Here is a 144,179-nt window from a genome sequence, read left to right on the forward strand (position 1 = left end):
GCATCGTTCCCATCCCAGGACCATCTGCCCCCATGTGGCAGTGCCCCCACCCTCAGTGTCTCTAGCACTGCCAAAGTCAGAGCATGCAGCAGGGCAGGAGGAAGGAGCATATGTGTGCCTGCACAGAGCACCCTGTTTTAATTGTCAGTCTTTTGTGCGGTCCAACATGGAAATTCTTGTAAGCTACTTACCAGGAGGTGGGGCATGCTCCACTCATTTGAACAGCAAATGCAAAACTGCTTCCTCAACTTGACCCAGGGCTCCAGGGAGCCCTGGTTGGAAATCCCTGCCTTACATCAACAACATCACCCTCCTGGGCTAACACAACCAGGGGATATCTAGTTGATATTCCTGAATAGAAGAGCTGAGACGTTGTAGGTTAGTAGAGAGAAATTACTGCCACCATCTGTTGTGTTCTTTTTATTGTTAATATTAATTTTTACTGTTATTTTTATTATTTAGGGTATATTGTATATTTTCTTGACAAGATGGCATAGCCTTGCTGGTAGTATAGGGGTTTTGTGTTTTATTGCTCTGCCAATTGTAAACTGCCATGAGTCAGCAGGTCTCGGAGTGGCGGTATAAAAATAAATAAATAATATAGCAAAATAATATAGCAAAAATACAGTCTATTACATAAGAAAATTGTAAACTGTTTCTCCCCAAAGTCCATTTCCTTATACACATTTATATTCAGGATGTTATATTTAAAACTGATTCACATTCAGCATCCTTAGCATACACCTGTATACAATATTTTAAACTGCTTCTCATTCTAAATGTGTCTCCTGTTTGCATCTTTCCATCTCTCCTCAGATTTTGTAATTGATCTGTTCCTCAAATAAGCTGTTCATTTTGCCATCTGTAACAGTGGGCTCGCTGTTACTAAATAAAGTGCTAAAGGCTAAGTGGGCAGAGAGTGGGCCCTGCCTTGCACAGGCCATGCCTGCTCCCACACAGCTGGCCAGGGGCTCTCTGCAACCATTGTTGGCACATTGCTGCTGGACGCTCCCCAGGACGCATGTAAGTGCCCTGGGGGTGGGGGACAGCAAAGGGAGGGCAGCCTTTCCCTTTCCGTTGGTCCCCAAAGCCCTTGCAGAGGCAGCGAGATGGCTTTGGAGGCCGAAGGGAAGCCGTTTTTAAAATAGGCTTTGATACTAGTTATTACATATTTGGCAAGTTAATTTTCCCATTCTCTGTGGACTAATTTCCATTTTGCTGCATAGATATTTCTAGCCTCTGTCACAATGTATTTGAATATCTCTTTCAAAAATTTTGGTAATTTGTTAGACAAACAGCATATTCTTTGCTTCCAAAAGGGATATGAACTTTGGTATATTCTGTATTTTTCCATATATTTCCTCCAGGTTTTGTTTTTGTTTTTTTGCATTTTTACACGTGCACCATTTCAGAAAGATGTGTCTATAAAATTTCCAGCATCTTCCCTTGTAAGTTTTATTTGTTTTCTCAATATCCTTTGGAGTTATATACCATCTAAAAAAGATTTTATACTAGTTTTGTTTTAACACCTGCTTGGCTGTAAACTTTACCCATGGAGGGGTAAAACATGAGTGGCTTCCTGCCTGCAAATGCAGGATAGGAAATCTTGCATTTGCAACCCTCCTCACAGGGAGACCCCTCCCGTGTTCTCGCTCTGTCCCCTCATGGCTTTTTGCCTCCTGACGAGGCTGCAATGGAAAACAAGCTGTACTTCTCCCTCTGCTCCTTGGCTTGTTAATCACAGTAAGCTGTCAATCACAGCACAGCAGTTCTCTTGTGGACTGAAACTTTCTCCCCCAGCCCTGAAATATATATATTTTTAAAGGCTCTTCCACATTGCTGTGTGGTAATGCCACAACACAGATGTATTTTTAATAAAAAAATTAATAAAAATCATTGCTGTGTTGCTATGGAAAAGTGCCAGAACAATACAGCATCTCCCCCCCCCCCCCCCGCTTTGGAATTTGTGTTCTTTTGCAGTTTATTTCTGTCTGGGTGGGTTTCTGGGATAAATTGAAAAACATCACAATTGATGGTGCAAGAAATAGGGTGGGAACAAAAATTGGTATAGTTGCAAAAATCAATGAAGAGATATTAAAATTAAATGGTACGCTTCCAATGCAATTTCACTGCATCATCCATCAGCAAGCCTTGTGTTGTAAGATACTTCAGTGAGAATGCGTGATGCATACTGTTGTATCCAGTATTAATTGCATCAGGCATCATGGCCTTGGTCATCGTCAGTCTCAAAATTTTCTCTCAGAAATAGATGCAGAATATGGGGATGTATTGTACCATGAGAATTCAGGTAGCTTTGCAGAGGCAAAGTCCTCTAACATTTTTTCAGTCTTCATCATGAAATTGATTTCTTAAGAAGCAAGGAAAAGGTCAAGAAACACTTTCTGACCCTGAATGGATTTTTGATTTGGCTTTCTTAATGGATATCACAGAGCATCTGAACACATTGAATCTAAGGTTGCAGGGGAAAAGAAAGTTTCTGTGTGACATGTATACTGATCTGAAAGTTTTAAAGCAAAACTAAACATTTTTGTGAAGCGAGTTAGTGAAGGTAACTTTTCAAACTTCCCATGCTGCAATGAACTAAAATTTGAGAAGGATGGAAATTTACAATTCAGTGTTGAAAGGCACATCAAAGCACTGAACCTCTATTGCTGGTGGAATTTCAGAACAAATTCACTGATTGCCATAAGCTTGGAAAGGAAATAAGAATGTTTCAGAATCCATTTGAAGTAGCACCAGAAGTTGCAAGTAACTTTTTCAGATGGAACTAATTGATTTGCAAGCTAGTGATCATGTTAGAGACATTTACAAAGGAAATAGTCTGTTCGATTTTTAATCTGGTCTACCTGGTATATTTATCAACCTAAAGAGATTTGTTGCTCTCTCTCTCTTTCTCTCTTTCTCTCTCTCTCTCTGGTATTTACCCTATATACTCGCGTGTAAGCCTAGTTTTTCAGCACCTTTTTTCACACTGAAAAAGCCCTCCTCAGCTTATATGAGGGTATATACTGTAATTGAAATAAAAGCCTGCTCCAGCCAGCCAATCGTTGCATTGCCTTTTGCAAATGTGTACTGCAAGCTGAGCTTGCTCTGGCAGCTTGCAGGACATCAACAGTTTGACTGAGGGACTCTGATCTTTTTTTCCTTTTGCCTTCAATGGCAAAAGGAATGACAATGCTGGATGGGAGAGCCAGTAATGATGGAGCATTTCCTACTCTTGGCTTATATACAAGTCAATAAGTTTGCCCAGATTTTGTGGTAAGATTAGGTGCCTCGGCTTATATGCGGGTCGGCTTATGTGCAACTGTATTCGGTATATACCACCCTCCCCTGAGGCTCAGGGCAGTTTACATAAAACACAGAAAACAGTACATGGAACTCAGCTTTTCACAATAACATTAACATTAAACTATAACAGAGGTAACAGAGTATAATGATGCAAACAGGTCCAGAGCAGAACGTAGATGTTGCTGGTCACCTGTATTGATGACAACCCAGCCCAAACCTCCATACCAGTTGTACAAGAGGGCGCATGAAGATGTTGAATAGGATAGGAGAGAGGACTGCTCCCTGTGGGACTCCACAAGTAAGCTGTCAGCGGCTTGATGTGCTCTCCTATTTCAACCCTCTGTCTGCGACTCCAGAGGAAGGAGATCAGCCATTGAAGGGCTGTATTCTGGCGTCGGCAAGGCGGCAAATTAAGAGCTCGTGGTCGACTGTGTTGAACACTGCTGAAAGGTCTAGTAATATCAGCAATACTGACCCTCCTCAGTCCAACTGGCGACGGAGATCGTCCATTAGGGTGACTAGCGCTGTCTCTACCCTATGGCCAGGCTGGAAACCTGACTGAGATGGGTCTGGGACCGAAGCTTCCTCCAGGAATGCTGTTACTTGATTTGTAATAGCCCTTTCTACCATCTTCCCCAGAAACACTAGGTGCGAGACATTTACCTCTGAATGTTTACTTTTGATCTAGATAAGTAGGTTAATAATTTTGTTACATTTTGGTTTAAGATGTGGCCCTCTTTAGGCACTGGGCAGGCTAATGCAGCCCCCATGTGCCAAAAGGTTGGGGGGGCCCTCTATAAACTATATTCTTTTAATTGTCAGTTGTTACTAAAAGTTGGAGTCAGACATCCAATATATTCAAATGGGTAGCAGTGTTGGTCTGAAGCAGCAAAAGAAAGTTTAAGTCCAGTGGCAACTTTAAGGCCAACAAAGTGTTGTTCAAGTTATAAGGTTTGTGCACACAGTTTTTCAGATACATTTAAATGGAAAGTACCAGTCCATATATTGTTCTTAGGAATTACATTCCTTCTGAAGTGAAAAAGGACAATATCTGGTATCTTGAGTGATGTGGATCCCTTTTCTTAACTCATTTGATGTTAATACCATAATAGTTTTGGAGAAAGGCAAGCATGAACCAGGCCAATAAATATTGATCTAGACTAAGGAATCTTACTTTGGTCTCTTCTTTTTTTTCGAATATCATCTGTGGCTCCTTTATTGTCACACAAATCATCCATCCACTGCTGCTGTTACCAGAATATTGTTTTTGCCACTCTCAAGCTACCTAAATCCAGAACAGCCCAGTTGTTTGGACCGCCAGCCAGAAGCTGTGAAGTTTGCAGAAATCACAAGAAAATGATATACAAGATCCAGGTTTCCTTGCAAGGAGATTTTAATAAAGCATCACATTTACAGGAATAGCAGGTTTCAGTTCAATGGGCCTCAAACATACACAGTGAAGCTAGCCAGAACTCAAGATGAGATACGTAACTAAAACTAAATACCTTATACTATAATTCTTGGCTGCAAATCAGGAATAGCACCATCAAAGCTATATTCTAGACACAGAGATCTTGCATCTGGTACTCAAGTGGTGGAGGAAAACAAGTCAGCTTTCTAGACAAGAACCTGGGAGAGCGTGAATGAGAACATTCTCTTTGGAGGAACCTGCCAGCCATCCTCCCAGGTGACTCAGAAATTAAGCAAGAGCTAAAATGAAGTTACAGAGGCATCCAGTCCCGATGCTGCAGCTGCTTCTCTTGATTCTTAGTGGTCTCCAGTAAATGGGAATATAACATGAAATATACTGATCACACCTAAGAAAAGAAAAGAAAAAAAAGAATGGGTCTATGGGTTCTTAACACTTTGGAAAACAAACCACCCACCCACCAACAGTCTCTAGTAATGGACACAAATTGTTAAATATTTTCTGGCCCTGAAAGAATGTGCTCAATGTGCTCCCAATGGAATCATTCCTTTAATTCTGGCAGTTAACATCTGCAGAGTTCCTGTCAGATCACTCACAATATCAACCCAACTATTCACAGCAAAATGCTTTTGGGTAGGCAAACTGAAAGACACATTTGATCACATGCTACATTCCTATGATGAGAAAACTAATTTTAGCATTTGTATGATCTGTTGTCTGTTGAAATAATTGAAAACAACACATAATAGATTCCCTGGAAAAAGGATCTCTAATCAGTAAAGAATGGCTTTGTGCAGCTTGATTTTAAAGGGAACAAAGCGGATAAAAGAATTTCATGTCAATATTTGCAGAAGTATTGAACCTGTAAGTGAATTAGTAGGAGAACCCTTCTCATGCAACTATTCAGTGCTGCAAAAGAGTCTGCCAATTCAAAACAACCTTGATCACTGAAAAAGACAATTTGTTTAAATCTTCGTCTTACAGAAATCTTTTCATTGTGAAGTCCCTTTTTTCTGATCATTTGTAGAAATTTGTCTACCCTCCTCTTCCACTACCACCATTTTCTTCTATGCATATTCCTGCAAGTTCAGCATTTTTCTTAGAATTCAGCACGAAAATTCTTCCACACAATTTCTGGACAGGGAAGCTACCAACTTGCTGGACATTTTCTTTGTCAATGTATGATGCTTTCACAGTTATACTACTCAGTTGTGTTGTCTAAATCTCAACAGTTTAAAGCTACAATTTGCACATTATTTTCTCTATTCTGGAATAAATTATTGGAATGCTGCCACTTTCACTCTGTTGTCTCACTCTACCATGTTTATGTGCGTTTGCAGAAGCAGGGTTCTTTACCTCTCCTGTTGCATCAGGATTCATTAAGCTGATAAGTTTTTGCCTGTATGGATTCCTTAACTATAGACAATCACAACCAGCCAGTCAGGTAACATGTATGCATCCTGATGTTGGATTAGAACCCATGACCATAGAATCCAACTCAAGGTTGGTGCAGATCAGATGTGGCTATGTATAAGCACTGAAGTTACCTAGCCTCTTGAGATGAAGATGGGTTTGTATATGATATGAACCTGGACCTATTAAGGTAAAGGTAAAGGTATCCCCTGTGCAAGCACCGAGTCATGTCTGACCCTTGGGGTGACGCCCTCTAGCGTTTTCATGGCAGACTCAATACGGGGTGGTTTGCCAGTGCCTTCCCCAGTCATGACCGTTTACCCCCCAGCAAGCAAGCTGGGTACTCATTTTACCGACCTCGGAAGGATGGAAGTCAACCTTGAGCCGGCTGCTGGGATTGAACTCCCAGCCTCATGGGCAGACAGCTTCAGACAGCATATCACTGCCTTACCACTCTGCGCCACAAGAGGCTCTTCTGGACCTATTGTATGTGGCTATTACTGAGTGTTAACCACCGGGCACAGCGATCTTTGTATGCACAATTATTTTATTTTATTGACTTGTATTTTTGTCACTGGCTCAGATCCCACCTGGAATTTCCATGGATGTAAGGGGAGTAAATTCTTACCTTTTTCCCCCCAAATGCTCCATAATATTGTCCCCAACAGAATGAAGGTTCCTAAATGGAGGGGAATCCAAGTTCTCCTACAGAAGGGAAACTTGTGAAAATCACCCTTCTCCTTGTACCTATTAAATTTCCAGGTGGAATTCTATACAACCTATATGTACCAATATGGCTACAATAAAGTAAAAAAAAATCAAATAATTGCTAAACAGAACTGGAGTTCCTAATATCCCATTAGCTGAATCCATAACGACTTTCATTTTCCTGTCTTTGAATTACAATATTTTAAACAAATTTTCCTATTTCCGATTTCTCTTTTCAAAAGCCCAATATATATTGAAAGAATCAGGCTTTTGGTTTTTAGATAACTCATTGTTCTTCTAATTCTACACAACTGCAATCCTTGCTGTTATCTAAGTTATCATTTCAATTTGCTGCTTTCAGAAGCTGTGTAAGCATGACTACTGGTTCTAATATAAGAGGTTTTTAAAAAATTCTGTCCAGTCCTAATACTTGTTTCCAGTAATTCTACATGTATGAATATATTAGCCAAATATAACCTCTTTTTCCACATCCACAATACTAATAGCTAGACAACATGTTAATACAGATTTTCTTTACCATCTGAATGAGGGATGAAAACTAAACAGGAAAAGACTTGTGGGCATAAATTTCTCCTTAAATCACAATAATCCAGCTAGTAGGTGGCTGTTTGTCCAGTCTTGCAGTTGGTAAATTGTGACTAACCCAGAGTAATTTACTCTCAAGTCTGTGTATGGTTGAGCTAGGAATATTATGCATTAGGCATAAATCCTTCCTAATTATATTCCAGACCTGTGATAAACATTATTATTAGCCATCATGATTAGGATTGTCATTACAGTACTTTCACTTTAGAACCGTCACACAACTTACATTTAACTTGGGTGATCCCTGAGGTTGGTCCATAAACTGAAGGAAAGTTCTGTTGGCCAAGTCCAGTAGCAGTCTGGAAATCTTATTGTCTACTTCCTTACCCTACTGGCCTCCTTTTAATATATCAGTAAGTCAATGTATGTATAAATGGATACGGTCAGAAGGCAAAATTTATTTAATTATTATATTTATATACCACCCTCGCCAGAGGCTCATGATACTAGCAATGCTCCTGAAGCGAAAACACTTCTGAATCATTACTGCTTGGATGGGGGACCTTCAGGTGCTTCATATACATTGCCCTAAGTATTACATAACAAGAAAAGGCAGGATATTAAATAAATAAACAATATCCGTGCCCCATACATATGTGGTGGGAAGAATTCTTGGTGGTACCGAATTCCACCAGCCTGAATAGGATATCTAAACTGATTTTGCAGACAATTTGGGTGACAACTTGTTTCCTGATGAGTCATCATACAATCCTTCATGAAATGTAAAGCATTATTTTCAATTTTTATCATTATAACCATGTTTTCTACACCAACTTTTCGTATACCATGATCCAGCTATTTCTGCACTACTCTGTGCATAGCCACAGCTATGAAACCTTTCTAGCACTGCACATGTCACAGAAACATTTCTTGAGCCTTTGCTGAAGAAAATGTAAATACGCAGTGAATTACTAAAATCCTGAGAGTTTTTTAGACTTCTGTGTACTAACCAGGCCTGTCGCCATGGTGGTGCAAAGAGGGGCAGTGCCCTATCTATCATTTGCCATGCCCCTCCAATCAGCACTAGGGGCTGGTGTGAAACCTGTCACTCAGTCTTTCAAGTGTGAATTTGCTGTGTAAAAAAGGGAAGACTGAGGTTGAAAGTGTGACTCCTGTCATACATCTTCCCAGGTGAATTCTCTATGCAGTTGACTAGCTAGGGCTAGTCTGCACACAATGGATAATGCACTTTCAATGCACTTTAGAAGTAGATTTTTCTGTTCTGCACAGGAAAATCCAGCTGCCAAAGCACGTTGAAAGTGCATTATCCTATGTGTGCAGACTAGGCCTAGAACAGAATTAACAGGTTAGCAAGTCTAAAGACTCCTGATTTTAAAAGCCTTGCTAGGGTTGGGGGGGGGAGGGAAGCAAAGAGAAAAAGAGAGATTAAGGAAGAAAGGATTTTAAAGTGTTGTAGAAGACTAAGAAGAAAGTAAAGAAAAAGACAGAACAAGACAGTGTTTTACAGTAGTCCTGTAAAACTATTTTTGACAGCAGAAGACAAATAAGAAGGAATTTATGTCCAGAGGTCACAAATCTTTTGCTAATATTGTAACCAACAGGAATCATATTCACAGGGGAGGGTTATAGTGTTTGCGCTGAAGATGGAAAGTTGCTGGGAAAGGATCCCATCTGTGGGCAACTCAGGGATCATGCCACTCACAACCTGGTAATATGCAGCTTATTTATTTTATGTACTTTATATATAGTCTACCTTTCTCACTGAGACTCAAAATGGATTACACAATGCAAGTCAATAATTACACAGTGTAAGTCCATAATTTACATGAAACATCTAATAAACAATGCAGTAAGACTAGGGTTACAGCAATTTGAAACAGCAAACTTAATTACATGTGGTATATCAAAACAATGCAGAAAATGCTATTACAAAGGTAGAAAGTAATGCAGTTTAGAGTAGGATAATACATACAGGAAATAGATAATGTACCATGATAAAGTTCACAGTCCTGTTCGCGTTATAAAAGCTCCTTCCTAAATCATTCCATTATCTCATAGCCCTGTTCTGTTTATTAACATGCCCTCTTGAACCATTCTGTTTTACATAGTTGGCAGAATGAAAAAAGTGTGGAAGCTTTCCTGCCTTCTTCAGAAAGGCCACTCCACAAATGAGAGACACAGCAGAAAATATGTATGTATGGGCAGGTGCTGTTCTCTTCCATTTGTTGCATGGCTCTGCTGGAAGCCTTGAGTTAGTGATTAACAGAGAAAGGAAATATGTGGTGGTGGGCAGTCCCTCCTCCCTCCCTGCCACCCCCAAAACCCCTCCAAGGACTGTGCAGGCCACAGTGGGGCTTTCGGGCGTGGGGGGGAGGTGAGGGCAGCGGGCATTCTGATCCTCCTCCCTCTGTCCCAGCAGCCCAACCAAGGCCTGGCAAGGCTGTGGGAGCCCCCCCCCCCCCCGGCCCTGAACTGCACAGCGGCCTCAAGCAGGCATCCAGCATGGCGGGAAAGCCATGTATTTGCCCTGGCGGCCCCCACAGGGAAAGCCGACAGTTAGGGTGATGGTGGCCCAGACCCTCCCCCAGCAATGCCCACAGCTGGCCCCCTGGACCTCTGCAGGTGGCAGGCAGTACCTCAGGGACCCCCAACCTTCACGGCCCACAGCCACTGCTGGCAACTCAGTCACCAGGCGACAGACCAGGACACACACACTGATTGGGTGGCCACTGTGTGGACAGCCAATCAGGCTGGAGGAGGACACAACCAGGAGCCATCCAGGCGACTTGATTGGCCAATAAACGATGAGGCCAAACTCCTCCCAGGACCTCTTGTACCACATCTTGTTAAACTTCAGAGTTGAACAGGTTTATTACTTATTAGTGTAAGTATGTTCTACATACAAATAGCTTTGTAATATACCGCAAAGATTTTTGCATGATCTATCACAACAATTATTTAGAAGTATAAGTATGACAGCTCCATGCAGACACATAATGGGCCCACGGTGCTAAAAAAAATTGCCCCCTAACAAAAACTTTCTTGCTACAAGCCTGTCTCCAACAATGTTCTGTACTTGGGTTTTTGTGCACCACCCATGATGCTGAGTTATTTTAGTTCAAATCCTGCTGAACCAGTACAGTCTACAACGGTTTCTGCCCAGTATGTGTAGAAAGTTACTGACATTGCAGTTCAGCCAGTTCTACTGGTTATTCTAATACCATCTTTAGGTTACCCATCCAACCTTCCAGGATAATCTCTTAAGTGGTAGGTTCTTTCTGAGTCCCAGAATTAATATTTAGATATTAATCTAATGACCAATTTCCACTTACATGTTGTTCACTCCATATATGCAATATCACTAACTGCTAACAGAAGTCTTCTACCACACACAAAGCTTTCATATAATCTGTTATTACCTCTCCTTTTAGTTCATATATTAAGCTACAAAGGCTCAAATAACGAGATGTCAAGCAGTGTAACAAGTAAAAATCAGCCCAGAAAGTACCAGCAGAGAGTCATCATACAATGTGTGAGTTGTGTTAAGCTTGTAGAGGATCACCTGCAATGACCAAATACGTAATCACATCTTGTGCTTCAGCTATTCCATGGTATTCTTGGAACTGGAATAACTATCCTATAATCACCCAGGGAAGAGCCTCTTGTGGCGCAGAGTGGTAAGGCAGCCGCCTGAAAGCTTTGCCCATGAGGTTGGGAGTTCAATCCCAGCAGCCGGCTCAAGGTTGACTCAGCCTTCCATCCTTCCGAGGTCGGTAAAATGAGTACCCAGCTTGCTGGGGGGTAAACGCTAATGACTGGGGAAGGCACTGGCAAACCACCCCGTATTGAGCCTGCCATGAAAACGCTAGAGGGCGTCACCCCAAGGGTCAGACATGACTCGGTGCTTGCACAGGGGATACCTTTACCTTTACCTTTAATCACCCAGGGACATTTATTTATTTAAAAATTTATACCCCATTGTTTTCTCCAATGGGAGTTTACATTTGCTTTCTTTTTCTCCATTTAATTCTCATAACAAACCTGTGAGGCAAGTTAGTATGACTGACTCCAGGTCACCTAGCAAGCTTCTATGGCAGAACCAAGGTCTTCTGGATCCTAGTCTAATTGTTATATCATGTTGGCTCTCATGATGCTCTTTATAATTTCAGTGACCCAATGTTCTGTTTCCAACTGTGGCCACCTCCAGATGCTAAAGAGAAGGAAAGGGGGGATGGTGAGATACAGAATTCATATTATTGTGGTCTTCCAGCTTTCAGCAGCCATTGTTTTTTGGAAAATCTAGCAATCCCCAACATAATGCCCCCCAACATGGGTGCCAAATGATTTCAGAAAAAGTGAGCAGATGGGGCTTTTTCCCACTAGGGCTTCTGATTGACCATTGGAGATCTGAATTCAAAGCTTCCCACAGGGTCAGAATGGTTGGGGACCCTTGATCTAGACCCATGCCTTCATTATTTTGACCATTGGTGCAAAATGTTTGAGATTCACACTTAAGAAAGGGCACAATGGTATGAAGAATTCTTTGGGCTATAATCCCGTTGTTCCAACATTTAAGAATGGAGTAGATCAGCTTTTACACCCTCTTTTTGAATCCTTTCCAAACACAGGGAGTTAAATATTAAATCAACATAGAATGCATTCTGAATACTCGCTTGCACTAAGGTGCCCAAGTTTCCTTTTCAAGCAACAAGCAAAAGGGTTTTTTTTTTTAAAGAAAAAAAATCCCATGGATCTCTTTAGTCACTTAGATCAAAGCCAGAATGCTTGCCTCTTCAGCCTGTTCTTTCACCATTCTTGGCCCAGGGAAGGACTCCTGTAACCGCATGAAGAAACTATTTGAGCTCCACATTTATTTTACCCTTCAATAAAACCACACCCTAATATTTTCCTGGCAAACGTCACTCCTTTCAACTCAGATGCTTGGCATGTTTTGAATTCAGGTTTCAGGTTAGCTGCATTTTTCCTGCACACCCAGCACAGTGACTTTTGACTGCCCAAGCCAAAAGGTGCTTAGTAAAACATTTGTGTTTAACAGCGTGCCACCCTTGATCCAGCTAGTGGCAGGAAACAAACACTGATACTTGATTACGTAGCCCTTGAGAGAAGAACATTAGCTAGATTATACGTTTATTGTTTGACCCCACAGTTTGTACATGGTCTTGGGCCACAGATTTTGCTGAGGAGACTGAAGTCGGTTCCCAGTTCCTTATTTTTACTTATTTGTTCCTTATTTGTGACTTATTCTTTATTCAAAGAACAAATATTGAGGAGGATACAAAAGCTCTGAACACGTTCAGGAGACTCTTGCCTTCAAGAGGAGGTATGTTGCTTCCTAATCCAAAGCCCACTTCTTGTGCCAGCTGCTCCAAAGTGGGGTGCCTGGAGGAAAATGGCACAAGAAGATACTTGGGCCAGGCTACACCCAAAACAATCTTTGAACCACCTCTAATGACTGGAGACTGTCCCCTGAAAGAAGACATATCCTGCAACCTGATCCAAACACTGGTTCTGGCACCACATGCTTCTGTTTGGGTTGCCCCCAGGAAGCCTCCATTGAAAAGATCTGAATAAGGAACTGGAATGACTGCATGCTCACTGCACTCCACTTTAAAGCTGCTTTTGACTCCATCTCATGAACCAAACTTTGGGGGGAAATGGATAACTCCTCACTTGATCGCCGTCTCCTTTACTTAATACGCACACTGCATAAGGAAACCTCCCTTAAAGCAGTGGTCCCCGAGCCGCGGGCCGCGGGCCGGTGCCGGGCCGCGATGGCTTTGGCGCCGGGCCGCAGCTCCCTCTTCCCGCCCCCCCCCCGAAGCGAGAAGCTCGCCAGGCCGCAAGCAAATCGGCCGCCAAAGTGGCTGATTAGCTCGCAGCCCGGCAAGCTTCTTGTTTCGGGAGGGGAGGGAAGAGAAGCTTGCCGAGCTGCAAGCTAATCGGCCGCTTTGGCGGCCGCTTTGCTGGCGGTCCAGAGGGGCCGGGAGCAGGGGGGCCGCGGCCACCGGCATGGCGGCGGCACAAACGCGCATGCGCGGACATATAGAAACCATGGAGCATGTTCTCTTTCAATGTCGATTCTATAATGAGATTCAAACTAGTCTAATTCTTCCATTGCTAGGCAGATTCCCAGGGCGCTCAGCTGTACACAGCTGCTGATTGGCAGCATGGGGGTGGACTGACAAGCGGAGGGGCTTAAAATAATAGTCTTAAAATCCCCCATTAACCCCCCCCCCGTTAAAAGACTATAAAAATACCCAACACGGCGGAAAATACCAGTCTCCCCTACCCGAACAAGGGCATTGGGGGATGGAGGTTGATGATGACTCCTTCAAACCCCCCAGGGGGGCAATGTTCTTCCTTGCCAATCCCAACCTCAACCATAGACCTGGCGGAGGAGCTCCGTTTTACAGGCCCTGCAGAACGCTGACAGCTCCCGCAGCTCACCCGGGAGCTCATTCCACCAGGTGGGGGCCAGGGCAGAGAAAGCCCTGGCCCTGGTTGAGGCTAGGCACACTTCTCTGGGGCCGGGAACAATCAGTAGGTTTTCTCCCGCAGAGCGTAGAGCCCTGCGGGGCACATAGGGCGACAGACGGTCCCTCAGGTATGTGGGTCCCAACCCGCGTAAAGCCTTAAAGGTTAAAACCAAAACCTTGAACTGGATCCAGACAGCAATTGGCAACCAGTGCAGCTGCCTCAGCACCGGCTGGATCTGGGCCCTCCAAGGTGTGGCAGTGAGGACCCTAGCAGCTGCATTTTTCACTAGCTGAAGTTTCCGGATCAAGGACAAGGGCAGGCCCGCGCAGAGCGAGTTACAGAAATCTAATCTGGAGGTGACCGTTGCATGGATCACTGTAGCCAGGTGGTCAGGGGACAGGTAGGGCGCTAGTAGCCGGGCCTGACGAAGTTGGAAGAATGCCTGGCCCGCTACTCTCTTGACCTGCGCCTCCATAGTCAGGGAGGCGTCGATGGTCACCCCCAAATTCCTGGCCTGGGGCGCGATGGTAAGTTGCGTTCCCGCCAAGGTGGGTAAACGCGCTTCCTGTTCCTGCCCCCTTCTTCCCAGTCACAGGACCTCCGTCTTGGAGGGGTTGAGTTTCAGGCGTCTCTGCTCGAACCATTCTGTCACTGCTTCCAAACATCTGGCAAATGGTTCCGGGGGGGGGAGTTCGGGTGGCCGTCCATTAGGAGATAGAGCTGGGTGTCATCAGCATACTGATGGCAACCCAGCCTAAAGCTCTACACCAGCTGGGCCAGAGAGCACATAAAAATGTTGAACAAGGTGGGGGTGAGAACCGCGCCCTGGGGGACCCCGCAAGGGAGTCTATAAGGACACGAGAACTCTTCCCCCACCGCAACCCTCTGGGTCCGGTCTTGGAGGAAGGAGCGTATCCAGCGCTATGCTGTGTTCTCTATCTCCATGCCGGCAAGGCGGTGGACCAAGATCTCATGGTCCACGATGTCAAAGGCTGCTGACAGGTCAATAGGACCAGCATGGCCAACCCGCCTCTATCCAGCTGGTGACGGAGGTCATCCAGCAGGGCGACCAGTACCGTCTCTACCCCGTGGCCAGGACGGAAGCCAGACTGATATGGATCAAGTACCGAAGTTTCTTCCAAGAAGGCCAGGAGCTGGCATCACAAGCTAGGTGCCAGTGTGGTGTTGTGGTTAAGAGCGGTGGCTTCTAATCCGGCAAGCTGGATTTGATTCCCCGCTCTTCCACATGCAGCCAGCTGGGTGACCTTGGGTTTGTCACTGCCCTGATAGAACTGTTCTGACCAACCAGTAGAATCAGAATCAGAATACCTTTATTGGCATAAAAACTAAGCAGTAATATCAGGGCTCTCTCAGCCTCAGTTGCAGGGAAAGGAAGGGAAGGCAATTGGAAGCCACTTTGAGACTCCCCCTGGTAGAGAAAAGTGGCATATAAAAACCAACTCTTCTTCCAACAGGCTTGTATTTCAAAGAAAATTTGAATAACATATTCTGAATCACAAAATAAGGTTTGGACCCACACATACAATATACCTCTAAATTCAGATAACTCACTCCTCCAAACAGATATATGCTGCTTCTTGTCCAAAGCCCAAAGTTCATCAGTCACAATTATTATAAAGTTATTAATTGTGCTGTGCAAAAACTGTCTGCCCCATGGAAAGTTGTTTATTTCAGTATTTTCAACTGTGTTTCCTTACTGATATATCTAAACATTTGAACAGAATAACATAAAACAGCTTGGTGTAGTGGTTAGGAGTGTGGACTTCTAATCTGCCAAGCCAGGTTTGAATCCACGCTCCCCCCACAAGCAGCCAGCTGGGTGGCCTTGAGCTTGCCACAGCACTGATAAAATTGTTCTGACCGAGCAGGAATGGCTCTCTCAGCCTCACTTCCCTCACAGGGTGTCTGTTGTGGGGAGAGGAAAGGGAAGGCGACTGTAAGCCACTTTGAGACCCCTTTGGGTAGAGAAAACCAGCATATAAGAACCAACTCTTGTTCTTCTACACAGACTGGACAAAACTGTGGTATTATCTGGGCAACATTAACCATGACTGATAACCTCTGTTATTGGAGGAAACCCTTCAATTCGTCACACTGGACAGAAGAATGTGAATATTCATATTTCTACTTCTTGAACCTTTAAGATTGTTTTAGATTTCAGTCCCCTTCTCATACCAAAAAGTTATAGAATTCTCATGTGAAAAATCATATAGTTACTAGGGGCCAAGCCTGTTGCATTCAGGAATGCAACAGGCGCTAGATTAGGGGTGTGGAGTGGAAGAACTCTGTGGATGGCCTTCCCCTCCCCCAGAATCTGGAAAGGCTGCAGGCAGCTGTTAGAGAACTCACTGGCAAGGTCAGCTGTCATGTAGCAGGGATCTGCAGCCTCCAAGCCTCAGAGGGAAGGAGGAGGGGGTGGTCAGGGGTGGGGGATGGAAGGCAAGCAGGCAAGCCGGTTGGAGGAGGCGGCACTCAGGGGCAGGACAGCCACCCTGAGTCGGTGTTAATCACTGAGTAGCACTTTAGCCATGAGACCAGCTCCTGCTCCAAGGCCTCACCAGAAATATATAGTGGAACAGATTCCCTAAACTGTATGGTCATTGGTCAGAGGGCAGGAGCAGGCAAGAGGTTCAGAAGCCCACAAATGGCTCTGCTGTGCTGTTGGGAAAAGAATTTCTGGATTCAGGAGAAACAGGAAACCAAGAGAAGCGAGGAGGCACCAGTCATTGAGAGAAAGGGAACTGCTGGATGCTGGGCAGGGTCAAGTAGGCTGGTGGGAAGAAAGTGGGCAAAGCTACAAGGTAGGGAGGAGTATAAAGGAGAGCAGAAAAGTGGAGGTCAAGGAGGAAGCACACCGCAGCTCCAAAGGTTTGCCAGGTGGAGACCCAGCTGAGAAAGAAAAGGCAGTGGTGAAGGAATCCCTTTCCCATCTGAGACCTCTTGATGCTCTCAGGCCAAGCAATGGTGGAAAGTGGCAAGCCCTGGGAGGGGCCAAACAGGTCTGACACACCTGAACCTTCTCTGAGGAGTGCTGCTTCTCAGCCAGCAATTGAATTACCTTAGCACCAGTGCCTATAGGCACATTTGTCCAGGGGAACACATTACTGGAGCAATTAACACAAGAATTGGGCTTTAAGTCAGGAAGCAGCATAAATGTCTGATATGTGGTGGTCCTAACTTTATTTTGGGTAGCAGAGGTCATGTAGCTGTTCCTTATTAAAATCTTCTTTGTAATACACATTTCTGGATGGCACCCAAAATAGAAGCTCATGGTGCCAGAACCAGTGCTTGGACTGTCTTTTTTCAGGGGACATTTTCCAGAGTATCAGGATGTGTCATTTGGGGTTGTCCAAAGATTGTACAAAGAGGTACAGCTAGGACTCCCCACCTTAGAGCAGCTGACCACATGATCTGGGCTCTGGACCAGGAACTAACATATGTCCTTTTGAAGGGGAGAGTCCCCTGAAAATGGGGGTGTATTTTGTGTGGGGATCCAAACTTACTTGATAGGATTGCTTGAAGACTTGTTGGGGGAGCTTTTGCTTGGTGAGCCTTTGACAACCCCTTTGAACATCTTAAATGTAACTGAGCTCCCCTCTCCTTGCATCCAAAGACTTTTCACAAAAGGGGCAAGTATATCATAGCTGCTAATGCCGGCTCTTGCCTGTCAAGATTGGTTTTATACTGTCCTTAATATCTGTGATTTGATTCATGAATGAAGAAGAAACTGAAAGCTGGGCACTAACTTCAACCTTCTGTTTTGCTATGAGTACATGAACTGGGAGAACACCAGATGCCTCACTTTGCCAACCCATGTATCTGGAAACGCTCGGTGAGTGGTATCATATTTTGCTAAGCCCTTAGTGGGCAGAGAGTGGGTGGGGCCAGTCCGGGTGATGGGCCAATTGGAAGGAGCAAAGCACCTTCCGATTGGGCCCTCACCAGCAACAGCCAGAGCTCTGCCCAGAAGCCAAAACGACCACCATAAGTAGGCAGTCAGTCCGGCTGCTGGGCTCGCCGCCAGGGAGGGGTACAGGGATGGCAGATGCAGCGGGCCTGCTCGGAGGCCCATGGGGAAGCCGTGACATCGGCTGGGAGGGAGCCAGGCAGGGAGGGCTTCCCCCGAGGCCTCCGAGCAGACACACCACATCTGTGATGCCATGGGAAACCATGGTGTCGGCTTGAAGGAGGCTGGGTGGTGAGGGCTTCCCCAGAACAGCCGCACCGGCAGTGGGGGTGGGGGTCCTTTCTAAGCCCATCCTTAGGGACAGACTTTGAATGTAGTTTATAATAAAATAAACATGTCCTAATGACCACTCCATTCATTTTTGGGAAATGGCTGAAAATGCAACCACATATTGCCTGTCATCTCTTGTTACCACATTGCAGATACATGTCTTAGGCCTGATTTAAATTTAATACTAATGAGGAAACGGAATTTCAATAAGTAACAAGGCATAGGCTCAGAATCTTATTGAAATGTTGTAATCTTTGCAAAGCATCTGTGAGTGCTCAGTTTGCTCTCAGAGATCCACAGCGCTTATAGATACAGTAGGAGCAGTCTCCCAGAAACAGAAGATCTTTGCCTTTATCTGCACAATAGATTCATGCCTGTGCATCCATCCCGCTTTTCATTAGGTTACATTTCATTTTTCAGTATGTAGCTCAGGATAAAAGTATATGATCAAATTATGGCATGTTGAAAATATTAGCAGAATGTATTTGTACATTATGTGATTGTATTGTGTTCAATCCATGTTTGTCATTCCGTCACAAAACTTCCAAAAGAGGAACATAGCGGTACTTTAGACTCCTCAGTGCTGGGGGTAATTGCCACATACTACAGCTAGAGTGATCTGAGTGTTCAGCCCCAGCAAAGTTGCTACCCTTGGGCGGTGGGGGTTGGCTGCAGATTGCTCACAATTACAACTGATTTCCAGACTAGTTCCACTGGGGAACATAGCTGCTTTGGAGGATGGGCTCTGTGGCATGATACCCCCCGGAGGTACCACCCTAAACTCTGCCCTCCACCGACTCCATCTCCAAAATATCCAGGAATTGCCCAACTCAAAGAGTTGGCAAACCTACTTTTAACCTAGAATTTTATGTACCAATAAACTTTTAAATTCCACCAACACTGCTGCACAGAATACAGGACCTTCTGTTTAGGGCAAGCTACAGTTTGGTTCTCCAGAAGTATAACAGTAAATTATTGTTGCTGGCCAAGCTAATTTTACCGGAAAGATATTTCCCTATCAGAAAACACAGGCAGGTAGCAACATATGAGATATGGCCCTACCATGAACCTGCATTGGGCTTGTGAGCATGTAGGCTACTTAATATGTGTCCTTGAGATGAGCAAGATGCAGATCATACATTAAAGTATCCACCATTTCCTACTCGGAGATTAATTTCTGTGTAGGAAATGATAACACCAAAAAAAAAAGAGTTGTCAGAAACCATGTCAATAAAGCTGAGTATGTCTCTGCTTGTACTGAAACATTCTTCAGAATACCAGGGCGGGGTCTCCCATTCTCCCTCTGGGCCTTTACTCATTCAATCATAAACTGGTTTTTCTAGTCATTTTTTTTGAAGACAAATTTCCATCTCTGCTCTTGATCACCTGCAGCTTGGGGAGGAGCCATCCAGATTCTGCTCTTAACAGTCCACAGACCTTCTAGCCCTTCCTGTCACATTATCTCGACAGGCAAGAACCGGCTGAAGCAGCTATCCCATTCTCACCCCTTTCGTGAAGAGCCTTTGGATGCAAGGAGAGGGGAGCTCAGTTACATCCGAGATGTTCAAAGGGGTGGGCAAAGGCTCGCCAAGCAAAAGCTCCCCCAACAAGTCTCCAAGCAAGCCTACCAAGTAAGTTGTTAACACTTTTAAAGTCTGTCTTTAAGGTTTGCAGAACTGGAGGAGTAGAAAAATATCACAGTCAGGAGGTCAACTCTAAAGGGGAACTATAAGAACAAGGGTAGGATGCTGCCTAACAACACTTGCGAAGAAGCACTTGCCAAGTTCTGGGGGCAACCTGTGTTATTTTGTCTTCTCTATACCAGTTCCCCCCCCCCCCCATAACAAGCTCTCTTCTATTCAGCATGCACAAAAAACAATATATGTGTGGCTGTTGAGTCCTGTTGGAAGTTTGAGACCATGTATAAATGCTAACCCTGGTTTTACCCTGGTTTTGTCTGTAGCCCATGAAGTCCTGGGTCCATTGGAAAAGTTTGTCTGTGTAGTCCTCTGTGTAGTACTGTGCGAACTTAGAGATAAGGAGCCCCAAATGCAAGGGGACCTTGAAAAAAGTGTGCTTGTGACTGCTTGCAAGTGGAATAATATAGTCAGCATTTACTCAAGAATCCAACAACTGGGTCAGAACACCAAGAAAGATTACTTTGCTGTTGTTTTTCTTTAATGTTTCTAGTCCTCTTAGTTGAGAGATGTTTGGAGAGGCGAAACAGCATCTGTTGATAGATCAGGAATCAAAAGGAAAATGTGTACTTGGAGAGCAGGAAAGTGGTACTAAAACACATATTCTGTCTGTCTTCTCATTTTCCTTCTTCATTAGACAGGTATTAGAAATATTAGGAATATATTAGGAATATAGTCTTATCAATGCTGATAGGTTTCTTCAGTTCACAAGGGGGGGGGGAGTAGTGCAGAGATCCAGATACAGAAAATAGTGTTAGGAGCAACATAAACTCCAGCTTCACTAGCTGCCAGATTTCCCTTCTCCGTGCTGCTGTTTCAAGACTTCTCCAAGAAGCTTGCGATTCTCATGCATGTATAATATGCGCAATGCAATGTGAAAGTTCATTAAACAACTGGCCTAAGTGGGAGAGATGAGTAAATCAAGTTGGCAGGTAGTAATATAGGAGAGGAGTGATTACTTTAGATAAGGAAAAGTTTCTGGACTTGCGGTTCCTTCTGATGAATGTTTCATCGCTCTGTTGGGTAAATGCCCAAGAGGGAGGTCTTCGATATGCCTTCCCAACAGAGACAATTGTGGAGACGCTGTAGACTTAAGAAGATGACGGTAGGCTAGTAGATAACAACCAATTGCCTTCTAATTCAGCATACTGTTTCTGAGGGGAATTTTTTGTCTCATTGCATTACAAGAAGAGTTGGTTCTTATATGCCGCTTTTCTCTACCCAAAGGAGGCTCAAAGCAGCTTACAGTCGCCTTCCCTATAAGAAGTCTTTTATACAGTGGAAGTCTTTCTTTTATACAGTGGAAGTCTTTTCAAAAATGGAAGTCTTTTTGAAAATACAGTGGAAGTCTTTTATGCAGTGGAAGTCTTTTTGAAAATCTTCTGGTGGACCTGGGCCCATGGATTGTGTAATATGTAGTTAGGCACAAGTTATATGTTGGAGTGTTTATGGGTTCACCAGTCCTAGCTATCAGATAAAATATGGGAGTTATGTGTTGAAGCTTAGGGTTGGATCCAGAGTAACATTTCTCTAGGCACGTGGACTTCTGCCTATGGAATACATTTTCCCCACCTTCTCCTTCCCTCAACAGCTCAAAATCCTATTTTTATGGGTTCCCTCTCACTCAGCAATAATATTTGAAGGGAGTATTTTGAGCTACTTTGAACAGGCAAGGCAAGATACTGGTGCTCTGTGGGCAAGAGTCCCTGAAGAAATGTTAGTCTGGACCCAACATCAATTTCCAAAGTTTGTGGGGGTCTGATTTGGATTGGGACCATGCAACATGGGGAGAAGCGTCGTCTGCCTTTCTTTTGTGTTTTCCTTACCTAAAAGGACCCTAGAGATATACTACTTGCCAGTTTGGTGTAGTGGTTAGGAGTGTGGACTTCTAATCTGGCGAGCTGGGTTTGATTCCCTGTTCCTCCACATGCAACCAGCTGGGTGACCTTGGGCTTGCCATGGTGCTGATAATGCTGTTCTGACCGAGCAGTAATATCAGGGCTCTCTCAGCCTCACCTACCTCATAGGGTGTCTGTTGTGGGGAGAGGAAAAGGAAGGTGAATGTAAGCCGCTTTGAGACTCGTTCTGGTAAAGAAAAGCAGCATGTAAGAACCAACTCTTCTTTTTCTTCTTCTTTACGGGGGGAAAATCACAAGTAGCTATTAGTACAGCTAGACACATATACAGTGCCAGATGTAGTGTGGCCCTGAAGAGTCTTTCCAATCTTTATAACACTACTGTAGTGAAATATTATGGGCATTTTCGCACCCATTAAATATAGTGTGTCATGATTGAAAGCTGAATATTCTGGCCCCTGTACATGAGGTCATCCACATCCAGCTGGCAGCTCACTACATCTTCCATTTTAAAGCACTTTTTTGGGAATCGCAGAAAGTGGATTCACCACTCCAAAAACCACAAGCTACCGGAGAGCAACCAGCAGAAGTAAGGTATGGAAGCTCAAATGTGCTAAAGGCACCTGCTTCGTCCCGCCCTCGCACCCACCTCCCTCTCCATTGTTCCCAGGGATGGGAATTTCTTTTTAAAAATGGCAACATGCCTGGAGCAATGAATAGGCGAACACGCGTGTAGGCAATGCCAGAAATAAAAGAATATTTTATTCAACAAAGCATGCCTCTTTAAAGTTTCCACCTCACCCCCAAAATCAGGAACGATATTCATTTTTTAATTTATCAAGGGACTCATGATCCCATAAGGGGAGGCATTCAAAAATCACTATGCATCTATGATTCCGTGCATAGGCATTGCAATGGAGGAGTATGAATTTAAAAAAAGAAGTGGGCATCACAGGACCTTTAAACTGCGTCAAAATACGGAGGAAGGGGATTGGTTGCCTGGATTAATTGACAGGCGGAAGCGAGTTGTGTATAAGGCGCATTGGTCTCTTCTGCCTCTTCCAGCAGCAGATGAGGAGGGTAAGGTGCGTGAAAAGAAGACAGACAAAGATGAGACAACAAAAAGGTGAGAAGGGCCTGGGAGGCTCAATATAATTTAGCGCTTTGCCATTTTGCAGGTGTTGTGCTATTTTTACTAATGTGCGGAAATTCCCTCATATTAGTGTGCTGTAGTGGCTAGAGTGTCAGACTAAGATCTGGAAGTCCCAGGTCTGAATCCCCACTGTGTCCTTGGAACTTGCTCGGTGACTTTAGGCTACTCACTCTGCCTCACCTACCTCACAGGGTTTTTTAATGAGGCTACAGTGTAAGAGAGGAGAAGGATGTAATCAGCTTTGGGTCCCCACTGGAGGGAATAGTGGGTTACAAATGAAATAAATAAACAGTTTAAAAATTAATGCTGGCCTGCCACCTTTAGAAGAGTGTAACGCTGCCTAGGATAGTTAGTTTGTCACCTGTCCAAGTGTAATGGATGTGGCAGGGGTAATAGCTTTGTCATGAGAACAGCCTGACTTGTATTCTTGGGGGGATTTTATTATTATTATTAAATAATAAAATATTTGTGAGGCATTGTAGAGGATACAACTTGCTCTGAATGAATGAAAACATTTTTTTATAAACTAGAAAGTACACAAACTGGGAAATTCAAATGAGTAGCCGTGTTGGTCTGAAGTAGCATATCAGAAAATATCAGAAATAAAACTTATAAGAAAGTTTCACACTGGTATGGAGACAGATGGGGCCGGCAGTAAATAGTAGGGTGTGAGCTGTGGCTTTGACAGTTTTATTTCTGATATGTCTTTGTGAACTACAAATGGGCTCGAGGGGTCTGATTGGCTGGTTTGGCAGGGAATTATCATGTGGCTGTGTGTGGATGCTATGACACAGTTTACTAATATAACAGGATTAACTTGCTTATAAGAGCCTCTTGTGGCGCAGAGTGGTAAGGCAGCATAAATGTTCTCTGAAAGCTCTGCCCATGAGGCTGGGAATTCGATCCCAGCAGCCGGCTCAAGGTTGACTCAGCCTTCCATCCTTCCGAGGTCGGTAAAATGAGTACCCAGCTTGCTGGAGGGTAAACGGTAATGACTGGGGAAGGCACTGGCAAACCACCCCGTATTGAGTCTGCCATGAAAACGCTGGAAGGCGTCACCCCAAGGGTCAGACATGACTCGGTGCTTGCACAGGGGATACCTTTAACTTGCTTATATATTCTCACTGTTATGATGGTCAGTTCTTAGTCTGAGGAAGAGTGCTTGCACTCGAAAGCTCACGCCTTGATTAAATCTTTGTTGGTCTCAAAGGTGATACTGGACTCTGATTTTATTGAACTGGGAAATGTTGATGATGCAAGGAAGGTAGTGCTAATGTTGTTAAGATGCCTTTTGTGTCCTGTGAGTGAGCAAGCACTCTGCCATAATGTTCACAAAATGGAGTTGGGTTGTGGGAAATTTTGCTCATCACCAGGGAGCTGATAGACACCATCTATTTCATGCATTTATTTAATTAAACCAAAGGCTATTTCAAGACAGGGTTTTTAAATGCCTGCGATAGTCACACAATCATCTTCCCTACTGTTGGGTAGCAAAACTGAGAGACTATCAGAGTGGAGTGAAATACTGTGTCCTGTTCTGGTGACCATATCTCAAAAAAGACATTGCAGAGCTAGAAAAAGTACAGAGGAGGGCAAGCAATATAATTAGGGGGCTGGAGCACCCGCCCTATGAGGAAAGACTGAAGAGTCTGAGGTGTTTTGAGTTTAGAAAAGAGATGACTTAGGGAGAACATGATAGAGGTTTATAAAATTATGCATGGGGTAGAGCAAGTTAACAAAGACCAATTTTTCTCCCTCCCAAAATACTAGGGGCCATTCCGCACAACTTAAATGTAGCCGAAGTCTTACCTTTTGTAAATGCTATTAATTTAACGTTCAGCATGACGTCGTAAACAAACCGCAAAACTCCCGCCAAACTCCAGCAACATTCGGAATTTTATAACGCTTAGGGGGAAATCCAGAAAAGTGGATTCTGCCCCCCAAAAAATGCTACACTTCTGAGCACAAGCCGCAACACATCAGCGAAAGACATGTGCGTTCTCAAAATAATGGTGGAAAGAATGTCCCTCCCTCACTCTCACCCTCAAGCTTCCAAAGATGCGATCGCCATTTTAATAGTGGAATTTCTTCATTTCGCACACCTTCAATTCTAGCGGAATATTGAAGTCCCAGTAGCGGTCTATTCATTCCCCACAGGTTTCCGGAATCGCAACAAAGGAGGCAATATTTTTCCGTGCTTCTTCCCATCCCTGGCCATCAATCAAACAGAACAACCAATGAACTGTTGGGTTGGTGCTCCCCAAAAGCCCCTTTCCCTTTAAAAACTGTTTTTTAAAACCCGAATACACCAGTGGCAATGAATATTTGTTCATTCAATGTCTCAGAAAGACCTTTTTTGCTAGCGTAGGAGCTGGCACATAATTGTTTACACGCTCTTCAAGTAAAAAAAAATCCCCCCCCCCGATGGGTGCAATTTCTGGGCGAAATTACGGGTAGTGTCGAACAGGGGGCTGTATTGTGCTCGGAAACTTTAAAGACAATTGCAGAAGGGAGCTTTGTTTTACTGTTAAGCACTTCTGCGGAGGGACTTCAGCCAAAGAAGCCTCGCTTATTCGTTGCTTTCGCCAGTTTAAGGGGGGGGGAAATGGCGACCGCATCTCCAGATGCTCGGGGGTGAAACTGATGGACAGTAGGTTCAGTATAGACTACTTTACACAGAGTGATTAAAATGTGGAATTTGCTGCCAGAAGATGCAGCAATGGCCACAGGAATAAACTGCTTTAAAACAGGATTCGATGGGTTAATGGAGAAGTCTATCAGTGGTTACTAGCCATGGTGGCTGCGGGGAGTCTCCACATTCAAAACACTAACCTTCTGGATCCCAAAGCCAGGAGGCAACATCAGGGGAAGGTCTTGGCCTCTATGCCATGCTGTTGGCCCTCCAGAGGAACTGGTTGACCACCATGTGAGACAGAATGCTGCACTAGATGGACCACTGGTGTGATCTACTGTTCTTAGTCTAGAACTGCAGTTTTCCACTGACAAAGTATTACAGCTGCAGTCTTGGATAAATTAGAGATTCCCTACAACAGAAATTTGGATTTCCCACATAAAATATGTGGAAAAAAATCCCGCTGAATGGCCATTATGTACTGGATGCTCCAGAGGAAGCATATCACAACTCAGCACAGCTGAAATATTTCACTCCCTACTGTTAATTTCTAGCTTTGAATGCTTACTTTGTAAGATTACTTTTGTTCCTTGCCATGGATTGATTTACAGTGCATTCCTAAGTCTAAATATATATCCTGAGTGCCACTTCATAAGAAAGTGCCATTTGAAACCGTGTTACACTCCTTGGAGACTAGTGAAGCCAATGAGTTTAGAAGGATGTAGCTCTGCGTAGGATGGCAATATTGGCAAATGTCACATCCCTAGCAAAGGTTTTACTTCAGGCTTCATAGATCTTCTTTTGGCTCTTGAGAGAAATGAAAAGTTAAGTAGGAATCTAAGCCATAGAGCCTCTACTATAAGAGATCATACCTCAAGAGCAAGTTGTTTCCATTGCTTTTCCTCTGTATATAAAGCTGGAAGAGTGGTTGCCTTTTTGTTTGAAAAGTTTATATGTTTAATAGATTCAGTGTTATGAAGAAAGTGACTGTTTTTTTCAGAGAGATCTTAGGTGGCAAAATGATCTTCTGGTCTGTTTATATAATCATTCTGCATGTAGGTAATTTAGGGATGCCAGCCTCCAGGTAGGACCTGGGGGTCCCCTGGTTTTACAGCTCATCTTTAGACTAGAGATCAGTTCCCCTGGAGAAAATGGCTGCTTTGGAGGGTGGACTCCATAGCATTGTACTCTACTGAAGCCCCTCCCTGCCCCCAAATCCTGCCTACTCCCACCTCCACCCCCAAAGTCTCCAAGTATTTCCTCGCCTAGAGCTGGCAACCCATCGTTAGTTATCTACTTTTTTTAGAAGAAGAAGAAGAGTTGGTTCTTATATTCCGCTTTTCTCTACCCGAAGGAGGCTCAAAGCAGCTTACATTTACCTTCCCTTTCCTCTCCCCACAACAGACACCCTGTGAGGAAGGTGAGGCTGAGAGAGCCCTGATATGACTGCTCGGTCAGAACAGCTTTATCAGTGCCATGGTGAGCCGAAGGTCACCCGGCTGGTTCCATGTGGGGGAGCGCAGAATCAAACCCAGCTCGCCAGATTAGAAGTCTACACTCCTAACCACTACACCAAGTTGGGCTGCCAGATCAACCTTTTTGACACAAAGGGACACTATGGACTTTTGAAAGGAGAAAGATATGTCCTATAGAACTGCAGTGTCCTAGAATAAAATGGAACCCTATAAAAAATAAAGAATGCCTGACAAAATGCAAAGCATCTACTGTTTAGGCCTGAGGTGAACTGATACCCTGTTATATATTGCTGATGGCTCCCCCCCTCCCCTCTTGCTAGCAATCCAATTGACATGTCTTGGACATTATTGTTGTTTTAGTATTGTGGTTTTAAATTGCCACACATCTCTTAAAACTTCTCAATGCCATGTTTTTGTAAAACAAATTGTCATTCTTTCAAAGCGAAAAAGCTGGTGGCTTAGAGTTTGGAGGTCAGCATGCGTCTTAAAATCGAATGATTCTTCAGGCTCAAATGGTTTCCGGATTCTGTAGTAGTAATAACAGTATCTGCCAGACAGCTCATAAATATTAACTAAAATAAGCCTTTTTTCGTGATGCGTGCATTATCACTGTGATGCAGTTAACAAAAGACACACTGAATGACATGTCATGGTTGAGCTCAGATCTTTTCATCTCTATGCCTCCCATACATCCCTTTAAGCTCCAAGGAATCGAGTGAGGAGACTAATCTTGCCTACCTTGTTAGGAGTAGCTTCTGATATTACAAGCACCTATCAGCCCCCAAACAGTCATTTCCTCATTCAAATCTTCCACTTCCTTGTAATGTTCTGAGAGGAAGTTGTGTAGGAATGTTGTTACAAATGCAGATTCACACCTCGATCTTGAACAACTTTCCTATATTCCTTCTGGACATTACAGACAGGCACCACAAGGCAAATGCAGAATGAATTGCAAAGTTAGCACTTGTTTGTAAGAACTGAAGTTGTTATAAAAGGAACATAAGAAAAATACAACATTTGGACTTCGTTCTGATTTCCCTGAAACAGATGCTCTGCTCCCTCAGCAAGAAAGACAAGGCCCAGCCCAACTAAGGTTGCCATCTCCATGCTGGGCCCAGGATCTCCTGACTCTGAGCCCCACCCCCTCCCACTGATCAGCTGGCCAGCCGGGGGACTTACTGGCAGTGCAGGAGGCCTATACAAGTGTTACAGCAATAATACGGGCAATGCTGTAAGTTGTTTCCAGTATACACAGATAATGACAGCATCATGTTTCCACAACGTGGGGACTCTAGTATTTGCACAAAAATTATATGGTAAAACTGATTTATACCATAGAGTTTTTGCCCAAATACCCACACGTCCCTGTGTCTCTGGCAAAGTGATGATGTCCAGCACCGACCTGTTCTTTTTCCTGCCAGCACTAGAAGTGTTAGTGGGGGGAAATGGGAGAAGGGGTTTCGAACATGCTCTGGAATCACATCAACAGTCAGCATGGATGTCAAGGATGCTGTTTTGTGAATCTTCTTTATTTTTGCAAATCCTACTTTGTGAATCCCTTTGGTCTCTTTTGGTTTTTACCAGACATGGAAACAATGCACGCTGAACTCATCCCCTGATCAGTGTACCTATTTTCCTGTTTAAAGCAGGAGTCATCTAGCCTTTTTCCTGCCAATGTTTAGTTTGCCAGCAGGTAGAAACTGGGATGAAACTGGGCACATGATTGTCCTGGGGTGGAAAACTAAAAGGAAAAAGAAGGCCTCAGTTATTTACCATCAGTTCTGACCATAGGGTTCCTGACAGTTTCTAAATCATTCCAAGGATGATAAAGGAATTCTAGGAGCACTTCCGCACATCGAAAAAAATAGTGTTAGGACTAAATATTATCGCACCTCCAGCCATTCCTCACCTTCTTGCCATCTTGCTGTACACTGCCACCTTTTCACATTTTTTACACTCCACAAGTGCTGCTGGAAATGGTGGAAGAGAGCAACGCGATTTATACGTGACTCTCTTCCGCCTGTCAATCAAGCCAGGCAGCCAATCCCCTTTCTCCTTTTTTTAAAGGTCTTGCAATGCCCGCCAATTTTTTTTTTAATTAGCCATCTGATGGAGATTCTGTGAAACTTCAAGGGGGTGGCAGGTTTCACTGTCAGCAATAGGGCTGTGGGTGTCCTGCATGGTGCAAGGGGTTAGACTAGATGACCCAGGATGTCCCTCCCAACTCTATGATTCTATTATTCTAATAGTTCTCTGTTGAAACACCTATGCATTTAATCATAGATGCATAGTGATTTTTATAATGCCGCTCCTTATGGAATGACGAGTCTTGAATCATTTAAAAATTAATCTTGTACCTGATTTTTGGGGGCGAACTGTAGAGGGGCATGCTTTGTGTGACAACTTGGGAAAAATTCTTTTTGGCTTTGCCTGCATGATTGTATGCCTATTCGTTGCTCCATGCCATTCACTTAAGGAAGAAGGGAGAGGGAGGCGGGTGTGAGGACGGGACGTTGGAGGCAGAGATAGCGCTTCTTCACTTCCATACATTTCTTTAGCATGTAGTGTGCTGGTTGTCCACTGGGGGAAAGTGCTTTTAGTTTGGGGAATCCACTTAATCCCCAACTAGCGCTTTAAAATGGCGGATGTAGTGAGCAGTTTGCTGGCCAGACACAGGAAATTGGCGATGTCATGTGGGGTGGCCGGAATACAGTGTCTTACCAGGTCAGATTTAAAGACACACATACAACCAAATTTAGAAATCTTTCTTTAATGCAGCTAGCAATTGTTCCTGAACCTGTTCACACCTTATTGGACAAGCTCTGGATATATACTTATATCAGCAGCTATAACACGGGAATAGGTTTGTTAACCTAAAGGTGGGGCTTGGAGCTCTCTTGGAACTGATCTCCAAAGATGCTTCACCTGGAGAAAATGGCAGCTTTGGCGAGTGTACTCTGGGACACTATATCCCACAGAAGTCCCTCCTCTTCCTAAATCCCATGGGCTTGAAGGCTCCACTCCCGAATCACCAGGAATTTCCCAACCCAGAGTTGTTAAACATATTATGTGAACCCAAAGGTGCTTCAGAGGGGATGGAATGGTGTGGGGCAGGATTTAAAGGGAGGCCAGCCAGTCATGCGGTCTCTTTGCTGCCCACCAGCTCTTTGCAAGGGGATGGATCCTATGGGGACACAACCTGTGCCTGCAAGCCAGGTTTTGCCAGATTTGGGAGTTTATTTAAGAAGCAGCTCATGTGATAAGGGGGGCGGGGAGGTTGCCAACATCACATGGCAGGGTAGCCAGAAGAGTTCCAATAGAGGTTGATGCCCGTGGGACTTTCCTTGGCTTACCTTCCCATGGTCCAGCAGGCCTGATGGGGATAAGCACCTGGGTCTTTCATAGCCTACTCAGACACTGTAACCACTACCCAACCTTGGCTCTTAAGAGGTAAATCTTGGCGGGAAATCCTTTGATGGAGGTATGCTCAAGGAACACTATTTAGAACCATGTGCCTAGGAAAGGGGATGGATTAATTCTGGCAATTATCCCAGTATGTGTGGGACTGGGAACATTTCTCCTTATCTCACACGCATGAGGCAGCATCTCCAAACAAACATTACAGAGAACACTCTGTAATTATGTGAATTTGGAAAAGAGCAGTTACTGAATGACATGGGGACTGACAGATAACTGGGAAGGGCTTCATGAGCCAGTAGCTGTTCATTTCAGTTGGAATTCAGTTCTTGGGTTGATTAACCGTATAGGTGGGTCAGTCTAATGCTTACAATACCTTGTGGCCTCCTACTGTAATTTATCATACCATAAACCTGTAAAGCATGAATAATTGTGCATTTACTGTGACTTTTCTTTGACTGGTCCGCTTGGCTAAGATTCAGAAACCTAATAGCTCTGGGGTGCCTCAACATGTACAGGAGGCAGTGTGGTAATGACTAATGTTTCTGCTGTCTCCAAAGAAAGCTGGGTGGTGCTCAGGTGTTTGCTATCACTGCTGCTCCTCATTCCAGGGAGGGGGAAGCCCGTTGGGTGTCAGCAAGAAACAAGCAGCTTGTGCAAGTGGCAGAGAAATTAGAAACTAGTTTCTCTACTGGTCTGGGGTGGGGCAGTCTCTACTAGGCATGTGCAAACAAAAATTTCAGTATTTTCAGATTCAGGTATATTGGACCCCAAAATATTGGAATTTGCTGAAATCCCTGAATACCAATATTGATATTGGTACCCGGATTCAGCAATGTTCCGGAATACCAAATATATTCAGCTCAGTTAATCCTATGGGGACATTATGGGTGAATTTAATTCAGATGACCATCAGGTATACTACTGTGGACAAGAATCTCACAGAAGAAATAGAGTAGCCTTCATAATCAATAAGAGAGTAGGAAAAGCAGTCTTGGAATACAATCCCCAAAATGACAGAATGATCTCAGTTCGAATCCAAGGCAAACCATTCAACATCACAGTAATCCAGGTCTATGCCCCAACCACTGCTGCTGAAGAGGATGAAGTTGACTGGTTCTATGAAGCCCTACAACACCTTCTAGAAGCAACGCCAAAAAATGATGTGCTTATCATAATGGGGGATGGGAATGCTAAAGTAGGAAGCCAAAAGATAACTGGGATAACAGGCAAGTTTGGCCTTGGAGTACAAAATGAAGCAGGGCACAGGCTGGTAGAATTTTGTCAAGAGAATACAATGGTCATAGCAAACACTCTTTTCCAACAACCCAAGAGACGACTCTACACATGGACATCACCAGACTGTCAACACAGAAATCAGATTGACTATGTGCTCTGCAGCCAAAGATGGAGAAGTTCTATACAGTCAGCAAAAACAAGACCAGGAGCTGATTGTGGTTCAGATCATCAGCTTCTTGTTGCAAAATTTAAGTTTAAATTGAAGAAAGTAGGGAAAAGCACTAGGCCACTCAGGTATGAACTAAATCATATCCCCAACGAATATACAGTAGAGGTGACAAATAGATTTAAGGAATTAGATCTGATAGACAGAGTGCCTGAAGAACTATGGACGGAGGTTCGCAATATTGTACAAGAGGTAGCAACTAAAACCATCCCAAAGAAAAAGAAATGCAAGAAATCAGAATGGCTGTCTGAGGAAGCTTTACAAATAGCTAAGGAAAGAAGGGAAGTGAAAGGCAAGGGAGAAAGAGAAAGATACACCCAATTGAATTCAGAATTCCAGAGAAAAGCTAGAAGAGATAAGAATGCCTTCTTAAATGAACAGTGCAAACAAATAGAAGAAAACAATAGAATGGGGAGGACCAGAGATCTTTTCAGGAAAATTGGAGATATGAAGATGCAAAGATGGGTATGATAAGGGACCAAAATGGTAGGGACCTCACAGAAGCAGAAGAGATTTTAAAAGGTGGCAAAATTATACAAGAGTGAGCTTAACATCCCTGATAACCATGATGGGGTAGTTACTGACCTGGAACCAGACATCCTTGAATGTGAAGTCAAATGGGCCTTAGGAAGACTGAGCAACAATAAAGCTAGTGATGGCGACAGCATTCCAGTTGAACTATTCAAAATCTTAAAAGACGATGCAGTAAAAGTGCTACACTCAATATGCCAGCAAATTTGGAAAACTCAACAATGGTCACAGGATTGGAAAAGGTCAGTTTACATTCCAATCCGAAAGAGGGGCAATGCCGAACAAACCGGTCAGTCCTAGAAGAGATCAGGCCAGACTGCTCCTTAGAAGGCCAGATCCTGAAGATGAAACTCAAATACTTTGGCCACCTCATGAGAAGGAAGGACTTCCTGGAGAAGAGCCTAATGCTGGGAGCGATTAAGGGAAAAAGAAGAAGGGGACGACAGAGAATGAGGTGGCTGGATGGAGTCACTGAAGCAGTCGGTGCAAACTTAAATGGACTCCGGGGAATGGTAGAGGACAGAAAGGCCTGGAGGACCTTGGGGTCACGATGGGTCGGACACGACTTCGTACCTAACAACAACAACCATGTATACTGTAGCTGGAAAATGCACACATTGTCCTATTCATACATGGCATCCAGTGGGTGATGGGTGTTCATGATGGCATGGAAAAATCCAAAACTGTCAGCACATCTTTCTTGGAATTGCTGAATATGCGATGGCTTCCCCATAGTTTCCAGGGATTCCTAGAGGAGTATGACATGACTTCTGGGTTTTCCCAGAAGTGACATCACTCCATTTCTGATGTCATTTTTAATTTCTTTTCTTCCTCCTGCCAGCCACTGGTAGGGGAAGGCCAGCTGTGGGGCAGGAGATCTCTCCCCCCCCACACACACAAGCATATGGCGACATGTGAACGTTAAACATTGGAAATTCACCTATTTTTGTGAGCATTCATTCCTACAGTAATGATGACCACAAAATTTTGCAAATGTGTATAAATACTTAACTTGTATATTAGTAACTAATAGGCAAATGCTTCTATTACAAGGAACCCTTTGCTAATGGAATTTACTCCCATGGTATCATATTTTGTCAGGCCCCTCCTCTACGGGTGATGGTTATTTTTTCACTTTCCAGTATGTGATAGAAAAACAGACATTGTTTTATTTCAGTAGCACCCGCTACTATGTTGTTAGATTTATTCTATCTAACTCTTCTTTCCAAGTGTATTTTATAAATTACCCCCATTCGCCCCTGCACTTATGTTCCATCTCTGTGTATGGCTCCACCTTCTGAGGCAGCCATTTTGAGGTTGTGCCCACCATCCTTTGTCAGAATTCCAAAGGTTCACACAGGCTTAAAAGGTGTTATGCCCTAGTTTAGAAGGGCATAACTCTGTTTAGGACTGCACCATCACTTGATTTGTTTACTATCATCTCATGTATTATGGCCTCTGACTTCAACAAAGACAAAATGCTGCTTGTGAACCCAAACAGTAAATTATTTGAGAACCACTGATTTGGAAATTTAGGAGCTATGTAGCTTTCCTGAGAAACAGCTCTATCAGGACATTTTAACTGAAGCTATGTTTGAAAGAAACCAGCCCAGAGGTTTCCTTACAGATGGAAGTTAGATTCCTCACAGATCCTGACAAAGGGAGGAATGGTTATAATCCCTACCCAGTTTGCTTGCACAATCTTGCCCTCAAGATACCTGCTGTTCTGACTTCACTCCTCTCTGTGTGAAAGGCCCAAACTGCCTATTATGTGACATGTGTGGGCATTGCTGATGTGTGTCTGCCTAGTACTGTTTCACTGAAAATATGCATAATGTGATCATATTAGCATCTCCCTGTCTTCTGTTCTACTTTCTAGCCTGTTGCTTGAGGCAATAAAGTGTGTCATCTGTTAGTACATGGCCCTAGAAGTTGCAAAACCATGTTGACAACTGATGCCTTGCAGAGCTGGCTCATGGCACATTTTTATGAGGGCTGGGCTAGAGGAGAGGTCACTCCCAGACCTGCCCCACTGCTACTAGTATACCACTAGGTTTCTCTAGTCTCAGCCATTAGAGACATTGCTCAGGAAGGTGACAGACACCTGTCACTACTCCATCCTGTGGCTGCTGGGAGAATGATGGCTGCAGCAGGTTCATCTTGTTCTAGGCAATCCACTGACATACCCCTTGCCAAATTTGTGCTTTCCAAGGGTTGGTCATCCTAGAAAGTGATGCCGGGGAAAAGGATCCTCCCTTTCAACAGTGCTTCCGAAAACTGATTCTGGTCCCAAACCATTGCTTTTAACTAGAACACACAAAATCCAGTCACAAGCCTGGCCTTCAGAATCCTTCCAAATTACTCTTGAGTATTTAAGACTGAGATCTCCTTATTCAATATTTAGGGGGGAGGGGGGTTCCCAGAAGACTGGGACTACTTTAATATTTCATAAAGCCTTTGGTTATGGTTAATATTCACTTTTAATCTAACTATTTTATGATAGTTTATTGTTATTGGTTTGGTTTACTTACTCTGTAACCTGCTTTGGGCCCATGTTTTCAAGAAGGAAGCTAAGAAATGAACTCAGTAAAAATAGGTCATAAATCAGAGAATGGTGTGGACCTTTACAATGCCAGTTCAGCCAACTGTTACTGCTAAGGCACTTGCCCTTCTGCAGCTACTGTGGTGTCATAGCTAGAAAGATTAGGGAGACCCAGGTTTGAATCCCTACTTTTGTAGGGTTACCAGCTTGTAGGGTGGAGGCTGGAGACCTCCCAGAATTGCAGCTGATCTTCAGACTACAGCGATCAGACTCCTTGGAGAAAATGGCTGCTTTGGAGAGTGGACTTCCTCCCAACCATGAGGCTTCTTTGTTCCAGCTTTCCAGCTTTCCTTCCCCTGGCAGCCTCCACCTGAAAAATCTTTGGCTCGGTAGCATGGTACTGGCCTCCAGGCTGGCCCTACCTCTGTGGTGCTAGACCTATTGTGGTGGGGAATCTACAAGAATTTACTGAGGACACTTTATTTTCTCCTGTATCTGCCCTCCCCACATGATTTCCTTTTTCACACCTCCTTGCAACACCCACAACTCCTTTTCCCTACTTCCTCTCAACTTCCCTACCATCAGCCAACCTACCTTTTATCTGTCCCCTGTCTTAAGCTATTTTTATAATTTATTCATTTATATTCTGCCTTTCTTCACAATATGGACCCAAAGCAGTTTACATCCTTCTTGCCACCTCCATTTTACCCTCACAATAACCCTATGAGGTAGCTTAGATTGTGAATATGTAACTGGCCCAAGGTCACCCAATGACAAAGTGGTGATTACAAACTTGGTCTCCTCCTGGTCCAAAATGCTACATAACACTGGCTTTTGTGGGTTGGCTGCTGTTAAACAGTGGCAAGTAGCTAGTCCTGGATTAATCACACAAATTGCCCAGTGGTTGATACCAATGTGTTTTCCCTCAAAGGCCAAAATAGCAAAGGAAAGGACCCTGCCCTGGCCCTGCCTTTAACTGACAAAAATTAAAACTGCAAGGCTGGGCTAGGAGGAGAAATAATAGTCCAGTTGGACTTGGTTCTCCTGATACAGTGTAAAAACACAACAATTAATCTGACCCTAGCATCAAGCAAATTATTTTTATTTTCCTCTACTTGACCTATTTTCTTGTCCCTAGGACCTCAGGCACCAATGATCTGGCTGTGCTCATCTCTCGCATGCAAAGAAATGCAGACCAAGTGGAAAAGGACATTCTTGCAACACAAACCAAGCTCAAACAGGTAAATTTGGGACGTCAATAGGGCCATACCATGAAGAAAGGACAGTTGGAGAAAGTCCAAATGGGAACAATAAGAACTTGGAGGTTCTGCTATATATACACCAAACATCCAAAAGATACACATTATATTAATTTAGGTTTAGTGTTCTCATGTTTGTTGGTGGAACTATTAAGAACATCAGCTTTTCATAATCTCTCTCTCTCTGATCTACAAGATTTCTAGACTGTTCTTGGATTTTATGGTAGTATTGGAATTAGCTTGATCAAATCAAAGGCCCATCTATTCCAGTGTTCTGTCTTCAGTGGTAGATCACTCAGTACATGTGGATGCTTTATCTGTTGTCTTTGTTTCAGCTTCTAATGCTGAAGACCAAACTGCATATTGAGGCTTTTAATACGTTAGGTCTGGCCTGGGAATACTGCTGGGGTAGAGAGGCTCCAGCCTTCCTCCCAAGCCATTTTCCTGCATGGAAACAGCACTGGAGGTAGTTGTTTCTCTGTTTTTGGAGTTCTATGGAGGTCAAGCCCTTTCTCCCTCATCACTGCATTCCTAACCCATTTGAGCTCTCTTAGTTTTAATAGGCCATTCCCACAGCTATTGTGTGGTTGTGTGAAAGTCAAGCCATTAAGAAACTGATTGCATATTGTGGCCCTGTGGTTGAACAGACAATTCATGTAAATATCATTGTGGATAATAACTCTTGAGATAAGCCTATCCTTCACAAATTAGGGCCAATTGCCATGTTTCTGAAGTTTCACATTTGGCCGTATAATGGAAACATGAGGTGGGGAGTATGGATTGGAACCATAGAACTGGGGAGGGAAGTTACTCTTTTTCCACACACCCTGCATTTTTCTGATCATGTTTTAACACCCACCTTGAGTGGGGAATGAGCATAATAAGGGTACTTGTGTTTTTTTTCCTGCCAGGGCATAATGGAATCCAGAAGGACATTTGTGATTGGGGAAATGGGAGGGGATATTGGTCCAGATCAGGGTATCACTTAGCTCTTTTTCAGGGCTGGATTACAAAGCTGGTATTCCAGTTACAAAGTGTCAGTATCCTGTACCCTTAATTCAAATTTGTTTGTTTGTTTGTTTTTAACCATCTATGCAAATTGCTGTTAATGTATTTGCTGATGGTGAGTCTTGTGAACACCCTGCTTGAACGTTTGAAAATGTAGGCACTGAGAATTTCACAAAAAGTATTGAAGTTATAATAGTGGCCTTCTTTATTTGTATCATCACCCTGCCTCATCTGATGGGAATGGTTCTCATGCTAGTACTTTTCTGATTGCAGGATATTAGTAACCAGCAGCAAAACCAGCCTTTTGAATTCCAGCAGGAGAATGCCAAAAACCTGAAAGAGGCAGAGATACTACTGAAAGACCTTTTCCTAGATGTGGACAGAGTCAAGCGACTGAAGCATCCTCAGGCCTTGGAAATAGAAAAAGAGTGAGTAGTGGATCAATTCCAATTGTAGCTCACCTGCTAAATCATCAACTATTGACTAAAATGAAATATCGTTAAGTAAGTGCATGGAAGCACGTTTGGGTTTTGAACTCCAGATCTTCAAACATTCCAGCATATTCAGAGGTCTTTGTCAAGTCTTCCTTTAGAAAATGTTTCTTTCTTCTTTCTTACAAAGCATCAAGCAACTCCATGGCCGAGTGACATATCAATGTGCGGAATATCGAGAGCTCTATGAAAAGTTTCGAGTTCCTGAAGGTGGACCCAAAGTGGACTGGGCAAAAATTCTAGAACAAAAACAGGTAAAAAGAAGCAAACTGGATACATTGCTCTATATTTGCAAATGAAATCAAGCATTAGTTCCAGTAAAGAGAACAAACCTTACATCCAGCCCAACTTAATGAGATGAGTGATCTTATTTGTCAGGGGTTCCTCATCCCATCTTGCAGTCACACATACAATGGGGGACTCACTTTCAAATGAAATGCAGTACCCAATTCTGCTCCAGAGCAGGGGCTTAAGTCTTCCATCTCATGCTGTTTTCATCAGTAGAAATTGCAGGGAGAGGTCCTGTTACCCCCAACTCACAGTACCTAAGATTTCAAATATGTCTTTTAAATTGGGTTATAAGCATGTGCATGCATTGAGAATTTGACCCTGTCAGCATTCCCCATGATCTTGATCTCCCAAGATTTCAGAATGGCTTTTGGGCTATGAAGGAGACAGCATCTAGGAGAAGGTAGCCAGAGCCCTCACCTACCTCACAGGGTTTCTGTTGCGGGAGAGGAAGGGAAGGTGATTGTAAACCACTTTGAGACTCCTTTGGGTAGTAAAAAAGTGGGTAAAAAAACAGTACTTCTTTCTCCAGTAGACAAACTGGAGCGTGTCCAGAGGAGGACAACAAAGATGGTGAGGGATTTGGAGACCAAGACATATGAAGAAACGTTGGGGGAGCTTGGTCTGTTTAGCCTGGAGAGGAGACAACTGACAGGGGATTTGATAACCATCGTCAAGTATTTAAAAGGCTGCCATATAGAGCATTAGTCCCCAACCTATTTATCACCGGGGACCACTCAACGCCTTTTACTGAGGCCCTGGGGGGGGGATAGTTTACTCCTCTACTCTCAACCACTGCCCTAACACTCTCTGATCGCTATGGTAATGTTTAAACATCCCTTCAAAATAAGATACAGACACGCCACAACAATGAACATAAGGAACATTTTATTTTCATGGAAATTTTAACTTGTGACAATGACAAATCAATGGGAACCCTGAGCTTGTTTCTCTGCAACGAGATAGTCCCATCTGGGAGTGATAGGGGACAATGACACCCAAAGCGTGTTGTAAAGGCCCGGGGGGGAGAAGGGGTCCTTCAGGGCCCACCTCCAATTAGTCCAATGACCACATGTGGTCCGCGGCCCACAGGCTGGGGATCGCTAATATAGAGGATAGAGCAGAGTTGTTCTCTCTTGTCCCAGGGGGAAGAACCAGAACCAATTGGATGAAATTAATTCAAAAGAAATTCCGTCTAAACAGAGGCTGATTCTGTGAAGGCTTAAGGAGGTGGCAGGTTACAGTGGATGAGCGATAGGGTTGTGAGTGTCTTGCATAGTGCAGGGAGTTGGACTAGATGACCCATGAGGTCCTTTCCAATTCTATGATTCTCAGCAGCTGCCGCTTCTCTTATTATACCCTTTTCTGGAATTCCATCTACAACGGCTGACTATACAACTGTGGAATTCCCTGCCAACTGAGGCTCTTTTAGCTTCATCATTCACCTCCTGAGCTTCAGGGGAGGACGGTATATAAATATTATAATAATAAATAAAATAAATGAAAAATAACATCTTTCCTACCAAAAAACTGAGGTAAGGTCTTTACCAAGTGAGATAGAAGTTGGTAATTATCTGATTTTGATCTGCTTTGTGGAATAGGTTGAATAGATATCTCTTGATGCCAAAGTTGTGTGCTATCCGCTGCTTTGTAAATATTTATCTAAAAGCAGTAGGATTAAATGGAGGGCAGAGACTAGTAGTCAGCATGAGCAGTAGATATATGCAGTGGATTAGTTCTCTGCCTACAACTGAATCATTCTGATAATGCATGGCACTTGCTTACCATTGGTTTTGTTCCAGAGACAAGTAAACACAGGAGATTATGGGCCTGCCATTCCAGAGCTGGAGAAGCAAATAGCAGAACACAACATCCTTCAAAAGGAGATAGAAGCATACAGCCTCCAGATTAAGAACCTCCATGGGCCGGTGAGATGTCTGCCTCTCCATTCTATATCCTTTGACAATGACCAGATATGGCTAACAACTATTTTTCAGATTTTGGACTCAATATTAGTTGACTTTTAGTTGACTTTTACACATCAAAATCACAAGATGTCATAGTCCCATTATATACGGCACTGGTCAGACCACACCTGGAGTATTGTGTGCAGTTCTGGAGGCCTCACTTCAAGAAGGATGTAGATAAAATTGAAAGGGTGCAGAGGAGAGTGACGAGGATGATCTGGGGCCAAGGGACCAAGCCCTATGAAGATAGGTTGAGGGACTTGGGAATGTTCAGCCTGGAGAAAAGGAGGTTGAGAGGGGACATGATAGCCCTCTTTAAGTATTTGAAAGGTTGTCACATGGAGGAGGGCAGGATGCTGTTTCCGTTGGCTGCAGAGGAGAGGACGTGCAGTAATGGGTTTAAACTACAAGTACAACGATATAGGCTAGATACAAGGGAAAAAAATTTCACAGTCAGAGTAGTTCAGCAGTGGAATAGGCTGCCTAAGGAGGTGGTGAGCTCCCCCTCACTGGCAGTCTTCAAGCAAAGGTTGGATACACACTTTTCTTGGATGCTTTAGGATGCTTTGAGCTGATCCTTCGTTGAGTAGGGGGTTGGACTAGATGGCCTGTATGGCCCCTTCCAACTCTATTCTATGATTCTATGATTCTAATTTGGGTGTGCTAAATCAGTCATATGGCCCCAAAGATCAATGGAGTCCCATATACACTCTGAGTTCCATAGAGTAACAATTATCCCATTCCCTTCAGTGTTGTGAGAGCTCTGGTTTAGCATGTCCACAGAATGTACAGAGCATTCTCTGATGCTAAACAGAATCTGGCAGTTCCAGCACTATAGGAGTTCAGTAACAGAGTTCAGTAGTTGTAGAAAACTGCTTTCGTTGGGGAATTTCCAAATAATTAAACCACAGGAGAGACCTCAATTCAGGCCATAGGTGAGTATTGATCTTATATCCTACCTTTCCCGGGCAAGAGACGACTTACTTCTGCCCCTGAAGCTGGTCCCAGTGAGATCTTTAATATAAGCCCTTGTTCAGCCACTATCATTTTAATTAATGATGGGGGCTCTTCACAAGTCCTGGCACCTCAGATGTACTACTAATGAACTGTGGACATAACACCTCATAAATCTATACTGAACCATAATTACCTTAGTGGAATTGGTAATTAGTGTTAACTAATTAATGACCAAAATCTGCTTTACTCAGCTAGTTAGGTACATTCCTTCTGCCTTTATGTTGAAATAAATCTAACAGTCCCAAGGGTCCCCAGCCTTTCTCGATGGTGTCAAAGAGTGAAGTCATGCATACCTCTAACAGAAACTCTTCAACATTTCAAGCAGACATTCCGTTTAACAGGATTCTTTTTGTGTAAAAATATTTTGTTGAATACACAGTTTGTACTGTGAATGTCCTTGTGTTGATCAAATCTCCAGTGGCCAATCAGAACCCTGCTGAGTAAAAGCCCCATGTGGCCCCACTCACTTCCTAAAAACATTTGGCCAGGAAAGGTATCTGCAGGCATCACGGTTCCCACAGGGACCATGTTGGGAACTCTGAAAGGTGCTCATCGTTCTAATACTAAACCTGGCGGGTATTATGCACAGTAGGAAACATTGCAAAAAGTCTTGAAAAAAAGACTTTTTGTTTATTCTGCATGTAGTGCCATTTTTGCCACAGAAAACCCACTGTAATATTATGCATTGTCCTCCCCACTCATAGGGGCGATTGCATCTTTTCAGTGCAGTATTTGAAACTAGTTTTACTCAACTTTTATGATGGTGACAAAGACACCAGTTTTCACATGCATAAACATTAGCACATTTTTTGTCTCCTCCCCTGTGCCACTGAACACCAGTGGGGGAACACACAGCCCCTAGTCCTTCATCCACCAATGGGAGCTCAAGGTGCCCCTTGTTTGGTGCAGACCCTCCGCCCTCTGCTATTACAACAGTACACCAGCAGAAATTAAATTTATTCATTCCCTCAGAGCCATTGGCAAACATTTCAATCCGCTCTCTCCAAGGAACAGCATACCTCTGAGGGGAAAAGGTTGTGGAGGTGGCATTGAAAAGGCTGTGTGCTCCCATGGAAATTTCTTGTTGAGGTCTCTATGTCCATGGACTACAATTCCCATGAGGCCCTGCCAGCAGTATGTGCCAAGGTGGCAGTCGGGTTACATTGCAGTTGACCGTGGCCTGGTGAGCATCTAGCATAACTGAGGAAGCACCCCCTACTTAAGTACTTGCCATCATAAATCTTTCAAATGCATAACTATATTCAGGGGGGAATGCAGTATCAGCGAACAGGCATAAATGAGACCATTTAAAAAAATGACAATTTAAAAGGTTTAGTGTACTGACTTTGGTGAAAACTTGTACATGCATAATAGCCCCTGGTCTGTCACTGAGTAGAGTCCAAATGGAGCTGAATCATCCCTTCTCCTCATCCCTCCTTTTCTAACAAGCAGCAAGCTGTTGAACTACTTCCTGTCTCTCAACAAAGCATAGTTTGTAATAAAATATGAATCTATAAACCATGCTCTGTATCTGAATCACGGCAAGGAAACAAGTGTAGATATTTTGTCTCATGAATATTGAAAGTTTAAGCTTTCACTGTCCATGGTCATGCCTCTGAATTTGTTTGAAATGCAAATGGTGAGCATTTAATTAGTCTACATAAAGTACTAGTTATTGAAAGAATGATGGATTTATAAATGTTGCAAATAAATACATTATCAATAGACTACCTGTGTACGTCTATCCAGTGCTACCTCAGCATATTGATTTAAGTGGGTTTAGGGTCCAATAACTGTGCACAGGACTACACTGTGAACAAACTGATAATGAGTGTTGGATCAATGTGGATCAAAACTAGTTCAAGGGAAAATCACTGATCATAAGAAACCCTTAGCAATCAAAACTACAAAAAAGATACGTTCATGTGCCTTTCCACTATTTACAAACCAGGCTCTGAATAATGTTTGTAAGTAATAAAAAAGTGTGTTATATTACATTCGGAAACTTAGATTAAAATTCTAGTCAATTATTTTATGCCCTGTCTCTCTCTTTTCTCTTAAATAGGAAACAGTGGATTTGAAGAGCCAGCACAAGGACTTGCTAGTAAGAATCTTTTTTCAGCATGATTTTCCTTTCTCTTTGTTTTCATTGATCGATTCATTGATTGGCAATACTCATCCATTTAGGCTTGGCATGGTTGGAATACTAAGTTGAGCTTAATCAGGATTTCAGATGGTTGGATTCTTAATGGATGGGTGAGGAAACAAATGCATTGATTGCCCTGGGTTTCCCATCAAAAAGTCAGCCCTCCTGCACAATGGTGTTGTCTGTCTACTTCATTCTTATCCTGCTATTCCAGCAAAAGAATTTCAGCTGGCATACATGGTTCTCCCCTGCTCCTCTATTTTATTTCCACAATAGCCATAGAAATTCTGTTAGGCTGAGATCAATTATGCACAGGGTGGGAAGGCCGGGCTGGCAGTGGCAAGGCAGCTGGGCCAATCCTCACATATACTCATCACTGCTATCCCGACCCTAGCTCGAATCAGGAACTTGAATAGGCCATGGCAACGGAGCACAGATTCTTCTGCATTCCCCATCTTGCTGCTTCGGCCAGGGCAGGCCTGTGTATAAGGGACACAAAATGACTTATTTGGATTCACAGTGTTGTGGAGCCAAACAGGGCATTTCTACACCCCCATGATGGTGGGATAGCTTTATGCCACTATCCCAACATTCTGCGGTGGGACCCCTGTGCCCACCAACCCCCCTGCTGCTGCCACCACCATGAGGCATGGCAGAAATTTCCCGCCATGGAGTTGTGTTTGTGCATGCACAACTCTAGGGCAGACTGTGTGCACTGGGGGATTTCTTCCCTCATGCATACAAGGGATGCAGGGGGGCATGCTGCCCCACCCCTAGGAATGGGCGGTGGCCCAACGCAGCTGCCACTGTGCATAATCAGCCTGAGAGAGGTGGACTGACTCAAAATCAGTAAGAATTTTATGCTGTGTGGGAATTTAAACCCAAGTCGTTCTGGTCAGTCTCCAGCACTCTAACTGCTTCTCACCATACTGGCTCTCTAGTTCTGGAGCTTCTGAGTCTGGTAGCTGCCCTTCACCCAACTTACCAGGCCATGGGGCTTATTAGATGCGAATGAAATCTGTTTCAGCCACTTCCCACTACCAAGGCAACCCACTGTTCTCAGTGAGAACCCTTGAATGATTATCCTGCTTAATGCAGAGGATAGGATACTGGGGTGGATATCCAATAAACATGTCCATTTAGACTCATTCTTCCTCACAACAATAAAAATTCAGTGGCATCATGGAATATAATGAAAATTATATCCGGTATGTAGAACATGTGTATTTTTATAAGCCATGCTCTATTAGTTATCATAAATTAGCCTGAATTGGTTGTGTTGCATTGAATCTGCTTATGACTTCCTGTAACAACTCCAACGAGGCATTTTTCATTCCCAGCCTTGTAATATGTAGTTAGCATCTTGAGAGGTTTCTTAATCATGAACAAGCTCTTATGATCAGCCATGAATACGCCAGCTTAAATCCCCAAAAACAGAACACTGACACTGTGTTTGGCAATCAACAATTACTTTTCACAGTTTCACTTAAAAACATGCTTAGAGAAACATCATGATATAGACAACTGGGCAGAAACACGGCTTTTCACACATACATACAAAACACCCAGAGACTTTACATAAGCTCTCAGTACCTTATAATGTATGAAAGATCTGGATTCAGCAATTGTGCCTTTCCTTCAAAAGCTTTTGGTAAGAATCTTAGAAGTTTGATTAATTATATTTCATGTAGGTAGAATAGAAACATCATGTAATCTCATTTATTCATATTGTTCGTTCCGAAGTCTGTCCGACCCATCGTGACCCCATGGACAATGATCCCACAGGCCTTCCTGCCCTCTACCATTCCCTGGAGTTATTCATATTAGTGTTTATATATTCCAGTGTGGTATATTTTATTTATTTTCAAATTTATATGCTGCGCTATCCCTAGGTCTCAGGGCAGTTTACCGTATATCATATGATAAAACCATAGTTAAATGGTTCAATTTAATAATCAAATTAATTTGTTTGTTTGTTTATTCATTTATTATATCTATATACTGCCTTTCTCTTTAGCTCAGGGTGGTTTACATGGAATGACAAGTACAATACAATATAATTCAGTAGTAACAGTGATAACAAGAGAACAGAGTGTAACAACCTCCACATTTTAACAGTTTGAACTTAAACATCTGTAACCGCTCGGTGAGCGGTATCATATTTGGTTAAGGGCTTGGTGGGCGGAGAGTGGGCAGGGCTGGTCCAGGTGAGGGCCCAATCGGAAGGTGCAAAGCGCCTTCCGATTGGGCCCTAACCAGGACAGGACAGAGTTCTAGCCAGTCAGGCCCTCACCAGGCAGGACAGAGTTCTAGCCAGTTCCCGCCCCTCCATGGGGGGCTTCCACGGGGCCCACCGAGCACACCTGCCGCCTTGCAGAGGTGGCGGGTGTGCTCGGCGGGCCGTAGGGAAGCCATGGGCTCGCTGGTGGGGAGGGGGCTGCAGATGGCTTCCGCGGGGCCCACCGAGCACACTCAGCACCACACTGGGCCATCGGTTGTGCTGGGCGGCCGTGACGGGAGGGGGGCCTTTCAAAGCCCATTCTGACAAACGGACTTTGAACCTAGTTTATTATAAAACAACCAGAGGAACTCACCACCTTCTCTCCAGTAGGAGGGAGGGAGAGGTAAAGTCCTTCTGTGTTAATTACTGGTTAGTAATTAAAAGGGCATTGGGAGTAGTGGGGATAAAATTTTTGATCTTGTTGCACTGCCATTTTTAAATGGCTGAATCCATCTCTAAAATGGTCTTGAGTGATCCCTGACTGGGAAGACTAGACTTTCACATTGAAGAAGAAGAGTTGGTTCTTATATGCCGCTTTTCTCTACCCGAAGGAGTCTCAAAGCGGCTTCCTTTCACCTTCCCTTTTACTCTACCCACAACCGACACCCTGTGAGGTTGGTGAGGCTGAGAGAGCCCTGATGTTACTGCTTGGCCAGAACAGCCTTATCAGTGTCGTGGCAAGCCCAAGGTCACTCAGCTGGTTGCATGTGGGGGAGTGCAGAATCAAATCCGGCTCGCCAGATTAGAAGTCCGTACTCCTAACCACTACACCAAGCTGGCTCCTGGGGAAAAAACTTCTAATTCTCATTTACAGTCAGAATCTTGATACCTGTAAATGATGATTGCCAAAGGGAACACTCACACACTATACCAGTGGCTTGTGTATTGCTTAAATTCAACCAAAGAGATATCTTAAATTTCCATGTGGTTGCTTTTTTGATAATGCACCCTCACAAGTGGGTTTCTTAGAACAGGATTAAATGGAGAAAAATGATAAAGCACTGATTATTCTGAAAAGAACATATACAAATGATGCATAGTTACTAGGGCACTGAAATTGTTTCTCCAACCTAACAGAAAGCTTCTATCTGGCGAGGCCAAAGCTTGGGCAGCCTCTATAACCACCTCCAAAGTTGCACTAAGGAGCTGGGTTATCTCACAGAGATGCAAAACAAGATTTTGAGGCAGGACTGGAGTGATCAAATGAGTGATCCCCAAGCAGTACGGCGTGAGTATGAGGTAAGTCATACCATAGTCTGGTAGGTCTGAATGGAATTCATTTGTTATAACTGTGAAGAGAACAATTCCAGTAAACAACTTAGATGTCTTCCACGTTCTAAGGAAACTTACGTGGATCAAAGTTTCAACCTCCAGTCTGTAATTCATTGATCAATAAGGATTGTTTAAGAGCCAATATTGAGAACCATCCACTAAACAGGGCTTCTTGTTGCTGCCATTGTCTTCACCCTCAGCCATGCAAACTCCATTCTGATCTGAACACCCTTGTAAAGAAAGATGAAGGATATGTATACATTTGGAAGACCCTCAAGTGGACATTACAGAGCTCTGGTCTTCGTTACTCAAGGCTATAAGAAAAAGGAGATATGGCTTAGCTATATTTGGCTTAGCTATATTTAAAAGAAGTGTGGATCCTGGAGAGCATCCCTGTTCTGACCATGTATATACATTAGTGCTCTCACTTTTTATAAACCCAGACACCCTCCAAGAGGAAATGGGGCAGGCAAAATGATAGGGGGGGGATGAAGGAAAAATTAACTGGAAAGATCATGGTTGGCTGCATTGATTTCATATTTGTAGGGATGAGTGACTGTGTCCTCTTGTCCTACTGGTTGCCAATCTAATTCTTTCTATGATAAATGTCTCAAGCAGAGATGACATCAGAAAATGGAAACATCTACTAATCCTAGTACCAATATAATTGGCAACCTTCATAGCTATTTGGGCTCGTGCTTTCTTACTTCCCCATCAAATAGGTGCTTTCAAGATTGTACTCTCTCAGCATTTGGAGCCTGTTTTGTCTTCTTCATTGCAGGACTTCAAGACTAATGAACTCCTTAACCAGGAAGAATATGTAAATACACTCCAGGATGATGGGGAAAGGATGATAGAACTGAAGCATCCAGCAGTACACCCAATCCAGGTATGTGCAGTGTTTTTAACTCCACCTGTCCCCAGATCACAGGAAAAGGTAGAGAAAGGACCATCTCCATGGATCTTTGTGTATCCAGTTATGGAAGCAAGATGAGTAGGCAAATGGATGTGGTTTTTTAGCAACTGTACCAGACTATGAAATACCCTCCTTCTGCATATTCGTCTGACTTGCTTATCTTCACGTGTTAAGGTTAAGATGTTTCTATATTTAAATAAAGTTCTGATAATACTACAATCATGGGTAGCATTAACTGACTTCAGACCCAGTTTCTTGGGGATATGAAGATGTTAGCCATTTAGTCACATCTGACTCTTGATGATCCTATGGCTCAGCTGTTGCCATGTCTTTCAATCTTATACCGCTTCTCTTAGTTGAACAATGCTATGGTTAGTATCCATTTTGATCATGTCTAATCACTGTGTTCTTTGTTGACCTGGTTTCCTTTCACCATGGACCAATCCTAGCATAATTACTTTCCCCATTGAATTGAATTACATGATATGGCCAAAGTAAGTGTGCTGGAGTTTTGAAATGTTGCCTTCCAGTGATATGAGGCTTCACTGCATTCTAGTATTTCCTTCTTTGTTACTTTTGCTGTCCATGGAATCTGCAGAAGCCTTCTCCAGCACCAGAGTTCAAATGAATCAATTATCCTCTTGTCAAATTTTTTCCATTGTTCAGCTTTCACAGCCATAAATAGTAATTGGAAATATGACAGACTAACATCAAAGCCTGTTTTAAAAATGGGCTTTGAAAGGGGTTTAAAGGGTTTGAAAGGGAGAGGGGCCCTGGTGGTGGCGCCGCTGGGCCAGGAGCCACAAACTGGCCAGTGTAGGCCAGCAGAGGCCGGGAGGAGACCTGTAGCCTACCGGCGGAAGGCAGGACAAAAAAGCGACTGGCCAAATACACACCTTCCCTGGCACCGCACGTCCCCTTCCTTCCTTCCTTCCTTCCTTCCTTCCTTCCTTCCTTCCTTCCTTCCTTCCTTCCTTCCTTCCTTCCTTCCTTCCTTCCTTCCTTCCTTCCTTCCTTCCTTCCTTCCTTCCTTCCTGTCGTTCCTTCCTTCCTTCCTTCCTTGCTGTCGTTCCTTCCTCGGGGCAAGGTGGCCAGGCTCTTGATGGGGGAAGGGAGCGGTCCAGCCGCGGGCTGTGAGGGTCGAGAGAAGCACCGATCGTGGCGGGAAACAGCGAAGTGCGGTGGGGTGGCGGAGCATGCGGCGCAGCTCCCTCCTTCCCTCCCTGTCCCTCCCCGTTTGCAGGGTGGCACTCATGCTCCAGGGCCACGGCTGGTCAGGCAGATGGCAACTGGCAGTGGGCGAGGGCGATACAATCCTCCAGGCAGAAGGAAGCGCCGGTAGGCAAAAGAAACGCGCTGAAAGACAATCCTCGTGGTGGACCTCCAGGAGCCGCCAAAGTCTCTCTGTTGCATGCGCCGTTCCCCCCTCCCTCCTTCCCACTGCCCCCCCTGCTCCCCGCAGGGCTCGGAGTGTGGGCCGGGGGAAGCCTTGACCAGCCGGCACCCTTCCCCGCATTGGCCCAGCGGCCACGGGAAGGCTCCCCAGCCACCGCCCCCGGATCTGCCGTGTTCTGCAAGGTCCGTGCGGAAGCCTCCGTCATCGTTGGCCTACCCAGCGTGTCTCCTGTGGGCTGTGCGCCCGTCGGGAGGCACTGTGCTGTGGCGAATGGCAGAGGGGCCAATCGGAAGGCGCTTTACGCCTTTGCGCCTTCCGATTGGCCCCTCCACTTGTCACTCCGGGGCAAGGGGCCAATCGTTGGCCCCAGTTTCTATCTCGGATTGAGTTCACCCCCACCCCCCTTACTCTTTCATTTATACCATGGAGCGGTATACAGATTGGACTAATCTACACTTGGTAGTCTGCCTCATGTCCTTGCTTTTCCATGTACCTCAGTCCTGTACTCCTGTGCATTCCAGTCTCAAGCCTAGATAAATGGGGAGGGTTAAAGAAAAACCTGGTAACCCGCCTTGTAAAGAATTTTGCTGAGAAAATCTGGAGCAACAATTTCTTGGGGATATACAAAATGTTTTTTATAGCTGAAAGGCAGCTGCAAAGGAGTGGGGGTCCTGTTTGGATCTGAACTCTTTCCCATGTCATCACTCTCTGCTGCTGTCCGCCCTGAAACTAATGGCAACTGAAGGAACTCAAAGCTAGACAGGGATTGAAATATGAATGTTATCCTCTTTGATGCAGGCTCACCAGGAAGCTCTGAAGACTGAATGGCAGAATTTTCTCACCTTGTGTATCTGCCAAGAGCACCATTTGAAGAACATAGAGAACTATAGAAAGGTAAATTGCATTGGGAAGGGTGAAGGAGGTTATCAGGGGGGGCAACACAGCGGAATCCAAAGGAATCATAGAATAATAGAATTGGAAGTTACCTCATGGGTCATCTAGTCCAACCCCCTGCACTATGCAGGACAATCACTCATCTACTGTAATCTGCCACCCCTTTCCCTTCACAGAATCAGCCTCTCCATCAGATGGCTATCTAGTCTCTGTTTAAAAATTTCCAAAGATGGAGAACACACCACCTCCCGAGGAAGCCTGTTCCACTGAGAAACTGCTCTAACTGTCAGGAACTTCTTCCGGATGTTTAGACGGAATTTCTTTTGAATTAATTTCATCCCATTGGTTCTGGTCCGTCCCTTCGGGGCAAGCGAGAACAACTCTGCTCCACCCTTTTAAATACTTGAAGATGGTTATCAGATTCCCTCTTAGTCGTCACCTCTCCAGGCTAAACAAACCAAGCTCCCCCAACCTTTCTTCATACATCTTGGTCTCTAAACCCCTCACCATCTTTGTTACCCTTCTCTGGACATGCTCCAGTTTGTCTACATCCCTCTCCAACTGGGGTGCCCAAAACTGAACACAGTACTCCATATGAAGCTGAACCAGAGCAGCGTTTGATAAAGCCCAAATTCCCATTTGCCTTTTTAGCCACCGAGTCAGACTGCTGACTCATGTTCAATGTATGGTCTACTAAGACTCCTAGATCCTTGTTGCATATGCTACTGCCAAGACAAGTCTCCCCTGTCCTATATTGGTGTATTTGGTTTTTCTTACCTAAATGCAGAACTTTACATTTGTCCCTATTGAATTTCATTTTATTCCATTTATCCCACTTCTCGAGCCTAATGATCAGCCTGTATTCTGATTCTGTCTACCCCTCCCAGTTTAGTATCATCTGCAAATGTAATAAGTACCCCCTCTAATCCCTCATCCAAATCATTTATAAATATGTTGAACAACACAGGCCCCAGGACAGATCCTTGGGGTACTCCACTTGTCACTCTTTTCCAAGAGGATGCTGAACCATTAACAAGTACCCTCTGGGTACCTCATATCTTTCTTTTAACATCAGATTTTAGCATTCAGCTTTGGTGTAAAAAATGATTTTAAACATTGAGAAACTTTCTGCTAAACTCCTAAAGGGCCAAATCCAAGGTTGAATGAAATTTAACAATGAGAGAGTACTGTATGTGTATTGGTCCATGTACTCTTGTCTCATCATTTGTTCTGAACCTCAATGCCTCATGCATCCCTCCTCATCCATTCAAGTATTTTTAGAAACAAATTATATGTTCAGAGTCATTGACTTGTGAGGATGGTTGTTAAAGCATATCCTTGACATGCTTTAGGATGAAATCAAAAACATAAGCCAAGTCCCACACCCATACATCTGAACACACACATAGTGACTATAAGTCACAGAACAGCCCCATATTATCATTTCTCCTGGAGTCATATGTTCCAAGCTATTCATGCAGGCCTCAAGCCTTCCAATGTGCAGCTCACACATAATTGGATAGGGACCCGAAGCTTGCAGGAATTTATGGGGTGCAAGTGTACCTTCAGTCCTTGAAAAGGCACCTTTGTGAACACACATTCAATTGAACTGTTATTCAGAGTGATTTAGTACAATAAAATAGAAAGTGCAAGCCATGATCAATCATCTCCATCTTTTTTTTTCTTTGGCTTTAGTTCTATGATGATGCTGATACTGTGAGCCAGTCACTTAAAAAGCTGAATGATGATCTTGATACAAAATATAGCAAGTTCAACAAAGACAGCCCAGGAGTGGTATCCGATTTGGTCCATCAGCTGGAGGTGAGCGCCACAGGACAGAACTGAGGGACTTCATCAAGCTCTTGTTTGTTTGTTTACTTGTCATCCTTCCTTCCCCGGTTCTGATTTTAACCTTTAAGGCCTTACACGGATTGAGACCCACATACCTGAGGGACTGCCTGTCGCCCTATGCCCCCCACCGGGCACTGCGCTCTGCGGGTGAAAATTTGCTGGTCGTTCCCGGCCCCAGGGAAGCACACCTGGCCTCAACCAGGGCCAGGGCCTTTTCAGTCCTGGCCCCGACCCGGTGGAATGAGCTCCCGGGAGAGCTGCAGGCCCTGCGGGATCTTTCAATATTCTTCAGGGCCTGTAAAACGGAGCTCTTCCGCCAGGCATATGGTTGAGGCCAGGGCTGGTAAGACGCCCCCCCCCCCCGGGATCTGAAGTGCACATCATTCGGACCTCCTTCTCTACCCCGCTAGTAGTGGGGGGGTGGGAGTCGGGTTTTTATTGATCTTTCCGTGATGTTAGGAATGTTTTATGTCTTTTAATGGGGTTTTAAGATATTGTGACCCATCATGAGCCATAAGGAAGTGGCGGGAAATAAACTGAATAATAATAATTGTTATTGTTGTTGTTGTTATTGTTCCCAGATGTACAGGTTAATCTAAATTCTGTAACATACAGAGTCAGGGAGTGAGCTATATGTTGGACAAATGGCCTTGATTCATACTATTATATCGGATGAAGGTATGGGAATAACACCAGGAAAAGGATGAGAAGAAAGATGAATAACAGGGGGGAAACAGCATCCTGCTTAGCATACAGTAATGACAGGCTTCTCTCCCAGAAGGCATTGCTTTCCTGATAAGCATTAATACAACTCATCCTCACTGTCTCTAGGCCACACAGCAAGATACAGCCTATTAGTCATGTATGGCAGCCAAATAGGGATTTGATGACTCCTGCTTGCCTTAAATTAAAAACAAAACTTTGTCAAGCAAGAGTTTAGCTTGGTAGGCTGCAGGCTTTATAGGCTTGCTATAGGCTGTGTGATATGCCTCAGATAGTATGTATCCATTAATGCTCAGGTTGTCCTACTTTTAGAATGATGAGAAGATTGTGAAGCAAGCTGAAAAGACCATTGCCGAACTGAAAAGGAGAAGTAAGGAGATCAGTCCTTTGAAATTGCGCAGGATCTACCCCTCCCAGCCTGTTACTGTGGATACCATCTGTGATTGGGACCTGGCTGATGTAAGGAAACATTTTCATATTTGAACTGACAGAAGCCTGAAGTGTTATGTTTTTCAAAACTTTATATTTCTTGTTTCTGAGAGCTTTATATCCTCCTGCTGCTGTTTCATCACAGAAGGTCAAAGATGAAGCACCTTGCAGGTACTGTATGCCATGTCTGACAAGGAGATGATCAGAAAAACTTTTCTGTTGTGGTGGTATACCAAATTGCTGGAGGACATGGGCTGCAAAGTTAATGCTCAGAACTGACTACCTTTGCATCTGTTCCCAAATTGGATTGTTATCCCATTTCCCCCACTATTTTTCAGAATCTTGTGACAGTTGTAGGGGCCCACAAGTTACTACAACAGGAACCATTCTGAAGCTATGTTAATTCTGACATGATGCTGTAATTTGTGATTTGTTCAAGAAGGTGACTAGAACGCTCTATGTGATAGGATGATTGTAATTTGGAAATCTATTTCTGTATTCCAGTATTCAAGCATTGACTATTCCTTCTGATACCAGAATCTGGAATGATCGTGTGGAGTTAGAAATTCTTAGACTGGATTGAATAGTTTCTCTCAATGAACCCGATTGCCTCATCTTGGACTGGCATTTTATTTGATTTGGTTTTCTGTGTTGATTAAGGCTCCTGTTTTTATTACAGAGGGAGTTTCCTTTGTGTCTTTCTGCCATCTCTGACCCTTGACTCTTGTTGGGGTGTTCTGCTGAAATTTTCTCTGGGATCCTTGTACCTATGAGACTGCCTCTTCTACTGTACCCCCCAAAGAGCACTAAGATCCAGTGACCAAAACTTGGTCAGGATCCCTGGCCCAAAAGAAGTAAAACTGGCCTCAACCAGAACCAGGGCTTTTTTGGTCCTGGCCTCAACTGGGTGGGACGTTCTCCCTGGGCATATTCTGCATTCCCCAATAAAAACTGTGAGCAGAAAAGGGGAGGAGACCAAAAACACACTGACATCTCTGCATTACAAAAGAAGCGTTTTCAGCACCGTGACACCGGAAAAATCGGTGTTTACCTTCTTTCAGAAACAACGCTTAAAAGACGCTGTAAGCAAAAAGACACTGTTGACCATGCAGAGCAAAATCAGTTTTGCGGAGTAAATTAACTCTCCTGTGCAGAGATCTGAAAAACAACAATGTTTTTAGTGAGTTTTCATCAGCTTTTCTGTGATGTAAAACTGCTTGGGATGTTGTATTTGAAATTTTCCTCTGCAAAATGCAGAGCAGGGCCCTCCAGGACCTTCCACAGTTCCGGAGGGCCTGCAAGACAGAGCTGTTCCACCAGGCCTACAGTTGAGGCCAGGAAATTAACACCAAGATAACATTGGTCTTCCTCCTCAACCCCTCCAAAAAAAGACAATAATGAACCGTGCTCAAACTAACCACCCAGCAGAAATGAAGCCCCACCCTGTACAGGACCCGAATAAGGGTGGTCTAATAAGTTGATCATGTAATTTCATTAATAATTTAAATTGGAAAGTTTAATGGTAATCAGCTGTTATCAATGTAACTTTATTGCATGTACATGCCTGTTGTTACCTGCCCTGAGCCAACTGGGAAAGGTGGGTTATAAAAATAAAATTGTTGTTGTTGTTGTTGTTGTTGTATGGCCCTGGACTCCTAGGGATTTACTGATGTAACAATGGCCATAATCAAGCTACTTAATGAACATTTGGACATTGCAAAACATTTCCTATTATTTGTCAACCAAAGAAGATCATATAGTTACCCATTATAAAGCCAGGAGATGATAGGGTAAAGCCATCTTGCCTAGCTAATATCCTACTGTAAATCAGAATATCTATGCCCCCAAATCCCTAAAACAGCTTTACAGCTAAATTACAGTGTGCCACAAACACACCCCAAAGATATGACTTGGGAATACTGTAGTAAGAAAAACCCAGATGTCTTTGCCAAAATGGATATGTCACTTGTACAGAGAAATTAAATCCAATGCAGAAATGGGAAAAAATAATCTGGCAGATTTTTCACACATTTGAATCTGTGGGGTTTGAAGAGGAACGGTAAAATGTGTCCCTTAGGACAGAACCAAACATAACGCTCAAAACTGAAACTCAAAAACATGGAATTTATTTGGGAGCATATGTTTCCTGTTTAGCTTTTTTAAAGAACTTTTTTTGCAACTGTGTATAGTAATTTTCTAAACATTTTAACATTAATTTCACCTGACGTCAACTGGCCTCTTTCTTTACTGCTGCAAAATATATTCAAGAGGCCATTGTTTTCATAATAAGCATCACTCTGCTGTAATAATCCATAGGGAGCAGGCATTAAAACACTGCAAAATGTTTATTGTAGAACCTTATAGTAGAATATGAGGTTAACCAACCTGGTGGGGAGAAGTTTTATATATTTTTAATACACCTTTGGGATCAGTCAGTTAGATCTAGAACCCCTCCATGTCTGAACAGTGGAAGGCATGATTTTGTGAGATCTGAAAAAAATATTTTGAACTTCTCTTTTCTAACAATGGTGGGACCTATTTAAATTCACTCGAAAGAAAAACTCTTATCCATCTACCTTCTCTGAGGTGCAGCTTCAAAGGGGGGAGAAGTATACCATGAAAGACAACAGCAACCAGGAGAACTGGGTAGTACAGGACACCAGCAGAGAGACTAAGACAGCCCCTGCTGTTTGCTTCACTATTCCACCTCCAGACCCAGAGGCAATTGAGAGAGTTAACAGGTGAGCATACAACTTATTTCTTTCTCTGTTTTTTCTTGAGTACACACAGCTTGCACATGAGGCTCAAAGAGCTGCAGGTACATTTTTCTGCCTCTTCTTTTCTGGTGACTTTTGAAAACAAATTCTCCATACAAATGAGTATAAGGTTGAAGCCTGATCCTGAAATTTTTTGAGGTACCATATTGATTCGAGGTACCAGGGCACTGTTATAATTCATGACTACTGAAGGGAATGTATGTACCAAAAGGTTCTGGTTCACACTGATAGCAGAATATACAAGCTTGGGAAGGGCTGGGGATACCTGGGCTCTGATGTTCCTCTATGGCTGTTGATTCAGGGCAGAGGATATGAAAATTATTGTGATACTCTTTAAAGTAGGCTTGGAGTAAGGGATATTGTTTCAATCATATTAACAGTGATCTCTCACAGGATACTGATTTACACTGGATGATGTTCATGTAATGTGGCCATTTATCACTTCATAAGATTGCTTTCCAGAGATGTTACAGAAGCAGCCCAAATAGAAGCAGCCCCCAATCTGTTCAGATAAAGAATAAATAAAGGGTAGATGGTAGAGTGAATTATACTTAAAATAATGGTACATCTTCGCTGTTTGTAAGGTGGAAACAGTAGATGTGACTCCCCCTCCCACCAGTTAATTTTTGAGAAACAAAATTTAAGTTACTGTGTCAACACGCCATTCGAAAACTCCCTTCTTCCTCTTGAAGGTTTGTCCTCTGTGTCACACCTGGTATGGTGATGTGCCTTCTGAGAAACAAACAAAAAAGTCACTCTAGCTATAGCCAAATTTCTCTCAATTGTCATGGCTCATTTTACAGCTGTTCAGAACCAATAGGCTGATGTTATAGTAATCTTATCATCAAAACTCTTTTTTTTTAAGTGTGTAGAAATCCTGTGTTGAAGGAAAAGGCCTATGCTGAGAACATTGCTAACTTCTTTAATGTTATGTTTAGGCTGGAAAGTGAACTGAACACAGTGAAGCAAAGAAGAGCTGTAGTTGAGAACACGCTGAGAAGCAGCCACAAAGAGCATGTCAAACCCAGCCAGCAAGGTAAGTGTTGGCATATCAGCTGCGTTTTAGTTGGAAACTGAAGTGTTGCTCTAGTGGGATTAAATAGGAAAAGCATGCCACTGTATCCCTGTGGAACCACAAGATCCTACTCTGGGTTCCTTATGAAGAAATCCATCGGTTTTTAGCAGACAGCTTGGGGAAGATTAGCTTTCTTAGTGGATGCGACAAATTAGAGCGCAAAATTTACGTACATTAGCAACTGCGAGAGCTGTATGGAAATTCAAAATCAATTGTCATTCCAGATCCAGTTAGAAGCTCTACCATGTGTCAAGGTGACCCCCAAGCTGATCAGCTGCTCCACAAATTGGATAAGATTGAGAGTGACTTGGATCGGGTCAAGAAGGAGATATTTGGTCGTTTGAGGTCCCCACTAAACTACAGTGCCCCTGCAGAAGATCTTATTCAACGGATCAGAGACCAGGAGGCAAGTGCTCATTTATACATGATCTCTTGTCTCATACCTTGGTGGAAAAGGTTTATGGAAACTCAACAAAACTACATTCCGTTGTAATCTTTGAGTGTTGTATTCTTTCATTCTATTAATATAATAATATGTAACCAGTTTTATTTTTTTAAGTCACTAGCTCTTCTGCCAGGTCTATGGTTGGGGCCAGGGTGGGAGGAAGATCTGACTGGGGTCCCCCTGGTGCTAAGCAGCGTTGGGCCATGTATCATCGATGGCCACCCCTCCCTATTCCTTTATTTATCGGATAAATTAATAATACCACCATGTTTTAGCTTGTTTGGTTTTATTGTACTTATGTCTCATATTGTTTTAATAGGGCTTTATTGGGGTTTTAATGGGGATAATTTGTAATTCTTGGACCATTCTTGGGAGTGGCAGGAAATAAATTTAAATGAGGAGGAGGAGGAGGACGATGACGATGATATTGCGGGAAAAAAGCTGAATAGAAATTTCTCAAATAAATAAAAACTAAATTAGGCCACATAAACTGATATACTGTTGCCCCACTGCATAGCCTTTGTAACTCCATCTTGGTTACAGGCTGGTTGTCTTTAGTTGCCTCGAGTTCTGTGAAGGGACACCCATCAGATTGATCCCAAGAGAATATTCTTCTCTCTCATACTTGTGTGCAGCTGTTATCCTCAAAGTCTGATTTGTTTTTTCTTACCACTAGTCACCAGGTGTGAGATGGACTGGCTCATCTCAAAGTTTGGGATAGCTTGATTAATAATTTCTTGACTGGTAGAGAGCAATTAGGATATAAAATGTTTAGATCTAGTTCTGCATTGTGTCTTGAGGCATGACTATGTTTCACTGAGCATATGTGCCTTTGAGACCCAGCAGATGGGAACTTAACCTGCTATTTCTGTAAGTTTTATCATTAAATATTAAAATGTCCATCTAAGCAAATCTAAGTCTTCCCCATGAGATCAGTGTTGGTCTTTCTAAAGTTGCCTGTTATTCTACACTGAGCTACACTGCTTGATTTAAACTAAGAAAATCTGCCTTTTTATCAGGGAACGACAAGGAAATTTCAAGGCATTGGCACAGAGAAAGAAGCTGTTCAGAAAGAGTGTGAGACCTATCTTAACAAGAAGCCAACTAGCACCTCTGCCTCTCAGCTCCCTGTGATGCTGAACAACATAAAGAACAAATACAATGATATTAAGGTGCTCTCCAGGCTCTCTGATGAAAAGTGAGTGACATAAAAGCAATAACTGTTAGTAATGAGTGGAGAAGCTGTCAAAGATTGGAAGGCCAAAATATTTTGCAGAGTGCTTCCAATATTTTGACTGAGATAATACAACTGGGGGAAAGCATTGGAGAAGTGAAATTTTGACCTTTGGCTTTACAATGTTTCCCCTCCTCAGAGCCAAAGCAGGCCTGAACTTGGAGAATCAGATAGAGAACACGGACAAGGCCATTAGCACATTTGAGGCCAAGTTGGCCCATGATGGCACCATCCCAGCTTCACCCAATGCACTGCCAGATCGAGCCAATGAACTGCAGGTGAGAGGCCTCTTAAAAGTCAAAAAGAGATGTGTGATCATGAGCTAAGTTTGTGGCCCGGGGAGGAACTGTGGTTCGGTGGTAGAACATCTGCTTTGTTCACGGGTTAATTCACTCAGAAGCAGAGAGGAGTGGTTGTATCTCTTCACTTGTAAAACTTACAGTACATGGAGGAGAGGTGTGAAGCCTAATCCTTCTCTGCCTTTTCTCTCAGTGCTGTAGTGCTTCAATCATTTTCTCTTTGACCAACTCCAGCAGTTGAAGTAAGATGGCCTGGAACAGAACTGGAATGCAGCAATATAAAGGAGGGCAGAGTTTTGCTGCTGTCCTTATGCGCTCTGTTCTTGGTAAAAATGTATTCACTATACACATACCACTTAACATATAAACAGGAGGCCATGGACAATAAATATATGAAGATTCCTCATTTATCTCTAGTTTGACAGATATTTCCCCTTTTGTCCAATCTAGGCCACATCTGCCCGGTCTACCAGAGATCACTCAGTCCAACCACTCTTCATTCAAACATCATTTCTTCTTACAGAGACCAGATGTAATCCAGAACTATCTGGCATGAGTAATTTCAGAGGTCAAAAATACTGCAAAGAGGGCTGAGCCAAACCCAAATGACAGGTCTCAAGACATACATGGCCTAAAGGTCTAATACTGTAATTTTGGAAGAGAAGTGGGATTGTAAGCACGAGACTTGAGTTGCAAGCTGGGGGTTAGGTCAAATAGAGCTGGAGTTGTCTAAGGGCAAGGGGAGTAAATGAAGGAAGACATAACTGAAGAAAGTTACAGAAACATTACACACACCCTTCTTGAAAAATCTGGCTGACACAAATCCCTGTGCCTTTTTATAATTTTTCTATATCTTGGAGTAGGCAAGCATAGTAGAGGGTTGCATGCAGCATTCCCCAAACAGCTCATTGGCTTTCTTACACAGAAGTACTTTGTGGGCCATGAAAAACTATGCAGAACAACAGATACCTTAGTGACCATCAATTCTAGGACCCCTAGCCTCTTATTATGAAGGATAGAAGGTAGCATGCCAATTGTACATCTTTGCCTTAGAGGTAGAATTTGCTAGAACTTCCCACTGGGGAGACCCTTGGGAAAGATGAGCTTTAGCACAGATGAGCCAATTTACTGGTGTTGACATTTCCTTATTTTGCCCAACAGGACTTGAACATCTCTCCTGATTCCGACTGTCTCTTTGTTAACTGAAGACACCAAATTCCCTCCAACAATCTTTTCCACAACTGCCTTTATGCTCTACTTAGCCTGTTCATTTCTTGGTCCTGTTTCTAAACTTATTCTTCCCAAGGGCCTGCCCATGTAACACTCTCTCCTATGATACAACCAACTAGATTAGCATCTTTTCCATTTTTTCCTAAAATCCTTTTGTTCTCCAAAAAGTCTTATTAGTATTAACGAATATTGGTGACTTTCTTTTAATTTGTGTTCAGTAAAATTAGTTAATCTCAGCCTTGGGGTAGGTCAGGATCAAATACTTGAGGAATGCAACTGCACTAGATTATTTTTCCCCACACAGGTTTAAAAAAAATTGCTGTTCTGAATTGTCATTTCCCTTTGTAGAAACTGAAGCGAGAGTTAGTCAAACATGAAGACAGCTTGTTGAAGCTAAACCGTGGCCTCAAGGATGCTGAACACAGCTGCAGTGCTGTGCAGAACAACTTCCAAGAGTATTGCCCAGATCTACCCAGGCAGAAGAAGGAGGTCCAGCTCCTTAACGACCGATATCATGCAGTAGCTGACCAGCTGGATCATCGGTGAGACAAACCCTTCCCATTTGTGGCTAGTAGGAAAACCCTTCATTTTAAATGCTAGATTTGGAGCTGTAGGTCTTTACAGTGATGTCTCCTGAGACCCCCTTTCTGTCCAAGCTTTAAGTGCACTTGTACTGAAGATGTAACTGCAGACATCCTTAAAGCTCTGTATGGAAAGTGAATGTGTAGGTAGATCTGATAGCCATTTTGCTGTCACCCTCACATTTCCCAGTGACCAACTCATCCTTTGCTGCAGCAAGAGAGTTATCAAACTTATCTATGGCTAGATTAAAAGTTGTCTCATCTTGCAGAGGCAGAGATTTGACGTCAACACGGAGGGGTGAGTCTCCCTTTGCTGCTTGGACAGAGTAGGCCCTGTCAGTAATAAAGTACTTTTCTATAAGAGCAATACAACTTGAGGGGTTTTGTCACTGTTGATTAGAATTGTTGGTCTGTGAACGTACTAGAAAGTGCTGGATTGGCAGACCAAATAGAAGAATTTAGCAATGGACAACTAAGCAGCAGTTTTTGATGATGGTGTTAGCCATTTAGTTGTGTCTGACTCTTGGCAAACATATGGCCCAGCTGTCTCCACAATTTCTGATCTTGCATTGCTTCTTTTAGTTGTGTAATGCTCTGGCCAGTGTACATTTTGATTGTATCTAACCACCACATTCTCGATCGGCACTTTTTAGCCTCCATTATATACTATGAACTGGGATCGCAGAGATCGATGAGGAAAGCTTCCTTATCCATTTTTGGGCACCAATCCACATTTAACAAGGTTAAAACAATGGTTATCACCACCTCCTGACCTTGAAATATGCAGTGTCCTGAGATGGGTCATGTCCCTTAAAAGTTGAAAAGGAAAGAACAAACTGGCTGTAGACTTACATAGATAACATTCATCCTGCTGGCAGCTCCAGGACCATCTTACAGCCCTTCCTCTCAGTTACAGTTACAGTTACTGATGTAAAAAATGGCAGTGCCCATCCCAGTAGCCAGAAAATAGCCAGCAAGTCCCTGGACTCCTGTGCCTTACTGGAACACATGGACCACTGGTCTGGTTCAGCATGGCTACTCTTATATCGGTAGAGGACAGGAAGGCCTGGAGGATCATTGTCCATGGGGTCGCAATGGGTCGGACACGACTTCGCATCTAACAACAACTCTTATATCATTATAAAGTGCTCAACCAAGAGAGTTCTTTTCTTAATGTACGTCTCCCACACTGTGCAGAGAGAAGACACTGCGGAATACCAGCCTCACCTACCAGCAGTTCCAAAATGCCAATGAGAACTTGATGTTCTGGCTCCACAATCTGCCCACATATCAGGTCAAGACCACAGATGGGCCAAGTCAAATCAACTACAAGCTCCAGTCCCAGATGGTGAGCACTGTGATTTCATCAGATAAGGAAAGGGAAGAAAGACTCCTGCTCTGCTTCTCAGCACAAAATATAGCACATTCCAGGATATGGAACAGGATGGAATAGAAAGTAGGTCTGGAAATATACCTATCTTGGAGTGCATATTCATCATATTCAGTGGTAGCAATATCAAATGATGAGTGCATGCGTGAAACAGTCATATCAAAAAGCAGGACTTCAGCCCTTTATAAGCTTGTTATTTTTAATTCTAGACTATTGGGCACATAGCTTCTGCTGCTGCTTTATAAAACAATTATACTGTGCCCTGCTGCATTTTATCCTAACCCCGTTTGTTTGTTTGTTTGTTTGCTTGCAGAGGCTGGTAGATGAAATAAAGAGCAAAGAATCGGATAAGAATTCTGTGGTCAACTTATCTAAGAATGTGCAATCGATTCTCAATGTATGTTTTTAGTATTTCTACATATTTTCCACTTCCAGCGGGCAAGCCAGCCTATTCTGCTTTGACTCTGTTATTTTTTACACAATAAATGAATAAATAAAACAAATTCTTTTACAGGATTATGAAATGCAGGCAGGAAAATATCGGTCATCTCTGGACCCTGCTTTGACTGCTTCTTCCGCTAAGCGTCTCCGGGTAACTCCGCTTCAGGAAAGCATCCAGATTCAGGTGAGAGATTGAGACCAAGAGTACAGATTGACTGTTTTGTATATAAATTTTCTACCCTATCTAAATAGAATTCAGGCTTTCAAAACAGTTTACAAAATATAAAAATGGCAAGATGTTATTAAAGATGGTACATTAGAGAGATTTAAAATATCAAAGTCTGACAAATCAAGAAGTAGACAATCAATTATAAAACGCGGTATTAGCTCTCCCATTAAACTGAAGCTCTTCTTTTGGAGAGGGTGCCATAATTTACAAGGGGATTATACCTAGCTGATAGTTACCACTGAGATCTAAGAACCGGCTGACATATCTAGTTCCGGGTCCTCAACCTTTTTCAGCCTGCACCTTTGACTCTTTGGAATTCTGACACAGGGTGGTGAATGTAGCCACAAAATATCAGGAAGTGAGGATACCTAAAATATAACACTTTAATATTTCATGCAGAAGTCTGCTTAACAGGATGATTTTTAGGAGGAACATGTTATTTTACCTTCAGTCATACAGTGTGAACCCTTGTGCTAAAAGCAGTGTTTTAAATATCTGCTCAGACAATCAGCTCTCTGATGGCCAATCAGAAGTTTTGTAGAACAAAAGCCCCACCCACTTTCTGAAAATACTAGGCAAAACAAACTCCTTTTGCTGGTTTCCCTCACTCCTGGTCCACGCATGCCTTGTGTCTATAGAGGTATATTTGCTCAGTGCTATACTACAACAGATTTCAATAGCCCTGATGTAGAAGGGAAATGACAAGGTACCCTGGCAGGAAGCCTCATGATGTCTTAATGATATTTTGGTCAATTCTCTTTAGGAAAATGAAGTCATAAAGCTCTACACAGAGGCAGCTGCTGAAAACAAGCAACAGATCAACCGGCTGGAATTTGCCAAGAAAGTTTTGGAGAAGGTACTTGTGAATCTGGCTTATTTATATACCTGTCCTACCTTTCTCCAAGGCATTCTGGGATCCAGAATGGGTAAATATAATATAAAAATTATGTAAGTAATTTAATATTTAAAAAAATAACACATTAAACAGAGCAGCTAAAACAACTTACGACTCAACCAGCAAGGTCTCCAGAGTTGTGAGTGTCCTGCATAGTGCAGGGGTTAGACTAGATGACCCAGGAGGTACCCTCCAACTCTATTATTCTATGATTCTATATTGTAAGAATTTCTCCTTCCCTTGCTAGAGCTGTTTATGTTTTTTCTTCTGCAGAAAGAAGTAAATGAGGCAGTGCATGTGATGCATGAACAAGCACAGCAGTCTGAAAACACAGCCAGGTCAATGAAAGAATCAGAAACCCTTAAATCTCAACTGGAAGAGGAAAGGAGCAAGAAAGCCAGGGCTCAGCAGGAACTAGAAGAACAGAGGAGCAAACTTCTGATGCTGAAAACTCAGCGGCCCATTGAAAGAGTAGAGGAGAAAGAAGTAATGGAGTATTACAGAGATCCCACTCTGGAAAGCAACCTGTCTAAAATATCTCAGCAAATTGAGGATGAGAATAAGCAGAGAAAGGGCCTACAGGCTGAAATTGAGATGATGAACCATAAGGTCCTTCAAATGGAGAAAAACAGGAAAGTTGTGAAAGCCCAGCTACTTACCAAAGAGGTTACTAAGATAGAGAAAGATCCAAGTCTAGATGCACAAGCAGCCCATCTCAGAGAAGAAATCAGGCATCTCAGAGAGAATTCAACTTCCTCCTTAGAACTTGAGCAACTCAGGAAAGAGCTGCACTTTCTGGAGCAAAAACAGCCAAATATTCGCGAGAAAGTGGTGGTAAAAGAGGTGGTCAAGATGGAAAAGGACCCAGAGATGCTAAAATCAATCAGGACATTACAAATGCAAATTGATGAAGACACTTTCAAGAGAAAGTCGGTGGAAGACACAATAGTTAAAATGAAAAGCAGAATTGAAGAGCTTGAAAAGCTGATTGAAACAGCAGAACCTAAAGTGATTGTAAAGGAGGTGAAGCAAGTAGAACGAGACCCAGAAGTTCTGAAGGAGTCTTCCAAGCTTCAAACTCTCATTGAAGAGGAGAGGAACAAGAACTTGATGCTAGTAAAAGAATTGACAGACCTTCAGAGCAGATACAACACCGTGGAGAGGCAAAAACCTAAGGTGGAAGTTAAAGAAAGAATAAATGAGATCTTTCGGCTTGACCCGGAAACAGAAGAGGAGATTGCACGTTTGAAAAGGGAACTCCAAGAAATTACAAAAAAAAGGAGAAGGCTTGACCCACAGGTGGAAACAATCTTATCTGAAATCAATGTTATCAGGTCTCAGAAACCTACATTGGAATTTAAAGAGGTCATCCAAGAGGTGGTGAAGATGGAAAAGAGCCCTGAGGTTCTGAGAGAAATAGATAGATTGAAACAACAGCTAAATGATCTTGTGAATACAAATGGAAGGTTCCAGGAACAACTGATCAGGATGCAGGGAGAACGGGATGAGTGGAAGAGGGAAAAATCAAAGGTTGAAACCAAGCTGGTTACTAAGGAGGTTGTCCGATATGAGAACGACCCTCTGCTAGAGAAAGAAGCTGAACGTCTCCGCCAAGAAGTACGTCTGGCATCACAAAAGAGAAGAGCAAGTGAAGATGCCATTTATGACCTACAGAATAAGTACATACTTCTGGAAAGGAGAAAGCCTGAGGAAAAAGTTGTGGTTCAAGAGGTAGTAGTTATGCAGAAAGATCCAAAGCTCCGAGATGAGCATAGCAGGCTGAGTAGGAGCCTGGATGAAGAAGTGAGCAATCGCCGACATCTGGAACGTGAAGTTCAACAGCTTCGGGCAGTAGTGGAAGAAGAGGAAAAGTTGCTTAACTTCCAAGAAGACAGAAACAAAAGGCTTGCCTTGGAAAAGGAAATGCGGCAGCTCACCTTGCAAATAAAGGAAATTGAGGAAAGTCCTACCCCAGTTCAAGAGAAAATAATCATGGAGGAAATGGTCAAGTTAGAGAAAGATCCAGTTCTTGAGCAGTCTACTACCACCCTGCGAATAGATCTGGATAAGGAGAAGGCTCAAGTATTGAACCTACAGAGGGAGTGCAAGAATTTAGAAAGCCAGATTGATGCTCTACAAAAAACTAAGTCCCAGGAAAAGACTATCTATAAGGAAGTAATTAGAGTAGAAAAAGATAGGGTATTAGAAAATGAGCGAACCCGTCTTTGGGATCTGTTGAGTAGGGAGCGAACTGCCCGACAAAATGCAGAAGAAGATATCAGGCGTCTCAAGGAAAAAATTGAGCGAGCAGAAGGCATGAAGAGGAATTGGTCTAGAGAAGAAATCGAGCTCCAGCAAACACGAAATGTGATAATGCAAGAAAAAGACAATATTGAGAATGAATTAATGGAACTGGGAAGGCAGAAGCAACAGAAAATCCTCTTCCTTAGAGAACAGACCAAGCTTTTGAGCCAGAGAACAGAGAATGATAGACAAAAAAAGATGCAGCTTGGTCAAGAGCTTTCTCTCCTTGAAACAAACATACTCAGAGAGAAAGATCAGATTTATGAAAAAGAGAGGACTATCCGTGAACTCCAGTCCAGAGTCAACAGGGAAGAACTGAACCAAGAGACCAGGATGAGAGAGACCAATCTTTCAACAAAGATCTCTATTCTGGATCCAGAGACTGGCAAGGACATATCACCCTATGAGGCCTACAAGAGAGGTATGATAGACAGAAGCCAGTACATTCATCTGCAGGAACTAGAGTGTGACTGGGAAGAAATCACAAGCCTCGGGTCAAAAGGAGATATGTCTGTCCTCCTTGACAAGAAGAGTGGCAAGCAGTACTCAATTGATGATGCCTTGCGATATAGAAGGATAACAAAGGAAGAATTCCAGCTTTATAGGGAAGGCAAACTCCCCATCTCTGAGTTTGCTCTGCTGGTAGCAGGAGAAACTAAGCAGATCTCGCCCCTGTCTATTGGTTCAATAATCTCTAAGTCTCCAGCTACATCCCCCACTTTCCAACAAAAGCAGGATTTCTTTCCTCATCCCCACATGCCTTTCTGTGATGATACTTTCCCCATTGCTGGAGTGTATGACACAACCACTGACAACAAGTACAACATCAAGTCTGCTCTTAGCAGAAAGCTGGTGGACCCAATGACAGCCCAAAAGGTTCTAGAAGCACAGGCAGCTACTGGAGGCATTGTCGATCTTATCTCACGAGATCGTTACTCTGTCCATAAAGCAATCGACAGAGGGCTGATTGATGACACTTACATGCAGAGGCTGCTGAATGCCCAGAAGGCATTCACAGGGATAGAAGATCCAGTCACCAAAAGAAGATTGTCCGTAGGAGAGGCAGTTCAGAAAGGGTGGATGACTGCAGAAAATGCTTTTCCGTATCTGCAGGTACAGTATCTGACTGGAGGGCTAATAGATCCCAAGAAAACTGGTCGTATCCCAGTGTCAGAAGCGGTCCAAACAGGCATGCTTAACAGCGATCTGGCCACAATGCTGCAAGATGAATCTAACTATGAAAAGGATCTTGTTGACCCTATCATCAAAGAAAAGATTCATTACAAGGAAGCTATGGTTCGTTGCAGGAAAGACCCTTCAAGTGGGCTTCTCCTCCTTCCGGCTGCCTCTGATGGATACCAGTTATACCAGTCAGCAAACCGTTCTCCTACCTTGCCCCGGTATAGGCATTGAGGCAAGCACTGTACTCTTCAATTTCCACATTTCCCCAGGTGCTTTAAACCAGGGGTAGTCAGTTTGATTACCCCTTAAACCCTTAACAGAGTTCATATACTGTCCACAGGAAAACAATGTGCCTAGCACATGTGGATGGATGGATGGATGGCTGCTGTGTTAGTCCTGTTTCCTCATACCAAGGCAGCAATGCATTTCAAGGAGAAGCTGGCTTTCCGAAAGGTAGAAGGGTTCTAATGCAGTATACCATAGGACAGCAATTGAATCAATAAGCTTGGGGAACCTTTACTCTATGTCTTTGTATCAAGGGACTTTGAGTTAGATTGTTGTCATGCATGCAATAAAAAAAAATTAAAGATTTAAAACTCCATTCATTCTCTTTAAAATTGGGGCACTTCAAGGCAGGAGTTGCGAGGCAATGTGTAGAAGTAAACTTGCATCCAAATCTAACTCAAGAGTAATAGGGAAGGAGATTAAAAAAAAATAGAGAGGTCCACGGGAACTCCTAATCAAAAGCTGCACATAATCTGATATTTTATGAGCAATCCAAGAAAGGACACTAGGCTTTAGAATGTGAGCATTATTTCTGTGCAGCAAGTGCAGTACCCACATTTTTATACTTTTTATCAGTGAGGGTTAGCAAACTGCTTTAGAATGACAACTAGCTGTGATAAGACACAGATCTTCAAAATAAGAAAAACGGACAGGGTTACAAGTATGCAGACAACTTTTCTATCCCTAGTTATGAGAGAATTTAAAAAATCAGCATTTTTTTTTACAAACCTCAAGGTTCACCAAGGCATATGTTTTATTTGCTTTAGTGCATAAGGAAACTTCTACAATAACATTAACAATTAATTATTAAAAATAACTTCAAACATCAATAGGAAAATGCTTACACAACTAGACTCTAGTTAGCAAAGATCAGTAAATGGGAGTTTGTTGACTGAATATTCTTTGATATTTTGTACTATGTAATTCAATTTCTCTTCTTGGCATATTGATGATCAAATTTAACATTGTGATTTAACTAAAAATTAAAACTCTAATGTTCTTTAAAAGTCCAATGCCTTCTCTAACATCAAAAATTCAGTTTCTTAATGTGCTTTGGGGCTTGTGCCATTTAGAACATTAGCTCTATCTTTAGGGGAAATGATTCCCCAAATGTGGAAGCTATTTTAATGCACCACACAAGATATAACAGCAGATTCTGAAAGAAACTCTGGTGCATTATGTTCCTGGATGACTCAAGAATATCATGGTAATAAGCCACAATATGGTACCCTGTTCACTATAAATCCTGAAGGCTGCATCAATAAAGCCTAAATTATTTAACCAACTTTTCTGTAGTATGTCAAAACAACCCACAGCTGTATAAAATATGGTTGCTGAAGGACACAGCTAAACTTTTGCTCCATTCCAACTATTCAAATAGACAGTAGCCCTAAGGCTATGCAGTCCTATAAAATGTTACTCCAGACTATCCAATTGAATTCAGTTGGTTCTAACAGAAGTAACTCCATATAGGACTGTCCTGTGAGGATCACAGTTGTCTTCTTCCATATGTCAATAACTGACAGCCCCACACTTGTGTCTCATTGTAACGAGCTATGAAATTTACAACAGCCGAAATGTATATGAACACAATATTCGTTCCAGCAAAGATTGAAGCACCAAAACTATCTATAAACGACCTCTTGCTCAGTTATTAGGAAAGGTTTAAACCAGAGGGCACTTCCTTGGTGAAGCCCAATTCAAAATTGGGCTATTTTTTCTACAGTTCTTTGGCATCTCGTGGAGCCTGCCAGAAATACCGATGAGTCAAAGCAGCTTTGGCTGAGATACGCCTGTCGGGATCATACAGTAGTAGTTGCTGCAATCAAACAGGAGAAAAGTAAGGACCCACAAATCAATGCTTTATCTCTAGCCATTCACACCATCACATGTATATTCAAATAAACATTTTATGCCATTATCTTTAATTCAAAAAGATGGCTTTTATCCATAAAAAAATCAAAATTACTAATCACAAGAATATTAATCAAGCACAATTTTAAAAACCATTAAAACAACCATACCATAAAACTGGAGTATAAGATTCCGTATAAGAAAATCTTCTAATTAATCTCATCTTCTAATCTTCTAATCAATACATAAGTACTAAAAACAGGGCAATAAAACCATAAGCACCTCAACAGCAATAAAAGAGAGAACAAAAATAATTTGTCCGGAAACTAAAGCAGCAAAAAGCAGAACTAATCAAAAACAGTATACAAAAATACTTGGAAAAATAAAAAGGTTTTGCCTTAGGGCTATCAGTACCAGATGAACGGCAGCACCAAGTGTGTTCCAGAAGAGGAGGAGGAGGAGGAGAAGAAGAAAAGTTACTTTTTATACCCTGTTTTTTTACTATCCACAGGAGTCTTAAAAGAGCTTATAATCATCTTCCCTTCCTCTCCCCACAACAGACACCCTATGAGATAGAAGAGAGCTCTTCAAGAACTGCTCTAAGAAAACTATGACTGGCCCAAGGTAACCCAGCAGGCTGCATGCGGAGGAGTGGAGAATCAAACCTGATTCTCCAGATTACAATCCCTTGCTCTTAATCCCTATACCACACTGGCTCTTCTACTACTGATAGCACTACTTAAAAGTAGCTACCTGCCTCAACTCCATAGGTGGAGACACACAAAGCAAGGCATCTGAGGAGCAATCTTAATTGATGGGCAGGTACGAGGAGGGGCATTTAAAGATAACAATTAGCACCTTGTAGGAATTAAAGTAGCACCTAGACAGATCTACTCAGAAGTAAATTCTGTTATTGGGTAGGGCTTACACTCCCATGCTGTAGCTTAAGTGTGGCAAGATGTTTTTAGAGCAAATCAGCAGCCTGGTGCTACATTTTGAACCAAATGAAGTCTACAAACAGTGAATTGTCAAAGGCTTTCATGGCTGAAGTTGTTGTGGGCTTTCTGGGCTGTGTGGCCATAGCCTGGTAGTTGTAGTCCCTGATGTTTCACCAGTAACATGATCAGAAGGAGGAGATGGCAAGATGGGAATCTGTCAGTACCAAAATGTGAGTGTGTGAACAGTTGGTGGGCATTTTTTTTACTTCTTGGTGGGGGATAATAACTCCCAGATAAGATAGGAATGTGATGCATTGCACACACGCACACACACACACACACACACAGAAGATAAAATGCCCAGCAACTATTCACACACATCCCACTTTGGCACAAAGAGATAATAAGGAAATAAGAACTGAACCTGCTTTGAGCTTCTACCAAAAGCATCAGTTGTATTACACTGTCTATAGACACAGATGAATCACAATCAGCCTTCCTCCTGAAGTGTGGATCTCAGGTTGTAATTTTTAGTTTCATCATCCTTCCCACAAGGACAAAAACAACCAAAATTAACTGTCCTGCCAGCTACTACTCACTGCCAATAAGTCTCGTCCATCTCTGTCCAACTTTGAAATTATTGTCTTCAAATCTTTCCTTGGCCATTTGGGGAAATTTCCTTTGTAATCAGGAAGCTGAGTTACTCCTGGCCACACTGATTCAGTAGGTGTGCCAAGGGTCCGGAAAATCCAAAAGAGCTGGTCAATTTCAGAATCCCCAGGAAACAAGGCCTTCCTGGTCACCTACAACAAGAAAAGTTTGTTCAGCCCTAACGATCCATACAAAATCCTCAAAACAAGAATGGATTATATTCTAAGTGACATTCATCTTTATCACAGTGTTCCTAGAGAGAGGGAAAGCTAATGTTGTAGGAAGCCTCTTTCTTTTCTTGAAGGGAGGGGGAGAGGATTGGAAAACAGCAGAGGAGGGAGAAAAAAATCCAAGACCGGCAGAAGTTGAGAGAAATTAGGGACTTCTCTTTTAAGGCAAGCTTGTCACATGGGCACCTTTGGCCAATCAGGGCATCTCTACCACAGAGGAGAGCCCAGATTCAAAACAGCCTGCTTTCTCAATCCGAATCTTAAAATATTGAGGTTTAAAAGCACTCTAAGATATCGCACAATAAAGGTAGGGTCATTCCGGATCAATCCTGCTTGTTGCAGAAGGAAAATTTAAATCGCCCCAAATCAAGACAGAAAGTACATTCTGTGTAGACAGAGCAGGGACTGAATCGACCTGGGATTGGAATAAAAGCTCTGTGCAGTTTACACCCTGGTCTCCACTACAGATACCAAGAAAAAGGCTTGGTATAACTCCAAACATTGTCTCAGATATAAAGCTAAATGATCAAGAAAGTTCCTTGAAATGTGGAGTTTGGGATATAACCCCTACTGTAGATTTCTTGTACCCAGTGATCAAGCAGGTACCCCATACAGAAATCTCGGAGCAAGGCTGTTCTCCCACACCCAACAGATAACTCTGCAGACGAACAGAGCACCAGACTAGCACCAAAGAACAATTAAGTTCCATCTGTGGAGTCCTGAGCAGTTGTTTTGTGTGCTTTTTAAAATTTAGCCAGAGGAACCCTGATTTGGATTCCATGAAGGGCAAGAGGTTTAAGCCTTCTTCCCACACTGATTCTCAGTCCTAAACAAGCTTGCAGGGCTGCTATCTGGTTGAATGAAACATCCATATTCTGTATCAAAACCTATATATTTGTCAAGAGGGGCAAACTGCAGGGTTTAACGGTAAATTTAAATGGGTTTTGGCATCTAATGTTTTTTACAGGGGGAATTCTAGCAGAGTTCTCATCAAACTATAACTCTCAGGATTCTTTAAGGTAGCCATGACCATGACAGTTTACACTGTGGCAAACGGGCTGCCAGATCAAGACTGGGAAACTGCTGGTAGTTTGGAGGTGGAGCCTCAAGAAGACTCGAACCTCAGTGAGGCATAATGACACAAGGCAAATCCACACCCGATAAACACAGTGAAATGCTTACCTTAAGAAGACACCGTATTTTTAGTGTTTTGCATGATGTCACCAACCTTCTGTGTCCATCTAGCAAACCTCAAGCAACATCCACCATTTTAAAGCACTAGTTGAGGAATCGCATAAAGTGGATTCCCCAACCTAAAAAGCATGAGCTACAGGAGAGCATGCTAAATAACTGTATGGAGGCAAAGAAGCGCTATCTCCGCCTACAATGTCCCACCCTCACACCTGCCTCATTCTCCCTTCTCCCGGGGAATATTTGTTTTTGTTTTTTTTAGAGCAACTGCCTGGAGCAACAAATAGGCATTCAATCATGCAGGCAAAGCCAAAAAGAATTTACCCCCAAAGTTGTCACACAAAGCATGCCTCTCTAAAGCACCCCCCAAAAATCAGGAACAAGATTAATTTTGTAAAGATTCCAGACTCATGATTCCATAAGGGGTGGCATTATAAAAACCACTATGCATCTATGATTAGATGCATAGGCATTTCAACAGAGATGTTTAATTTTTAAAAAAGCGGACATTGCTTTTAAAACATTGTGAAAGAGGATTGGCTGCCTGGCTTGATTGACAGGTGGGAGAGAGTCACATGTAAAGCGCATTGCACTCTTCCGTCATTTCAAGTAGTGAAAGAGCCAGAAGGTGAGGAATGGCTGGAGGAGCGATAATCTTTAGCACTACGCCATTTCATTGGCATAATGCTATTTGTTTTTATGTGCAGAAATGCCCACAAATTCCACCTTCCAAAGCAGCATGCAGGGGAACTGATCACTGTAGTCTGGAAATCAATTATCATTCCTAAGTCCCAAATGGAGATTAGCAGCCCTGTGTAGCAGAGAGTTAGGAGGAAACTGGTCCAAACCCCTAGTCAGGCCATGAATCATTGACTGGCTTCCTAGAACTCTGCTCAGCAAACATCACTTAGCAAAACCCTTCCTCCAATCTAAGGAAGTGGGTCCTTAGGCTGGAAAAAGACTCTAGTGATGATCAGTCTTATCTTATCCTTAAGGACTTGCTGTAAGGATGAAAGGGGACATTATATATGCTAGTGTTAGCAACTTAAGCACCCAGGCCTCAGAATGGGAGGGAAAGGGAGGTTGGTTCACCCTAATTCACCTCCTCCTGGCCTGCCAACCTTCTTCATACAGCCTGGGCCACTGCTACCAAATCTTTCCCAGCCTATGTTAGGAGCCCTCTTTTATACTCCTCCCTTTCCTGCCTCACACTCTCCCTTTTGGTTTCCTATTGGGTCTCTGCCCTGTTTACCTGGCCACATGGGCCCCCATTGGTTAACTTTGGGAGCCTGTCTCCCAGCCTCCCTTTCCTCCTGGTTGGTTGCACCCTTCCAGCCTTAGTGAATGCTTGGGATACGGGCAAAATCAGGGAGCTTGAGGGTCCTCCTGCCCAACTGCTACCAGAGGCTGCACACCCAGCCCCCTATTGCCACTACATCTGAGGCCCATGTCAGTTGCAGAGATCTCCCCTCTCCAGGACTCATCCAAGCTGGCAGCACAGGTGAGACCCATTGGATTGCTTTTGTATCTGTTGCCACCCACTGCAATGCCAGGACAGGCCTGGCATGTTCTGCCAGCTGTTGAAGTTGGTGTTGTCTTTCTGACCCTTGACTTTGTGGCCACCAGCTTCTGACCAGCTCCAGACATCAGGGCTTTGCTTGGTGAAGCTTTAATCTTGTGGGAGTTGGGCCCTGTCTGGATCTCCTCCTTTCTACAGCAGGAGGGTTTCTCTGACCCTGGATCTCCCCCAGGTGAGCTGGTTGATGAGGCCCCCTCAAATATCCAGGACATGTAGTTGACATTTTGATGTCCACTGCCCAGATGGTGTTGGATTGTGATGCTAAAAGGAAGGAGACAGAGACACCATCTGGGTATGTGTTGGTTGTGCTCCTTCATCCAGGCCATCCACATTAGAAGTCATAGTCCATCAAGGTAGGAGCTGTTTGTCAGGTAGTACTGTAGTGTCCCAACAGCCTATTTGACTGCTAGTGCTTCTTTTTCAAACATAGCATATTTCTGTTTTGTGGTCTACAGCTTGTGACTGGTTTACAGGATGGGGTGCTCTTGCTCCTCCCACTCTTGTGCCTAGATGGCAAAAGGAAGGGGCAGCAGAAGTACAGTTTCTATAGGACCAAGTTGTTGGAGAGTGCTGTCCAAAGAGTATTGAAGTGGATCATCATTGGCCAGTCTTTCTTTAGACAATTGGTCAGAGAGCTGGACAAGGTTGCAAAATGGAGGATGTAGAATACTGTACATCAGTGGTCCCCAACCCCCGGTCCGAAGACCGGTAGTGGTTCGTGGATCAGTCGGTACCGGTCCGCGGCTCCTCCTCGTCCTCCTCCCCAGCTGCTGCCTCAGGAGGTGCCCTGCCACTCTGCCGCCAGCTCACCTTTGGTGCTCTCCAGCAGCCGCCATGTGCAATCTTGTTGACTTTGAGATAGTTCACGCAGAATCAGATGCTGCCCCCTGACTTGAGCACTAGCAGAATACGTCACCAGGTACTTAGAGAAGATTCAATGACCCTGTGTTACAACACATCATTCACCTTCTGCTCAACCTCCTCCCATCATTTCCAGGGGATGGGGCACTATGAGACATGAGCCACCCTGCCAGGAGTAGCTCTACATATAAAGTGTAGTCAGTGTTGTCTGTCTGGGTTACCAGGAGAAGAAGCCTTGTACCTCCTCCAGCAAGCATGGTGTATCTCCTTTTTGTTCAACGACCTGGGATTGAGCTGTAGTTCCTCTGGTAACTGGCTGTCAGGGCTCCTGGGGAGGTCTCCTGGATGTTCAACAAGGTGACAAGCAAGGGAGTCCCTATGTTCCCATTCTTTGAGGACACTGACATACAGATGCTGTCACTTTCTGTGCATCAGGACATCTTGAACCCCGTATGACAAAGGCCCCAAGACCTGTTTAATTGGATATGGTCCATGCCACAGGTCACCCTTAGTTAGATCTAAGCTTTTTGATTCACCAGTACATCTCTGACCCGGAATGTCCTTTCACAGGTGTATTGGTACTAATGCTGCTTTTTGTCTTCTGTGCATTCTGCCAGACTTCCACTTGGCACAGCCACCAATCTATTTATTTGGCACCTTTCCTAGGGCTAGTGGGTCAACTGCCTCTTATTCCTTCATGAGGCCTAGGATTCTCCTCAGCATCCATCTATAAACAAACTCAAATGGGTGAACTCCACAGAAGCTTATTTCCTGCAAGGCAAATATCAAGGGGTTGATATATAGGTTCCTTGAAGATGATCATCATGGATAAACTTATGCAGCATAGCCTTGATGGTCTGATTAAGTTTTTTCACGAGGCCATCAGTCTGGGAGTGCACTGACATGAAAATCTGGTGGACCTACAGTGTCCGGCATCCCTGTCACATTAGTGCATTGTCCCTCGATTCATCAATATTTCATGAGGTAGGCCCACATGGGTGAAGTAATGACATGCAACAATAGAGCATCAGAGTAACGTATGGCATAGTCCATAAACACTAGCAAGTATTGTGCTCTGCAGTAAGGACTGTATGAAATTCATAACTATCCATTCGGAGGGTGAATGGATGATGGGCAGGGGGACAGGGGTGCATTTCCCCAACAACCTCTGGCAAACATTTCTGGACTTGTCCTAGACACTCCATGCCACTTTTTGCCAGAGAAGTGAGACAGGACCCACTGGAAGGTTTTGCAGGTCCTCTGGTGTCCCATCCAGAGGTGGTCATGTACCATACCTTCTGCCAGTACCGATCAGTAACTTTTCAGTCTTCTGTCTGCCACCGAGCATGCTCATTTTGCCCTCTCATTGCTACTGGTCCTCTCAAGACAGCAAGGAAGTTATCGTCCTCTTGTGTAGCCTGAAACTGGGGAGCTTGTTTCCAAGCATCCTGGGGGCCAGGATCTGAAGGGATCCAAAAATATTAACAGGGGGCCACACTTAGCGAAATTACCTTCTCACCTCTTTTCTATCAATGCAGCTCTGCTGATGAAAAATATAAAAGTCTGCCCCCTTTTCCCTCCTCAATACAGTCCCTGACCCACATAGACCCTGTAGCTCCTGTGGATTTTCAGAGTTTGGAAAGCACTACTGGGGAGAGAGGAATGAGAGAAAGATCCATGACCCTTATGTCCATGGGTTGTGGCATTCAACCCATTATGCCCTGTTACTCCTCTGTATTCCAAACCACCAGAATGCTGAAGTATTTCATAGCTCATGACAGAGCTATAGTCTTAATGACATAGCCATCATAGAATGGGTGATGTCAGTTATCTCAGGAAATATAATCCAGAAGAGAAGAATGAGGGTTTTTCTCCCTCTGGAATTCTTTGCAGTGAAGGAAAGAGAATAACAGACAACCAGTGTGGCATTCTGGTTGGTTTTTGTTTAATTGAGCTCATCCATTGCTGTGGCTTATCTTTAAACCGCTCCTGCAGAGCGGAAGGAATAAAGGAGTAAGGGCAAGTAGGGAGGAGTTAGGGCAGGCCCTGTCTGGGATAAAAACTCGGAGGCTCTTCCCGGGGCCGGGAGAAGCCCACAAGTCTCGGCCGGATGGGGGGGGCAGGGCTGTGGGAGTCACAGGCACCCTTCTGCCGGCCCCGGGAGCAGCCTCGCCACACCGAGGCTGCTCCCAGGGCCGGCACAAGTCTCCGGGTAGCTGCCGGGGGGGCGGGGGGGGGGGCTCCAGCCTTCTGCCAGCCCCGGGAGCGGCCTTGCTGCGACGAGGCTACTCCCAGGGCGGGTAGAAGCTTCTGCGTCGCTGCCGGGGGGTGGGGGGGCACCAGCCTTCTGCTGGCCCCAGGAGTGGCCTCGCCGGGCCGAGGCCGCTCCTGGGGCCAGCAGAAGCCTCCAGGACGCTGCCAGGGGGGGCACCGCAAGCTTCCTGCCCGCCCCGGGAGTGCACTCGGCGTAGCCAGACTGCTCCAAGAGACGGCAGAAGCCTCCGGGGCGCTGCTGGGGGGTGGGGGTGGGGGTGGCTCCCGCCCTTCTGCCGGGGCCAGCAGAAGGCTCTGAGATGCTGCTGGGGGGTGGGGGTCATCGCCAGCCTTCTGCCGTCCCCAGGAGCAGCCTCGCTACCTCACAGATGCGTCGGCCACCAAAACGCCCCCCCCGTCGCGGCCAGGTGGCCCCGCCACCCCATTCCCCAGGAAGCCTTCGCCCTGCAAAGGCTTCCCCGGGGACGGGGGTCCTAGCACCCATTTTATTCCTTATTAAAATGGGCTTTAATTCTAGTGTTTATATAAAGTATTTGTAAAGCATCAAGGGAAAGAATCACTCAGGATAGTGTGCAGTGAGCTCTCATGTCTATTGGTTCTATAGCTGTAATTGGGATTCATTAGACAGCATGTCCCATAGTCTCCTCTTGCTCCTCATTCGACAACTATGCTTTGCTCCACTAATAACATACCAGTTTGATGTTCTAAACATTTTTGTTCCAGCATTTTTAGGAAAGGAATGTAAGGATTTTTAAATATGAGCAAGGATATAGACAAGATGAAATAATCAAATTCATTACCTTTGCATTTTTCAATCTAGTTAGGAATATTCAGATACAAAAGCTGTCTTCATTCTGCCCTTTCTTTTATGCATCAGCAACCCCTAGTGGTTGTTACTGTGTTATTTCTCATATCAAAATGCTTTTTAAAACATTCTTTTTGTACACTGGCAAGGTATAGTGTATGAGGAAGCAACATGGTACATCCAGTTTTTTGTTCACTCATGAATAGAGGAGTCTGAAGAAGATGGTAGCAGATAACACAACCTATGACCCTTCAGTCATTGTAAACATTTTACAAGTGTCCTGGGAGCCAGTATGGTATAGTAGTTGAGAAACCCCTGAAACATTTCTCAGGCTTTTGTCTGATGCATTCTGTATCTCTGCTGGTTCTTTCTCCAAAAACTAAATATTGATTGTGGGGGTCTGTTGGTGGCTTGCAAAACAAATAATGTTTTCCAGTATTTTGTCAAGGAAATCTGAATCTGATAACACGCTGGGGGTGGGGGAGGATTTAGCTGCTTTTTCAGCTGTAGCCCTTAAACTGTTTTGTAAAGGGAAAGGAAGTTTATGATTACAAAAAAGATACACACAACAGAATTTTCATGAAAAATAAAGGTCTGTGCCCTTTAATTTTGGAAACAAAATGAAGAATATTACCATTTCTGCAAATATGCAGCCGATACTCCAGATATCCACAGCTGTTGAGTAGTATTTACAACCGAGCAAGATTTCAGGAGCACGATACCATAAGGTGACAACCTGGAAGGAGCCACAGGGAAAGTATGAGTGCAATTTATATTTAATAGACCTGTAGCATCTTCCTTGCCCAGTGCAGCTTCCCTTACAGCACAGGTACTCATTGGGTATGCTAGCCTCTAGGGCCAAAAGCACAAAAGTTGTTTTGCAAGGCATTAATCTCCAGATAAGGTAAACCTTGATGTTTCAAGGCAGAGAAGCGACACAGGAGTCTATAGACTAAAGCGGAGGAATTATATTTAGTGTTAAAATAAATTTGCTAGTTTAAAATGCCATGGGAATTTGTTTCTTTAAAGATATAAGCAGCACACTCTAGATTAAAATTGACCACACCTGTTTTTATTAAAGGCTGGATATTTTCCCCCTTCCTGACCAACATGGCTACTAAATCCACATTCTGAGCAACTCCTGCATCTATTGCAAAGGCATGACAATTCTACCCGGCAGAACCTCTCCTGTACGGTATTATGTTGCTGTAATTTTGATACGAGTGCATAGAATCCCTGACTGAGCAACTTTCTCATCTACCTACAGCACTGAGACAGAGAATATGAGAAATTTTACCTCATGAGTATAAGTACGTAACGGAACACCAAAGGCTCTAGCTAAGCCAAAATCTGCAAGTTTGATGGCCCCCATTTCATTGATAAGCAAATTCTGAGGCTTCAGGTCTCTGTGTATAACTCTGTGGGAGTGACAGAAACCTACTCCTTGTAGCAGTTGGTAAAGATAGCTCTAGAATGAAAGATTTCAGAGAACAGGCATGAAGAAACCATAGGAGACCGGACATATAATTCATCATCCCAAATTCAGGTCACTTGCATTCCTAACGTTTGGGAGCGAGGCCAGGCCTTGCTTTGGATTCAATCTGCGTTTTGATTAATTGAAAATAGAGGAGCCTTCAACTACCCAAAAAGGCTTCTGTATGGGACCCACACAAACAAAAGTCAAGTGTCAAAGAGGATATTTCACCGATGGGACTTGAGAGAGACTGACTGAAAAATGAGGCTCAGTCTAAGCATAAGCATTCTGCTTCTTGTATATTGGTTATATTTAGGGAAGGCAGCTTTTTTCTGACATGGTTCTTTAACAACAGCATCAAATCTAGCAGCTGAGATTTGCCAGCCTTGGCCTTCGACTGAATATAGTTAGTCATGCATATTTAAAGGGGTTTCCAACACTGTCACTTAGGAAGAAAATACAAAATTCCTTATCTTTTAGCAATTTAATTTGGACAAATGGCACGAGAGAGTAACTTAATACTTTTCTTGCCAGATGCTTATTGGTTCCAATTCATCTTTGTGCTGCTTCTCCCTCTACAGCAGTGGTCCCCAACCCCTGGTCCGAAGACCGGGACTGGTCCATAGATCAGTTGGTACCGGGCCACGGCTCCTCCTCATTCTCCCCAGCTGCTGCCTCAGGGGTTGCCCTGCCACTCTGACGCCGGCTCACCTTTGGTGCTCTGCAGCAGCTGTCATGGCTGGGGCTCCCCCTTGACATGGCACTGCGCAGCTGCTGCTGGCATCACCCCCCAGCAGACGGCGGGAAGTCAGGGGCACCAGGGGGAAAGCAAGTGGAGTAGGGGCCTTGGCGGCAGCAGCAACATCCCTCAGCAAAAGACTACCCCCCCCCCCCCGGGCCTCAGTAAAATTGTCAAGCATTGACCAGTCCCCGGTAATAAAAAGGTTGGGGATCACTGCTCTACAGGATTCAAAACTGGAGTTCATTATTGAAAACATATGTTTGGAACCTCAGTGGGGATAAGCAACTAGGAGGGGACAGGATTTGGGCAGCATACCTAAGAATACTTTCCTAGAAGAAAGCCCTGTTGAATAAAACGGGACTTCCTTCTCAATAGGCCTGCTCATGATTTCCCCTGCCCTTTGTGCAGTCCCAACTGCCCATTACAAAGCAATAGCTGTAAGGTTTTTATTTCATATGATAAACCTTAATTCAGGGCAGGTAGTTTGTACATAGGTCTTACAGAAGAAAATAGAGCATTAACACTTCAGGAGATGCGCAAAGGAAAAATTATACCTTGACTAAACTTAAGGGCAAATCTCCTGTATGGGATGAGTCCATGTACTTTTTAAGGTCCTGATTCAGGTATTCAAAAACCAGATAGAGCTTCTTATGACTGTGGACCACATCAAGAAGTCTGGAATCAGAATAAAATTCAGTAACTAAGTAACTGAGTTCAGAGAAAAAACAAAACAAAAACCAGTGTCACTACACAAATGAGACCACCACAACTGTTTAAGAGAAAGGGCCTTCCTAGCACAAGCTGCTTACATATGGAAGCTTTCCTCCACTGTGGCTTCCAAACTGGAAAGTTTTGTTTTTGAGCAGATACACAACATTGTACTCTGTTCATCCTTTCTGTGTCCTCATGATGCTGTTTCCCGAATCTGCTTTGCTCCAATCTTTTTTGGAAGAGATGCACTCCAAAGGTGCTCTCATGATGCCTGGACAAGAAGGCATACATATTCAAAGCTTTTCCTCGTATCAGCACCATTTTCCTGCTGTCGACTCCTTGTGACTGCCAGTTTCTCTGCCATGTCATGGCAGGGTATTTAAAAGAATCCAGTAATTGCTCTAATGCAATTCCAAAAGACCTCTAGTTGGCACAGCAGAGGGAGAAATGCAAGTAAAACAGGATTTGCAAGGGGCTGATGGTGGAAAGCATGTAGAAAACTTGCATGTGGTAGGTCTGTTGCTAATGCACATGTTTCTGCATTCACAGCAGCAATGAAAGGAAAATTGTTAAGTAGCACTTAAAACCATTCAAGCACTTTTGCTTCAGTGAAAAGGACTACACTTCAAACTTCTTACAATTTCACTTCTGGGATGGATGTTCCGGTCAGTCTTCTAGTCCTGTTTACCAATCTATGGACTCACTTGTTGGCTGACTTTGTTGGATCTGCTCCTGTAGCTCTGGGGAAATCTCCCAGATTCTCATAACCAAATTTCATGTTACATCAGAATTCCATGATCTAAACATCACCATGTAATTTAATGCTAAAAAGCTGTCAAAGAGGGGGAGGGGAGTAGAAGGGACTCCTAACATTGATTGGAGCCATAGTACTAGAGAAAATACCACACACACACACACACATAGGTCCATTCTGCACAACTTAAATGTAGCTGAAGTCTTACCTTTTATAAACGCTATGTTCCGCATGACGTCATAAACAAACCGCAAAACTTCTGCTGAACTCCAGCAACAATCGGAATTTTATAGCACTTAGGGGGAAATCCAGAAAAGTGGATTGCCCCTGAAAAAAACGCTACACTTCTGAGCACAAGCTGCAACACATCAGCGAAAGACATGTGCGTTCTCAAAATAACGGTAGAAAGAACGTCCCTCCCTAGCTCTCGCCCCTGAGCTTCCAGAGAAGCAATCGACATTTTTTCCCCTTAAACAGGTGAAAGCAACGAATAAGCAAGGCTTCTCCAGCTGAAGTCCCTCCACAAGCAATTCAGAAGTGCTTAACAGTAAAACAAAGCTCCCTTCTGCAATTGTCTTTAAAGTTCCCGAGCACAAAACAGCCCCCTGTTCGACACTGCCCGTAATTTCGGCCAGAAATTGCACCCATGGGGGAGGGGGGGATATATATTTTTTACTTGAATAGCATGTAAACAATTAAGCGCCAGCTCCTACGCCAGCAAAAAAGGTCTTGAGATAGCGAATGAACAAATACACCAGTTGCTACTGGTGTTTTGGGGTTTTTAAAGGGAAAGGGGCTTTTCAGGAGCACAAGCACAACAGTTCATTGGCTGTTCTGTTTGATTGACGGCCAGGGGCAGAAAGAAGCACGGAAAAATATTGCCTCCTTTATTGCGATTCTGGCTTCTGGAAACCTGTGGGGAATGAATAGACCACTACTGGGATTTTCCAAAAGGACTGAAGGTGTGCAGAATGATGAAATTCCACTATTAAATATAGCGTTTCTTCATACTGCAAACATTTAGCAACATTGGTCATTGTGCGGAATGGCCCATAGTTTCTCCAATCAAAAACTGACCTCCTGCTAGGATATTGTAGATCTCATTAGAGAAAAAAGATGCAATAAAGATAATTGTCTGTTTTCCTTATCAGGGATTAAAGCAGCCCAGCTGGCTAAATATAAGGCAATTAGCACAGGGCCTCCATCCATGCTTGCATTAATTATGAGATGCTTAGAGTTACATACATCACATTCATACTGCTAGAACCGAACACAGTTACTAAAGTACTGAAATGTTTTTTACCTCACTATGTTTGGATGTTTCAATTCCTTCAGGAGAGAGATTTCTCTAATTGCTGTACTGGGAACACCTTCTGTCTCCCTGTGGGAAAAGGGAATTTGACATCAAGCAGTCCCCTTCTTTCCACTGAAAGCTTTTCTAGGCAGTGTATACAGGGAACTACAGTAGTATATAGGGTACATCCTTCTCATCAAGCGTTGACAGGTTCCGGAAATGGCTGACGCAGATGTTTGCGTAGATAACATTGTCTTATTGTAGCTTGTGTGTTTGTCTAGCAAGTGTATTTTGATGTGATTAGCAGATAAGGTATGAGTTACATTTTTTTCCTATTGTGGGGGATATCAGCAGATTCACGGGGTAGAATATAGGAATTTTGACTGCACTCTTAAAACTGATAAATTAAAAACAAACAAACAAAACAGGGGAGTCTCCCAGCAGAATCACTTAGCTCAAGAAGTGACCAGAATGTCCATGGTTGGCACTTAAGCATTGGCTGAAGTTTTTTATTCTTATTAATTTCAAAAGTATACTGTACCAGGCCTCTGCTGCTGATACACAAATCTGTGTCAGCCATTTCCAGAACCTGTCAACACTTGATGAGAAGAAGGGTGTACCCTATATATTACTAACTACAAATAAATGTCTTCTTGGGATATAGAGTAACTGAACCAAATCCCAATCTCTCTCTCTCTCAACTACTAAATGATGAAGTACTGAAGTGATGCTATTCAATCAATTACATAGTTTGGTATGATGGGAACTATGCAAGGAGTTAGTAAACATTCCATATGAATGGGTTCATTGCACATTGCATTGTTACAAAGCTTGGCATTCTCAGGACATGGTTTGAAAGCTTATGATGCAGCAATCTTGCTGAAGCTGAGCAAGCCAAGGTCAAGTCAGCTCCTGCATCAGAGATCATCAGGGAACCCCATATATGCAGTCTTAAAATTCAGCTAAGAAAAGCAGGATATAAATATAATAAATGAATCCTATAAAACAAATAAATAAGTCTTATGGTAGAAACGTGGTTGTGTGTATCAGCCAGTCTCAATTCCAAAGGTTTTTATAATTATAATGATAAAAATATTTTATGGTTAGAGCTAAACATTGTTAGGCTCTGAACATTATCAAAGTGAACTCTATCCATAGTTTTCTGGCAATGGTCAAAGATCCTTGTTTTTATACATGCTACAGACAGTTCCAAATACTTCCCTGGACCCAAACATGCTACAGGAAGAGCTAGCAAGTTTCTTATGCATGTTGCTTGAGAACCATTGCATTAACCTCCAGAATACTGGATTCAGAGGACAGTTAGTGAAGCAGAAGCATAGAGTTCAGGTACTTACGAATCTAGACGGATCTTCTTCAGAGCAACTAGCTGGCCGGTCTGCTTATTCCTGGCCTTATACACTACTCCATAGGTACCCTCTCCAATCTTCTCCACCTTCTGGAATACATCCTGGAACATGTCCATTCTTCTTTGTTTCTATAACATTTCCCTTGACTTTTAGTAAAAGTTTTATTTTGCCACCTCGGTACATCACAGCATGGCATCCTAGCAGTCCTCCCTTCCCACTTGCATAAATATGACTGAAATCTGCTTTATATGTTTCATACCACCTTTCTGCCACAATGGGGCATTCAATGCAACCTTCAGTATATAAACAATATTAAAACACACTTAATGTTAAAAGACAGCAGGGTGGAAGTTCCATAGTCAAGCTGCAACTACAGAAAAGGCTGTTTCCATTATCAACCACCTAGTTTCTGAAAGTAGGAGCAACTGAGACTCATACAAGCTCATACAGAGGAAGAAAGTCACAGTACAGTAAAACTATCCACTTCGAGTGCCTTAATTCATAATATCTGGGTACAGTTCAATGTATTAGTTTTCATCCCTATTTTTACTGACTTCAGCCCCCTTTACAGACCATCCAGTGTTTCACTTCCTGGACTAGATGAAAAGATAAAATAGGGTGTCACCTCTGCATAGATGACCTCACCTCAAACCTCCAGATTGCCTCTCCCAGAGATTTAATATAAGTGTTAAATAATATGGCTGACAAAATAGTGTTTTGGTAATGCTGTAGTACAAATGCCACAGTATTAATCACCACCTTCTATAATTGACCTGCTAGATGGCTTTAGAACCAGTACAGTGAAGTGCTTCCAATCCTCAGTTCTGATAGGCTGTCCAAAAGCTAACAATTCCAAATAATACTGAACACCACTAAGAGTTTCAAAAGAATCAACACAGCTGAACTCCTCTGGTCTATCTTCAATGGCAAGTTATCCAATGTGATGAACAAGACAGTTTCACTCTCAAAATCAGCTATATTAAATGGACTGGAGTAATCAGAATCCCCCAGGAAAATTTCAGCCCAGACAACTGACATCAACTCAAGCACCTTCCCCCCCAAAAGGGATATTAGTGATCAGATGACAGAAATACATTTGGGGTCTAGGGAGGATTTTTTAGGAGTGGTCTCACAGTCACCTTCTTCAAAGCATTAAGGACTATTCTCTCTCTCTCTCTCTCTCTCTCTCTCTCTCTCTCTCTCTCTCTCTCTCTCTCTCTCTCTCTCTGAATTCATAACCACCCAGATTCAATGAGTCATTCTTCCTTGGCTAGTGTTTATCAGCTAAGACAGGTAGATGTCAAGCATATAACAATAGACATGTTGGCCCCACATTTCCAACCCTCTCACACATCTCCAAGGCAAACAAGGTACAGATGAAAAGTCCTACATTTGTACTATACTGCAATTACTCCTCTTTCATTTAAACCCCATAAGTAAATTAAAGGTAATCATAATTACAAAATGAATAGTTAATGCTAACCCGCTCTGGCACCAGAAACTCAGTAACCTGTGCCCACATAATGGATAGAGGTTAGCTTTTCGGGTAATCTTCCCTTCCTCCCAAAAACTAATGCAGCATTTTAATTTCACAACGTGTTGGTGAAGCTGACAGTGACTTGCCAAAGCCATCCAAAGAGTTTCGTAGCTAAGCAGGATTTGACCATGGACATTCCAAAGCCAAACTTTAACCACTGCACAACACTGGCTGAGTTACTGTAGTTTTTTCTTCTTCTCATTTTGGAAATTATACACAGATTTCATACTAATACAGACAAATCCACTACTGATACAAAGTCAGCCTAGTCATTAGCAGTTCTCTATGGTATATAACTGGCAATGAAAGGATTAATATTTCCAAATAGGCAAACGTTTTATGTCTATTATTTTTTCAAAGTATAATGTGGAAAACCTAACCAAAACACATATTTTAAACTGATGCAGCCTCTTTCTCCTCACAGAAGGGGCTCTTTCCAGAGAAACCAGCAGGGAAGACTTGCATGATCAACAAATGTTCACACAACAAAATATGTGTGTACACAAATGTCCTGTGTAATGACCCACACTATATCTCAACAACAAAACTGCTTTCAATGTACAACAACTGAGGCAGAAGTAAGGGAAATTCTGGGGATGCCTCAACAATTTATATATATGTGTGTGGTATTTATTTGCAGTTGTTAATGTACATTTGGGAATGTTCTGAAGGGCTATCCTTTATCTTATGTTGGTTTGTGGGATTCATGGAATTTAAATGGGGACTTATTGAAAGCTGTGTGATTTGAGAAGGCCTGTTTGGCCCCAAAAGCCCAACCAATATTATAACCACCATACTAGCTTTCCCAGGTGATTCAGAAGATAATGAACTGGCTAATTAAGAGTTAAAATTAATGCCCAAGTCCCTTGCAAGACTTCCCACCTGTTGATCAAGGCTTCCATTTGCCTCCATGTTGTCCTTCCTGCTGAACTACAGGGACTCTAAAGGGTCAAAATTCACCTCACAACAAATCTCTTCTGCCACTAGAGGGAGACCTAAAAAGAGACATTGTTATTAAATTTGTTCTGCTGCTTCAGATCAATATGGCTACCCAATTGAATCTATTGTTGATATACTACTGAAAATATTGTGGTTGTTGTTAGGTGCAAAGTCATGTCCGACCCATCGTGACCCCATGGACAATGATTCTCCAGGCCTTCCTGTCCTCTACCATTCCCCGGAGTCCATTTAAGTTTGCACCTACTGCTTCAGTGACTCCATCCAGCCACCTCATTCTCTATCGTCCCCTTCTTCTTTTGCTCTCGATCGCTCCCAGCATTAGGCTCTTCTCCAGGGAGTCCTTCCTTCTCATGAGGTGGCCAAAGTATTTGAGTTTCATCTTCAGGATCTGGCCTTCTAAAGAGCAGTCAGGGCTGATCTCATCTAGGACTGACCGGTTTGTTTGCCTTGCAGTCCAAGGGACTCGCAAGAGTCTTCTCCAGCACCAGAGTTCAAAAGCATCAATTCTTTGATGTTTGGCCTTCCTTATGGTCCAACTTTCGCAGCCATACATTGCAACTGGGAATACCATAGCCTTGACTAAACACACTTTTGTTGGCAGGGTGATATCTCTGCTTTTTAGGATGCTGTCTAGATTTGCCATAGCTTTCCTCCCCAAGAGCAAGCGTCTTTTAATTTCTTTGCTGCAGTCCCCATCTGCAGTGATCTTGGAGCTCAGGAAAATAAAATCTGTCACTATCTCCATTTCTTCCCCATCTATTTGCCAGAAATTGAGAGGGCCGGATGCCATGATCTTTGTTTTCTTGATGTTGAGTTTCAAGCCAACTTTTGCACTCTCCTCATTCACCCGCATCAACAGGCTCTTTAGTTCCTCTTCACTTTCTGCCATTAGAGTGGTATCATCTGCATATCTGAGGTTGCTGATATTTCTCCCTGCAATCTTGATCCCAATTTGTGACTCTTCTAATCCCGCCTTTCTCATAATGTGCTCCGCATACAAGTTAAATAGGCAAGGTGACAGTATACAGCCTTGACGAACTCCTTTCTCAATTTTGAACCAATCAGTGATTCCATGTTCAGTTTCTCACTGTTGCTTCTTGACCTGCATATAAGTTTCTCAAGAGACAAATAAGATACTCTGGTATTCCCATCTCTTTAAGAACTTGCCACAATTTGTTGTGCTCCACACAATCAAAGACTTTAGCATAGTCGATGAAGCAGATGTAGATGTTCTTCTGGAACTCCCTAGCTTTCTCCATGATCCAGCGTATGTTGGCAATTTGGTCTCTAGTTCCTCTGCCTCTTCGAAATCCTGCCTGTACTTCTTGGAAGTTCTCGGTCCACATATTGCTGGAGCCTAGCTTGTAGGATTTTGAGCAAATATTAGGGAAATATATTTTCAGCTTTATCTACACCACTGCCCAGACATCTACTAACCATATCAAAAGACTGCAGAAAGCAGGCCAGAACAATTGGAATCACAGATTTTCTACCTGCACTCTGACACTACCATCGATAACTAGTGAAGATAAATAATCAAAATCATTTTAACTGGATTACCTTTTTGCTGCATAAGACAATAGGTTTTTCTTTTTTTACAAAGAGTCGGAGACAGCATTATTTGTAGAGCACAGTGTTATCACCCACAAACACCCATTTCATTATTTCTGTCCCCAACATGATCTCAGGCAGAGCTTTAAGCTACATCTCAGAAAAGCCAAATGTAACCCTCAGAAACATAGTCAATTCTGCAACAATATGTGTGTTAAAATTTGTGTACGTCTTTCATGGGCACCTACTGGGCAATGCCTGAGCCTAATAACACTTTCGCTCTAATACCTCCACAAGTAGAACCATCTTGTAGATTTTTTTAAAAATATGCAAAAAAAAAAACACTCCAAAATATGGAAGATATAACATTTAAAAAGCAACACAGGCACCCATAGTGTAATGAAAACCAAATGTTTGGAAATTCTGCTTTAAATCTAGATACAAGTTGGTTATATTCTAACCATTGAATCACTACTCAATGTTTGTAGGCTTTTTTGGCATACCTTGGTGGGTTACTACGTCCTTATAGCTTAAGCACAACATTCTTCTTTGCTGAGCTTTACTAAAATAAGCCTCTATTGGGGATTTAAGCATATATTAGGAGAGAGTCTTTGGCTGTACTTATTCCATATATACAACATAGTACTAACCCAGCAATTAGGTTTTGTTTTTTTCTTTAATTTCTTCATAGGCTAGAGAATAGTATGAAAACATTCCCAGCCTGCCTTTTCCAGTCTCTAGATGCTGGGTCTATAATCCAGTCCAAAAGCGTAATGTTGTAGCATTTAGATACAGTTTTAGATTCAGAACCCTTTGGCCACCTGCTTTGGCGGCCGCTTCGCTCGTGGCCCGGCGAGCTTCTCGCTGCGGGAGGGAGGCAGCCACGGCCAGCAGCAGCCCGGTACCGTGGACTTGACGACCCCCGTTATAGAGTGTTATTAAGTTCCATGTGAAATTATGCAGTGTTCCATGTAAACAGCCCAGAGCCATAAAGAATGGGCGGTATAAAAATGTAAATAAATAAATAAATATCTTGCAGTACTTTAAAGGCAATTCTTGGTCTTCTATTGTCCCATATGAATTTGTTAATTTGGATTGCCACTTATGAACATGTCTGAGATTTGTAGTGGTAAAACTTGAAATAGAAAGTTAAATTTAGGTAAGATGCTCATTTTAACTGTAGCTGTTCAAGCAGACCATAATAGTTTCAATCTTGACCATCTCATAAAACCTTGTTGGAATTTTGTCCACAGCTTGCTGTAATTATCAAATAGCTTGTCTAGGCCTTTATCTAGATACACTCCTAAATATTTAATCTTTCAGGGTTAACTTCACAACCAGGGTTATTTTTTACAGCCTTCGTATCTTGGTCTGAGATTCCTAGAAGCATATTTTTTGTTTTATTACTGAGTACCACTATCATGATGGAATCATCACTATCCTTTCCTTGATAAGGTTAATTGCATGATTTAAGTGTTGTTTATTATAACTCTGAATGCAAAAGGATCTGGGAGGGAAAGGGTTAAGAGAAACTCTCTCTCTCTCTCTCTCTCTCTCTCTCTCTCTCTGAGATTCACTTAGCTGCACCCTCTCATTGGTTAGATGTTGAGTCTCTTTGGCCCTTGCTTATCTTCTCTTTCATCTTACATGGAATCTCTTACCTAGGCTTGGAGCTGTAGTGAGTTAACCTTTCTGAAGTGAATCTTTTCATTATAACTTAAATGTAAGAATGTGCTTCTATTTTTGTAAGTATTTCTTTCTGTTGTTACCATTGAAATCAGATGGTAAATTGTTTGAACAGCATTTTCCCCTTAATCAGGAAACATGGAGAATCGGGGATACTATGGAAAGCTGCTATGCTCCCACTGTCTCATGATTTTTTAAAACATTTAACCTAACATTAAGTGGTATCAAGAATAATATGACTGCCATAAGTCTGAACACCTGAGAAGATTCTAGATGAAGCTAATGAAACATACCTAGAGAAAGTTTTTGAATTCGAATGCAGCTACCAGTTAATGTAGCCAATGCTTTTATTTATTTCATGTTATTTATAGCAGGTATATGCACTGAGATACGTACAGGAACTTACAATTTAAAATATGAAAAAACAATGCAACAAAATAAGTAGTTTGTCACACAAGAACTATACTTGGCATTGCAGGAACACCCTCTCTTTTCAAGACCAGAAAAGAATAAGTAAAATGCAGCCTGTAATACTACCTGTGGACCAAGCATGAATCCCACAGGAGCATAATGGGTAGTATAAAACTGAAACTACAGGAATCAAACAAGTTATGGAGGGTTACTACTAGCTTGTTCAGCAGGGATCCCAAAAATGCCCTCAACTAATATTAGTCAGCATCCTATTGGGGTAAATATCCAGTACAGTAGTGCTACAAATTTATGAAGCTGCTTGACGGCCAACCACCTTTCCCAAAGTGGTCATGTAGAAAAGGACTGAACTAAGTTACCGAATCCTTGAGCAGAGAATGAATACTAGCTTCTGTATTTTGAGATTGCTTCCCATTGCTTGTCGCAACCATGTTTAGAATGCAGTTTGTGTTGCTTAAACAGCTCATGCAGATCTGTATATTAGAAGCTGACATATGGTATCAAAGAATCATGGTATAAACTCATACTTCTTTGGAAGTAGACACATCTATTAATGCTTCATACACAGTATTTTTGAAATAATGGAAAAAAGAATCAAACCTTTATATATTCTATGATAAAAATAAATTTTAACAATGAACTCAGAATTTAAATTTTCTCTGATTTTTCCTTTGTAAAAGTGTCCCAACAGTCTCATTACACTTCCTTTCAGATGTTTACTCTGTGTACAATAAAAACATGATGTACTTTAAAATGGACATTATATTTAAGAAAAATGGTACAACACATGATACGGGAATGAAGGCGAGGGATGAGTCAGCTATGTTCAATATAACAAGAAGTCTGTCAGCAGTAAATCTCTTCTAAAGAATTGAACTAGGAATTGCTTCCCTTCAGCTGCTTCTGTCTCTCCTGGAAATATTTTCTCTGTTCCAATATGGCCTTCTCCAACAATGGAAGGTTTATCCCTTCTACACATGTAAACACTCGGGCCTTTAGTACCACCTCCTCACCTGTAAACATAAAGGTGAATTTAATCAGACATTCTCCACAGTCAATAATGGAACTTCAATCAATATACTGAAATCTCGATGTGGCCAAATCTGTGGATACTTAAAACCTGAAACTGGAGCCAGGAACAGACAAGATAGTTCTCTCTGCAAACCAGGAAAAAAAGTTTGCAAACGAGTTTGCAAATTAATGTCATCTTCAGTGGTCACTGTGGTAACCACAACAGTACTGCCAGCCTTCAAGCCAGTGTCCATATCAATAAGGTGGGTGGGGGAGGCGTTCCAGAGATTTTTAAAGAGAGGACCCATTGGGGGGCTAAGCAGGGCAGCAGCCACTGGACAACATGCTACCATGAGACTTTCATGAGACTGTTTAATAGCAGCCATTCCATAAAAGCCAGTGTGGTGTAATGGTTAGATTTTCAGATTAGGATCTGGGAGAACCAGGTTTGAATAATCACTCTCTCATGAAAGCTCATTGGATGATCTTGGGCCATTTTCAACCTAACTTACTGTACAGCAGGGGTAGTCAAACTGCGGCCTTCCAGATTTGCTGGCAGGGGCTCATGGGAATTGTAGTCCATGGATATCTGGAGGGCCACAGTTTGACTACCCCTGCTGTACAGGGTTGATGTGAAGTTAAAATTAAGGAGATGGGAGTGATGAAAGTTGCTCTGGTTCCTCATTGTGGAGAAAGGTGATGAATAAATGGCATAAATAAATAATAAACATAGCTGAAAAAGGGGGAAGGAGATAAATTATAGGTGGGTGGGTGGGCGAAAGGGATGGAAGGAAACAGGGAAAGATTGCCAGGAGGAGGGGAAAAGGAAATCATGTGGGGAGGAGAATAAGTACCACAACACTGCCATCCTTAAACCCTTCATTTCTGTCAGTAAAAAGCAATTTCCAGGACTATTTGGTTCCCCTCCCTCCAGCATAAGCGATAGACTTTTCAAGACCAGACCCAGTAACAACCATGGGAGAACTTGTAACCATGCAACTATTTGCACAACTCACCCAGGTGGAGCAGTGACTACTGGATGATGTGATAAGACCCAGGTTGAAACCCCCACTCTGCTGTAAACTTGCTAGGTGACTTTGGGCCAGTCAGTTTCCCAGCTTAATTTACCTCACAGGGTTGTTGTGAGGAGGAATGATTTAAGCTGCTTTAGGTTCCAATTCAGAAGAAAAGTGGGATATAACTGAGGTAAAGGATGGCTAGTAAGTGGGGAGAAAAGAAGGAAGCTGGGAAATGGGAGGACCCAGGAGAAGAGAAAGAGGAAATATTGTGTGGAAGGGGGAGATGAGGGAAATGGTCACAGACACCCTCCCCCACCCACAAGTGCTTAAAATGGGGCATATTAGCACAACTTTTATATTGGCCTTAGTCCAAAATCTGGCACTGGTTATAATGTGTGCAATCTAAGGAAGTGCTGCTGAAAACCAGGAACAGGCAGATTATATTGTTGTGGGGTCACCCTAGATGTTAAGGATATTATTTAATTTAGGTCATACAGTGACTTCAGATATCTGGAAAATAGCAGGCTAACAGTAGGTCTGTTGAGGAATATAGGCCTAGCTACCCTAATCCAGTTATTTTTTCTGCCGCTGTACTGGGATGCATGGACTTAGAACACTGCTGATAAATTATGCAAAACTAGATTTAAAGCCCATTTTATATTGTAATAAAATGGGCGCTAGATGGCATTCCCCCCCCAAGCGCAAAAGGCTTCTGCATGGGAGGGTACGGCATGGGACGGCTGTGCGAAGCGGGCCGCGCCGTGGGTGGGTCTGCAGAAGGCTTCGTCGTCCTCCCCCCTGGCGAGTCCGGTAGGCTTGTGCTGGAAGTGTAAAAGGGGCTGGAGGCTGCCTTGGGCTCCGGAGCATGGGCGGGCCGTTGTTTTGCGGCTGGGTGGGCGTGTGTGTGTGCTCGGCGGGGCTGCGGCCTGGCGGTTTGGGAGTGGGTGTGGCGGCGAGACTCACCTTGTGTAGGGTCGCCGGGAGTGGCGGCGGTGATCGGAGCGGCGAGCAAGTGTCGTAGGCAGTGCAGGGGGCTGGCCTTGCGTCCAGGGGCCACGTGGGCGAAGGAGGTGATCTGGTAGACGTGCGGCCTTGTTGCGGGGTGCGGGTGCGGCAGCACAGCCGTGTAGCTGGGGATGGAGGGGCTTGCTGGCGGTCTGTGCGTTTGTGGGGCCATTGTCGCGGGAGTCGGCGATGCTCGGGAAGGGGGTGGGCGGCAGCGGCTGGGGACGGACAATCGTCGCCATCGCGGGAAGGCTGCGGGAGGGCCTGGGCAGCGGCGACCCTGCAGGGTGGCTATTAGCAGGGAGTCCTTGTCAGGAGGGAAGGGCAATGGTTCACTGGCGGGAAAGGAGCAGGGCGGCCGCGTCTTCGATGCGGCAGCCCTGCTCCTTTCCCTGCAGTGAACCATCTGGGGACGGAGTGTGGGCTGAGAGTCCGGGGCGGGCCAAGTGGCCAATAGGGAGCTTGGCCCGAGTGGCACTCGGAGGGGCCCAATCAGGAGCCACTTTGCGGCTCCTGATTGGCCCTCTCCGAGTTTTTATCCCGGACAGGTCCCGCCCTAACTCCTCCCCAACAGCCCTTCCTGAATTATTTAGTCCACGGTGCCCCGCGCCGCAGGCGGAGTTTAAAGATAAGAACAGTAAGAGAAGGGGGCTTGTTTCCATCCCAAACCTAGAACAAACTTTTTAATATGATGTCGCGGACAATTTGTGACTATTATATACTTGTAGATATCATTACTAAGCAGTCCACTTATGAAATGACTTCTGTCTATACCTGAAAATTTCAAGAAACTGGCTTTGCAGTTCTTTCTTGACTTCCAGAGCAACTGCTGTTGCATGAAACAACTACTGTGTCCTACTTGCTGTTATATAAGAAAAGCCACATGCCTCTGTACCTTAGATTCCAACTGTGAAGCATTCCACAGACTACTTCTCATGATAATTATTCATCACAAGAAGGTATTGCCGTCCAGTCTCACTTGGCAAGCTATCAAGAATGTCCTTTAATATAATTAACAACTCAAACAAAATTATCCTCCAGGCACACCAGCCTATATAAGATATACACTTGAACCCCAAATATTATGGTGCTAAAAAAACTCACACATTTTCCATTTTTATTGCAGGGTTCTCACATTTTTTCAGCACACTGGATGGAATTACATATTATTAGCTAAACTGTGTAATTAAATGCCAATGCCAGCCTCCAGGAGGGATCTTGGAATCCTCCAGAACTACAGCTCATCTCCAAGCCACAGATATCAATTCCCCTGGAGAAAATGGATGCTTTGTGGGTTCTATGATCTTCTACCCCACTGAGATCCCTCCCCTCCCCAGGCTCCAGACCCAAATCTCCAGGAGCTGGTAGCCCCATCTCCCTTTAACCCCTGCCGGTGATTCAGGAGGGACAAGGCAACCACACGCCCAACTGATGTTCCTGTGCTAAAAAGTAGAGCCCCTCTGCCTGGTAAGAAGGAGGAATTTTTAACTCTTTTGCTGTTTACCACTTTCCCTTCAACTCCTCCCCCTGCCCTACAACAGCTATTTCCCCAGCACAGCTTCCTACTGCATGCCTGCAACAGCACCATGGATTTGGAATCCTTGTTGCATGGGAGGTTAGGTGGGGGGGTTAATAAGGAAAAATAAATGCATGGGGGAAAGGTCACTCATCCTGTGTTTCACTTCTCCCCTGTAAATCAACCTTTCCTAATACACCTTTCCAGAGAAGAAGCAGGTGCTGAGAGTCTGATTATGATTTAATCTGGCAAGTAAACAACAGGTTCAGCCTTAAAGATCAGTATTGTTCTGTCCACCAAGCAACCCTTTGACGAAAAGGACAACAATCTTACCATGGTATGTTTGTAAAAACCACAGCATGTACATGCATGGACATCTACCAGAATCACTGGGCATCAGTACATGGGGAAGTTCAGTCTGACATCACTACTCAGTGATGGATAGAAAATGCGCAAGTTTCTCCAAGTGTAATATTCTGCCAGTGGTAACAGCATGACAATGCATATCCACCCCTGTCCCCCCCCCCCCCCCCCGCCAAAAGGAACTTCATGAGAATAATCTCAGTTTTTATGCCTGTCAGTTATGAGAGTGTTTAACCCTGGACAGCATTGTAGACAACCAGAAATGCCATTACAAAAGGCAGGTACTTGTTCCTTGAGATAATCACACGTGAGATAATCACATGTGAACAATCTGAAATAATGGCTTCAAATTCTGTTCATGAAACTTTGGTTCAGGCTTCGGCCCTGTGAATTTCTTAGCGAGCCACATGAGAAAGTTTTGCTTCTTTTAGTGCAAGAATATATTGCCAAATAGTTGCACCTGTGCCCTTGAGAAGCCTAACACTGTTGACACATACTGATAAGACAACTGGCTTCAGTTGTTCCCAAGTAATGAGAACAGGCTTTGAGTTAGATGAGACAGCATTACATCATCTGTTTTAGGATTGGCTCATCTACCTTGATGCTAGTAACCCCACTGCTCAATTAATAAATTGTTAATTTCTTTTTGATTGGTTTATGTACCCAAGACCCCACATGGAAATAAGCCATAAGGGTCTTCTATTGTAACACCATGTTGTTCAGATTTTGGGGAAACCCTTGTCTGTACCTTTGTGTCCCCGGCAACTTGTATTATGGACTTTGGACTTTGAAACTCTGTCTTACAACTTTGCCATTCTCATGAGTATCTTGTGTTAGTCAGAAATATAATACAATGTTCTTATTTTTTTCACTGCTAGTATATAACTTAAATATGTGCACCTTAATAAATAAAAATAGTTTTTAAAATCTTGTGTTTGATTCTGGAACAAGCTAAGTTGAAGCCTAGCCTGCCTTACTTGTGCTATACTACCAAAAAAACCCTTTTGTCTCGTGGGTCTTGTCTCTGGACAGAGCCAAGTTCCCTGATAAGCCCCTGATAGGCTTCAAGACTGCCTCTGGGTCTTGAATGCTTGGGGACCATTCAGAGGTGGTGGCAGTACTACCAAACAAGGAAGTTGGGTTATCTAGTTCCTTGGGTTTTGTAATTGTTCTGACCTTTCTCGTGGGCCACCCTCTTCTCTGAGGTCTGTGTGGACTTGGCCTCGGGGAAGTAGGATGTGACCACACCATGGATGAAAGAAACTCTGATCTTACCATTCCAAAGTTCAGTTTCTCCCAGGACAAGATATACAGACCCCAGCTGGGCTTGGAATGGTTCCACAAACTTGGTACAGACCGAGATGTGATGAACTGAATTGTGCTGAGCTGTTAAAATAGCTTTGGAGCTGACCAAATCATAAGAGTGTAATCTGAAAAAAAAAAAGTTACATTTCAAACATAGTTCAAGATAGTCTGCAACAGCGGTCCGCAACCTTTTTCTTGTTGCGGCCCGCTACCAAGGGGTGGGGGGCGACCCAGGGGCGCTGCAGCCCTGCGCAAACGTGCATGCGCAGAGCTGCCACGCATGTGCATTTGCACTCCCGGCAGGGGTGCAAACATGCACACACGGCAGCTCTGCGCATTCGCACATTCATCAAACTGCCACATGTGCGCTTTTCCCAGTGGGCGCAAACGCGCATTCGCGGCAGCTCCCAGCATGCACGTTTGCACCCAGTTTGGCGCCGATTTGCTTGGGGCCTGGCAAGCTTTTCGCTGAGGGGGGCAGGGAGAGGGAGCCACTGCCCGCTGCCAAGGTGCCGGGCCGCGAACCGGGGGTTGATGACCCCCGGTCTACAGTAACAGTTGAAAGCATTTTCTATTACAGCCAAAAATAATGTAGCAAACTCTAAATCTGTAATTCCCCCCCCCCTTAGAAGATGACCCCTGAAAAGGTCTGGTAAGCAGATAGGCTTTACAATGCCTCCTGAAGACCTCTGAGGAAGGGCCCCCTCCTGCCTCTTCAGGGAGCCCATTCCACAGAGGTGGAGCTCTGGTTGATGCTAGATGGGGCACCTTAAGTGGTGAGATAGCCAACAGACGGCTGTCTGATGGTGGCAGTTGGTGCACAAGGACATATTGATGGATATGGTCCTTCAGACAGATGGATCATGAAGGGTTTTAAGGGTCACACCCAACACCTTGAATTAAATTTTGAAACAGGCAGGCAGCTAAAGAAGCTGTTTCAAAATGGGTACCCTATGTTTCTGGCACCCTAACATCAATCTAAATTCTGGATCAGATGTAACTTTCAGATCACCTTCAAGGGCAGCCCCATGTAGAGCTCGTTGAAGTAATCAAACTGTTAGGTTACAGAAACATGGATCAGCTGAGTCTAGGTAATGAGAAATTTGGTAAAAAGGATACAGTTGACAGGTCAAACAGCAAGGCAGGGTTTAACTCCATCTAGGACAAATGGATTAAGTTCTACTAAAGTATCAGCCTTCCCAACCAATATTACATCTGTCTTGTCTGGATTCAGCTTCAGTTTGCTCTGCTTTAGCTACCTGATCACAATCTCAAAAAACAGTTTAGAACCAAGAATGCATCTGAAGGCTTTCATAATGAATAGAGCTTGGTGTCCCAAAGTTCCAAGGGCATAGAAAACAAAATAAAATCCTGTGGTATCCCACCTGAACAGTTCCACAGGGTCTGCAAAAGGAAGCTCCTCTGCCAGGCATTTGGTTGATGTTGACCTGAATCAACTGCTTCCCACTGGCCCCCGAGCCTCCCTCCTATGGTAATAACTGCCGATCCATCCAACCCACAGGTTCATCGGTATGCATTAGTTGACTTCTCCTCAGTATTTCACCGTTCTACCATGTTATTCACTGTTATGTCTGTATTATTGTTATAAACACAGATTTATCTGTAGTGTTCCTGTTTGATGTAAACCACCCTGAGTCTTCGGGGAGGGCGGAAGGAAGGAAGGAAGGAAGGAAGGAAGGAAGGAAGGAAGGAAGGAAGGAAGGAAGGAAGGAAGGAAGGAAGGAAGGAAGGAAGGAAAGAAAGAAAGAAAGAAAGAAAGAAAGAAAGAAAGAAAGAAAGAAAGAAAGAAAGAAAGAAAGAAAGAAAGAAAGAAAGAAAGAAAGAAAGAAAGAAAGAAAGAAAGAAAGAAAGAAAGAAAGAAAGAAAGAAAGAAGATTCTACACCTCCGGGGGAGACTCTTAATGTCTGGTCAGACAGAAAAGAGTTAAACCACTGAAAGCCTAAGTTCTTAATACTAAATATGGAGTTAGTATTATATGAAGTCAATGGATAAGAATTGAATGGTCAACTATATCAAAGATTCCCAAGTAGTTCAACAGTCTCAACAGGGAAAGCTGTCACCTGTCCAGCTTTAAACAAAAATCACCCATCAGTGCAACTAAAGCTGTTTTGGTACCAAACCCAGGCCTGAAAATGAGATAAAAGCCATGTTCTTCATCCCAGTCAAAAGCGCCCCACCATTTTTATTATTAACTGCATATCTCTACAATAGAGACTGGAGATATATGATCATAATGATAAGAACAGTGAGACACTTGTTGACTGCACCAAAGAACATGACTTGCATAACATTTTTAATACTGAAGACAGAGGCACCTTCAGGTTGGTGGCATGGAATAGAAAGGCCAACCCTGTTTTAACATTTATTTCATCTGTCCAGAGAAGTCAACCCTTGTCTATAGCCAGACATGCTCTTAAGGCTTTCTCACAATATTGACTTGCAATCCTAGAGCTAGATTCAAATGGGTAGCCGTGTTGGTCTGAAATAGCACAATAATAGCACAAGCTGAAATAGCACAAGCCCAGGTCACAAAGAGCGCGGCTGGCCTTCTACCACCTCCGCCAAGCCAAGCTACTAGCGCCCTACCTGGACCCAGAACACCTAGCCACAGTGATCCATGCAACGGTCACCTCTAGGCTGGACTTCTGCAACTCGCTCTACGCAGGCCTACCCTCATCCTTGATCCGGAAACTACAACTGGTACAGAATGCTGCGGCAGGATTCTCACTAAAACATCATGGAGATCCCACATCCGGCCGGCACTCCAACAACTTGGCTGGCTCCCAGTTGAATTCTGGATTAAGCTTAAGGTTCTGGTAATCACCTTTAAGGCCATACGCGGTTTGGGCCCAGTGTATCTGAGAGACCGCCTTCCTGCCTATACCCCCAAAAGAGTCTTACACTCTGCCACCTCCAACTAGCTGCGGATCCCTGGCCCCAGAGAAGCGCGTCGGACCTCAACAAGGGCCAGAGCCTTCTCGGTCCAGGCCCCCACCTGGTGGAACGAGCTCCCTGAGGAGATCAGAGCCCTGCCCGAACTTCCGCAGGGCCTGCAAGAGGGAGCTCTTCCACCAGGCATTTGCTTGAGGCCGACCGACTCAGAACACCTGCTGGTCCCCCCAGACGCCTGCCCATGACTCTCCCAAAGTTACTGTTAATTGTTATTATATTATAATTGTGGTTTTGTAATCTTTTGATGTTTTTTAAAGTTGTTTTGATGTTATATAATGTTCCATGTAAGTTATAATGTTCTGTGTAAACCGCCCAGAGCTGCAAAGAAATGGGCGGTATAGAAATCTAAATAAATAAATAAATAAACAAACAAACAAATAAATAAATAAATAAAATCAGAGCAAGAGTCTGTGACAAAATTTACTTGACAGCAAAGGCCCAGAAGTAGATGATGAACTCAGTGCTGCATGTAGACAAAAAAATGGACCAAAGTGACTGCAAATTTGAATTTCAGGCATTCTAGCAGGAGCCTATTGTAGCCCACCTGTGGTCTGAGAAAATCGCAGGTAACATCAAACCAGGTAGCTCAACTGGTATGCCTATCCAGAGCTCCAAAAATTCATGATTTTACAATTAGGATAAAAATAAACTGCAGATTTTGAAACATATCTGCTCTGAAGACTACAAGCTGTTAGGGGATTTCGGACAGATTTCCAAGGCACTGAAGGACATTAAGAGTGAAAAGTCACCAGTAATTGACTGCATCCATAATTATCCTGATCAACAGCAGCACATTCACTAAGAAGTGGCTCACAAAGTTTTGCACTGACAGTATGAGACCAGGAAGACTCCCATGGGAATTCAGGTAAGCAAAAAATAGTTGCTATTCTGAAACCTGGGAAACCAAAATATCTGGTGGAAAATTACCTATTTCCCTTCTGAGCTCCTGTTATGAACTCCTTAAAAGACAAATCCTTAACAGAATCAGTGACAGAATTAGCAAGCATGACCCTATACAACAAGTACGATTCAGACCCCATTGTAGTTGTGACAACCAGATTCTCAGCTTAGCAACTTTAATTAAGGCAGGGTATCAGAAGTATCTTAAGACATCAGCAGTTTTCATTGATATGACGGTTGCTTATGACACAGTCTAGAGCAGTGGTTCTCAACCTTGGGGTCAGGACCCCATTTGGGGTTGCCAGGTTGCCTGCTGCCACAGTGGCAGGCGGCAGTGCGTGGAGGCCAGTGGTGGTGGCGGGCAGAGGTGGCGGAGCCATGGCAATGGCTGCCTCCATGCCGCCTCGACTGTTGTGCACATGCGTGCGCACATGCGTGCGCACATGCGTTTCCAGCATCCCAGTGGCTCCTTGTGCAGCTGCCCTGCCTGCCCAGAGGGTTGCACCAGCCCCTGCCAAGGAATGCGCCAAAATGCTTCACTCAGCTCTTTCAGAGCTGGCAAAAAAGCGACCCCCTCCCCCCACGAGTCCAAAGTCGCCCCATTCCACCTGACTCCAGCCGGCAATTCCCTGCAGCAGGGCCGCCGCGGAACCCCCCACGGTTAAAAGAAGGATGAAAGAAAAGAAGCAGCGAGCCAAGGGAGCAAGACACATGCCCAAGTCTGGCCCGGAGCAGGACAGCAAGCAATATGGATGCGGTGGCAGCAGCAGCCGCAGCCCCCTCCCCTGGGCAGAACCCTTGCCCCCCTCCCGTCACCTCCTGCAGGGGGTCACCCATGGCCACAGCTGGGAGGGCCAGTGGAAGCACCTCTGCAGCACTAGTTTGCAGCTCCTCTGGCTGGGTCCCCGTTGGGCTTCGGCGCTGAAGTTGGGGTTGCGGCAAAGAAAAGGTTGAGAACCACTGGTCTAGAGGGATAGTCTGCTGTACAAGTTTCTACAAGTTTTCCTCCGCAGGACATTATTTTGGCTCCTAAATACCATGCTGAATGATAAGACTTTCTAAGTTATTATGGGTCAGTCAATCAGCAAACAGAAGACACTGAAGGTCTACCCCAGGGCTCAGTCTTCATTCCAGTTTTTTTCAATCTATATATCTCTGATGTTCCCAAGATAATATCCTGGAAGTTTGCATATGCCAATGATATAGCAATTGGAGTAAAGCACAAATCAACTGAGAGGACTGAGGAAATACGGACTGGGGACCTCAAAATTTTGGCTGACAATTACAATAAATAGTGTCTTATCCTAAGTTAGGAAAAACAGAATGCTCTTCTTTTCATCTCAATAATAATCTTGCCAACTATGAACTGAATATCTACCTTAATGGTATCCAACCATACACCTAAGTACTTTGGCATTATCTTGGACAGGACCTTGAGCTATAGAAACCATTTTACCAATGCAGCAGTGAAAATATAGATGTGAAACAACATTCTCCAGAAATTATGTTGTACAGCTTGGTACAGATGACCAAGCTTTGTGGTACAGATGACCAGCTTTGGAGTTGGTGTTTACAGTGCTACAGTGTGGCTTAACAGCCTCCACGTCCACAAATTTGATGTCCAACTCAACACAACTAGAACCATCAGCACTCCAACCTATTGGCTACCCCTTTTGGGCCACATTGTTCCCCCACATGTCCAAAGATAAGATGCTCTTCTTTATGAGTATGGAAAGATCACTGAAAACAGTGATCCACAAAGACATGGCTGATATGGGCCTATCTAGACTAAGATCCTGACACCCAACAATAAGATCTACGCAAATCCTGCTATTACACAGTAGCAATCTAGGGAACAAATAGTTGTCAACATGGATAAAATCAGTTCTACCTGATATCAATAGTCTAATAAACAGTAATGTGAAGCCCGCAGGATTTGACTTTCTACATAAAGTATAGAAGATGGCTAACAGAATATAAATAGGCTTTGGCAGTTGTGCAGACCTATTGTTTAAATTTATGTAGTAAGAAAAGCTCAACTATTAATAATGTTAACCCACAAATTACATTTCATTCAAGAATACTTATTATTCTTGATAATCTGATGCTCAACAGCTTTACTTGGGAATAAGTATGCTTTGTTTCCAGCATACTTTCCGGCCAAAATAATTGCTGAACAGAAAGCTTTGGAGCTGATACTTACAGTCAAGATAGCATACGGAACACCTCATGATATTGTACAACCAAATAAATACTTGTGGTTATTATATATTTAAATACATCATCTGATTAAAATCTCAAATCATAAAGTTAGTATTCTAGGGAGGGGTAGCCTCTCCCTGACTAGTCCAGCACATACAGGGTATTAATTTAAACATACATAATGAGTTTGACCTCATAAGTACTGTGCCATGTATCTTTATGAAGGTCTAAATTAATTTCTCCTCAGTCTTCTCTTGTGAGGGAACTAGTGCTCAGTGTGGCAAAAATCTAACACAATGGGGGGAGGGGGGATGGATATGGTGGTCTAGGTTCACTGTGGGGGCAGTCCATAAACATCTAGTTTCTTTAAATGAAACAAAGTCGTCTGGGCCAGATTAATTACATCCAAAGGTACTAAAAGAACTTGCAGATGTCATCACTGAACCTCTGTCTATTATTTTTTAAACTTTTTGGAGAACAGGCAAGGTGCCAGATGATTGGAGGCGGGCAAATGTCCCCATCTTCAAGAAAGAGAAAAAGGAGGATCCCGGTAACTATAGACCTGTCAGCTTGACATCTGCAGTTGGCAAAATTTTGGAACGTACCATCAACCAGTCGGTTCTTGAGCAACTGGAACAGAGAGCTGTGATTTCTAAGACTCAGCACGGGTTTCACAAGAACGAGTCAAGTGACTACCTTGCTGGATCAGGGGAATTCGGTGGACACAGTTTAAGCTTTTGATCAGGTTCCACATGATATTCTTGGTGACAAGCTGGTAAAATGTGGTATGGATCGTCATTCTTGTCAGGTGGACCGATAACTGGTTGACTGATCGTAACCAAAGGGTACTTGTTAATGGTTCAACATCCTTTTGGAGAAGCGTAACAAGTGGAGTGCCCCAGGGATCTATCCTGGGTCCTGTGTTGTTCAACATATTTATAAATGATTTGGATGAGGGATTAGAGGGGATACTTATTAAATTTTCAGACGATACTAAACTGGGAGGGGTAGCAAACAAAACTGAAGACAGCAACAGAACACAGGATGATCTTGATAGGCTCGAGAAGTGGGCTAAACTGAATAAAATGAAGTTCAATAGGGACAAATGTAAAGTTCTCCATTTAGGAAAACTTTACACCAATATAAGATGGGGGAGACTTGTCTTGGCAGTAGCATGTGCGAAATGGATCTAGGAGTCTTAGTAGACCATACATTGAACATGAGTCAGCAGTATGATTCAGTGGCTAAAAAGGCAAATGGGATTTTGGGCTGTATCAAACGGAGTATCGTGTCCAGATCATGAGAGGTGATACGCTTTACTCTGCTCTGGTTCAGCCTCACTTGGAGTACTGTGTTCAGTTTTGGGCACCCCAGTTGAAGAGGGATGTTGACAAACTGGAACGTGTCCAGAGGAAGGCAACAAAGATGGTGAGGCGTTTGGAGACAAAGACATATGAAGAAAGGTTGGGGGAGCTTGGTCTGTTTAGCCTAGAGAGGAGACTGAGAGGGGATTTGATAACCATCTTCAAGTATTTAAAAGGGTGCCATATGGAGGATAGAGCAGAATTGCCCCAGAGGGACAGACCAGAACAAATGGGGTGAAATTCCATCTAAACATCCGGAAGAAGTTCCTGACAGTTAGAGCAGTTTCTCAGTGGAACAGGCTTCCTCGGGAGGTGGTGAGTTCTCCATCTTTGGAAATTTTTAAACAGATAGCCATCTGACGGAGAGGCTGATTCTGTGAAGGCAAAGGGGTGGCAGGTTACAGTGGATGAACAATTGGGATGAGTGTGTCCTGCATAGTGCAGGGGGTTGGACTAGATGACCCATGAGTCCCTTCCAATTCTATTATTATATGATTGTATGATTCTAAGGGATTTGAGGTGTGGTCAGGCTAGATCCCCTTCTAACCTCTGTCACATCTCTGGGGTCATTAGGGTGGAGGCAAAGGTGAAAAACCTGCCTCCGACACTGATGCTGTGCAACGCCAGGTTGATCAACAACAAAGCCCCTACTCTGCAAGCATACTTTGCAGAGCACAGAGTATACCTGGCTTGGGTGACAGAAAGCTGGGCGAGGGCAGGTGCAACAATCGCCCTTAAAGAACTAGCCCCTGCTGGATTCTCTGTCCTCCATCAGTCGTGGACTGTGGGGCAGGGAGGAGGGGTGGAAACCCTAACCTGTGAGGATTTCTCCTTCAATGCATTTCCTGCCCTGTCAATTCCAGGAATTGAACGTGTTGGCCTAGGGTGGAGCGCAACCGAGAAAGTGGACATCTAGGTGGTATACAGTGTGGTCAATACACCACCAGATGCTCTGCCAGCCCTGCTGGAGGCAGTGGTGGCCTGGTCATTACAGTTCCCCAGACTACTAATTCTGGGGGACGTTAACATCCATGCCAAGATCCTGCCTTCCAGCAATGGGCTGGATGTGGTGTCAACCATGGCCACACTAAGGCTCTTGCAATTTGTTATTGGCCCTACCCATCAGGCAGGTCACACCCTGGAACTCATTTTCATTCCAGGGTTGGATATGGAACTGGTCATGGCAAATGCCATGCTATGGTCAGACCACTATGCTTTGAAGGCTCAGCTACGGTTGCTGCCTCCATTTCAGATTGGTGCAAGCAGATTTTTGCTCACTCACAAAGAGTTATGGATTCAAATTGATTCCCTAAATGCTCTGCAGGACCCAATGCCTCCCGACATTTATCTGTATGGACCAGTGAGCAACTGGAATGACACGATGCTGGCTACTATTGACGAGACTGCTCCCCAACATCCTCTCTGCCCCTTGTCGCTAGAGGGCTTCCTGGTACAAAGAAGAGTCTGCAAGAAGAAATAGGAGCTGAGACAACTAGAGCAATTTGGAGGAAGACTCACGTTGAAGCACTGAGATCATCTTATAGAATGCACATGAAAGCCTATGAGAAGGCTGCGAAGTAAAATGCAATTTTTACTCAACTTCCATCATGTATGCAAAGTCACGCCCAGTACAATGATTTAGGATAGTTTGGTCACTCAGTGCCCTAGTGTAGCGGTCCCCAACGTTTTTATGGTTGAGGACCGGCTCCGGGGGTGGAGAAGAGCCAGCAGCCAGGGCACCGTGCATACACGCTAGCGCCCCCTGGTGCCTCTCCTCTAGGGCGGGGGTCATCAACCCCCGGACTGCGGCCTGGTACCGGGCCGTGAAGGCCTCAGTAATGGGCCGGCGGCGGCCACGCCTGCCTCCCCCCCACAGCGAGAAGCTCACCAGGCTGTGAGATAAGCGGCCGCCAAGGCGGATGCTTCGCTTGCGGCCCGGCTAGCTTCTTGCTGCGAGAGGGGGGGAAGAGGCAGGCGTGTCCGCTGGCATGCCAGCAGACACAAACGCGCATGCGCGGAGCTGCCGCACATGCATGTTAGCTTCCCCTGGTGGTGAAAACGTGCATGCGGGAGCAATGCAGTGACAAGGGGGCTCAAGCAGAGTTGTATGAAACTCAACCCTTCAAAGACAGAGGTTCTATGGCTGGGCAGGAAGGGTCCAAGCGAGGAAGCGTGTTTGCCCAACCTGGACAGTGCTCGGATATCACTGGCTCACCCGCCAGGAACCTGGGCATGATCCTCGATGCCTCCATCTCTATGGAGGCACAGGGCACAAGAGTAGTGTGGCTGGCATTCTACCACCTGAGCCAAGCCAAGCTACTAGTGCTCTACTTGACCCCAGAATGCTTAGCCACTATGATGCATGCAATGGTCACCTCCAGACTGGACTTCTGCAATTCGCCCTACACAGGCCTACCCTTAACCTTGATCCAGAAACTACAACTGGTCCAGAATGCAGTAGCCAGGGTCCTCACAGGAACACCATGGAGGACCCACATCCGGCCCGATCTCGAACAACTACACTGGTTACCAATTGAATTCTGGATCAGAGTTAAGGTCTTGGTAATCACCTTTAAAGCCATATGCGCTCAGGGCCCAGTGTACGTGAGGGACTGCCTCCCTGTCTATATCCTCAGAAGAGCGCTATGCTCTGACACTTTCAACTGGCTGGTGCTCCCTGGCCCTAAAGAAGCATGGCTGACCTCAACCAGGGCGAGAGCTTTCTCTGTCCTGGTCCCCACCTGGTGGAATGAGCTCCCTGAAAAGATCAGGGCAATGCATGAGCTACCACAGTTCTGCAGAGCTTCTTCCGCCAGGCATTTGGTTGAGGTCGACCATACCAACAACACCTGCTGGGCCTCCCAGAAACCCGTCCCCATGAACTGATTCCCAAACCGATCAACCTGAGACCATAATTGACAACATTATCACCATTGGTGTTGGAATTATTGTCTGGAAGTGTTGGCACTGGCGCTAGAGGGCACTTTTCTGAAGGGGTCGCTCAAGCCGCTCCTAGAGCCACCAGGAGACTCAGCCTTAGACCTGCCTGATGATGATGACCAGCCTGAGCCCAGCCAGGCTGATACCCAGCCCCACTATGTCAAGCTCTTGGATAAAGCATCCACCAGTCCAGAGGAACAACACTGGCAACCCTCAGGTCAGTGCCCCAGCAAGCCCTGAATGGCAGCATCAGAGGAGGCAATCTACTCTGACATCTGCCGGATAATCAGCATGCTTGCTAGCTTGCTTTCAGGGAGGATGGGGTCCAGCTGTACCAGCTTCCTCCAACAATGATTAGAGCCGTTTGCAAGTCCTCTGACTGAGGGGTGCCCCACCCAGATTGACTGTAGTTTAGAACAGTGGTCCCCAACCTTTTTATCACCAGGGACCACTCAACGCTTGACAATTTTACTGAAGCCCGGTGGGGGGGGGGTAGATTACTCCTCTACTATCAACCACTGCCCTAACGCTCTCTGATCGCTATGGTAATGTTTAAACATCCCTTCAAAATAAGATACAGACACGCCACAACAATGAACATAAGGAACATTTTATTTTCATGGAAATTTTAACTCATGACAATGACAAATCAATGGGAACCCTGAGCTTGTTTCTCTGTAACAAGATGGTCCTATCTGGGAGTGATGGGAGACAATGACACCCAAAGTGTGTTGTAAAGGGCCGGGGGGGGATGAAGTAAAGGGCCGGGGGGGGGGGGAGAAGGCGTCCTTCAAGGCCCACCTCCAATTAGTCGACGGACCACATGTGGTCCACGGCCCACAGGTTGGGGAGAGCTAGTTTAGAAGATGGGTGTGACATGGGTGCAACACATGTATTACCTTGCCCATCTTCCCAGACATGTCCTGTTCTGATTCGCTACAGTGATGTTCTGTTCCTGTGGCTCCTGGTTCCAGACCCTTGGCTTGTCTTCAGACCACACTCCAGCTTTATGACCCCTGAGTTGTCTTCCGACCACGTTCCAGCTCTATGAGCCTTGGCTTGGCTCTGACTCTGCTCCCAAATTTGGTTGGTGTTTTGACTCTCTCCCTGGCTCCTGACCTCCTGGACTGGTCTCTGATTTCTGGCTTGTGGGCTCCGGTCATGACACAACAACCCATATGAGTAAATGTGTCCTGGCAAGGCAGCACATGGGGGAAGGGAGTTAAGCTGCTGCTTTGGGTAGGGTTTTAATGAGGTTTATGTATTTTATGGGATCTTATTGTGCAAGACTGTTTTCCACCACAAGCCACTACGTGGGAGCAGTGGGATACAAACTGAAGAATAAAATAAATAGCAGTGCACAAACCTGCCAAATGTTCTGAGGGTCTTCCTTTCAGGGAATGACTCCAAGTTTACCTCCCAAGGAAAGTGATACTTTGCTGCATCAGGTAGCATCATTACAGCTGGTCTTGAAGGTAGATCCTACAGACAGACCAATGAGGCAAGCATTTAAAAGTGGAACTCTCTACTGCAAAGTATACCAATCCTGACCTGTACCAAGCACTGAACGCCTACTGCTGTTTTCCATAAAAAAGGGAAACATTTTTTTGTTCAGTTATAGGTGGGCTTTTTAAAGTCCACTACACTAAATAGAAAACCTTAACTCATAATATTTAAAGGTAAAGGTAAAGGTATCCCCTGTGCAAGCAGCGGATCATGTCTGACCCTTGGGGTGACGCCCTCTAGCGTTTTCATGGCAGACTCAATACGGGGTGGTTTGCCAGTGCCTTTCCCAGTCATTACCGTTTACCCCCCAGCAAGCTGGGTACTCATTTTACCGACCTCGGAAGGATGGAAGGCTGAGTCAACCTTGAGCCGGCTGCTGGGATTGAACTCCCAGCCTCATGGGCAAAGTTTTCAGACGGCTGCCTTACCACTCTGCGCCACAAGAGGCTCATATAAGAGGCTCATAATATTTACATCATTTCAAATAGTTCACAGTCTTTCTGACTGGTTTGTTTCATTTGTCTTTATAACAAGCCTGTAGAATATGCAACTTCCTTCTGTTTTACAAATCAGATGGTATCAGTGCAATATCTTATCATACTATTCCTTTACACCAGTCCTTAAAAAAAACAATGTATTTCCCTTCAGTAATTCAAAGCATCTTTAGGTTTCAATTGTTCATCTGTCAAGCTTGGCCCAAGGTCAGTCAGTATCTATGAAACATATAACTACAGGCTATGAACATGTTGGGGGGGGGTGTTGTGAATTTGGATCTGCAGAGGATCGAGCTTGAGGTCCGAGGCAGGATCCAAGCACACACGTCATTGACTAATGCACAGCACGGATCCTGTCTGCTGGATCCAAATGGTTTATATCAATTTAATAATTTGATCTAGCCATTCACACACACTGGCGGGAAGATCTATTGTCTGCTATGAATATATCTTTTTATTTATTATATTTATATACTGCCCTTCCCTGAGGCTTAGGGCAGCTTACATGGAACTGGAGGAAAACAGTACAAAACATGATAAATTGAACAATAGCAATACAGTCATAACAGTAGAACAATATAATAATGGAACAAAACATGGTGAGAACATCCATCTAACTGTAACATACTGATGGCCCCATGCGATGGGCATATTGGTGGTGATTTTCATGGGAGAGAGCTCAGGGGCCAATGGAAAGTGATTGAATGCTGGGGTTTTCTGAGAGATTCTCAGTCTTGTTGCTGCCTGCTACAACTTGTACTCATGTCGAAATCACAATAAAGGCTGCAAGAAGAAAGTGGACGATCCCAAAAACACAAAATTTAAGACACTTCCTTAAATTTCTTATACTGGGATATACACGTATGCAGATTATAATATGTAGATCATTAGGTGATGGATGGGGTGAAAATTGGTGACTCATGTCTCTTTAAATTTGTATAGCCAGGTATTACTGACTCAGATGCTTCAGCCAAATAAATGAACACAGCCGAATGAGATAATTTCAGACCAAGAGCTTACAGCCTCGACGCTCCACACCATGAGAGCATTTTTCGCCTAATTATATTTCAAGTAGATTAACAATACGGTAACATATGCATGCATAGACTTTTGGCAGTAAGTTATGGTTCAACATTTGTTCTAACAGTTACATTTATGTTACAGAAAGAGCACATTGAGTGAAAATATTGAGTTTATTAATACCACTTTGTGGAGGTATGGACATTTTTGTGCATTTCCAATTATTATCTGTAAAGCGCTCGAAGTGGTAATTGGTTAAGGCCTAAGTGGGAGGAGAAAGGGGCAGGGTCAGTCCAGTATAGTGGAAGGCACTGATTGGCCCCTCACCCAGACTGACAAGAATTCCAGCCAGTTGGGTGAGGGGCCAATTGGAAGCCACAAAGCACCTTCCAACCCACCCACCCAGCCCAGCCCAGCCAGGGGCAATCTGGAGACATCGCTGGCAGTCTGCTCCTGACCACCGCAGGGAGAGGAGGTCAGTAGGGCTGCCAAGGGGGATGATTAAGCCATTGGACAGATTCTTTTTTCCCTTGTTGAGATCTCAATAAAGAGCTGTTCATTTGCACAGTAATCCTGGTGTTTCCTCCATGAATCCACGATACAAATGGAGAAGCATGTAATCACTGAGTATTGTAGTTAGTGTGAGACTAGGATCTAGGAGATCCAGGTTTAAATTGTCTTAAAAATCTGCTGCATGACTTTGGGCCAGTCACATATTCTTGGCCTAATGTACTTCACACAGTTGCTCTCAAGAGAGAACCATGAAAATGGGTCCCATTGGAGAGAAATGCAGGGAGTAAATAAACAAATAAGCAGCAGGAGAGAGAAATATGCAACAAAAGGGAGGAAGGGTGAAGAAGCTAAAAAGAGCAATTTAATTATGATGTAAATGCTGATCCCAGAAACAGAGAAAGTGAAGCTCAATTTGCCTGGAGTTCAGCTTTCCTTTGCAAGCCAGGCACCCCTCACACATATTTTTGACGTGGAATATCTACTGGTGTGGTTCCTATATCGGGAATGATCATGATCCATTGTCCCACCTTAGGGAGAACGCCAGCTTGGTGTAGTGGTTAGGAGGTTTGATTCTGCGCTCCCCCACATGCAACCAGCTGGATGAGCTTGGGCTCACCACAGCACTGACTGAGCAGTAATATCAGGGCTTTCTCAGCCTCACCTACCTCACAGGGTGTCTGTTGTGGGAGAGGAAAGGCGAATGTAAGCTACTTTGAGACTCCTTTGGGTAGAACCAACTCTTCTTCTTCTAGGTGGCCTGCAGCAGTGGCAGCAGCACCAGAGCAGCAAGTGGGCCTCAGTGCTGGGACTTGCTGCTCAGGCGCCGTGGCTACCAGTCTTTCCAGACCCAAAGGTAAGGAGGGAAAGGGAATGGGGGAGGGGGAGTCTGAGAAGGGAAGTAGGCAGGGGACAAGGATTGTTGCCCCTTATATTCCACATGAGGGGCAAGAATCCTTGTCGGTAGATTTTTGTGTAATCATAAACAATCCTCAAGAGCCTCTTGTGGCGCAGAGTGGTAAGGCAGCCGTCTGAAAGCTTTGCCCATGAGGCTGGGAGTTCAATCCCAGCAGCCGGCTCAAGGTCGACTCAGCCTTCCATCCTTCCGAGGTTGGTAAAATGAGTACCCAGCTTGCTGGGGGGTAAACGGTAATGACTGGGGAAGGCACTGGCAAACCACCCCGTATTGAGTCTGCCATGAAAACGCTGGAGGGCGTCACCCCAAGGGTCAGACATGACTCGGTGCTTGCACAGGGGATACCTTTACCTTTAAACAATTCTCAAAAGATTGGTCAGTTTGGCAAGAACACCTGCACCATCTGAAATTTACAAGGACCTTGTAGCACCTTAAGCACTATTCAAATTGTATTTTAGCATAGATGTTAAGGTGGCCAGACAGCAGAACAAAATTGGAATCCAGTATGTATTTTGATATTTAAAATGTTTGTTTCTCTCTTATGGAATTAAAGGCAGCTGACAATCTGACATTTTTAATCCAGTTTCCCTCATTTGGGGAAATTGCACAAGTCTGCACACATGGTCTGCAACAGAGGAAGCGCACCCTGGGAATCCCGCCTTCATGATCACTCTGTCTCCCCCACAAGATCATCCTGGGTAACAGTTTTCATGAGTCCAAAGCTCTCTTCGTCAGATCAGAGAAAACTGCGATTACTTCAGCGAAAGGATATCACAACTTGTCACCACATTCAACCTACTAGCCGTCTTGGTTTGAAACAGGAGAACAAAGTCGGAGTTTAGTGATACCCTAAAGGCCTGCTACGTTTTATTAAGGGGTAAGCTTTCGTGCTGGTCTTCAAGGTGCCACTGGACGCAAATTTTTTACCTACATGTTTATGTAGCTTAAATAAACAAAGATAGGGATGTCTCTCCACAAAAGCCCCCAGCGTTAAATGCCTGCCAAACGCGTTTGGGGAGATGAATTACCTACCCACGTGGCTTGAAAAGTCGGCCTCTGACAGTCTTGTGCAGAGATCCTGGACCCTCTTCTTACCCCCCCCCCCATTAGCATTGCCAGCCAATGAGGGAAGAGCAGAGCCTCGCGCTCACTCTGTTAGCCCCGCCCTGTAGACGCAATGGGAGAAGCCGCCTCCTCTCGCCACGTGACCGGCATGGCCGGGCGGAAACACCGTCGGGTGTCACATGAGGGCAGAAGTGGGCGGGGCTGGAACCAATTAGCCCTGCGCCCGGCCCTGAAGGCTGGGGCGAGTCGTTGGGAGTTTTTCTCTCTCCCTCCCTTCCTGCCTCGGCGTCAGAGCGGATCGGCCGGTGCCTCGCCATGACCGTGAATCCGGACTTGCGCAAGGAGCGGGAAACGGCCTCTTTCAGCACGGAGTTCCTGACCAACGTCTTGGATGGAGGCGTCGAGCGAACCCGGCGCCGCAGGGAGATCGGTGAGAAGCGGTGGCTGTGGATGGTTGCAGGGGGGCGATTGTGGCTGGGGCCTCCTTTCCGCCGCCCGTTTCCCTCCCTTCCTTAGCTCCCTAAATTCCCCGATGCCCCACATCGGATGGGGAGGATTCGTTTTGAATGCATTAAGCTTTTTTACACCAAGTAGTCGCTCAGAAGGGAGTGGGCCAAGGCAAAGCCCATGTTTGCAGGTGATGCCTGCGCATACTGCATCTGGCTCCATTTTAAGAGCCAGTTTGGTGTCGTGGTTAGGAGTGCGGACTTCTAATCTGGCATGCCAGGTTCGATTCTGCGCTCCCCCACATGCAACCAGCTGGGTGACCTTGGGCTCCCCACGGCACTGATAAACTGTTCTGACCCAGCAGTGATATCAGGGCTCTCTCAGCCTCACCCACCCCACAGGGTGTCTGTTGTGGGGAGAGGAATGGGAAGGTGACTGTAAGCCGCTTTGAGCCTCCTTCAGGTAGGGAAAAGTGGCATATAAGAACCAACTCTTCTTCTTAAAAGAGTGGGGTTTTTTTCCTTCTCCCGGCATAGCGGGAGGTGGAGGTATGGCTCTTCTAGAGTGGCACTGGATCCTGTGGCTCAATTCCTGGAATCTCCCGTTAAAGGGATCTGGTAGCTGGATAGATCTCCACCTCTCGGAAGAGACCATACTAACCTTGAGACCTCACCTATAGCTTTTTTTTTGTTGTTATATAAACTTTGTCATTAACTGACCAATGAAGTGTTGGATCCTTAATGTTCTTTATTGAGTACTTTGCATACATTTGTCCATTGGTAATTTTTAAGTGCCTCACAGGTCTGTTAGATTCAGGTGTATAGCTGTGCTGAAGCAGCAGAACAAAGTTAGAATCCAGTAGCACCTTTAAGACCAGGATGATCACCAGTTCTTTATTTCTATTGATCTTGAGCCCTTCACTCAAGGAATTGAAGACAGTGAATATAATGCCCTCAGCCTGCACTTTGCCTTCATGCCTGCTCGTTGAGATGTTAGTTGGACAGTGACTGGTCCAAGGTCACACAGTGAGCAAAATGGGGATTTGATCTTGGATCCGGCAGTCCTAACCCAGCTCCAGAAGTCCTAATCTACTGATGGTTGCTTCCTTTCATGGCATGAAACAAAACATTCAGGTTCACAGGTTGGTCACTTAACTGCAGTAACTCCCCTAGTTCGTGAAAGGAAGATCGTCAGTCTTGCTTTCCCTAATGCACCACAGGACCCAAGTAAGCTTCTTCCTCAGACCTTCATAGGCAATGCGTGGCATATTTCCATAAGTAAGATATATTTAGCAACACCAATTCTAGAGCCTACTGTAGACAGGTTTCAAAATCCTTGTAAGTTGAGGTTCAGAGATAGTGGTTTGTCTAAAGGAATTTGGAGTAATTATGGTTCAAGTGGGAGTTCAAGCAGTGATTTTGTGGTTTATGGTTTATTTTCTTCATCTCTGGTTGTGCATCGGGAGTCTGGGCATAGTAACTTCTCCCCAAATCAGTACTGTAGATTTGGTACTGCAAGATAGGGTATAAGTAACTGATGTTAAAGTGGTTATTTGTAAGCATTGTGTTTCTGCTATCCAAAACAGTAAAAACTGCTGAAGAGACTTAGTGTTCAGCTTCATGGTCTATGTTGTTGAGCCTGACTTGGCACCTAGTCACCGCTACTCTTCATTTTTAGTCATTTGGCTTTTGGTTGGGATCCATCCCTTTGTCAGCATTAAGTAAAGTATTAAGTAAAATTCATGTTGTGATGCCACAATTGTTTACCTGAGAAGATCTGAATAATCATCTGAATCTGCACTGCTGTATAAATGCCTTACAAACTTCCCTATGTTATGTCACTGGTTGTGATAGTAGCCAGGACTGAATAATAGGCTACCCTCATTTATTGTATCATTTGTGCAAATTCACGGGGAAACTTGCCAATGAGGAGGCCATAGTGTAAAGACAGCTACATCTTTTTCTCTCATGGAGTTACTTTGTTGGCTGAGTTCGGTTCTCTAATTTACTTTTATTTTTCCCTACAGAAGCCATAGTTTTAAACGACCCAGACTTCAAGCATGAGGATGTTAATTTCCTTTCCCGCAGTGAGCGCTATGCACTGGCCATCAAGAAGAGCGCACTCATGGTGATGAAACTCCGAGAACATGGGATTGCAGACCCAGATGAGATTTACTGGTTTAAAAGGTATTTGAATTCAGTGTGGGATTCATGCTTTAGCACACAGCTCAACACAATTAAGGGGTAACAGGGCTTAATTATTTCATTTCTAGTGTTTTAGTTTGCAAAGTCTTTAACCTTCCAGAGCAAAACTTACTGGGCTGACTGGTAAGGCCTCCCTGGATCACACAGCTAAAAATGATACATAATGTCAGACTTCTTTTGTGGTGATGTAGGCAACACTGTTAACTGTCATCTTCTGGTTACATAAAATTGCAAAATAGGAGAGAGAGAACACTCTCTTGTTACATATTAACTGTGATTAAAAAAAACCTCAGGATATTGAGGGAAATCAGTGGCACTTTTCTGAAGCTTTGATATGCAATCTGATTTCCAGCTAAAATCCCCTTCAGATTATAATCAATGCTCTGTTAGACACCAAAGCTTTCATTTCTATTGCCAGTTCTCAAATACTTTTTAAAAACGTGTGATGGTGGTAATGAAATGTCTTTTTGTTACTCCAGAAGTGACTTGTACAATTCCAGTAATGTACATTATGTTAGTACCACTAGCCATGGTGGAAGTGTTACTGTGGCTCATAATCTGGATGCCTAAATGTTTAACTGCCTTTCAAATGCTTGAAACAAACTTAGTTTGTTAACTGTTCGCTGGAGACTGGTTTATTCTTCTGAGTTCTGAAAACTTTCTCTCTGGGAAATAATCCTCATTTGTGCTGTCAATGTCAAATGCATTCTGTCCTGCTGTAGTAGGGTTGACTTGCCATTAAGTGTAGATTTGCGACAGTGTAGTAATTCCATCAGAACTCAGCTGTTTCATGAAACCAGCTAAGGCTTCCAAAGAAAATAAATATCAATGTTACATAATAAGAGCTGGAATTTTTGACAAGCGTACAGCAGGGTGTTAGATTCTTGTACATACTACATTACAGAGTAACACCTTATACCTAGGATTGGCTTTGTCTCCAGTTTACTATGTCTTGAAGAAATCAGTAGTGAAGAGGCAGGATAGCCTTTAGGTCTCAAAGCAGATATAGGATCCCTGTGCGCTTCTCCAGATTGATGCATCTGGTCCCTGCTGCCTGGATCTATGTGAGCCCTCCTCAGAAGCATGCAGTAAACTTAGTAAATTCTGGCTGTTGTCTGCTGCAGTGCTCTTCTGCATACACAAGGGCTCCTTTGGAAACATCAGTTTAATGTAAGCAGAAGTGCTAGTAGCAAGAACAAGTAGAAAAGCGTAGTATTAAAAAAGGTCTTATTTTTTATATCCTGCTTTTCAGTACCCAAAGGCATCCCAAGGCAGCTTACAAATACCTCTCCCCACAAGAAAAACCCTGTGAGGTTGGTGAGGCTGAGAGAGCTCTAAGAGAACTGCTCTGCAAAAAAACTAAGAACTGGCCCAGCTGGCTGCATGTGGAGGAGAAGTGGGGGATCAAACCTGGTTCTCCAGGTTAGAATCTGCTGCTCTTTAACCACGCTGGTTCTCAAGGCGGGTCGTAGGATCCAAGGCACTAGCTTTAAACTAATTAGTACAAAAACTTTCCAGATGCTACATGGCACTTCTAAAGAAGTGATTTAGCTATTTTTTTACCTCTGAATGCTGTGTTTTAAGATGAGGATTCCAGTGGGTTCCAGAACATTACAACCTATCCTTCTGCAGCAATCCTCTCACTCAAAGGAATCTTTCCAAATCGTTCAAGTCACTGAGTAACAATGTTGCTTAGTTCTTCTTACTCTGATACAACTGGGATTGTACCTCTTCTAGCTCATGTTGTTAACCTGCAGTTTGTTAAGCCTTACTTTAAGGAAAGCATTTTAATTGTTTCCCAGACTTACTGAAATAAGGGACTTGTATGTAAAGTGCTCTCCTTATATAATCTTCCTGTCCCAAGTGCAGGTTAAAGTTCAATAAATGGAACAGAAGTCAAGTGGGCGGTGTTCAGTTTCCCTTCCTCAATTTGGTCAGCTCAGTCTACTTGTATGGTGACGTGTAAGGCGGACAGTTGAACTTGGGACCTTGGTATTCCACCTGCCTCAAAGCTGGTTTCACTCACTTTTTTTTTTTTTGCATGAGCGCCTGATCAGTGGAGAATTCTAAAGGTTATACAGGATTCCCTTGTGTGCTTCTTTTCACGTGGAAAATGAGTCTGTTAAAAGGAAAGTAGCCTAGAGATCTAAACTCATGCTAGGTCTAGCCGAAGAATCCTGTTGGTTCCAATCAGAACATCATGGCTCTCATTCTGTGTTGTTGCTATTTTTAAGAGGGATTTTTGGTTGTTGTGTTGGAGAAAAGCTTGTAGTTGCATAAACAGTCTTTACTAAGGGGCACTGAAACCGGGGCACTTCTTCCACTGATGTTCAGCATGCGCCTTTGCATAGGTCACTGCTGTCCCTTTCCCTGGTCTCTTGTTGATACCTTTCATTTCTCTACCCAGCTCAGGAGAAAAAAAATTAAACTAGAGGTCTCTAAACTTATGTTTAGTGTCAAATAATGTCCCTGATCTTGCTAACAAATGTTTTCCTACTTGTGTGTTGCACTAGCAGCACATTTAGGATTCTGTGTACAGTTTTGAGCCACTCATCTTTTAAAAGCAAAATACAGAAAGGGCAATTAGAATGTTAGGGGTTCTTGATATCTTTCTTTTCTCAGAAAGGGGCTAAAGTTGAGTTACAACAAGAAAAATTACATGACTAAACCAGTGCACTGCAAACAAATAGCATAGAAATGCCCAGGCAGGGTTATGGGGACCCCTGGTGTTATGTGAGAGCTCCCCAGGGGTTATGTGGCCTTTCCTAGAAGTTCAGAAGGCTGCTGATGCCACTCAACATCACTGGAGCCCACTTCCCCTGTTGCTCTACGGGCCTAGTCTCTCTCCAAAATGGAGATGGTAAAAGATCAATTTATTGGCCAGCTCCCACATCTTATTTCCATGTGTACTTCTCTGAAGGGGCATGTCACCATTCCTGGGGCTCCTCGAGGACTGAAAAATATTTCAGGCGTTTCTTCACGGTCAAAAGGTTGAAAAAGCTAAAATAGCAAAACAGGTAGCTCTCAAGCCAATTCTGGATTCAGTGGCTAGCTGAAAGGCACATGCTGTGAGCCAATGACCTTGTGCTTCTGCCCACACCCAAGCTTTATGAGATACCTGAGGCAGCGAGGGGAAAGCAGGTTTCAGTAGACTAATTAACACAGCTAGCTAAAATTCACCTCCTTTTACTCTTTTACTCTCTTCCTGTCCAGAATTAATCTCTTCCTGTCCAGGAAAGGCTGAAGCATTTGGGTTGAAAAGACAGGTGACTTGTGGGAATGAAACACAGATTTACAGAAATATGGGGTGAGACAAAGAAGGATATTTCTTTTCCCTAACACTATTTATTAGATTTTTATACTGCCCTTCCATATGGCTCAGAACTCTGGGTCAGAACTAGATCTCTGGGTCACCCAATGAAATTCATTTCCAGCAGGTTCAGGAAAAATAAAGAGCACTTCATACTATGTGTAGCATGAAAATAACTGCCACAACAGTGGTTTTCACCCTGCCTTATTCTAAATTGAGGAACCCTAGATAAATCAGCAACAATTAGCTATGATGCCTGAACTAAATCTCCAGCTGCAAAGTACTGTGTGCTGGAGACAGAGGCATAGAGGGTTTACGTCGGGTTTGTAATCTGCCAAGAGGCTGCTGTTGGAAACAAAATTTTCAGCATACTGGACATTGCTCTGATTCAGCAGATCCTGATGCACCAATTTCAATATCGTAGAGCAACCCCAGAAGTGGCGTGATCATGTAGATTATGATTGGGAAGCATAGCTGGGTACATGCCCATCTGGAGTCCCTCCTTTTCCCACCCTCTCCAGGCCCATCGCTGCCTGATGAAAGGAGCTTTGACTCTCAAAAGCTTATACCCAGAAAATCTTGTCTCGTAAGCTGCTGCTGGACTAGAATCTAGCTGGCATTCTGGAACTTGGAGGACACAGAAGGCCTCATTTTGTCCTCCTGCTATACTTCTTCAAGCTCCTCTGTGTTTTTTAAGGTACCCCTTATGTTTATATGTAATGGTTATGAAGGTTGTCTTTGGCTTACCCCCATCCTTTAAAATTATATTTGCACTGTAATCAGGTGCCTATGAAAGACATGGTTGTGTGTTGCTATCTTAACTGAAGCTGTAGAGTCTTACCCAAACATATTCACTTAGCTGAATAATATACTTCTTTCAGCATTTTTGTCTTCAAAACTTATAATTTTCTATGTTAACTGAATTGTGTTTTTTTTCTAAAAAAAAATGGTTCACTGTAGTACGCCATGAACCATAATAGGTAAAGAGAACTTTGTTGAGAGGCAGTATACATCTGCAGGGTGATTTACATTTAGACCTGACCACCACAAGCGATTTCTGTGCTAAGAATGGAGTTCCCAGGAACATGGGCTGAATTTGAATGGGGACTGTAGTGTGCAAGGAGAAGGATCTCCCCCACACACATACTGTTTTCCTGACCTAAAATGGTTCCAGAGGAGCTATTATTTGCCCTGATGGGGTATTTACATGCCACCCGTAGTCTATGCTAGTTTCTCCAGTAGCAAATACAGCCTCATTTATTTCATTCAAGGCTCAAAAAACATCACGGGAAAATGAAGACTTAAGCTCCTCTCCACATGCTGTGGCCTGATCTGAACTGGGCCTACCTGCAGGGAACTTCTAGAATACATCTGTGAATTGATGTGAATTGTATGGAGTAGCAAGGTGGAGCATGCCCCGCTTATAGCAGAGCCATCATTGTTGACTCCCCCAGCATATCCCAGAGCCATCACTGTTGACTCTCCATTGTTGAAAATGGCATGTTGGACTATGATTTGATCCACCAGAGCTGTTATGTTAATCACTGCATTCAGTAATAGTGTTTAGAGAATTAACTGTTGGTAATACTCTAGATTGGGGATCCCCAATGTGACTATGGGAGCCATGGAGGAATTATTCATTCACTAGATTAGAGTACTTTGTAACATCACAGCTGTTGCCACATCTCAGTCACAATTGTGGCAAAGGTTAACTTCGTGGTAGGAGGTGTGGGGATTATACAGCAACCAGTTTACACAATAGCTGTTGCCTCTTTCATCATAAAACCTTCAATCAAGCCTACATCAGATGGTAATATGTTGTTAATGTATGTGGGTGGTTATGACAGTGGGTGGTTATGAAATTAATGAGCTCTTTCTTTCCCCACCCTGCACTCTAACTTCTAATGGAAAACTAGGATTGATCAGATATTCAAGTTCAAGCAAAAAGGTTCTTTGCTACTGTGTTTTTGATGTGGAACATCTACTGGTGCAGTCCCGCCAATAGAAGTCTACAGACATGATGTCCGTAGTCCCTTCCCCAGGGGCAGAGCCAGTAGATGGACCATGACAGCGGCAACAGAGCACTGCAGCTCGCTCAATGCTCTGGTGTCACCACTGCCAGTCTTACAAGGCTGCTCCCACCCTCCAGGGAGTGGGGGCAGACTCAGGACACTGGCAGGGGCTGGGGCCACCTGTACTATGCCTCCAAGGCCGCTCCCGCCCTCCAGAGGGTGGGGGCAGCCTTGGGAGACTGGCAGGACTGGGGGCAGCCCAGCAACGCATGGCACAGTGTCGCCCTGGGTTGGCCCCGCCCCTGCCAACAGACATTCCAGCAAGTAAGGAGAGGTGGAGGAGGCAGGGAGCAAGGATTTTCACAGAGTTTGCTTTTTTCTGTAGTGGTGGCCACAGGAATAAACCACTTTAAAAGAGGATTAAATCAATTTGGGGAATCCTATCAGTGACTACTAGTCATGGTGATTGAGGGGAACCTCTACATTCAGGGACATTAAATCCCAGAGCCAGGATGCAACATCAGAGGAAGGTCAAGAGCTCTAGGTGTTTTTGTTGGCCTTCTAAAGGAGCTGGTTGATCACTGTGTGAGACAGGTTGCTAGACTAGATGTGCCACTGGTTTCATCCAGTAGGACTCTTCGTACATTCTTAAAGTTCACTCTCCTTTAAAGTTGTGATAGCTTTCATCACTGGCAACAAGATTTCATAATGTACAGAATTATTTGAACTAAATTATAAGTGCTCTACAGAGAAATGCTGAGAAATTCCTTCTGCTAAAAACAGTCAATTTGTCAAGTGAAAGCCAAAGATCAGGTCATGTGATGGCATACTGCCTTATACTGTAAGTATAATGCTCAGTCTGCTAAATAGCTTTCATCAACTGAGACTGACTACTTTTGATTTATGTAAACAAATACCATCCAGTTAATGTCTTCTTAAAGAAAAAACCTTGGTAGTTGCTAATAGTTATGGCTCAGTACAACTGGGAAACTGAAATAACATGCACTCCATTGGTTGCTGAAGTATTGGATACACATCTAGACTCTTTTGGATGATGTTGTCTGATATCAGACTCAGGTTATTCTAGGATACAAGCTGCAGTTCTTGGTTTTCTGTACATTATAAATGCAAGGCTTTTTGTAAGAGAGGGATCTGAAATGGGGATGGGCACAAATTGTATTTTTGCGGTTTGGTTTGTGGTTTGTTACTGAACCATGTATTGAGCCACAGACCTATACAATGAACTTGTATAAGTTTCTGAACTTAACCAGTGCATATGAGTTTGTGAATCCTGCTGCTTTTAGAAGGGAGCAGAAGGCAGGGGCTTAAATAGCTCCAAGCCATTTAAACCATACAGCTGAGTGTATTCCAGTTTTGTCAGAATCAGAAGAATCTACAAGAGTCGGTATAGTTAAGTGCATGCACTAAATAAAGATGTGTAACACTATAACCTTTGACAGCATTTTGGGGCTCTTTGGGTTTCTGATTAAGTCTTGGTGTGTGTGTTTGTGGAGGGGGGTTGGAATGTACAAATTCCAACTAAACTGTAAAACTGTTACGAAAATATAAGTTGAATAATCAAGATTGGCTGGATGTAGTGTTATTACCCAGTAAGTATGATCAGACAGCTTTAGGATTACTTTAATGGTGTAAGAGTTCTGAATAGACTTTGGGCTCTATGTTTTTGAATCTTTTTTATGAACACAGGGCCTAGTGATGACACAGCATTTAACACTGATGAAATGAGTTTTCACATTATCATTCTTGATTGTTACTGTTTATCTAGATTCTAGAATGTTAGTTCTTACGAGGCTGAGGGCTGTCACAACTCTGGTGTGTGCCTGGCGGAAAAGGAGGGAATCTGCCACAGCCCCGTATGATCCTCTCTCTCTCTCTCATAGAATATACATGGGCACTTACAGTGCACCTATTGATCTGCAGTTCAGCATGTTTACCCCCACTTTAGAGAACCAGTGCACTGTTGCCCAGCGGGAGAAATGGCTGCCTCTGGCCCGTGGATTCAAGATAATTGGCACCTACGCTCAGACGGAAATGGGGCACGGTTAGTTCTTTTTGGAGAGTTATGAATACACTCTGCAGTGTAAACTCCAAACTTCTGCATTTTCATTATGAAATCTCCAAACGTTAAAAGCTTCAGTGAAAATTGAGTGTGTCCCTGTTTTTGGCTGTCCTATCTGCATGTAGCTACATATGCGCACATTCTGCTTTTTGTACATTTGAAAGCACCTCCAGGCTGTTTGCTGGTTTTATTATCTCAAATTGCGTTGCTCAAATTGTTCCCATGATTGATAGTCATCTTGACAGCTGTCAGCTAGGTTGTTCTGTGAATATAGAAGCTGCCCGTTACCATGGTATTATACCAGAGTGCTAACTCACCTGAGTATGCCTTCAACTACATTGTATATCTGTCTTCTATGCACAGAAGTTTGTTTACAAACATGACGTAATGTGGGTACATTGACCTGAGCAACTGCTATACATCTGCCGCCTGATTTGGGTACTTAAGGGAAATGATATATTTATTACCCACCCTCTTTCTGGCCTGTGCTGCTTCACATAGATGGTGTGTTCATCATGGTAGCAAATGAATTTCCTCTAGGCTAGAAAGTATGGTCTGATGCATTGCTACTGTACCAAACAGAGTGAGTTAATATTAATTCATGTGATGATACAAACTTCAAGTCCTGAAACTTATTTAGGAAGGATTGCTTCTTAGTGTGTCATGTGCAATCCACCACTACCCTTCAGTGTCACTCAGTTTCTTTTGATGGGCTTAATAAAAAATGTGTGCATGTGTGTGTTCTTTCTAACCCAGCAATTAGGCAAATGATCAGAGTTTCTGTATTTCTATGGCAAGTAAAACTCCAGAGGTACATCCAGTGTCCCATGTTGTCAGGGACCACTGATCAACTTAAATGAACAGAACGGATTTCTGGAGTCCACGAGCAAACTGGACTGAAGGCTACAATGTGTCAAGCATTTTGATTCCAGTGTCTTCCTATATCCATTGGCTACAACTCAGCCTTAGTTGGATGGATGGCTCAGTTTGGGGTGCCTGAATGCAGAACAGCACCCTAGAGAAGAAATGGGACACTTCTAGCAAGACATCATCACTGTCTACAATCAAACATAGAGAATACATTGTTAACACTGAATGTTACCACTATAAAGCATCCAACAGTTTCCAGGTGATACTTCAGATCACCATTTGACTGCAATAGTAGTGAACCTCAAAGAAATGATCTGAAGGCCTGAAGCTGTGAACTGAATGGAACATCATATGAACAAGAAAATTATTCTTGCTCTTGTTTGTTGCTGTCCTTTCCCCCCCCCCTCTCAGGCCTGGTCTGAGGAAGTGATTTCTTTTTGCATGTCTCGCGTGTCATCTTTTCCTGCCTGTAGGCCAGTCTGTGGAAGAGCTTTCAGCCAACTAACCTGATGCTAACCTTTTTACAGTTCTGAAGGAAGATGGTGCATGACTGTATCTTCTGTTTCAGATAATTGGTTTTGATAGCATGTGAATGCTTGTTGTCCTTGCTTGTTAGTTGCTGGGTAACCTACACAATGCAGCCTGATTAGTGCTGACTTAGAATGGGGACTTTGAATGAAATATAGTGTGATTGGGATTGGCTTGGAAGTGACCTTACCCCGGGGGGGGGGGGGGGGAGTATCTTCTCTTAAACATTCTTCAGCACTACACCTGGAGTAATACTTATTGACTGTTTGAAAAGAGCAAGTCTCCACACATTTCAAAAAGTAATGCTTACTTGGTGGTTTGCTTGGTGCTATTTTCTCCAGGTCTTTATTAGTCCTGAATTGGGGAGCCAAAGCTTCCCTTGCAACAAATCTGTAGGCAAGTGGGGCCTCAGCAGCATTATGCGTAGACTGTAGATCTGCACTCCTCTTTAAGACTTCAAACACTGGGCATTGTTATCCAGAAACTGTTCAACAAAAAGGAGGTATAAGGAGGAAATGTCTGTCATAATGATCTGGCAGCAGCTTTTGCTATTTTCAATGCTGTTCTGTATCCCAGTCACAAAGATTTACATATGGAATTTGCTGGGGATTAAATCACATGTCATTGCAAAGACACAACCTTTCCTCATGCTGGAGCATGAGCACAGACAATTCTTGGGTGAAGTCTTTTAAGTATTATCATCTTTGTATTTCTGTTATGTAAAGGCCTCTTTAGATGGGCTGGACATGCTATATTCTTACAATTGAATGCTGGTAGTGCCATGCGTTTTACACCTTCCATGGTAGGGTTAACATCCATTGAAGTGGTTCTGCTTGCATTTCTGTTGGAAGGCTGTGCAACCAGCTTCAAGCTTCCTAGAGCTATTTGCATCAGAATAATCCAAATTGCTTTCAGGTGGTAATATAGCCCAACATCTATGTAGTACACCATTAAGTTTTCATTAAGCTTTATATAATTGATTGCTGAAGAGCATGATTCAGTCTTGTAAACTAGGCCAATATGAGATGTCTATCAGTTCTGGTACGGCTTATGAGAGCATATCAGAGGCAAGATTTGCAGCAAGGATCATCTTGCTCATACTTTAAATCGTTATGTCTGCTCATATGAAGTTAGCACTGCACACATATGTGTGGAGCTGTAAGAGTACATTGTATACAAGTACATTGCTACAGTAAACAAAGGTGAAAACCCCACTGATTTTCTATTCTACCAGGTTATAAGGAAGCATGTTTGCTTGGTTTGGAGGGGTGATCTTTATTGGTGATTGGTTTATTTGTTCATATATGTTGGCTTTTGACACAAAGCTATGGATCCATTCACTAGCTTTGATTGCTGGGTCAGAACACCATCTTTTTCTAGCTCGGGTTTAATATATTCTTCAAGAGTTCTGAGGAAAAAGGACACTTAAGCTGTGGTTTAAGCCAGCTACATTTGAACTGGTTTCTGTCCAAAATTTTTCCTGGTACCTGAATCAAATGAGAATCAGTTTTAGGGTTACTGGTTAGGGCACACCAATTTTCAAAGGGTATGTGAGGACCAAGCTAATTTCTGTTTAATGCTTTACTAACAGAATTGGCTTGTAAGAGGAAAAAAAAACAACCTTGCAGCTACAGCAGGAAGGGCAGCTCTATCTTGTCCTCTTCAGTTGAGTGCTGGCACACAGTTCTACAACTGCTGTAACTCTGAGGGGGAAAAGGTGGTGTTTTGATCAAGAGTGAGCTTGCTAAATTCTTATTCACATGATTATTTTTGTCTCCCCCTCCAATCCACACCTCTAATCTGTCACCCGCTTCAATCCTATAACGTCCCTTCACATTCCCTTCCCTCGGCATTTCTCCACAGCTTTGTTCACCATGGACGACCTGAGCCTCTGGACCTCCATCTGGGCATGTTCCTGCCCACCCTTCTAACCCAGGCCACCCAAGAACAGCAGGATCGCTTCTTCATGCCTGCTTGGAACTTGGAGATCATTGGCACATATGCCCAGACAGAGATGGGCCATGGTACAGTACTTTCTAGCATTACTTGCAAGGGTAGCGTATCTGTTTAATGATGACCTCAGCTTCCAAAAGAAAGTGGAAGGTTCTCCCCAGTTTTTGCTGAGTCCTGGGGTATGATAAACTCCTTACATTTTAAGAGTTCATGTGATTCATAGCATCTCAGTTCAGCTTATAGTGATGAGGTTCTGGTACATCTAGCTGTCATTCACTCGATGTTGCAGTCAGTTAAATATTTTCCATGAATAAGGTGAGGTGATACTCTTAGAATCCCTTTTGTAGTAATTAATATCTTCACCTTGAGGATGGAAAAACTGAAAGAACAGTTCAGCTTTGTTTTATTTGGGAACTGGCCCAAGGAATTACTTGCTTGCAAAACATTCTTCATCTAGATCAGTGGTCCGCAACCTTTGTCAGGCAGCCCCAGCGCAAACGCGCATGCGCAGACTTGCCGTGCATGCGTGTTTGCGCCCCCGCCGGACGCAAACACACATGCCCGGCAAGTCTGCGCGTGCGCGTTTGCACCGCCGGCATGCTGGTGGCCGCGGCTCCCTCTCCCCGCCCCTCCAGGCCGCAAGGAAATTGGCCGCCGAAGCAGCCGATTAGCTTGCGGCCCGGCAATCTTCTCTTCCCGCCCCCTCCCAAAGCAAGAAGCTTGCCGGGCCGCAAGCTGATCGGCCGCTTCGGCGGTCGATTTGCTCGCAGCCTGGCGAGCTTCTCGCTGGGGGGGGCGGGAAGAGGGAGCCACGGCCCAGCGCCGAGGCCTTCGCGGCCCGGCACCGGGCCGCAGCCCGGGGGTTGGGGACCACTGATCTAGATCTTCTGCTAGAATTAATAATAATCTTTATTTTTAAAGCCTGCTCTTCCCTGTTGGCTCAAGGCAGGTATCTAATATAATAATATAATTTCCATAGTTAAAACATACTATATAAATTTAAATTGAGCAGTTTTATGAAATGACCTCTTTAAAATGTTACTGAGGTTGTGGTCAAAGCCAGTTTTACTACTTTGGGGCCGGGGACCCTGAGGAAGTTCTGATCCCTTGGTCTTAATGCTCTTTGGTGGGAATAGCAGAATACTGGGTTTTCCAGACCACTGAGGGCTTTAAATGTTAAAGTCAAGACCTTGAATTTGATTCATTTTCTGATCTGGAGCTATAGCAACTGGGAAGGCACTTGTGTAATATGTGCTCTCCACTGAGTCCCAGTGAGGAGTAGTGCTTTCAGGACCAGTTGGAATTTCTGGATCAGCTTCAAAGGCAGTCCTGCATAGAAGTTACAAAAATCTTATCTGGAGACGATTGTTGCATGGATCATGATGGCTAGGTTGGGTGTCAACAGATACAATTCAAGTTGTTGTGCCTGGCGGAGGTGGTAGAATGCCTAGTGAGCGTCATTTGTGACTTGGGACGCCGTAGACAGGGAAGCATCCACGATCACACCTAGACTCTTGATGGTAATTGTAGGTTTTAAATAGACCCCGTTAAGAGCCGGGAGCAGCACCATATCTCTTTTGGCGTGCCAGCCCAGCCAGAGGACCTCCATCTTTGCTGCATTTAACTTCAGCCTACTTCCCTTGAGCTAGTAGTCCATTGTGACCTCCAGGCACCTGGCCAAGGAATTTGGGGGTGCTGGTGGATGGCTGTCCATCATCAGAAATAGCTGGGTGTCAGAATACTGGTGACAACCCAGGCTGAAATCATGGACCAGTTGGGCAAGGGGACACATGTAGGTATGAAATAACATCAGGGAAAGAATAGCTCCCTATGGGACACCACATACTAGGACTTGCTACTGAGATATTCTCTCACCTAGCACTATCTTTTGTCCCTGGATTTGGGGAAAAGACTGTAGCTATTCTAAGGCATTTAATTGAATCCCAGCATTGGCTAACCATTGTGCTAATAGCCCTTGGTTGACATGGAATACTTATATCAAGTTTAGCAAGAGCAGCAGCACTGACCCCCCTAGATCCAACTGTCTCTGGAGAACATCTGTGAGGGTGACAAGAGCTGTCTACACCCAATGGTCAGGGCAGAAACCAAATTGAGATGGGAGAGGGGCCAATGTTTCTTCCAGGAAAATTTGTCCTAATCCTAATGCCGCCTTCTCCCCTTGCAGAACCACTTTGCTTGTGGTAAGAATGTAGAAGTCTGCATTCAAAACACCAGGTTGAATCCTGCCATCCATCAGCACAAGGATTGGTAGATTTTACCTGTGTTCCTTTTCCATCCAGCTGTCCCATATGAGCCTAGGAAGGCTCATTCCTGAGGTTACAGGATCCACTGGGGGAGAGAAGAGTGTAGGAAAGCCCGTTTTACTGATAGTTGGATATATAATTCCAAATTTTCTCTCACTCCTCTGTTTTTGATAGAGAAAGATAGTGGGGAATGGAGCCCATTAGTTACAAGGCTTCTTGCTTAGCTATGTTTAATGATCTCAGAAGACAGCTAGAGGAAAACTAATTTTCATCTAGTTTACATAGACATCCTTACTCAATTGCCTGGAAGTAATTCTTACTTGCCTCAAACATCTTGGAAAGTCACTATCTACAACTGAATGTGTTAGAAATATAGACAGGTTGGGGAAGATTGAGTAAACAGGAGGTTCAATGGTTAATATATGCAAATGTCAGGCTGCCTTCGTATCTCAAGACTACAAACATCATTTCTTGTCACATTCCATCTTCCAAAAACCCAGTGAATGCAGGGATGACACAGCACTTTTTGAGAAGGACAAGCATTCTCCATGGTATCAATTTAGCCATCCAAAGTTGTCTTCACACTTAAAACGTTCTGCTTCTAGGCACCTTCCCTTTGAAGTTGCCAAAATTTGGAACTTAGCCTCTGGGATGCATCATGTTTTTCTAAAGGTGAATAAGTTTGCAAATGATAATGCAGTTGACCACAGCTGCATCTCTGTCCCTTAGTCACAATTCCCTGATTGTTTCAAGCTGTCAGGAAGTTCCAAATACAGACATTAAACTTGCTCTGGCTCTATCAAAGATACCACCAAACACCCATAGGAGGAATGAGAATTTGTTATCCTCAAATAACAATGTAGGCCACCTTGAACCTCTAGAAGTAAATTTCCTCTTCTTATTTTGACATGAGCAGTTTCATTGTATTTGTATGCATAAGCCATACCAAGAGGTCACTCTGTGTGTGTGAGTCAAGGCAGACGAATACATCAGCACCCATTAGACTTCCTGGTTCAGTCTGAATAAATCCTGTAGTTCTCTTATAGCATGAATGCCAGGGATAAGGCAGGCATTTCTTGTAGGCATCAGTTAAATAGAAAAAAAGCCGAGACTTGGAGATGAAGGACACAATGGAAGTAGCTGTCGTGAGATGGCAGGCCAGGTGCAGCGGCATAAAAATATTATTAATAATCCTTTGGGCACCATAGCATCTAGACTGTATCATAAGAGGGGAATGCTCAATCATAGTACTCTTTATTGACACTGGTGCACATTTATGATTTCAACTTCACATGTATGACTTAAGGAAAACTAGGCAAGGAAACTAAATTTCAAACAAGGTTGTAAAATCAGTAAGATTTCAGGCTGGAGGTGCGAAAAAGTAGAATGTTCAGATATGTGGTCTTATATTAATGGTTGGATCAACCAAAGTGATAATGTTTGCACATTTTCACACATGTAGCTGCTTTGTCTGCCCTTTCACTTTCTCATTTTCTAAATACAAACCTCCTGGCATATCTTTTCTGTCCCTCTGTAATGCCTATCTGTACTTGCATCTCCACTGGAGCTGAAATGTGTCCAGTTCTATGTGTCTGTGCTGGATTTCATAACTGTTGGAGTAACATTTGCTGCCTGCCTGCAGGAACTCACCTCCGAGGCTTGGAAACCACAGCCACCTATGACCCTGCTTCTCAGGAATTCATCCTTAACAGCCCCACTGTGACTTCTATTAAATGGTGGCCAGGTGGATGTAAGTGAATCACTTTGAAATTAAAATAGAACTTCTTTGTTTTCAGCCTGAATTTTTTTTTCTCCCTAAACAGTAAAACTAAATGCTTTCTTAAAGTACTTAAGATTGTGAAAGGGCTTTCATCTTGTTCTGGGCCCGGGTTGTAGAATCAGCAGACTGGAACTGACTAGCAAAGCGTTTAATTTTGTAGTATTTCCAGATCTTTCATAAGAGGCTGGGTTAGTAGGAAGTTCTGTTATATAGGAGAGGCTTGATCAGTTTTTCTCCAGGAAATCTTATTTTATTAGGCTTCCTGCTCTATCATAATTCACCCTCTTCATATTACTGGGGCAAAATTTCTTGGATTGTAAGCAGTTGTATTTCCAAAGTTGAATACTCAGTAAGGCATTTAGACTTACCTGCTTGACAACTTTTGCATGCATCTGGGGTGGGGCTTTGGCTCAGTGGTAGAGCATCTGTGCAGAATGCAGAACATCTCAAGTTCAATTGTCAGCATCTCCAGTTCAAAGGATAAGGGAGTAGGAGATGTGAAAGACTTCTGCCAGAGACCTTGAAGAGCCAATGACAGTCTGAGTACATCATACTGATGTTGATGAACCAGTGATCTGATTCACTATAAGGCAGCTTCTTGTCATGTTACTGCTGGCTTGTTTGTATTCAGCAAATGTAGATACAATTTATATTTATTGGGTTACATGGAGTTTTCCATAGACTCTTTTTTCCCTTCTTTCTTCTAGTGGGTAAAACATCAAACCATGCCATTGTTTTGGCACAGCTTCACACACAAGGCCAGAACCATGGTTTACATGCATTCATTGTGCCTATACGTCAGTTGGGAACTCATGAGCCGCTGCCAGGTATGGGCTTGAACTTTGCTTGGGGGGAAAGTTAAATGATGTTAACTTCTGAAACAAGGAGACATTGGTCAGAAGCCAAAGAGCTGTGGGAAGAATTTCATGTTCATGGTTCTGATTACATACATGCATTGTCTTCTATAAAGACACTTCAGAGAATTATCAAAGATAGTGGGAGGAGCTAATATTGTAAATGGAAATATCTTTTGTACAAAAATCATTTAATCATTTACCTAATGTCTGTTTTGTTCTTGGTATTGTGTTGTCATTAGATCTCTAATCTGGAAGGAATTCATTCCCCTTTCTCTGGCTTTTCTGCACATTTTCCCTCTGCTTAGACCAGGGATTCCAACCAGGGGTCCATGTACCCATGGGGACCTGCAGGAGCTCCAGAGGGAATCTGCGGTCTTTCCCCTTCTACCTTAATGGACTTGGCCACAAGCTGAGGAACTGGCTGCCTCTGCCCAGAGGGCTTGGTGGTTAGGCCATAGGTATAAAAATCAAAGTGGGGAGAGGGAAGTCAGTTGTGGCACAGTATGGGGATCTAGGCTGTCTTTGCAGCTCCTGCCCTTTCCATCCTACATGAAGCAGAGCAGTCATAGTAAAGGTGAGGGAAGTGAAAGGGGAGGGTGAAGGGTGCAGGTCGCTTCTGGTGCCATGTCACTTCCAAAGTGTATGGCAGGGTGGCATAACCAGCTGACATCACTTCCAGGGGTCCGTGAAACCTCAAAATTTATTTCGGTGGCTCCTCCACATTCAAAAGGTTGAAAAAGGCTAGCTTAGACAAACAAAGGCAAGAATGCCATGCAAACCATTATCAGATCTAACCTATAGGTAGAGGTTTCTCAGATTATAGGAGAAATTTCTGCAGTCTCTGTCCACCGTCAGAATTCAGAGCTAGGCTTTGGGAATCCATAGAAAATGTAAGTTCATTCATGAAGTCACATGCTATATTGAAAGGTGCAGCTGCTTTAAACTGGACAATATGAACTCTGACCCCGCTACCACAGGCAAGACTGCATAGACTCCTCATATTGCCACATTGTGATACAGCTATCGCAGCAGAATATTATCTATTGGATATCGCTTTAGCTCTATGTTGAGAGCCTGAGCTGTCTCCTATTTATCCCTACTGCTGTGCCCTCTTTGCTAGGCATCACTGTTGGTGACATTGGACCAAAATTTGGTTATGATGAAATGGATAATGGCTACTTGAAAATGGACAATTTCCGCATTCCACGGGAGAACATGCTGATGAAATTTGCCAAGGTAAAATGTGCTCTCTTTGTAGTTTGGCAGTGGAAAATGGAAAGATATTCAGTCAGCTTAGATGAGACTTTGTAGTTGTTTTTCTCCCTGATAAAATTTCGGTTGAACAAATCACTTGTTTTATATTTTAGAAATGCTGTTTTTAAAGAGGTGGTTTTTCACTTGAACTGGGCCAAAAGGAGGAACAATTGAGTTAATATAAAATCCAACAATTATTATTTTTTAATCATTTTGCACAACCACAAGCTTAATTCATTTCTGACAAGAACTAAAAAAAACCCCTATACTTGTGAACATTGTGGCACCAGTATTGGGGAAAACATCTCCTTGGTCTTCTTGTCCCTATAAATTGAATTTAATGACCAGTTGGATTGGCTGTCCTTTAACCTCATACTGCTTCCTGACACAACTTCTTCCTCCCTGCCTACTGAATTAATGTTAATAATACATAATAGCTGATGTCATTCCATTCCTTTTATGTTTTCAGCACTCTACTCTCTTGCACAATGTTATGATTATGCATTATATTTTATATGTATGCTAAAGTTCATCATGTATATAATCTGACCCTTTAAAAAGTAGTATTATTTGATTTCTTAATCATCAATTCATAATAAGAGTGGATGTATCGCTGAGTAGCTGGAGGAGATGGGAGTGTATTTAAATTGCATGTGTGTTTTATTTAAACTACATATAGAATGTGGGTGGAATGTTTTATGCTTCTTTTGTCCTGGAATATGAGATCCAAAGCAGATACATTTTAAAGCGATGATTTTAAAGTGATATAATGATTCAAAGCCCAAAGTTACCATTACGGATCCGCCTTTAATAAAACATGCCAGCATGCACACTGAGATGAGTTGCAGGCCTACATCTGTGAATCAAGGTCCAAGAGCCCTTTGGCTTCTATCCAAGAGCTTAAGCCTCTGCCCCTGTGCTGGCTTTGCCTGCAAGGACAGAAGAACAAATGTAGCCCAGACGAAACTTGTCTGCAAGCTATTGAATTTTCTTCATCCCCCACCCCTTATAAATGTAGCCACTTAAGACTATAAACGTGGTACTACATGAACAGAGCCTTCAACGTTGTGTGCTATTTCTTTGTCTTAGGTTGAGCCAGACGGCACATACGTGAAACCTCTCAGTGACAAGTTGACATATGGCACCATGGTCTTCATCCGCTCAATCATTGTAGGTGATGCTGCGCGCTCTTTAGCCAGAGCATGTACAATTGCCATCCGCTACAGCGCAGTGAGACACCAGTCTGAACTGAAACCGGGGTAAGAAATGTGGCTGTTTGCTGAGGGAACTTCTGAGTCTTGGGTCAAGGTTCTTAACTTGACTAGAACATAGGAATATGACTGATTCTGGGCAGGTTGTAGATAGCTGGGAACCATTTGCAACCAGTTCAGTGTTTTATTCCAGACTGGAGTGGTACATTTGAAGATCACTGCTGCGGTTTTAGTTTGATTTCAGGTTTCACAAACCTGGCTACCTTCAGCCATATTGGGAAGGGTGAAGAGAGCACGTGATCACAGCAGAAACGGTGTGTGTACCGATCATAGTCAAACCTCTGCTTTAAGTGGCATGCAAACACAGCCTTGCTGTGAACACTAGCATTGTAGCTACTTGAACAAAAGCAGTGATGTACTAGATGCTTTGCTTTAGGATGCTTTGGGCTGATCCTGCGTTGAGCAGGGGGTTGGACTAGAAGGCCTGTATGGCCCCTTCCAAGATTCTATGATTCTAGATTGCTGAGCAGCTGACCATAGCAACCATTTTGGATTTTATTTCACCCTCTTCTGCTACAGGGAGCCTGAGCCTCAGATCTTGGATTATCAGACTCAGCAGTACAAACTCTTTCCTCTTCTGGCAGCAGCATATGCCTTCCACTTTGTGGGAGCCTACATGAAAGATACCTATCGTCGCATCACTGCAGACATCAATGATGGAGACCTGAGAGAAATGCCGGAGGTAAGGTTTTTAAAAGGGGGAAAGCAGCTGAGATGCTACAAAAAAAGGGTGTCGTTTCTCGAAAAACAAAAACACACACAACAGCATTGGGAATAGAGGAGATCATGAGAAGGAATGAAATGGAAAAGTGAGAGGGTGAATTGGACAGATGGGTGTTTAGAATGAACGCGACTGCTCTTGCTTCCAGAGCCCAGTGCCAAATCAATAGACTGTAGACTACATCCAAAAGATCACGCTGTCCCTTCCCCTGGAAAACCATATAGGATATGGGTAGCAGGGAACAGCAAAGAAAACAATATGTGCTGGTTACGAAACATCATGATAAGAGACTGGTGGAGAGGTAAAGGCAGGGGTGAGAGTAAGTTTTCCAGGACTTTGTTTGCCTGTAAGGCTGTAAGGTTTGCAAAGTTCAGATCAGCAAGTCATTTCATTGGGATCAGGCTCCTCAGGATTCTTAAACCTCTGGTTCTATCCCAGTTCAACCACAAAAAATGTATGTGAATGGAAGACATCTTTTTTTGATGGCATAACTCAAAAAGACAATAATTATAGGACAAGAGGAATACCCAGCATGTGATTCAATGAAGACAACCACAACCCTCAGTTTGCAAGAACTGAGAAAGGCTGTTAATGATAGGATATTTTGGAAGACATTAATTCATAGGGTCAGAAGGGAAATCAGCATAGTGTATCTCAGTAGCCTCAGATCCCGGAAATCAAGCAGAGTCAGGACTTGGATGGGAGTCGGTCAAGGGAGACTTTGGAAAGGACATGATCGTTCCTTCAGGCTGAGGCTTCAGAAATTGGGGTACCTGTTAGGGCTTGGTATGAATGCAGGAACCAGATGTCAGTCTGATCCCTAATTCCAGAAACCTCCCAAACCCTGACGACAAGACAGCAGAACAGATCACTAGCAGGAGAAGGGGAGGGAAAGGTGCCCAATAACTAAAGTCCCTGTGCTCAGCATGAGTGCAGGAAGAGCATAACCAGACTCACCTAACAGAGAGCAGAGCAGATCGCTAGCAGGAGGGGGGAAAGGGAAGGAAAGGCATAATAGCGAACCCCTTGTGCTGAAAGTCAGAGCCAGAGTCCACTGCATCCTATTCCCAAATGCCAGTGACAGACTACGGATTGAGCAAACAAAACAAAGACAGCTCTGCTAGCTTTGTGCCTTTCTTTTGCTTCACCAGCTATCAGAGGAAGAAGGAAGAGAGCTCATTCGATACATAGCCTTCTAAGCCCATAGGCCACAATGGGAACTTTGTTTTTGGCAGCCAGTAAGCTTCCAAAGTCTCCTATTGGTGTTTCTAAGGCTGGAGAAATCCATCACCACTGTTGTTTAAGAGTTTTGTAAAATGGTTTGTTTGATCAGCACCAGTCTGTCTCCACTCACAAACTACCATGAGCTGCACTAAAACTTTGTGGCGGTAGAGCTTCCATGGACATCACTTCATGGACCACAAACTAGCCAAAGTTTGTCATGAACTTTAATTTGTGAGCTGGTTTGTGCACATGCCTGTTCATCCCATCAAATATATATCTGCTTTGAAATTTAAAAAATAATGGTTACTTATTGTTTTTCTTCGTCATCCACTGGAGTCAAAGTAAATACAGGAGAAACACTCTCTCCTGCTTCTCATCATTTTAAAGAGGAATGTGTCTTATGTGACACATTGTATATTATGTATTGCTGTGAACAAATGTCAGTAGACACCCGGGAACAAGGGAAGCTGGGTAACAGCAAGATGTAGCAGAGCCTGGAGTTTGCCCAGAGGAGTGTTTAGGAATTTTTCCTTTTCTTCCTATTATGTTAATAGGGTCCAGAATACTGTGTAGTTGTGTCACACGGCACAGCTGAGTAGAAATAATCCTATATGATTGGATTCTAATTCTTCTTTCTCCCTCAGCTTCATGCACTTTCTGCAGGACTAAAAGCTTTCAGTTCCTGGATTGCCAACGCTGGCATTGAGGAATGTCGGATGGCATGTGGTGGGCATGGCTATTCCCGGTGCAGTGGCCTGCCTGACATTTATGTGAATTTCACACCCTCTTGCACCTACGAAGGAGAAAACACAGTCATGATGTTGCAGACGGCACGGTGAGGGACACGTTTAGCCCACTACTTGACACTGCACAAATTTCAGTCTTTACTTGACTTCTTTTCTACTGCAAAATTTAGGCTGTTTCAGATGAGTCAGCCTTTCTCAACTGTTTTACTGTTGAGAAACCCCTGAAAAATTCTTCAGGCTTCAAGTAACTCCGGAAGTGGCATGATCATGCCAGAATATGGTTGAGAAGCATAGCTATGTACATGGCTACTCAGGGCTGCTTACTTCCCACCCCCTCCAGGCTCATCAATGGCCTTTTGTTTGCGGGGTGGGGGGGTTTGACATGACATATATGGTCATATCACTAGATAAATGTTATACATTCACAAAATCCTTGCAGGGCCATCAAGAAACTCTTGAGTTTCATGGAACCCTGGTTGGGAAAGCCTGCTAGGTGACTGTTTAATATTTTTTTTTGTGACTGTTTAATATTTAATAATATTTAATAATAATAAAACAGAAGTGACTGTTTAATATTGACTAAATTTTTTATCCTGCCACTCTCAGAAGACTTATGGTGGGTTACAATGTATAAAACCCTAAAAACCCCATAAAGCAAACCACTTGCCCCTTAAAACTGAACAAAGACATAAGATTGGTGGCATAATCCCCCCCCCCCAATCCCGGAGCTTTCCACCATCAGGGTGGGGTACGCAAGATGCTACCACATAGCCTATATCCAAAAAATTAAAGTTTATCAGTTTTCTCAGAAATTATTTATTTTCTTACTCTCAATCTAATACTAACCATAGCCAAATGTTACAGATGTGGGGATCGGGTGGAAGTTATATAAATTTATTTTTAGAAGATTACAAAGAAAGAAGAAAACGTTACAAAGAATTAATGTATACATCCCAGCAATCTTGGTATTCTTTTGGTGGTCTTCAATTGACCAGATTAGTTAACTTGGCCATCACAGCAAACTCTCTAATTTTTCCATCCCAAGAGTCGATATGAGGAGGTTGTTGTGATTTCCAGTATGATGAAATTTGAAGTCTGGCAGCTGTTGTTGCATGGGGAAAATTCTCTTTATCATTTTGTTAGATCTTTGGGAGAAACACTTAACAACATATTTCTTGGATCTAATTTACATTTATATATAATCTGTAATTTGTCATGAACTTTTGTCCAATTTTTTAAAGCAATCTTAACAGTTCCACCACATATGAAAAAAGGACCCTGTAGCATCATGACATCTCCAACATTTACAATCTGATTGAGTGGACATTTTAGAGATACCTTAAGGTGTCAAGTACCATCTATTGAACATTTTATACCAATTTTCATGTAACACCAAATGTTACAAGTTTGTTAATACTATCCCTAGTATGTATCAACTTCAGTACAATAAGGCTCTTATCCTTTACTCCATAAATCCACAAGTCATCATTTTCACTTTCCTGCAGAAAGTCAATAAAGCATTTCCAGTTATTAATAAATGTAATTTTTGTCTAATCAAAGCAGTCAGCTTAGCCATTTCTGCAGGAATTTGCAACTGTCATGAAGTCTTATAATAAGCATAAACCACTTTTTAGCTTCAATATCTTAGGAGTAGTAGTGTCCGCCCAGCCATTTAAGCAAGAATGTGAGAACATCACAGCTTTGAGCAGTCCAAGTGCAAATTGAAAGCCATCCAACAAGATTCAGACAGGAGAACATGCTTATCTAAAGGAATAGGATTGTTTTCATTGCCTCTGGATAAGCGTAATGACCAAGGTCCAAATCGTTAAAGATTAACAGCATTAATCCAAGAAATTTGTTGAAACTGGTTGGTCAGGATTGTTGTGTTTTAACAAGAATCCTTCCTTATCAAGGGAACTATTCCTCCAATGCTAGAGTTGGCATCCTGTATAGTATCCTTATACTGAACCAGACCATTTGATCTGTCAAGGTCAAAATCGTCCACTCTGTCCGGCAGCAACCTGTGGCACATGTTACCCGATCCTTTAAGTGGAGATGCTGCGGATTGACCATGGGACCTTCTGCATGCAAAGCAGATGCTCTACCATTGAGCCATGGTATCTCTCCATCACAACCCTTCAGTGGGGTGAAGCTGTCTTTAAGATTCTGAAGTAGTGACTCATAGAAAACATAGGTTTTAAATATCAATGCTGTTTGAGAAAGCTACACTTTAAAAATTGAGAGGTTCCAATTCAGATGTTTAGCCAGAAGTTCATAATTCGAAGGTAGGAATAAACCCAAGATTTATTTTAATTACCTCCAGATTTTGCAATCAAAGGGGACACTTTGTACAGACTTCCATATACACATAATCATGCTGGTAGACTCTTGTGATACTTTCTTTACCCTTCTAACTCTATTCTCCATTGCCTTTGTGCAGTTCCAAGAACTGAAGATAATGTATAAACTCATTTATGGTAGCACTATAGGTTGGACTCACAGGCGACTTTCCACTGGGAGAACACACTTCCTACTGTGGAGTGTAATTTGCCTGCTTCTCCTCCTCAAGAAAAACCTGGGGACAAATAGTGAATCTACAATGGGGGAAATGTGAAAATGACCCCCCTTTCTATTGACAGAAAGTGATCCTTGAATCCATCCCATAGTGTCCAGTGAGGCGATGCACTAGATTTTAATTCATACTTTCTTCTGTCTTGCATTTAGGTTTCTGATCAAAAGCTATACACAAGTTAGTGCTGGACAATTAGTTAGTGGTATGGTGTCCTATCTGAATGACCTACCAGGGCAACGTATTCAGCCACAGCAGGTGGCTGCTAGGCCTGCAGCACTGCATATCAATAACCCAGCAAGTTTGGTGGAAGCCTATAAACTGAGAGCTTCTAGGTAAGTGTGTGTGTATGCATTGGAATATATCCCAATGCAATGGTGTACTTACCCTATTTGGTGCCTGGGGTAGATAATTATTTACATCCCACTAATTTTTTACATTGCAACTGACTTATGACGATCCCATAAGGTTTTCCAGGCAAGAGACATTTGGAGTTGGTTTGCCATTGCCTGCTTCTGTGACGGCCCTGCTTAGCTCTCATCTCTTTTTATAAATTCAGAGGGGGAACTGGATCCCACAGACTGCTGGCCTTGCTTCTCAGGATGGCTGGGCGTTAATCATAGAATCATAGAGTTGGAAGAAACCATACAGGCCATCTAGTCCAATTCCCTGCTCAATGCAGGATCAGCATACAGCATCCAGGATTCTGTCTAGCTTCTGTTTAAAGACCACTAGTGAGGGGAAGCTCACCACTACCTTAAGCAGCCTATTCTACCGCTCAGCTAGTCGGACTGTGAAAATTTAGTCTAAACTCATTAATACAGACCCTATCCTCTGCTGCCAACAGGAACCGTTCCCTGCCCTCCTCCAAGTGACAATCTTTCAGACTTAAAGAGAGTAATCATGTACCTCTCAACCTCCCTTTTCATAGGCTGAACATTACCAAGTCCCTTAACTTTTCCACATAGGGCTTGGTCCCCAGGCCCCAGATAATCGTCATTGCTCTCCTCTGCACCCTCTTGATTTTGTTCATGAGTTTTTTGAAGTGAGGCCTCCCGAACTGCACACACCACTCCAGGTGCAGTCAGATCTACTGCAATCACTGGCACACATCTAACCTAATTTTAGATGCCTCTGATGCGTTCCCAGAGCTGCCATGAGCCCCAGGACAGATTCCATCTCTACGTTCTTCACAAGCAGAATAGAGATGAGAAAGTGTTGAGACCAAGAAGAGAAGGGGGGGGGGGTGGCACAGACAGAAAAATTAGGTGAAGGAAGACAAATAAAAGGTGTGAAAAAGAGGGAGACAAATTAAGAGAGGGAAAGATTGTCTCACCTTGCTGCATCACACTAACTACTGTTTTGTTAGATCTGGCTGTGCAAAGGAGCAAGGCCAGACTATTGGAGAGAAAGGATTTGCAGGTTAGCAGTTATTGAGCATCCCTCAGCCTGGTGTTGGCTCCCTTGTATGATCTGTTAGACTTTCATATCCCCAAGGTTTGCCTAGTCAGCCTATTGTAAATCAAGACGAGGAGCCAATCCTAGAGGGCTTTTTGCTATGCTGTGGTTCCCTGCACCCCTAGTGGCTGTTGCCAGAACTTCCATTTTAAAATAAGACCACCTTGAGCTGGACTTTGCATGAGGCCAGCGTGAAGAACCCTCCATCTGATTTTCTAAGGCTGCACTGGAGGCAGGCCACACACCCTGTACCACCTGGGTATGCTTCGCAAATTCTTAGCATTACTATCTGAGGATGGCTTGTCCGGCTTAACAGAAACTGCTTAGTGGTGCCCCTCAACAAGTAGTGCCCCTAGCACGTGCCATGTCTGCCATACATTAGATCAGTGTTTTTCAACCTTTTGACCATGGAGAACTCCCTGAAATATTCTTCAGCCTTTGACGACCCCCAGAAGTGATGTCAGCTGGCCACACACCCTGGAAGTAATGTGCCACTGGAAGTGACATCACCCAGACACTCCTACTGGATATGACATAAACAGGACACTCCCTCATTGCAGGAAGTGGTGTTACCAGGCCTCTTCCTGTGTCAGCTCAATTGACATAGCTATTAGACCCACTCCACCTACATTTGACTTTCATACATTGCTAGAGATGCCAGCTGGGAGGCAGGGAGATGGCCAAAACCAAGGTCCAGCAGGAGGCCCAGCAGCAGAGCCAGAACTCAAGAATCACTTTCCCATTAGTTGGTTTCTGGCACATGGATTCTGGGAACTTGTAATTCACATGGCCTTCCCTGTGTGGCACAAGGGCTCTTGATGACCTTCGAGATTTGGCCACTGTGTGACACAGACTGGTGGACTGGATGGGCCATTGGCCTGATCCAACATGTCACCTTTTTTGTTCTTATGACTGGGGCAGTGATGGGCTTATTCTTAGTGCTTGGGGAGCAATAGTGCGAGGGCCTCTGGAGTTCTGGCCCTGCTGGTGGACCTCTCGATGATCCTTGGGATTCAGTGACTGTGTGACACAGAGGGCTGGACTGATCCATCTTGGCCTTTCTCACGTCCTTATGGTTAGCTGGCAGCCCGTCTGGTGAATATTCCCAGTCAGGAGTGGGGCTGGCTTCTGCAAGGTTACACTGCAGGAAGGTGAGGAGGAAGAAGCTGTGACTGGGTTCTAGGCTTCTGGCAGGGGGAGAACACCTTATCCTTCCAGCTCAGTTGACTCCATTCTTACAATTCCATAATTGGCTAGAAAGGGTATCTTTTGCATCTTTGGACATTCATATTAAGAAGGAAAAGAACTGAGGATGGATCGAGCCCTTCTGTACACAGAGGTGTGAAAATTTGCACGTTGCTGGAAGATACATAAGATGCCACAGAAGTACTACTAGAAATTGTTGTTGTAGCAAAACTTCTGAGGAAATGCTAATGAAGAGGTTTCATAACAAGCCCAAATACTGCTGCTCTGACATTTATGGGCCTTCTGTTTATTCATGTGAGAAAATTTGGGAATATAGAAATCACAAACAGTACAATCTGTATTAAGAATGTACCTGAGCATGATTTTGCTGGGATTTATGCCAATGTCTATTCCTGGGTTCCTTTAGTATTGCAGTCAATTGACCTGAACTCACTCTGCTAAACAACTTATTTGGTGTAATTTTGAATAAATTATGGTTTGTGTTCTCCCTTGGTGTGCAGACTGGTTGAATTTGCTGCAAAGAATTTGCAAGCTGAGCTAAACCGTAGGAGGAGCAAGGAGGATGCTTGGAACCGGACTTCTGTGGATCTCGTACGAGCATCTGAGGTTGGTAGTGCCTCCAAATAAATCTGTGTTAGCCACTTGTTTGACCCTGTGTACTCCTGAGATTTATATTTGCCTATTGAATGTCACCTTCCAGGCACATTGCCACTACGTGGTGGTCAAGCTGTTTACTGCAAAGATTTCGGAAATCGGTGATGCAGCCACTCGTGCTGTTGTTAACAACTTGTGTCTTCTTTTTGCACTTCACGGGATCAGTAAGCACAGTGGAGACTTCCTGCAGGTAAGTAATCCAATCCTACTATGAGATCTTGATCCACAGTGCTCCGCTGTGTGACAACAAGGAAACCAAACCCAACTGTTGACAACTGGAATCACACTAGCTATGGGAGCTGAAAGCACAATGGGAAAACATAAGGACTAAATGCCAAAGTGCATGACTGTGGATAAGACTGAACACCTGTGTGTGCATGCCCATCTGGCGGCACAAGCTGAAGGAAGGATCACAAGGCCATCCAGCTGTCTGCCAGGGCTCAGTGAACAGGACCACAGGCAGCCATGCCAGTAGTAGAAGGTAAGGTGATGGGTTGCATCAAGCCATGCCCCAGGAGGCAGAAGGACCCAGCTTGGAGAGGAATGGTGAGCTTGGTTGGCTGGCCTTGGGAGGTGGGGCTAAGGAGGAGACATTGCATAAAGCAATGGAGGCAGCAAACGAGTTATTGGTAGCAGGGAATATTGGAGATAACAGAGAGAAGGAGTCAAAACTGTGGAAGAAGGAAGGTGGAGAAAGAATAACTGACAAGGGAGGACCAAGGAGGGAAGGCTCATTGCCAGCAAATCTTGTACATTAGCCACCTGGCTCACTTTGTGGAAGACCTGAATTCCAGCAAGACACTGCAAGCATTGGCTGCTCTGAGGAATGTTGGGGCAAAATCAAGAACCCTTCCAGCTTGTACTGTTAGATTATGGTGATTTAAGAGACTCTTATAAATGGATGGACTTGGGACTTGTCAGGCAGGGAGATGGGTATAATGGACCCTTCCTATTGGGATTCCATCATAGATGGAAAGGTGTTATACCAGTGTGATAGTACTGTTTGCTATGAGGGAGTGTGACATCCATGTTCGAGCTGAGGTTTTCATTATGTTCAAGTTAATGCCTTCAGACTACATGCTTTTTTCCTATCAGGATTGTAGTACAGGTTCTAAGTCAAAATGGTGAGTTTAGGGTTCACAGCATCCATATGATTATTAGGGCAGCCACTATTTCACACTTGGGTTGGGAACACTTTCTTTTTATAACTAGCTGCTGGTCAGGCAGAACTTTGAGTCTACAATCTCCAAGCTTTGGGAACTCAAATTCACTTGCATCTTTTGCAATTTCACTGGAGTCTTTCAAAAACTATGCTTCTCTTTACAGACATGTATTGAATATCCTGTATGCCGGGGGTCATTAACCCCCAGTCCGCCTGGTACCGGGCTGCGAAGGCCTCGGTACTAGGCCGGCGGCGGCTGCACCTACCTCCCCCCCCTCCCGCAGCAAGAAGCTCGCCAGGCTGCGAGCAAAGCAGCCACTTCACTCGTGGCCTGGCTAGCTTCTAGCTGCAGGGCGGGGGAGAGGTAGGCACGGCCGCTGGCATGCTGGCGGACGCAAACACTCATGCGCGGAGCTGCCACGCATGCACATTTATGCCCATGGCGGGCACAAACACGCATGCGTGGCAGCTCCGTGCATGCGTGGGGCTGCCGTGCGTGCGGGGTGCCCAGGCCGCCGGCTCTCTCCCACCCCCGGAGGCGGTCCTCAACCGAAAAAAGGTTGGGGACCGCTGCTGTATGCTGTTTAGATAAATATTGTATGCCTTGCATCTCAACACATCTGTGAACTGGGATAGTTCTTTGAAAGCTCAAATTATTAAACAAAGCCAGTTTGTATATGAAATCTATTTATTCTGGCCACTCACTTTCTAATTTGCAGATGGGTTGTAAGTCATCTGACAGTCCTGATGACTTTTAAAGCTTCACCTGTGACTCCCCTCATGGGATAGTTAGGCTTCATTTATATCTTTGTCTTTTCTTTGGTTTCAGGGAAGCATTTTGACAGATGCACAGCTAACTCAGGTGAACCAACGGGTGAAAGAGCTCTTGGCATTAATCCGTCCTAATGCTGTAGCTCTTGTGGATTCTTTTGACTTCAATGATTTGTTTCTTGGATCTGTTCTTGGCCGATATGATGGTAATGTCTATGAAAACATGTTTGAATGGTCAAAGAAATCGCCATTAAATAAAACACAGGTAAGGAAATCCTTCCTGCTTTCACCACGGAGAGCAAAATTATTTTTAATATGTGATGTCCTCCATTTTGAAAAATACTTTCAGCAGAATATATTCAAATACTGAGAATTTGAATATTTGAATATTTACGTCCCAGCACATAAAGGCTCAGAATTCTGACCCCCAGAAATCTCATAATTTTGAATCCTAACGGATAAAGAAGCCTAAGAAACTTCTAATGGATAATGCTCACACAAGAACATCATCCTTTTCATACTGCAGCATCTGTGTTGTGAGAATACAAGTCGATGACCCTTAACAGAGAATGTGGGAGTAGGAAG

The 144,179-nt window shown here is 43.7% G+C and overlaps 4 protein-coding genes across 6 annotated transcripts in view; 2 read left to right on the top strand and 2 right to left on the bottom strand.

The window, feature by feature from the left end:
* Positions 1 to 4,716: 4,716 nt before the first annotated feature.
* Positions 4,717 to 86,893, bottom strand: CDK3 (cyclin dependent kinase 3). 2 transcript variants are annotated; one of them, XM_077327746.1, is made up of 8 exons: positions 86,400 to 86,893; positions 83,969 to 84,108; positions 82,623 to 82,700; positions 80,409 to 80,529; positions 78,936 to 79,106; positions 78,273 to 78,374; positions 70,647 to 70,850; positions 4,717 to 5,126 (listed from the first exon to the last, which is right to left on the bottom strand). In XM_077327746.1, exons 1-8 carry the CDS (start codon positions 86,427 to 86,429, stop codon positions 5,121 to 5,123), a joined length of 852 nt encoding a protein of 283 aa, XP_077183861.1. In that variant the 5' UTR covers positions 86,430 to 86,893; the 3' UTR covers positions 4,717 to 5,120. The 2 variants fall into 2 exon arrangements, with proteins under 2 accessions (XP_077183861.1, XP_077183860.1); XM_077327745.1 differs by lacking the exon at positions 4,717 to 5,126 and adding an exon at positions 68,473 to 69,074.
* On the top strand, positions 19,638 to 67,571 carry EVPL (envoplakin). The gene is made up of 22 exons (XM_077327740.1): positions 19,638 to 19,813; positions 36,089 to 36,191; positions 37,491 to 37,645; positions 37,839 to 37,962; positions 39,799 to 39,924; positions 43,046 to 43,084; positions 46,485 to 46,646; positions 47,461 to 47,568; positions 49,790 to 49,885; positions 51,581 to 51,706; positions 52,772 to 52,918; positions 55,481 to 55,629; positions 56,604 to 56,701; positions 56,965 to 57,146; positions 58,205 to 58,383; positions 58,559 to 58,697; positions 60,297 to 60,490; positions 61,727 to 61,877; positions 62,233 to 62,316; positions 62,434 to 62,544; positions 63,353 to 63,445; positions 63,758 to 67,571. Exons 1-22 carry the CDS (start codon positions 19,710 to 19,712, stop codon positions 67,199 to 67,201), a joined length of 6,114 nt encoding a protein of 2,037 aa, XP_077183855.1. The 5' UTR covers positions 19,638 to 19,709; the 3' UTR covers positions 67,202 to 67,571.
* A 3,994-nt stretch (positions 86,894 to 90,887) lies between the features above and the next one.
* Positions 90,888 to 112,373, bottom strand: TEN1 (TEN1 subunit of CST complex). Its single transcript, XM_077327747.1, has 4 exons — positions 112,221 to 112,373; positions 108,109 to 108,224; positions 96,333 to 96,487; positions 90,888 to 91,156 (listed from the first exon to the last, which is right to left on the bottom strand). The coding sequence occupies exons 1-4, from the start codon at positions 112,299 to 112,301 to the stop codon at positions 91,020 to 91,022; spliced, it is 489 nt and encodes a 162-aa protein (XP_077183862.1). The 5' UTR covers positions 112,302 to 112,373; the 3' UTR covers positions 90,888 to 91,019.
* Positions 112,374 to 112,452: 79 nt separating this feature from the next.
* The window catches only part of ACOX1 (acyl-CoA oxidase 1), a 35,235-nt gene continuing 3,508 nt past the window's right edge, over positions 112,453 to 144,179 (top strand). The window contains exons 1-13 of one of the 2 annotated variants that reach the window (XM_077327743.1): positions 112,453 to 112,683; positions 114,727 to 114,886; positions 122,128 to 122,288; positions 129,564 to 129,671; positions 130,409 to 130,528; positions 131,679 to 131,794; positions 132,902 to 133,071; positions 133,603 to 133,765; positions 135,673 to 135,863; positions 138,499 to 138,678; positions 141,508 to 141,613; positions 141,708 to 141,851; positions 143,653 to 143,859. In XM_077327743.1, coding sequence (XP_077183858.1) covers positions 112,569 to 112,683; positions 114,727 to 114,886; positions 122,128 to 122,288; positions 129,564 to 129,671; positions 130,409 to 130,528; positions 131,679 to 131,794; positions 132,902 to 133,071; positions 133,603 to 133,765; positions 135,673 to 135,863; positions 138,499 to 138,678; positions 141,508 to 141,613; positions 141,708 to 141,851; positions 143,653 to 143,859 — 1,941 coding nt within the window. In that variant the 5' untranslated portion in view covers positions 112,453 to 112,568. Of the gene's footprint in view, positions 112,684 to 114,726; positions 114,887 to 122,127; positions 122,289 to 125,567; positions 125,729 to 129,563; positions 129,672 to 130,408; positions 130,529 to 131,678; positions 131,795 to 132,901; positions 133,072 to 133,602; positions 133,766 to 135,672; positions 135,864 to 138,498; positions 138,679 to 141,507; positions 141,614 to 141,707; positions 141,852 to 143,652; positions 143,860 to 144,179 lie in introns of both variants that reach the window. The other variant, XM_077327741.1, reaches the window with a different exon arrangement.

This window comes from Paroedura picta, chromosome 3 (genome assembly GCF_049243985.1).
Source record: "Paroedura picta isolate Pp20150507F chromosome 3, Ppicta_v3.0, whole genome shotgun sequence".
Taxonomy (NCBI): Eukaryota; Metazoa; Chordata; class Lepidosauria; order Squamata; family Gekkonidae; genus Paroedura; species Paroedura picta.

Coding starts and splice junctions, on each gene's coding strand:
- EVPL (XM_077327740.1), top strand. CDS start 19,710: ATGCAAGGAGAGGGGAGCTCAGTTACATCCGAGATGTTCAAAGGGGTG. Junction 51,707..52,771: donor ATTTGGTCCATCAGCTGGAG/GTGAGCGCCACA, acceptor TCCTACTTTTAG/AATGATGAGAAGATTGTGAA. Junction 62,317..62,433: donor ATGTGCAATCGATTCTCAAT/GTATGTTTTTAG, acceptor ATTCTTTTACAG/GATTATGAAATGCAGGCAGG.
- CDK3 (XM_077327745.1), bottom strand. CDS start 86,429: ATGGAGGCAAATGGAAGCCTTGATCAACAG. Junction 84,109..86,399: donor ATGGAAGCCTTGATCAACAG/GTGGGAAGTCTT, acceptor GAAATGTTATAG/AAACAAAGAAGAATGGACAT. Junction 78,375..78,935: donor TACGTACTTATACTCATGAG/GTAAAATTTCTC, acceptor GGCTCCTTCCAG/GTTGTCACCTTATGGTATCG.
- TEN1 (XM_077327747.1), bottom strand. CDS start 112,301: ATGCTAATGGGGGGGGGGGTAAGAAGAGGGTCCAGGATCTCTGCACAA. Junction 96,488..108,108: donor ACCCTCAGAACATTTGGCAG/GTTTGTGCACTG, acceptor TTTTTTTTTCAG/ATTACACTCTTATGATTTGG. Junction 91,157..96,332: donor AGAAACTGAACTTTGGAATG/GTAAGATCAGAG, acceptor TTATGTTTACAG/GTGAGGAGGTGGTACTAAAG.